Source organism: Dromiciops gliroides, chromosome 1 (assembly GCF_019393635.1).
Source record: "Dromiciops gliroides isolate mDroGli1 chromosome 1, mDroGli1.pri, whole genome shotgun sequence".
NCBI lineage: Eukaryota > Metazoa > Chordata > Mammalia > Microbiotheria > Microbiotheriidae > Dromiciops > Dromiciops gliroides.
The window spans coordinates 190997610-191141766 of record NC_057861.1 but is presented as its reverse complement, the minus strand read 5'-3'; the positions used below and the strand labels follow the sequence as shown (position 1 = coordinate 191141766).

The 144157-nt window shown below is 37.8% G+C and overlaps 2 protein-coding genes across 6 annotated transcripts; both read left to right on the top strand.

The window, feature by feature from the left end:
• The first annotated feature begins 47350 nt into the window (after positions 1 to 47350).
• On the top strand, positions 47351 to 47767 carry LOC122735776 (60S ribosomal protein L27-like). Its single transcript, XM_043977554.1, has one exon. The coding sequence runs from the start codon at positions 47351 to 47353 to the stop codon at positions 47759 to 47761; it is 411 nt and encodes a 136-aa protein (XP_043833489.1). The 3' UTR covers positions 47762 to 47767.
• Positions 47768 to 85511: 37744 nt separating this feature from the next.
• ADNP2 (ADNP homeobox 2) lies at positions 85512 to 139159 on the top strand. Of its 5 annotated transcripts, XM_043977116.1 has the most exons (5): positions 96433 to 96551; positions 102236 to 102310; positions 119292 to 119381; positions 128324 to 128419; positions 134939 to 139159. In XM_043977116.1, exons 4-5 carry the CDS (start codon positions 128411 to 128413, stop codon positions 137957 to 137959), a joined length of 3030 nt encoding a protein of 1009 aa, XP_043833051.1. In that variant the 5' UTR covers positions 96433 to 96551; positions 102236 to 102310; positions 119292 to 119381; positions 128324 to 128410; the 3' UTR covers positions 137960 to 139159. The 5 variants fall into 5 exon arrangements, with proteins under 5 accessions (XP_043833048.1, XP_043833050.1, XP_043833049.1 ...); XM_043977113.1 differs by lacking the exons at positions 102236 to 102310; positions 128324 to 128419 and adding an exon at positions 85512 to 85571 and having other exon boundaries at positions 96434 to 96551; XM_043977115.1 differs by lacking the exons at positions 102236 to 102310; positions 128324 to 128419 and adding an exon at positions 85607 to 86279 and having other exon boundaries at positions 96434 to 96551.
• Positions 139160 to 144157: the final 4998 nt, after the last annotated feature.

The window sequence follows — 144157 nt, the reverse complement described above, 5'->3', positions numbered from 1 at the left end:
AATCCATGTCTCATATATCCATTACACTATTTAACACTTCTTTAGACACATAAAATAGAATCAGCTACACTTTAAAATGACTTGCTTGGGGCAGCTAGGTGACACAGTGGATAGAGCACCAGCCCTGAAGTCAGGAGGACCTGAGTTCAAATCCAGCCTCAGATACATGACACTTACTAGCTGTGTGACCCTGGGCAAGTCACTTAACCCCAATTGCCTCACTTTTTAAAAAATGACTTCCTTTTCCTGTTTCCTTTTTTTATACTTCTCTTGAGTTTTGTATTTGAAAGTCAAATTTCCTATTCAGCTCTGGTCTTTTCATCAAGAATGGCTAAAAATCCTCTTTTTCATTGAATGTCCATTTTTCTCCCTGAAGGATTATAGTCAGTTTTGCTGGAAAGGTGATTCTTGGTTGTAATCCCAGTTCCTTTGCCCTCCAGAATATCATATTCCCATCCCTCCAAACCTTTAATATGGAAGCTAAATCCTTTGTGATCCTGACTGTGGCTCCACAGTACTTGAATTGTTTCTTTCTGGCTGCTTGCAATATTTTCTCCTTGACCTGGGGGCTCTGGAATTTGGTTACAATATTCCTGAGAGTTTTCAGTTTGGGATCTCTTTCGGGAAGTGTATGGTGAATTCTTTCAATTTCTATTTTGCCTTCTAGAATCTTTTGCCCTTCTAGAATATCTGGGCAGTTTTCATCAATAATTTCTTTTTCTTTTTTGTAGGGCAGTGAGGGTTAAATGACTAGCCCAGGGTCACACGGGATTATTTCTTGAAAGATGATGTCTAGGCTCCTTTTTTTTTTTAATCATGTCTTTCAGGTAGTCCAATAATTTTTTTTTTTTTAGTGAGGCAATTAGGGTTAAGTGACTTGCCCAGGGTCACACAGTCCAATAATTTTTAAATGATCTCTCCTGGATCTCTTTTCCAGGTCAGTTGCTTTTCCAATGAGTTATATCATATTGTCTTCTATTTTTTAAAAAATTCTTTTGGGTTTGTTTATTGTTTCTTGATTTCTCATAAGGTCATTAGTTTCCATTTGCTCAATTCTAATTTTTTAGGGATTATTTTCTTCAATGAGTTTTTGTACCTCATTTTCCATTTGGCCAATTCTACATTTTAAAGATTTTTCTTCATTGAATTTTTATGCCTCTTTTTTCCATTTGGCCAATCCTGCTTTTCAAGGCATTCTTCTCCTCATTGGCTTTTTGTACCTCTTTTACCATTTGGCTAGTCTGTTTTTAAGGTGTTATTTTTTTCACTATTTTTGTATGTGTGTCTCCTTTACCAAGCTGTTGATTCTTTTTTTCATGATTTTCTTGTATTACTCTCATTTTTCTTCCCAATTTTTCCTCTACTTCTCTTACTTTATTTTCAGTCCTTTTAGAGCCCTTCCATGGCCTCAGTTCAATTCATATTTTTCTTGGAGGCTTTGGATGTAGGGGCTTTGACTTTGTTATCTTCTTCTGAGGGTTTGTTTTAATCTTCCTTGTTACCATAGTAACTTTCTATGGTCAGAATTGTTTCTATTGTTTGCTCATTTCCCCAGGCTATTTCTTGACTTTTAACTCTTTGTTAAAGTAGGACTTTGCTGGGGCAGCTATGTGGTGCAGTGGATAAAGCACCAGCCCTGGATTCAGGAGTACCTGAGTTCAAATCCGGCCTCAGACACTTGACACTAGCTGTGTGACTCTGGGCAAGTCACTTGACCCTCATTGCCCTAGCAAAAAAAAAAAAGAAAGAAAGAAAGAAAGAAAAAGTAGGACTTTGCTTCCAGGGTGGAGGGTGCATTCATTGTCCCAAGCTTCAGAGTTTTTGTTCAGCTGTTTTCAGGGATACTTCTAAAGACATGCAAATTTTCAGTTCTTCCAAGGTGGAATGATCTAAGGAGAGGTGTGTTTACTACTCTTCTGGCCTGTGCTCTGGTCTGTGAGCAAACACAAGCACTATTTTCTGTCCTAGAACTGTGAGGAGGGTCCCTGATCCACTGTGGCCACAAGCTCTGATGTGCTAGTGCTCTTCTCCACCCTGGGACTACTGCCCAGGACTTCAGCTTGGATCTGTGAGTGTGAACAGAGCAACAGAGTCCTGCCTCAGTGTCCGCAAAGAGACCCCTATAATCTCCTTCTAATCAGTGGTTCAACCCCTTTATCATCTGTGGACTGAGTGTTCCAGAACCAAACACTGCTGCTGCCAATTTAGTAGTTCTCAAGGTCGGCTCGTGGTCTGCTAGGGCCTGGTCTGGGTTGACATCACCTGTGCTGGACTGCGCCACTCTTACCCTGGTACAACAAACCTTTCCTGCCAACCTTCTAAGTTGTCTTTGGCTGGGAAATTATTTCACCCTGTCCTTTTGTGGGTTATGCTGCTCCAGGAATTGTCTTATGGCATTATTTAGAGGTATTTGGAGGGGTTTTGGGGAGAGCTCAGGTGAGTCACTGCCTTTCTTCTACCATCTTGGCTCCACCCCTACATTTTAAAAGGAAGGGGCTAAAATGTGGTTTAAAAACATTAATGGGGGGGGGGGGAGGTAGCTAGGTGGCACAGTGGATAGAGCACTAACCCTGGATTCAGGAGGACCTGAGTTCAAATCTGGCCTCAGAAACTTAACATTTACTAACTGTGTGACCCTGGGCAAGTCACTTAACCCCAATTGCCCCACAAAAAAACAAAACAAAACAAAACATTAATAGGGGCAACTGGATGGTACCAGCCCTGGATTCAGGAGGACCTGAGTTCAAACCCAGTCTCAGACACTTGACACTTACTAGCTGTGTGATCCTGGGCAAGTCACAACCCCAATTGCCTCACCAAAACAAAACAAAAAAAAACATTAATTAACATTCATTTTCTATCCATTCCCAATTAAATAACAACAAAAAATAAAATTAGAACCTTCTTAACAAATATGCATAGCCAAGTGAAACACATTTCTCCATTGGCCATGTCTAGAAAGATTGATCTCATTCTGAATTTTAAGTCCATCCTCATTTTCTCACGAAATATGCATTTTGATTTCTCTTTGGTTCTGTGGAATCATGGTTTGTCATTACTTTGATAATAGTTCTAGTCTTTCAAAGTTGGTTTCCTTTGTAATGCTGTCATTGTACAAATTGTTATGTTTCTACTCACTTCACTCTGCATCACTTCATAGAGTTCTTTCCTCTGGTTCCGTCTGAAACTGTCTTTATCATCATTTATTACAGCACAACAATATTCCATTTCACATACCATAATATGTTTATCCATTCTCTAGTAGATGGGCACCTCCTTAATTTTCAGTTTATTACCACGAAATAGCTGTTACAAATATTTTTGTATACATAGGTCTTTTCCTTTTTTCTTGGATCCTCTTGTGATATGTAGGCTCTGGAGTGTCATCACTGGATCAAAGAATATTAACAACAATGTAATAGGATATAGTTCCAAATTGAATTCCAGGATGGCTGGACCCAACTCATAGTTCTATCAATAGTAATTGTTTTGCACAGGCTCTTCAACATTTTAAATTTTCTTCTTTTTTCATCTTTGCCAATCTGAAGAGGTGTTAAGTGGAATCTCATAATTGCCTGAATTTGCATTTCTCTAATTACTAGTAATTTGGAGCATTTTTCATGTGGCTGTTGGTAGCTAAGATTTCTTCCTTTGAAAACTGCTTATTCACATCCTTTGACCATTTATCTATTGGGAAATGACTCATTCTTATAAATTTGAATCAGTTCCTTATATATCTTGGAAATGAGAACTTTATCAGAGAAATTTGTTACAAAAAAACTTCTCCCTCATTGCCCTGCAGAAAACAAACAAAAACAAAAACAAACAAACAAAAATTTCCCCAGTAGCCCATTTTCCTTCTAATTTTAACTACATTTGTTTTGTTTGTTGATATATTTTAAATTTTATATGATCAAAATTGTTCATTTTATCTTCTGTGATAATCTCTATTATGAACTACTCTTGTTCATAGGGTAATTTGTTCCATATTCCTCTAAATTGTTTATGTTTATTTTTACATTTAAATCATATATCCCTTTAGAATTTATCTTGATATATGGGGTAAAATTTTGGTATATGCCTAATTTCTGCCAGACTATTTTCTAGTTTTTCTTCTTTTAAATTCTTTTTATTATATTTATAGTTTTCCCTCTCTCTTTTTTATTTTTTGGTGGGGTGATGAGGGTTAAGTGACTTGCCCAGGGTCACACAGCTAGTAAGTGTCAAGTGTCTGAGGCCAGATTTGAACTCAGGTACTCCTGAATCCAAAGCTGATGCTTTATCCACTGCACCACCTAGCTGCCTCTTAAATTCTTTTTTTAAAATAGTTTTATTTTCAATTCCAAATTCTCTCCCTCTCTCCACCCCTGCCCCACTCATTGAGAAGGTAAAAAATGCAAGACTTATTATACATATGAAGTCATGTAAAACATTTCTGCTTTTCCAAAAAAGAAAATGAGCCCAGATGAATGAGATGAGAACTATATTCATATACAAGTCAAACAATAGGAAACCAGAGTGTTTTGTCACTTGGCATTAATAGCTATCATCTTACAATTGAAGCTTGACTCCAAAGAAGAGAAGAAAATGCACCTTCCTCCATTTTTTTCTCAGTAAATACTCTTATTTAAAGTTTTGAGTTCCAAATTTTGTCCCTCCTTTCCTCCCTCCCTTCCCTTTTTTCCTGAGGCTGTAAGCAATCGAATGTGGTTTATATATGTACAATTATGTAAAACATTGCCATATTAGTCATTTTGTACAAGAAAACTTGAATAAAAGAAAAAATGAAAAGAAAATGAAATAAAGAGAAAAACATTTCTGCTTTTGCCATGTTTTTTTAAAAAATTAAAAAGAGAATGAGGAAAAAATGCTTCAATGTATACTCTGAGGCCTTCTGTTTTTTTATCTGGAAGTGGGTAGCATTTTTCATCATGAATTTTTGAAACTGGCGGATCATTGTTCTGATTAGAATTACTATCTTTCATAGTTGATTATCTTTAGAATATTGTTGTTGCTGTCTAAATTATTTTTCTGGTTATTCTCACTTCACTCTGTATCAGTTCATATGTCTTCCCAAATTTTTCTGAAACCATCTTCTTCATTATTTCTTATACCACACTCTTATTCCATCCCATTCATATATCATAACTTGTTCAACCATTCCCCAGTTGTTGGGCACCCCCTCAGTTTCCAATTCTTTGGACCACAAAAAAGAGATACTATAAACATTTTTGTACATATAGGTCAGTTTCCTTTTTCTTTGATCTCTTTGGTTTATAGACCCAGCAGCAGTATTGCTGCATGAAAAAGTATGCACAGTTTTATAGCTTTGGGGCATAATTCTGAATTTTCCTCCAGATGGTTCAGGTATTAATTTGTATTAATATTAAATATTATATATTTCCCCAATTGAGAAATGGTCAAAGGCTATGAACAGGCAGTTTTCTGATGAAGAAACCAAAGCTATCTATTCCATATGAAAAAATGCTCTAAATCTCTAATGATTAGAGAGATGCAAATAAAAACAACTCTGAGGTACCACCTGACACCTATCAGATTGGCTAAAATGACAAAAAAGGAAAATAATAAATGTTGGAGAAGCTGTGGGAAAATTGGAACACTAATCCGTTGTTGGTGGAGCTGTGAACTGATCCAACCATTCTGGAGAGCAATTTGGAATTATGCCCAAAGGGCAATAAATTTGACCCAGCAATACCACTTTTGGGTCTTTTTCCCAAAGAGATCATGGAAGGGGGAAAGGGACCCACATGTACAAAAATATTTATAGCTTCTCTTTACGTGGTGGCAAAGAATTGGAAGTTGAGGGGGTGCCCATCAATTGGGGAATGGCTGGACAAGTTGTGGTATATGAATACAATGGAATACTATTGTGCTGTAAGAAATGATGAGCAGGAAGAGTTCAGAGAAACCTGGAGGGTCGTGTGTGGGCTGATGATGAGTGAGATGAGCAGAACTAGAACATTGTACACAGTAACATCAACATTGAGTGTTGATCTACTGTGATGGACTATATTCTTCTCACCAATGCAATGGCACAGAAGAGTTCCAGGGAACTCGTGATGGAAGAGGATCTCCAAATCCAGGAAAAAAAAAAGAACTGCGGAGTATAGATGCTAAATGAACCATACTATTTCTTTTGGTTTTGATGCTGTTGGGTTTTTTTTTTCTATTTTGAGGTTTTCCATCATTCTCTGATTTTTTTTTCTCTTATAACATGACTAATGCAGAAATAGGATTAATGTTATTATGTGTATATATATATAGATAGATATAACCTATATCAGATTACCTACTGTCTAGGGGAGGAGGGAGGGAGGGGAGGGAGGGAGAAAAATCTGAAATTGTAAAGCTTGTATAAACAAAGGTTGAGAACTATCTTTACATGTAACAGAAAAAAAATAAAATACTTTATTAATTTAAAATATATATTATATTTAATTATATTTATATTAATATTACATTATATTAATTTATATGAATGTATTTATTTTCCAGATCCCATTCAGCATTTGTCATTTTCCTTTTCTGTCATCTTAGCCAATCTGCTTGGTGTGAGGTGATACTTCAGTGTTTTAATTTGCATTTCTCTATTGTGATTTGGAGCATTTTTATGTGACTATTGATATTTTTATTTCTTTTTCTGAAAACTTCATATTCCTTGATCATTTTCAATTGGGGAATGGCTCTTATTTTTATAAATTTGGCTCACTTCCCTGTATATTTTTAAAAATGAGACCTTTTCCAAGAAACTTGCTGTAAAGATTTCCCTCTCCTCCAGTTTCTTCCTTTTTTCTAATTTTGGCTACATTGGTTTTGTTTGTACAAAACCTTTTTAATTTTATGCAAAAAAAACCCATCCATCTTACCTCCCATGAATCTCTCTATCTCTTTGGTCATGAACTCTTCTTCATAGATCTTAAAGGTAATTTCTTCCATGTTCCACTAATTTGCTTGTGATATCACCCTTTATGTTTAAATCAGCTACCCATTTTGAACTTATCTTGGTATGCAGTTTGAGATGTTGTTTGGTGTCTAGTTTCTTTTTTTGTTTGTTTGTTTTTGTGGGGCAATGAAGGTTAAGCGACTTGCCCAAGGTCACACAGCTAGTAAGTGTCAAGTTTCTGAGGCTGGATTTGAACTCAGGTCCTCCTGAATACAAGACTGGTGCTTTATTCACTGCACCACCTAGCTGCCCCCTGGTGTCTAGTTTCTAACAGACTGTTTTCCAGGGTTTTTTTTTTTTCAGCAATTTTAGTCCAATTATGAGTTCTTTCCCCCCAAATCTGGTATCTTTAAGTTATCAAACAATTCTGATTGTTATTTTAAAGACAACAAGCTGGATCAATATTTGTCATTTCCTAAGATAAACATGGGATAGCTAAGTGGTGCAGTGGATAGTATGTCAGGCCTGGAATGAGGAAGAATCATCTTCCTGAATTAAAATCTGGCCTCAGACACTTACTACTATGAGACCTTGGGAAAGTCACTTAATTCTGTTTGCCTCAATTTCCTCATCTGTAAAATGAATTGGAGAAGGAAATGGTGAACTGCTGCAATATCTTTCTCAAGAAAACCCCAAATGGAGTCACAAAGGGACAGACATGACTGAACAACAAGATAAACATAGAGTTGAAATTTATTTAGGAAAAGGGAAAAAATCTTAAGATCTTTCCAAAAGTTATATGATATTGGCTTGGTGTATTTCACTTTAAATATATTAGCAATGCTTTGTACATGATCTACTTTGTGGAGAAATGTAAAATTATATAATGTAATCCAATAATAACTAAGTTTTATATGGTGTTTTAAAGTTTGTAAGGCATTTGGCATAAGTTACTTCATTGAGTCTTACAACAATTCTTCAAGGAAGCTATATAAGATATTATTAGCCACATTTTACAAAAGAGAAAACCTTGGCTCAGAAAACTGACCTTGTCTGTAGTCACACAGCTAGCAACAAAAACTTACTGTTTGACCTTTGACAAGCCTTTTAGCTTCTGTTTATGCTTATGGTATAAGGGTATTCAAGGAGGACTAGCACTTCTGGTGTGAGAACTTGCTGAATCCTTTTCAGAGCAGCTCATACATCATTGGTATCCACCATTGTGGTCCACCTGGCACTTACCTCTCACCTATGGCTCCAAGAAGCCATAGAATATACAGCAGCCACACCCTGGTAAACCATCTTGGCAGATGGACTAAACCAGGTTGAGGGTAACTGACAGGTCACAAACCCATGGATAAAACAGGGGGGGCGTCTACTCCTAACTCCCCAGATTTAGATGACACAAGAAGAGAGAGTGAAGCTGATGACTGTGCAACTCTCTCACTTTAATCCAATTCACCTACAAGTCAAGATGTCACCCTGTGATGTCATTGATCTTCTTTGAAAGCTCCTGTTCACCTCAGATAACTCCCTAGGACTTCCCTACCAAGTCATAGACAGATTATGATCTACCATGGTGGAGCTCCCCAATCTGATAAAATCATAGATAGTTCTGCATTCAGTATAATTTGGTAGGATTTAATAATTGGTTCTCAACAACAATGGGGTTGGATTCCAAATTATTTGTTCACTGCTCACTACTTTACCCAGGTGCATTCTGTAATGAGGAAGTGCAGTTATAACTAGACCTTTGTATGATTAAAGCTGTCTGTAACTTAATAAAGTCAACCAATAAGGGTTTATTAAATATCTACTGTGCTAGACATTGGAGATTAAAATAGATAAATGAATAAATAAACAAATGAAATAATCCTATTCTCAAAAAACTTGTGCTTATTCTATCAGGAAAGACCCAAACTATAGTTGAAAAAATGGTTATTTGTATTTATCAGTGTTTTCAAAGACAAATTTTCTCTGTTCATTGTGACATCGAAATCAGTAGATTGACTAAGCAGAGGCAATTGAAAGGCAAAAGTAAAACAAATTCTTATCATAATTAGGGGGGGGGGCAGCTAGATGGCTCAATGGATTCAGGATGACCTGAGTTCAAATCCGACCTCAGACACTTGACAGTTACTAGCTGTGCGACCCTGGGCAAGTCATTTAACCCTCATTGCCCTGCAAAAAAAAAAAAAAAAAAAAGAATAATTATATAGGGGAGGAAGAGAGAACAAGAAATGGGTTTGTGAGCTTAATGGATCTATCACAGTGTACCAGCAAGTCTGTAAGTGTGAAAAAAGAATACAGAGATCCTGGAGAGACAGCTGGAAGAACTCTTCTGTTAGAAATGGCAGAAGAATTATATGAAAGGTGCTCCAAATCACCAATACAAGAAATACAAATAAAAACATCTTTGAGGTTTCACTCTATGTGCAATTGATGACAAAAGATGAAAATTTTCAACACTGAAGAGACTGAGGGAAGAAAGGCACACTAATACACTGTTGGTGGAGCTGTAAATTGTTCCCAACTATTCTGGAAAGCATTTTTGAATTATGAAAAAAAAAGTGGCTAAAATATCTGTACCCTATTGTTGACTCATGATTAGACTGTGAATTACTTGAAGGAAAAGACTGGGTATGGGGGTTTGTTTGTTTGTTGCCTTTTTTTTATCCCTATCACTTAGCACAGTGAATGTCAAATTATTATTGTTGCTTTTGTCATTTTTCAGTCATGTCAGAAAAACCCTTCTTGGCAGAGATACTGGAGTGGTTTTCTATTTCCTTCTCCAGTTCTTTTTACAGGTGAGGAAATTGAGACAAATAGAGTTAAGTGACTTGGCCAGAGTCAAACAGATAGTAAATGTCTGAGGCTTGATTTGAAGTCAGGAAGCTGAGTCTTCCTGACTCAGTTCAGCATTTTATCCATTGCACCACATAGCTGTCCAAATGACACATGGTAAGCACTTAATAAATGTTATTGGCTGGCTAACTGGTCTAGAGAGCATTCTGATAAGCTGACCCCAAGGAGGTCAGTGATAAAAAGAAAGTTCCCATATAATTAAAAACATTTATAGCAGCCCTTTTTTGAGTGGGTTGTGGTAGTGAAATAACTGAAGCAAAGTAAGTGCCAAATCAACGGCAGAATGACTAAATTACTTATGGAACAGGAATATAATGGAATATAATGATGCAAATGAAGAAAACCATAACCAGGAAAACAAAATACCTAATGACTACAACAATAAAAACTAAAAAACAGAAAACACTGAATGTTGCCAAATTATAGGGAATAGATTAGCTATGGATTTTATTAGAATTGAGTAGATGTTCCTCCCTCCATTCTTTACATAGTGGAAAACTATTGAGGACAGTAAATTTTATATACTGTCAGAATCAGTTAACATGCTCATTTGTATAACTGAACTACTTTTTGTTATCCATTTAAATGTTTATTATACTTTTTTGACTTGTTAATTAATGCACTGTTGGTCCCAGCTAGGTGGTGCAGTGGATAGAGCACCAGCCATGGATTCAGGAGGACCTGAGTTCAAATCCAGCCTCAGATACTTGACACTTACTAGCTGTGTGACCCTGGGCAAATCACTTAATCCCAATTGCCTCACCAAAAACAAAACAAACACACAAACAAACAAGTCTTTGTTATAAAAGATGGTGGGGCAGCTAGTTGGTGCAGTGGATAGAGCATTGGCCCTGGAGTCAGGAGTACCTGAGTTCAAATCCAGCCTCAGACACATAACACTTACTAGCTGTGTGACCCTAGGCAAGTCACTTAACCCCAATTGCCTCAGTAAAAAAAACAACGAACAAAACAAAACAAAAAGATGGTTCTCCAATGTAAGACAACAACAATGATGATACTTTGCTGGGCTATTGTGAAGAAAGTTCTTTGTCAGGTATAAGGTACTATATAAATGTTAGCTATTATTATTGTTGCAATAATCAACCTCATAGGTGTTTTGTAAGGAAATCGCCCTTTAAAGTACTATATAGAGGGGCAGCTAGGTGGTGCAGTGGATAAAACATTGGCCCTGGATTCAGGAAGAACTTTAGTTCAAAACTGGCCTCAGACACTTGACACTTACTAGCTGTGTGACATCGGGCAAGTCACTTAACCCTCATTGCCCTGCCCCCCACCCCACACAAAAAAATTTAAGTTCTTTATCTCTTTTTCTGAGTCAGTACTTTCTTAAAAGAGAGGACAGTGAAAAAGAGAAAGAGGAGATATGAAGAGCCCTAGAAGTTAAAAGCTATTTTAATCTCAGAGGGTAATTTGGGAAGATGGCACAAAACCAGGAAAATGACAGAAGGAAGAAGAGATCAAGTGAAAAGACATGGGCTAAAAAGGAATGTTGCAGAATGATATGTCAATGTCAATATCTTAGTGAAGGCTGAAAAAAATAATGATTAATTAGAGAAATGAGAAGTAGGCCAGAGGAGGGAGTTAGAAGAGTTGAACATTTTATTGAATTTTGAATTTCAGTTATTTAAATCTTGCCTCAAAACAACTTCACTAGTTGAAATTCATAGTGTCAATTGTCAAAATTAGTTCAGAGCCATGCTCAGTTCTTTCTGACACTTTCTAATTTGCTGCCAAAGCTTAGTAAATGTTCTTTGTTTCCCTAGTTCCCAAAAGGCTTCCTTGAATGTATGAGGCACTTAATAAATGTGTGTTGGATTCCACTGCATATATATTTTAGCAAGCATAGCATTGCATGTTTGCTATTGTACCCACAGAATCACTTCCTGGTTTTGAAAGAGAAGTCAAATGGCTAGACTTTATGTATCTATCTGCATTTAAATTAATTACATGAAAAATGAATGAGTAACAATCTCAGGAGGATGGTATTTCTCTTTATAACATATAAATAACCTGACTAAAACCCCCACAGGAAACTTCAATATGCCAAACACTACCAAAAAAAGCCAAACAAACAAAAAATCCACAGAAAGTATTGTTTGCAGAAATAACCTGAAAGAAAGGTGGAAAAAAAGAGAGAACTTAATGTAGTATGGACCCAGATATTTTACTGCCTAATTGTAAAAACTGGAAGGCCTAGTCCCTAGTTGAAAATGGTTAAGAAACCAAAATTTCAACTAAGATGGCGAATAGAATCCAAATAAAATAAACAATACCTTATTTCCAAAGGGGTCTTGATTTTTACCGCTGAAATGACTGCCTCCCACAAAAGAGAGGAGTAAACATTTTGAAATTTAGCAGAAGCAAAGAAGGGGTTTGAGGATTGCTGTGGTTAAAAATCTCGGTCACCATGGGCAGCTAGGTGGCGCAGTGGATAAAGCACTGGCCTTTCAGGAGGACCTGAGTTCAAATTTGACCTCAGACACTTGACACTAGCTCTGTGACCCTGGGCAAGTTACTTAACCCTCATTACCCTGCACACACACACACACACACACACACACACAAATCTTGCTCACCTGATGCCTCCTTTGTAGTGAGGCTGGTCCCCTGTTGACCTATCTGTAGGCAAATATCTAGGACTTTCTGTATTCAAAAGTCTTTCCAGGGGAAGCTAGGTGGCGCAGTGGATAGAGCACCAGTCCTGGAGTGAGGAGTACCTGAGTTCAAATCCAGCCTCAGACACTTAACACTTACTAGCTGTGTGACCCTGGGCAAGTCACTTAACCCCAATTGCTTCACTTAAAAAAAAAAAGTCTTTCCAGCTTGGTAGGAACTGCCAGAACTTATTTAGAAAGACCTTGAGAAACCAGAGACACTTTCGTATCACCTGAGAAGGTCTTCAGTAGTGGAATGAATTTCTAATGTTGTGATTTAAAAGGTTTGGGAATTTCCAGTGGTGAAGATCTCCCCCTGCCAACATGCCTCTCGCAAAAGATCTCCTGCACCCCTCTCCCGAGGAGGAGAAGCTGAAACACAAGAAGAAGTGCCTGGTGCAGAGTCTGAACTTGTATTTCATGGACGTTAAGTGCCCAGGCTGCTATAAAATCATCACTGATGGAGGCAGCTGGGTGGTGTAGTGGATAAAGCACCGGCCCTGGATTCAGGAGGACCTGAGTTCAAATCTGGCCTCAGCCACTTGACACTTATTAGCTGTGTGACCTTGGGCAAGTCACTTAACCCTCATTGCCCCACACAAAAAAAAATCACCACTGTCTTCAGGCACGCACAAACGGTGGTTCTGTGTGTCGATGCTCCATTATACTTTGCCTACAGGAGGAAAGGCAAGACTTACAAAAGGATGCTCCTTCAGAAGGAAGCAGCACTAATGACTGAATCAAGATGGTTGAGGAAGTGTAAAGAATAAAACAAATTTGGTGCCAAAATAAAGGTTTGGGAGACATAATTTCTGGGTAATGTAATCATTTTATTAATAAGACCAGCACATTAATAATAAAAGGATGGGGGGAAGCTAGGTGGTTCAGTGGAAAAAGCACTGACCCTGGATTCAGGAGGACCTGAGTTCAAATCCTGCCTCAGACACTTTACACTTACTAGCTATGTGACCCTGGGCAAGTCACTTAATCCTCATTGCCCCATAATAATAATAATAAATAGGATGGTCAGTTAAGCATCTCTCTTAGACTGAAGACAATCATGGAAGCAGAGCTCAGGGCTTATCCATTCTTTTGGAAGAGGAGTGGCAATCAACTCTGGTTAACACAGGAGAGGTGGGCTATATTAAAATGAAGGACTGAGAGAAATACCATGTTATCCTTGAACAGAGAAATTATCTTTAGGCCCACACCACCCCTAGCCTTGGGCCATCTATTCAAAGAATGTATGCCCCCCCCAAGCCTGAGCAGAACACAATGACTGCCCAAAAGGAGTGGGGTCCTAGTCCAATCTTATTATCTGCAATGCCCCTCAAGAGACTGAACTTTTAAAATCAGGACTTTAGAAAAAGGGGGGAGGACTCTGAATCTTCCCAAATCATTGGTTATTAATACTCATTTCTCTCACTAACCTGAACCCTTGGTAAAAGACTGCCAATAATTGAAAAGAATAAATTGGTAGAATGAGAGGGAGCATACCATAGTGGATTTTAAAATTTTTTAATATTTAAAAAAAATTGTAACCACTTTAAATCTGTATGTGTTTGAAGTGAGCAAGAATATTTAATATTTTCCCCCTGAAGCCTTTTAGCTTGATCTTTAGTATATGAAATTTCTTTTTTCTTTTTCTTTTTTTTTTGCGAGGCAATGAGGGTCAAGTGACTTGCCCAGGGTCACATAGTATATGAAATTTCAAGTGTTCCTTTTGCTCAGGCTCAAAAAGAATATGCAGAATTTTAAAACTTTTACCTTGATTTTTTTTTTTTTAGTGAGGCAATTGGGGTTAAGTGACTTGCCCAGGGTCATAGATATGTTTATGAATGAAACATGTTCACACACAAAACATCTGTTTAGAATTTAAAGAAATAATCTAGGCTGGAAATATTCATAACTGTCCTTGCGCATCAGAATTTCCTTAGGAACTCTAGGAAAATGGGTCAGGCAAGGAAAAACTGTTTTCTCCTGGGCTTTTCAACTGGCCTATTCAGTTGCTCCCAGTGATATATACTGAAACACTGAATTTTTAGTATCTCGTCACTGAAGTATGTTATTTTCAGATTTCATGTATTTATTCTTCAGATAGTGAATCATTTATCTAAATCAAGAGTACATTATCAATGGCCTACTTCCTACTCCAACAGTATAACCAAAAATACTGCATTTTTTTCATTTATAGTAAAAACAGTAACTAACAGTAACTAATATTAACTAGCTTCAATGTACCTTAGCATATCATTCAAGTAAATTGTTTTATATCATGACAAAAGAATAATTCAAAATCTCCCCCTAAATTGCCACTGACTCACCTTTGGAGAAAAGTTTTTAAAATATTAACTCTTTTGGGGCAGCTAGATGGCGCAGTGGATAAAGCACCGGCCCTGAATTCAGGAGGACCTGAGTTCAAATCCGGCCTCAGACACTTTACACTTACTAGCTGTGTGACCCTGGGCAAGTCACTTAACCCTCATTGCCCCACAAAAACAAAACAAAAAAAATATCAACTCTTTTGTTTTTCTTGCTTCTTTTTTTTTTCCAACATGGCTAACATGGAAATAAATATGTTTTGTATTACTTCATTTGTGTAACAGGTATCATATTGCTTGCCTTCTCTGTGGGTAAGGATGAAACAGGAAAGAGAAAATTTAGAGCTCAAAAAAACTTTTAATGAATGTTTTAAAAAATGAGTGTCACTAGAAAAAAGTATACAATAAATCCAACATGTTGCATTTTGTTTTGTTGTTGTTGTTGTTTTTAGTGAGGCAATTGGGGTTAAGTGACTTGCCCAGGGTCACAGAGCTAGTAAGTGTTAAGTGTCTGAGGCTGGATTTGAACTCAGGTCCTGCTGACTCCAGAGCCAGTGCTCTATCCACTGTGCCACCTAGCGGCCCCCATTGTTGTTTTTTTAAAGCAATCAATTAACAAGCATTTATTAAGCACTAGGAACATAAAGGGGGGAAAACCCAGAATAGTTCTGGAACATACATTATATCTGGAGAAACAACATGTATACACTAGTATATACAAATTAATTTGAGAGAGAGCCACTAGCACCTGAGGTATTCAGTGATTCCTTGAGCTGAGCTTTGAAAGAAATTGGGAATTTTAAGAAGTGGATTTGATGAGGAGTGCGATCATAGGAAGGATAGCCAATCAGTACAAATGTATGGAGATGAGAGATACAATGTTGCCAGTGAGGAGAAGGTAGAGTTCATGAATATCTGTGTAACTTTCACTTTCTCCTCTCTTCCGCTATCTGTAACACTTTGTTCTTGGTTAACAAAGGGAAATAATATAGATATAGGTTAACTCATATGACACAGTACAGAGAAATGAGCATAGAAAAGGCTCTTTGTTGACTCTATGTTATTTGTTCTTTGTTTTTGAAGAGGACCAGTGACATTCGGGGGCAGTTTCTTTACTTGTGCATGAATTGATGTGAGACAGAGTCACACAAAGCTATCTTCCAGAGTCTTCAAATTCCAATAGCAAGACAAAAAGTCAGGATCATTTAGCAAGGGCTTGGGATGCAGTGGTTGACCTTGGCATCTCCTATGTCTGACCAAGCTCTAAATGCTCCACAGTGCCTGACTGTGTTAGTTACCTCGTGGCTCACTGGGTCTCAGGTTACTCATCTTTACTATAAGGTTGTTGGACTGGATGGAGTTGCTAGTTCTTTTCTAGTGTCAAGATAATTCTCAATAGCTCCATTTACCTGAAGTAACAGGACTGGTGGTACAGATTCTGTAAATGTGAACAGGTAATTTAATATCTTTGAATCTCAATAGGCTAAAAGAACTTATGCAATAACAGAATTCTTTATTTGAATTCTAGCATCTTAGTGCTATCAACAGACAAAATGTAGTCAACTTGTAAAAGAGTTATTTGTTCTCTTATGTCCAATCATTAGTAGAATTAAGCTAATGGTCTAAGATTTTTGAATTAGATTTTTAAGAAATAAAAATAGTATTTGACTATATTTCTTGAACAAAAGCAAGTGAACTAAAAATCTATTCAAAGTATTTGAAAATAATTTTCTTCAACAATTTTTCATGGTGAACTTTTGATATTAAGAAAGTCATTTCAGGGGGCGGCTAGGTGGCGCAGTGGATGAAGCACCGGCCCTGGATTCAAAAGTACCTGAGTTCAAATCTGGCCTCAGACACTTGACACTTACTAGCTGTGTGACCCTGGGAAAGTCACTTAACCCCCATTGTCCTGCCAAAAAAAAAAAAAGAAAGTCATTTCAAAAGAACAAAAATTTAATTACTTTGAGATTACCATGATATTTGTTGAGTACAACTTTCCTCATCTCCTTTAAGAGAGGAAGCCTTTCCCAATCCTTAATTTTTTTTTTAGTTTGTTTTTTTTTTGGTGAGGCAATTGGGGTTAAGTGACTTGCCCAGGGTCACACAGCTAGTAAGTGTTAAGTGTCAGAGGCTGGATTTGAACTCAGGTCCTCCCGACTCCAGGGCCAGTGCTCTATCTACTGCGCCACCTAGCTGCCCTCCCAATCCTTAATTATAACATCTTTCCTCTATTGATTTATTTCCAATTTATTCTACATAGATCTTGTTTGTATATAATTGTTTGCATGTTGTCTCTTTCATTAGACTGTGTGCTTCTTGAAAGACAGCTGTGTTTTTACCTATCTTTGCATCCCTAACACTAAGCACAGTGCCTGGCCCATAGTAGGTATTTAATAAATGTGTATTGACTGTGTAATGAGTTGATCTGTATCATGCCAATGAATTTATTCTCTAAGCTGTGAGCCAAGAAACTTTAAAACCCTTAGAAAGAAGGGGAGCTTTGAGCTTCTCTCTTAGGGAAGACTCCACACATGATCATGTATTATTTCTTTCTTCTTGGGACAAACAATTGATATTATGTTTTTTCTATCTGTCTCTGATCTGGTTTTGTCTTGTAGGAGATATTAAATTCTATGATCTGGTTCGTAACCATGTTTTTTGATCTGTTATTATATTTTGTAGGAGGACAGGTATGAGAACAAATTGTATGAGATATTATAAGATATTATAATTTCTTTGATCCATATATTAATTTGTAGGATAAATTAAACATTATTTCTCTGACCTGTATATTATAGCCATTCAAATGCTTGAAGATATGTGACATATTCTTCCCACCCCAATAAGTCTTCTCTAAACTAAAAATCCTCAGCTCTTTTGACTGATCTTCAGATTGATGTGGGATAGAATTAGGGTCAAATTGATTGTAAGTCGTCCCAAAAGAATTACAAGACTTGGTGACTCAGTTTCCCAAGTTTTATTACAATACTGTGAGTGAACACGGGGAGAGAACCAGAAAAGTGGAAAGGTATCTCTCGAATAGGAAAAGAAAAGACAGTCCTGATATTTATAGTCCGGATAAATTAGTTATCAGTCTCATAATAATAATCTCCACCTTAGGGAGGTACAGGGGAGGGCCTATCCTAATTTGGAGTTCCTGGGGTCCTAAGTCAACCCCAGGGGCCAGTACCTGTTTCCATGGAGGTGTGTTTTGGGGGTTTACATGTCATAAGGTGACTCTGGGGACAAATTTGGCCTTGTCTGCACATGTCTCTTTCTGATTTCTATGGCTAGTTTCAAAATATCTTCATTTTTCATTGGAATTTCTATACCCTGTCAGTGTATCATTATGTACCATTGTTATAATTAAGGTCTTCTTGACCTTAATGACCTTAATGCCTTTTTATGTTCTTGTCATGAATGGTGATTAATGTGGGTACTTGAGAACCTAGGCCTTGACTTGTCTCCCAAATCTTAAATTATCCATTAACTGAGGTCCAAGTCCCTCTTAGAGCTCATATCTGAATTACAGCTTGGGTCTTAGGTTTTTCTGTTAACCCCTTTTTTGCCTCCTACATCAAGATGGTATGAGCTAAAGGTCCTTCATTACCTTAATCACCCTCTTCCATCCAGAGGACAGTGTCTACTTGTTGACAACCTTCCTAAATTGTGACTTCTGGAACTAAACATAATACTTCATATTTTTTTTTATGGGGCAATGGGGGTTAAGTGACTTTCCCAGGTTCACACAGCTAGTAAGTGTCCAGTGTCTGAGGCTGGATTTGAACTCAGGTACTCCTGAATACAGGGCTGATGCTTTATCCACCGAGACACCTAGCTGCCCCCATAGTACTTCATATTGATGTGGGCTGGAATTTGGGGTCAAATTGATTGTGAGTCGTCCCAAAAGAATTATAAGACTCAGTGACTCAGTTTCCCAAGTTTTATTGCAATACTGTGGGTGACCACAGGGAAGGAACCAGAGTATTGGAAAGGTATCTCTCAAATAAGGAAAGGAAAGACAGTTATATTTATAGTATGGATAAATTGATTATCAGTCTCATTATAATAATCTCCACCTTGGGGAGGTACAGGGGAGGGCCTGTCCTTCTCATTATAATATTCTCCACCTAGGGGTGTTACAAGGGAGGGCTTATCCTAATTTGGAGTTCCTGGGGGTCCTAAGTCAACCCCCGAGGTGGGTACCTTTTTCAGTGGAGGTGTGTTTTGGGGGTTTACACATCATAAGGTGAATCTGAGGACAAATTTGGCCTTTTCTGTGCATGTCTCTTTCTGATTCCCATGGCTAGTTTCAAAATATAATCATTTTTCATTAGAATTTCTATAGGTTGTCTTTTTCCTTTATTGTTATTTTGACTTGACCCATTCTGTTCCGTTATGGATGTTGATCACTATGGGTATGAGAACCTAACATAAGTTATCCATTAACTGGAATCTGACTCCCTTTTAGAGCTAATATCTGTACTAGAGCTTGGATCTTAGATTTTTCTATTGACCCTTTTTTGCTTCCTACATCAATATGTGTTGAGACCATGGCAGAATGCAGTGGTACAATTGTCTCCCTAAATACTAGACACTGTGCCTTAAACTAGACATGTAATTATTTGTGTACGATTAGTTTTATTACTTAGATTGTAATTCTTGTCACAGGATAAGATCTATTTCATTTATTCTATAATGAGTTCATATATACAGTACATATAATAAATTAAGTGGACCATCTGTCTCCACAAAATTCTTCATATTCTTAGGGGAGAGACGAGGTATGGACAAGATTTAATAAGACAACAGTTGCATCTACAAACATCCTCTTTGCCCTCTACCTACTCTTCAAAACTTTGCAGCATGACTAATTTAGAGGACTAGAAGAATTGATAGGCAGAAAACAAATTGACAGAATAAGGGTGTTTTTTGCTTTGGTTTATTTGCCAAAAAAACCTGTTTCTTCAAGAAGGAGAAAATAGTCAAGACATTCCATTGAATTTCATGTTTATTACATGCCTACTAGGTGTAAGATGGCTCTATGCTAAGTCAAAAAAATAAAATGGGTCCTGTCCTCCAGGAGCGAACACACTAATGGAGAGATAGTACATTTACATAAATAAGTGTAACACATGTTCTGAAGTGCTTATCCCAACTTCCAGTCTTGGGGCAGCTAGGTGGCATAGATAAAGCACTGGCCCTGGATTCAGGAGTACCTGAGTTCAAATCTGACCTCAGGCACTTAACACTTACTAGCTGTGTGACCCTGGGCAAGTCACTTAACCCCCAATTGCCTCACTAAAACAAAACAAAACAAAACAAAACAACCAACTTCCAGTCTTACTAATGAGTTGTGTTCCTAGAGTTTGACCACTACATCCTCTTGGAGCTAATCCCAAAGGATTGATGGGTGTCTTTTTACTACTATCTGCTCAAATCTCCATTCCATTGTGCTTTCTACTATAAATATCACTTGACAATCATTTAGTTAGCCAGACTCCCCCAGTCAGCCACTTTATTTTATTCTATTTTATTTTTTTGTGGGCAATGAGGGTTAAATGACTTGCCCAGGGTCATACAGCTAGTAAGTGTCAAGTGTCTAAGGCCAGATTTGAACTCAGATCCTCCTGAATCCAGGGCCACCATGCTTCCTAGCTGCCCCCCAGTTTATTTCTTTTTTTTAATTTTTTTTTGCAGGCAATGGGGGTTAAGTGACTTGCCCAGGGTCACACAGCTGGTAAATGTCAAGTGTCCGAAGCCGGATTTGAACTCAGGTACTCCTGGGATTCTTTTTTTTTTTTTTTGCAGGGCAATGGGGGTTAAGTGACTTGCCCAGAGTCACACAGATAGTAAGTGTCAAGTGTCTGAGTTTGGATTTGAACTCAGGTACTCCTGAATCCAGGACCAGTGCTTTATCCACTGTGCCACCTAGCTGCCCCCCCCCAGTTTATTTTTAATAAGGGATTTTACTGAGGTGGTATTTTAAGAACAATGGGTATATTACCATTCCCACCAAAAGTCTATGACATATTCTCCCACCAGTATATACAGAGTCCAAGGGAAAATGGGCTCATGCCTAAAGAGCAGATGTGGAAAGGGGGTAAGTTATAGCTCCTGCTTTCTGTAAGTCCTTTTCTCCCCTACATGGGATGCTCATGAAGTTCCCCAAAGATATGGAGTAGCTTCTTTGCTGAATTCTTCATGGAACCATGAATTTACATGGGTAGTGGTATGCTGGTGTAAGGGGCTAAAATTCTAGCTATACTATCTAAAATCTAATGAGTGGTCGCCAATAAATTATAAGCTTTAGTAAGAGTATTTAAGTGTTTAAGTATTTATTAAAGAGCATTAGAATCAGAGAGAAAGGTAAAAAATCTAACTATTTCTAAGAGACCCCATCATCCGACCTGCCATGGTGAGGTCAGGAACCAAAAGAGGAAGAAACCCTCTGCCAGCGTCAGCTTCCTACTTCATGTTCTCCTCCCAGAAATGGGAGGTTCCTCAAGTTGATTGGCTGGTAGCTTTGGTAGACAGTACCCACAAGCAACCGTCACTTCCTGATGCCAAGGAACTGATCACATGGCTTGCCCTCAGACACCTTCTCCTCATGGTGGAGCTTTCCTACAGTAGCTCTCCAGCAGGTGGCGTCATTCCAATCATTATACTGGTAAACATATGGGCCTGGGTGGGGGAGCAAAATATACATGTAACATACTTTTCAATTTAATTTGCTTAATTTGCAGTGTTAAAACTTTCTCCATCCATTTTTAAGTCTGGACAATCAACAAAACTATAAATAAAGCCTTGATTTATGGCATTCATCAACTGTAAATACTCATACTGGAAATTTAAAATTCAGCTCTGCTCTTGGTGAGCCAGTTTGAGTTGGCTTGAGCAAATCCCTGTTATGGGAGTATTGTGGGCCCTGGTTACCCCAAAAGTTGTCTGGAGAGGTCAAGGAACTTTTTCCTTGAAACTCCAGGAGTTTTCCCTTGAGATCAAGGAATCTTCTCCTTGAGATCAACCAAAGACAGACACACCCAAAGAGATAAGCAGCACCTGATTGAGGTAATTCTGTTAGGCATGGCTGTACCAGGAGGGGGCAAAGAAACCGCCCACAAGCAGACTGCTTGCTACCCACCAGGACAGAGTTACTGCCCATCACCAGATTGTCCACTACCCATCAAACTACCCAAACCCACTGCCAGACTACTTCCAACCCATCACCCAGTAAGAGACATTTTACCCATGCCATCTTAGCCCTATAAAAGGGTGCTCCCCAGGCTAGTCGGGGGGAAAGTGTTTTTTTGTTTTGTTTTGTTTTTTGGGGTTTTTTTTAGTGAGGCAATTGGGGTTAAGTGACTTGCCCAGGGTCACACAGCTAGTAAGTGTTAAGTGTCTGAGGCTGGATTTGAACTCAGGTCCTCCTGAATCCAAGGCCAGTGCTTTATCCACTGTGCCACCTAGCCGCCCAGGGGGGAAAGTGTTTTAAACCTTCCTCCTTGCCAGTTTCTCTTGTACCCCAATAAGCCCGTTCTTTTATTCCTAAATAGGACTTGCTCAAGAGTGTAATTCTTTACAGAGGAATCCTAAGGACCCAGGTGCTTTCCCCCCATATCACCTGGACATAGGTAACAGGGAGTTACTCCAGTTTTCAAATTCCCTGCTATTTTAAAGAGGACCTCTAGTCATCAAACAAATGATCTGATCCTATCCAAATATGATTCCTGTCAAAGTCTCTCCAGTACCAGAAGAAAGGGAAAGGGAGAGGTGGGACAAGGGTAAAGTAGCTCACATAAAAGAAACAAGAAAAAGCTTATGGAGTAAAGAGGAAGATGGGGAAGGAGTGGGGGAAGGAGTGAGCCTTCAGTCAGAATTGGCTCAAAGAGGGAATAACATACACACTCAAGTGGGTATAGTAATATATCTTGCCCTGTGGGAAAGTGGGAGGGGAAGGGGATAAGGGGGTGTCATGGGGTGCAGCCAGAAGTTCTCTGGGGCACATCAAGGAAACTTCTCCTTGAGAAACTAAATCAGAGGACAGATAACGCCTAGAGAGATAAACTGAACCAAATCGGACTGAGCTAGCTGCGGATTCCTACCCTTCATTCTGGTCTCCCTTACCCTGGGGAGATAAATTTGGGTGTGGCTGCGGCCTTTGCTACTGAAGAGGGATCTATAGCCACCCCTCACCCAATTCCTCTAGTCACTACCAGTGGGGGGGATGGTCCTCCCTCACTAAAGGAACTTTTCACAGGCAGATGGTCCACCCCCATCAGTCCTCTATAAAAGTACCTTCCAGTCTCCTGTTCGAGGAGATTTGGTACCTCTGAGCCATTTGCTTTATGCCAATCTCCCCATGAAAAGTCCAAGGATTTTTTTCATGGTTTTCCTCCCCCCACCCTTCCCTTGCTCCTAAATAAACTATCACCTTATTCTGACTACGTTTTGTGTGCAAGAGGGTGTAATTCTTTAAAGAGGAATTCCTAAGAACCCCAACCCTTACCCACTTCCCCCCATATCTGGGGGAAGGGATGAAGGAAGGTAGGGCAAATTGGGAGAGGGGGCAATAAAAAGCAAAACAATTTTGAGGAGGGATATAGTGAAAGAAGATAGAAAATAGAATAAATATCAAGGGGAGGGAATAGGCTGGAGGGTAATACAGTTAGCAATAGTAACTGTGAAAGAAATGATGAGCAGGATGCTATCAGAAGGACTTATGAAAAGTGCAATCCATTTATAGAGAAAGAACTGATGATATCTGAATACAGATTGAAGTATAAATTTTTTTGTTAGTTCCTCTTTCTTTTCTTCTTCTTTTTTTTCAGGGCAATGAGGGTTAAGTGACTTACCCAAGGTCATACAGCTAGTATGGTCAAGAGTCTGAGGCCAAACTTGAACTCAGGTCCTCCTGAATCAAGGGCCAGCGTTTTATCCACTGTGCCACCTAGCTGCCCCCTATTGGTTCCTCTTTCTAAAGTTATTTTGTCTGTTTTCTTGCATAACCTAAGGTGGAGATATTTTGCATCACTGCCCATGTATAACTTACATTGAATTGCTTGATTTCTTAGGGATGCGTGGGGAGGGAGGAAGAGAATATGGAGCACAAAGTTTTAAAAACTCTGATATAGTGGGAAATGGGGTACGGGTTGGGGTTGGGGTTCTTGGGAATTCCTCTTTAAAGAATTACACCCTCTTGCACACAAAACTTAGTTAGAACAAGGTGATAGTTTATTTAGGAGCAAGGGAAGGGAAGGGTGGGGGGAGGGAAACCATGAAAGAAATCCTTGGACTTTTCATGGGGAGATTTGGCATAAAGCACATGGCTCAGAGGTACCAAATCTCCTCGAACAGGAGACCGGAAGGTACTTTTATAGGGGACTGATGGGGGTGGCCCATCTGCCCATGAAAAGTTCCTTTAGTGAGAGAGGACCATCCCCCACTGGTGGTAGCTGGGGGAATTGGGTGAGGAGTGGAGGACCATCCCCCACTGGTAGTGACTAGAGGAATTGGGTGAGGGGTGGCTACGGATCCCTCCTCAGGACACAAAGGCTGCAGCCACACCCAAATTTATCTCCCCAGGGTAAGGAAGACCAGAATGAAGGGTAGGAATCCCAAGCTAGCTCAGTCCGATTTGGTTCCTCTAGGCGTTATCTGTCGTCTGGTTTAGTTTCTCAAGGAGAAGATTCCTCGGTGTGCCCCAGAGAAATTCTGGGGTGCTCTGCACCCCATGACAATTCCATGTGAACATTTGTTTTTACATGTGATAACTACAAATTTACTGAGAACTGACTGACCCCCACCTAGCCAGGCAGGTGAATTGCCTGGAGCTAACCGATCTTTGTCCATTCCAGATTCTTGATTGATTTATGGACCTTCCCCCAAGCAAAATGATCCCCCACCTGAACTTTATGTTATTGTGTAAAAAGATCCACCTACAACAAGTAGTTTCTATTTAGAGTTAAGTAGCATTATACTTAAGGAGCAGTTCTATACTTTCTTTTGTTAAAGGTTTATTTACATTAAGTAGTTAGTAGTTTCTGTCCTGGAGCAGTCTTTTGGTTCCCTTTGTTCTGTTACCCTAAAAAGAACCCTGTCTTGGGTTCCCATCTTTGGGTGTTCCTAGCTTCTTGTTTTGAGATACCATGAGCTATAGTTCTGCTGCCCTGATTAAAGACCTAATTTTCTCCTATATTGATTGTTTCCTTAATTTACAAGTTAACACATGTAACTGGGGGAAAATTCTAAATAAATAAATGTATATAAAAAAATAAAATAAAATCCTGACACACACACCCTCTAGTTCCAAAGACTTTCCCCCCACAAATAATGTAAATAAAGCCTTTGATTGATTGACTAAGAAAGAGTAATTTAATGTTTTCAGCTATTTAAAGTCTCAGGTCACTATAGTTAAAATGGGATGATTTGATTGATTTTTTTTTTAACCAGCACCCATTCCTCATATAATTATGATACAAGGTAATTTGAAAAGAGAACATGAGCAACAAGAAACACAAAGTTTTCAGAAATGAGATATAGCACACATTCCACCAATAGGGAACAACCTGTGTTAATTCTTGGAGGAAGCAAACAGATTATCAAGTTTGGAAAAGAGATGGGAATAGTTTAGTATTGTGTTTGTTTGTTTTTTAATGTTGACTGCATGAAGGGAGACTGGAAAGGTAGGTAATGAGATTGGTTGTGGAGGGTTTTGAATGATAGGCAAAAGGGATTTTTAAGAGGTAGTATGGAATGACATGGTAATACCTGTGTTTTAGAAAGATAATTTTTATGACTGTGGAAGATGAATAGGAGATGGGAAATACTGAAAACAGGTTTAAAGATGAATGATGACCAGAAAAACAAACAAAAAAAGATGAATGATGGGGCAGCTAGGTGTCGTAGTGGATAGAGCACCAGCCCTGGAATCAGGAGGACCTGAATTCAAATTGGGCCTCAGACACTTTACACTTACTACCTGTGTGACCCTGGGCAAGTCACTTAACCCCAGTTGCCTCATACACACACGCAAAAAAGATAAATGATGATGAAATTTTGACTATGGTTGTTCTCTGTAATTATGGAGAAGAGAACAAATATGAGAATTATTGTGGACATAGAATTGAATGATTGGGTATGGTGATGAAGGATATGGAATAACTAATGAATGGATATGGGGGGTGAGGGAGTCAAAGATGACTTTTAAGTTATCAACCTGCATCATTGACTAGGAGGATAGTTGTGCCCTTAACCAAATTGGGAAAGGTTAGAGGAGGTAAGTCAGGGTGCAGGTCCTTTTTAGGCATGCTGATTTTGCAACTTTGGCAGGATATCCCTGAATTAACATTCAGGAGAGATATAGGCTATAGATACAGATCTGGGAATCATCTACATTTTGAAAAAATGATCATCCAGGGGCAGTTAGATGGTGAAGTGGATAAAGCACTGGCCCTAGATTCAGGAGGACCTGAGTTCAAATCCAGCCTCAGACACTTGACACTTACTAGCTGTGTGACCCTGGGCAAGTCACTTAACCCTCATTGCCCCGGAAAACAAAACAAAACAAACAAACAAAAACAGAATGGATGTGACCATTGAGAGAAAACAAAGAGAAAAGAGAAGAAGGGTCCAGGACAAAGCTTAGGAAGTAAAATGTTTACAATAGCAGAAATCACATGGTTAGGAGATAGCAAATCTATAAGAAACCATCAGGAAAAATGGAGGAATAACCAAAAAAGTAGAAAGAGAACCAGCAGAAAGCAATGTCATAGAAACCTACAAAAGAAAGAGTATCTGAGAAGGTGGTTAACAGTACTGAAAACTGTATAAAAGTCAAAGAAGGGTAAAACTGAAAATTTTTCGATTTACCAGTTAAAAGATCAGGGAGAATCATGGAGAAAGCAGCTTTTAAGAGTACTGTTGAGGCAGCTAGGTGGTGCAGTGGATAGAGCACTGGCCCTGGATTCAGGAGTACCTGAGTTCAAATCCAGCCTCAGACACTTAACACTTACTAGCTGTGTGACCTTGGGCAAGTCACTTAACCCCAGTTGCCTCACCAAAAAAAAAAAGAGTACTGTTGGAAAATAATCTGAAGCAAATGTAGACAAGTATTTTTTTCTGGAAGTTTAGTAGTGAAAGGGAAGAGATAGGATATAAATGTTAGGCATTAAGTATTTAAAAATTTCATGAGAGATTAAAGCAGGTGGAACACCAATGAATGTAAATGTGTTTCTGTAGAGGATGCAGGTGTTCAATCCTTTCCTCTATAGCCCTCTTTGTCTCTGGAGAGATAACCAGTCACAATTCATTATAATAATGAGCAACTTTTAAACATGGAAAAAATATAATGGCTCCTCAAATCCAACTGGTTCTTTCCTCTGTTCCTTTAGGGAGAAATAGAAAGTTTAGTAGAAAGTTAGGAGCATAATCCCAATTGGTCAGAAATACCTCCCCCCTTTAGGAAAATTCCTAATATTTAGGAAGAGGTTTGAATTTCTACCTTAGTTTAAATTTATATTTATCTATAGATACCCTAGTGTATATATATATATATATATATATATATAGTATAGTAGTAGAGGCAAAATTCAGGTTACCAGATACATTTGGGTTAAGGAACAAACAATTCAGTGTCTGTTAATAGACAGGCACTGGGAAGGAAAGTTTGGGGGAAAACAGATCTTTTCCTGGAACTTCCCTCAGTCCTTAAGGAAGATGATACCACTAATAACTTTATCCAGTGATCTTACTTGCATTTCTCCCTTCCCTAACACAGTTCAATCCACTTTTTCTTGCTCCTTCCACCTCTTGGCACTGTACTACTGATTCTTTATATCTCCTGTTCTTAAGGTTCTTATTCCTTTCCTAAGCCAGACCCTGATCAATATTTCTTCTCCCTCATTATAAAAATTTTTATTGATTGATTGTTTCAATATATGTGTAAGCATTGTCCAATCTTAGTTCATGCCTTGTTGACCAATTTAATTAAGGAGTCTGGGCTCCCTGAAATTATTGAGGTGGGAGCATGGGATACCATTCTTTAATAAGTGTGAAGTTTCCACCTCAATAGGACTTGAAGATTCAGAGAATCCTACACAAGCTTCCATCTCAGTTCTTTCTAGCCACTATGGCTGCCACAAGGAAAATGATAATACCCGATTAAGGTAATAGACTGTTGTGAGAAAAATATGAGAAAATATTCAATCAAAAGCTGATTGAATTTGTCTGGGGAAGGTCCAGGAGGTGTATTTCTGCTGGGAGAAGGATGCTTACTAATGGCTGGTCATGTTGGGGAGGAGTTTAGAGGGCTGCCCCTTTGGCTATATTGTATTCTGATTGGCTAGCATTTGGCACCAGTGCCTTGGCATGAAAATTGTAACTGAGGAAGAAGGGTGGAGTTTAGAGGGCTGCTCCTTTGATGATACTGCATTCCAATTGGCTAGCATTTGGCACCATTTCCTGTGAATGGGCCCACTCCCTAATGGAAATGGTAGGACCCTTTTATCTCTTAACAGACTGGCTCCACCCTTCTTCCTCAGTTACAATCTCAGAGCCAAGAACTGGAGCCAAGAACTGGCGCCAAATGCTAGCCAATTGCAATGCAGCAATATGGCACTAAGGTCCAAAAGTCCTGCTAGAGTCTGGAAATCACAAAGATTGGTTAGCCCTAGGCAATTCATTTGTCTGGAAAAGAGGGAATTGGGTGGGGAATCAGTTCTCAGGAAATTTGTAGTTCTCAAGGCAAAGTAGCTAAGATTGTTTTCAAGCAGGCTGCCTTTCCTATTGCCTGTGGACTGCTGGTTGAATTTTTATCCATGTCTGGAGCAGAATAAGACTAACTATAGCTTCTCGTAGGATTTCTTTCTTTCTTTCGACTTGCCCAGGGTCACACAACTAGTAAGTGTCAAGTGTCTGAGGTCAGATTTGAACTCAGGTCCTCCTGAATTCAGGACCGGTGCTTTATCCACTGTGCCACCTAGCTGCCCCTTCTCATTGGATTTCTTAATCATTGTTTGGTTTGGTTCAAATTTCTGGCTTTTAATGTAGTAAGTGTGGGGAAGGAGGACATTCTATTTCCATTCAGTCAATCAGCTTGAATGAAAATCAAATCTCATCACACCCTCCCCCCCCTTCTAAATTCTATATTTCTATCAAGAATACCACAACCCAGCAATACTGCTATTAGGTCTGTATCTCAAAGAGATCATAAAAAAGGGAAAAGGACCCACACATACAAAAATATTTACAACTGCTCTTTTTGTAGTGACAAAGAATTGGAAATTGAGGGGATGCCCATCAATTAAGAAATGGCTGAACAAGTTGTAGTATATGAATGTAATGGAATACTATTGTGCTGTAAGAAATTATGAGCAGACTTCAGAAAAACCTGGACTTATATGAACTGATGCTGAGTGAAGTGAGTAAAACCAATAGAACATTATATACAGTAATAGCAACATTGTGTGATGATCAACTGGGACAGACTTAGCTCTTCTCAACACAATGATCCAAGACAATTTCTAAAGACTCGTGAGAGGGAATGCTCTCCATACCCAGAAAAAGAACTATGGAGTCTGAATGCAGATCTAAGCAAACTTTTTTGGTTGTTTTTTGTTTTGTTTTGTTTCTTTTTTCTTGTGGTTTTTCCCTTTTCTTCTGATTCTTCTCCCACAAAATGACTAATGTGGAAACATGTTTAACATGATTGTAATGTATAACCTTTATCAAATTGCTTGCTGTCTTGGGGGAAAGAGGGAAAGGACAGAAGGGAGGGACAAAAATTTGGAATTCTAAATCTTTTTTTTAAAACTCAAAAACTTACAAAAATGGATGTTGAAAACTATCTTCACATGTAATTGGAAAATAAAATAAAATACTACTTAAAAAAAGAACACTGAGGGAAAACAATACTCTTCTCAATAATTCTTGGGAACTCAGCAGCAATATGACAAAGGCTCATTTATTTCCTCCTCGTGAGAAAGGGGCACCCTAGTGTGCAGCTAGTGGGTGCCAAGAATGGGGGCTCACAGCCCCTATTTTAAACCCTAGTCCCTAATGCAAATAGACCCTCCCCTTTTTCATCATTGGTCCGATTACTCAAGGGTTACAATCTACACACAAAAAGTAGCTAATCAGAACACACTATGCCCATCCCTAATCAATTCTTCATTATATGGGCATAACTCAAGAGAGGACCTTATTGAGACCAGGGCTCCTTGAACCACGGGATTTTGTTAGCCAGAAGGGGAGGAGGGGATCTGAGACCTTTGTCCTAAAAACAGGTCCAGAGGAGTTTGATTGACTATTATATCTTCATTGAAAGGAGACAATTACCCATTTTCTCACAAACACCACAATTCCAGACCTGTAACTTCAGTATTATATTCAACTCTTCGTTCTAAATTAAGAAAACTAATCCATTGCCAAATTGTGTCATGTCTATCTTCACAAAACCTCTTGTACACATACCCTTCTTTACCCTCACAGAACCACTATCCTCTTCCCCATTCACTAATCCATCTACATTGGCCTGTTGGCAATTTCTCAGACATTCCATTCCATCAACCATCCCTATGTCTTTGCACTGGCTGTCCCTGGTGTCTGAAATACTCTGTCCCTTTCAGTTTCCCTGGTTTTCTTCAGAATTCCAAACAAAACCTACCTTCTACAGGAGCCCTTTCCCAGTCCCTTCAGCTACTAACCTTCCATGTATTCTGTATATACCTATTTGTAGGTGTGTACCTAGTTAGTTACTATCCTGTATGTACCTAGTTATTTATATGCTGCTGTCTCCCCTATTAGAATGAATATTCCTTGAGGGCAGAGGCATTTTTTTTTTGGCCTGCTTTGTATATCCAGTGCTTAAAATAATGTTTGATACATAGTCAGTATCTAATAAATGTCTGTTGTCTGACCTACTATGTAAATCTACTATGTAATCATTAAATGCAAAATATTACGTTTGGAATATGTTATTTTGCTATTATTCTCTCTCAGCACAAAATATCTGAACTGATTATGGACTTCTACTTAAGCCAGCTTTCAGATCTCCAAGTTTCCATGTGTTCCATCTCATTCTTATTCTTATATACCTTTTAAAGAGGATGGATATTATGTTACTGCATCTGCCCCCATAAGAGTTCCAAACTTATTCACCCAGGCACTCTTTTTCTATATGTATGATCTCTCTATTTTGCCATCTAGAATATTAAGGGGGTCAAATATATATTCCTTATGTCATTTTGAAAAGGCCAGAGTCCATAGGGGCAGCTAGGTGGTGCAGTGGATAGAGCACCAGCCCTGGATTCAGGAGGACCTGAGTTCAAATGTGACCTCAGACACTTGACACTTAACTAGATGTGTGACCCTGGGCAAGTCACTTAACCCTCATTGCTCCACAAAAAAAAAAAAAAGAAAAGAAAACATCAGAGTCCAAACAGAGTAGGAAATTACTTGAAGTTAGAATGTTTTCTTCATGGCAAGGTTTCCCATATTTAAATGATAATTGTCTTTAATACATTGATGTGTAAAATAATTTTCCAAGAAAAAGATATGGTGACACTTGTAATACTGAGGAAATGTCCAGGCTAAGTCTAGAAAGCTGATGATGCCACAGTATGGAGCTACCAGAGGAAAAAGACTGAAGAAGACTTTTAAATTAAATTATGGGTGCAAGGAAGAGAAAGATAAAAAATAATGAACTGACTTTTTTATTCTTTCTTACATTTTTTTTTGTTCTCCTCCTTCCCTTGCAACATGACTAATGTGGAAATATGTTTAACATGATTGTAATGTATAACCTATATCAGATTGCTTGCTGGCCTTGGGAGGGGGGAGGGAGAAAAAATTTGGCACTCAAAAGAATATCTTTACATGTAATTGGAAAAAATTTTAAATAAAATAAAAAATTTAAAAATAATGAACTGGGGGCAGCTAGGTGGCACAGTGGATAAAGCACCGGCCCTGGATTCAGGAGGACCTGAGTTCAAATCCGGCCTCAGACACTTGACACTTACTAGCTGTGTGACCCTGGGCAAGTCACTTAACCCTCATTGCCTGGCCAAAAAAAAAAAAATAATGAACTGGGGCAGCTAGGTGGTGCAGTGGATAAAGCACCAGCCCTGGATTCAGGAGGACCTGAGTGCAGGTCCAACCTCAGACACTTGACACTAACTAGCTATGTGACCCTGGGCAAGTCACTTAACACTCATTGCCCCACAAGGCAAAACAAAAAATAATGAACTGATCCAGAGTGGAAAGTCTGAATGAATTAGGATAACTTGCAGAAACCTGGAAGCATATAATAAGACAGTGTTAATGTGATGAATGGTTAGATTTAATGCTGAAGGGCAGAGACAATGTTTAGGAAGCTCTATTTCTGGAGAGAAGAGTGATGGGGCCCTCTTATAGTCCAAGAACAATCATTTTCATATCCAACCTCTGTAAGGAATGGCATCAAATTAATAAACTACATGGGAAATTCTCCTCCTTTGGACACTATGCCTAAGATAGTATTGACTTTTTTTGGATGGTGTGGCACATTCATTTTAAGCTTGCAAGCCATTAAAAGTCTCTTATCTTTTTTAACACAGTGTTCTCTAGCCATTCCTCCCCCATTCTGTACTTGTGAATTTGATTATTTTTATAACAAGGGTAGAATTTTACATTTTTCTTAATTATATTTCCTCCTATGAAATTAAATTCATTTTTTAGGCTATCAAGATCTTTGTGGTTACTGACTATTCTTTAAACTCATTCCCACCACAGGTAGTTTGTCCATAAGGGCAACGGAGATATAAGAGGTGGGGGGCAAGAAATTGATAAAATAAACATAAAGTTCTGGGAAGAAAAGTAGATCATTTTATTGTGAAAGAATTTGCAATAGAGAAAAGAGAGGCCAAATTGCCTGTTGGTAGAAGGTGTAAACATAGATATTACACTAATATTCAGTTTGTATACTTGATCTGTCCATGGACCTGAGATTAGTAAGCATAGAATTGCTTGAGGAGAGATTAAGCTTTACTTGATAGACAATCCAGAAGTTTGTGATAAACTGGAAACTTTGGTTACAGATGAGTATGTGTAAAGCTGAACATATACCTAAAGAACAGGGAGTCCCAACATTGAGAAAAATGGGGAGGTTAGTGAAAAAACCTAGTAAAACCACATTTTATGGAAAGTGAAGGATGGATAGTGGCTGCAAGAGTCCTTTGGACTTCCCAGTCTAATCTTTGGTTTGGGAAGAATCCTCACATGTTAATGTCATGACTTTTTGGCACATAGTAAGTGCTGAATAAATATTAATTGATTGCTTAATTTAAGAAATTATTTTGAAGGATCCAATATGGTCTATGGGTATTTGTGATGGTAACAAAACTGAATAAACTGGGTTTCAGTTTACAGATAAGGGTTGTATATTAGTACCAGTCTCAGAACTATGGAAAGGTCATCCTAGTCTAATTTTTTTTTTGGCAGGGCAATGAGGGTTAAGTGATTTGCCCAGGGTCACACAGCTAGTAAGTGTTAAGTGCCTGAGGCCAGATTTGATCTCAGGTCCTCCTGAATCCAGGGCCAGTGCTTTATCCATTGTGCCACCTAGCTGCCCCAGTCCTAGCCTAATTTTTTTTTTTTGCAGGCAATGGGGGGGTAGGTGACTTGCCCAGGGTCACACAGCTAGTAAGTGTTAAGTGCCTGAGGCCGGATTTGATCTCAGGTCCTCCTGAATCCAGGGCCCATGCTTTATCCATTGTGCCACCTAGCTGCCCCAGTCCTAGTCTAATTTTTTTTTTTACAGGCAATGGGGGGCTAGGTGACTTGCCCAGGGTCACACAGCTAGTAAGTGTTAAGTGTCTGAGGCCGGATTTGAACTCAGGTCCTCCTGACTCCAGGGCCGGTGCTCTATCCACTGCGCCATCTAGCTGCCCCCCTAGTCTAATTTTGAGAGACCTTTGCTAGGCACAGAGGGGTTAGGGCACTACACCCATTTCCTGTTCTCTACCTAGGCATGTGGTTTGGACTAGGATCAATCCTGGGGGAAAACTAGTCTCTAATGAGAGGGTTTAGGCTCCCTGGAAATGATTTTACTTATAATTTAGGTTGTGGCTCATGTGTAGGGTTTCCCCAAAAAGAAGAGAATAAAAACATACTCAGTGTACAATATAAATCATTTTTGAGACAGGAAATGCATTCCTACACACAAAAGAAATAGCATAAAAGACTTCTAGCACATTTTAACAAAACAACTTAAAGAAGATTTAGTAACAACTTATAACTATTACCATTTTCTGGAAAGCTGATACTTAAACATCATAAGAACATAAAGCAGCTTGCCAGGAAGCTGCTACTTAAACATAAAAACATAAAACAGCTTGAAGAAGTGATAATTGGGCATTTTATACTTCACTTCAGATCTGCACTATCTGGGCGCAGTGGATAAAGCACCAGCCCTGAACTCAGGAGGACCTGAATTCAAATCCAGATTCAGACACTTGACACTTATTAGCTGTGTGATCCTGGGCAAGTCACCTAACCCTCATTGCCCCACAAAAACAAAAACAGATCTGTACTATCTAAAGAACTTCTGGTACAGATCTCCAGGAAAAAAAAAAAAACCAAAACGGCCAGGCTTGAGCCAATTCTCTTGTTGGTGGTCACCCTTTCCAAAAGTGGTGGAGTGTATGACTCAATCAAAGCTAGATGGCACAGTGGTGAAATGCTAGGCCTGGAGTCAAAGAAACCTGAGTTTAAATCTAGCCTCCAAAACGGATTAGCTGTGTGACTCTGGGCAAATCATTTAACCCTGATTGCCTCAGTTTCCTCATCTATAAAATAAGTTGGAGAAGGAAGTGGCAAACCGATATAATATCTTTGCTAAGAAAACTCCAAATGAGGTCATGAAGAGTCAGACACAACTAAAACGACTAAACTATTCAATCTGTTTTCCCAAAACTTTGGCTTCTTATGCTAGTTGTATTTCCCAATCTACTCTCACAATGTTGTTTTGGCTTCCATAGTTAATTGCTATTGAGGATTTTGACAGGGAATATAGGAGTAAACTGGTGGTTGGTCTCCTGTCAAGAAGGAAGGATGATTTTTTTTATTCCCAAAAAATCTGTTGGGGAATTTAGAGAAACGAGGGTAAAGTGTTGATAATAACTTGTAGACCTAAAGAAGCATTAGTTATACACTGACTGTAAAAATTGTTCCCAGCTTTCCGCTTTCCTTCTAATCTTGGTTGTATTAGTTTTGTTTATGCAAAACCTTTTAAATTTAATGTAATCAAAATTATCCATTTTACATTCCAGAATGTTCTCTGTCTCTTGTTTGGTCATAAATTCTTCCCCTCACAATTTTTACAGCCAGTGTTTCTGATAAAGGCCTTGTTTCTAAAATATATAGGAAACTAAATCAAATTTATAAGAATGCAAGTCATGGGGCAGCTAGGTGGCGCAGTGGATAGAGCACTGGCCCTGGAATCAGTAGTACCTGAGTTCAAATCCAGCCTCAGACACTTAACACTTACTAGCTGTGGGACCCTGGGCAAGTCACTTAACCCCAATTGCCTCACTAAAAAAAAAAAAAAAAAAGAATGTAAGTCATTCCCCAATTGAGAAATAGTCAAAGGATATGAACAGGCAGTTTTCAGACAAAGAAATCAAATCTATTGCCATATGAAAAAATGCTCTAAATCACTACTGAAAAGAGAAATGCAAATTAAAACAACTCTGAGGTACCACCTCACACCTATCAGATTGGCTAATATGACAAAAAAGGAAAATAATAAACGTTGGAGAAACCACGGGAAAAATGGAACACTAATGCATCGTTGGTGGAGTTGTGAACTGATCCCACCATTCTGGAGAGCAATTTGGAACTATGCCCAAAGGTCTATGGACTGTACATACCCTTTGACCAAGTAATACCACTACTAGGTCTGTATCCCAAAGAAATCATAAAAAATGGAAAAGGACTCACATGTTCAAAAATATTTATAGCAGTTCTCTTTGTGGTGGCAAAGAATTGGAAATCAAGGGAATGTCCATCAATTAGGGAATGGCTGAACAAGTTGTGGTATATGACTATAATGGAATACTATTGTGCAGTTAGAAATGATGAGCAGCCCAAAGGGTGATAAAGCTGTGCATACCCTTTGACCCAGCAATACCACTTTTGGGCCTTTTTCCCAAAGAGATCATGGAAAGGGGAGAGGGACTCACATGTACAAAAATATTTATAGCTGCTCTGTACGTGATGGCAAGGAATTGGAAGTTGAAGGGATGCCCATCAATTGTGGAATGGCTGGACAAGTTGTGGTATATGAATACAATGGAATACTATTGTGCTGGAAGAAAGATGAGCAGGAGGAGTTCAGAGAAACCTGGAGGGTCTTGTGTGGGTTGATGATGAGTGAGATGAGCAGAACCAGAAGAACATTGTACACAGTATCATCAACATTGTGTGTTGATCTACTGTGATGGACTATATTCTTCTCACCAATGCAATGGTACAGAAGAGTTCCAGGGAACTCATGATAGAAGAGGATCTCCAAATCCAGGGGAAAAAAAAAAAAAGAACTGTGGAGTATAGATACTGAATGAACCATACTATTTCTTTTGTTTTTGGTGCTGATGTTTTTCTATTTTGAGGTCTTTCATCATTGCTCTGATTTTTCTCTTATAACATGACTAATGCAGAAATAGGTTTGATGTTATTATGTGTGTATAAATACATATATAACCTATATCAGATTATCTGCTGTCTAGGGGAGGAGGGAGGGAGGGGAGGGAGGGAGAAAAATCTGAAATTGGAAAGCTTGTATAAACAAAAGTTGAGAACTATCTTTACATGTAACGGAAAAAATAAAATACCTTATTAATTAAAAATAAATAACATGACTAATGCAGAAATATGTTTAATGTTATATATATATATATATATAAAACCTATATTTGATTACCTGCTGTCTAGGGGAGGGGGAGGGAGGAGAGGGAGGGAGGAGAGGGAGGGAAAAAACTCTGAAATTGGAAAGCTTGTATAAACAAAAGTTGAGAACTATCTTTACATGTAACAGGAAAAAAAAATAAAATACTTTATTAATTAAAAAAAAAGAAATGATGAGCAGACAGATTTCTGAAAAATCTGGAAAGACTTAAGTGAACTGAAAGTGAGTGAAGTGAGCACAACCAGGAAAACATTGTAAAAAGTAACAGCAACATCATATGATGATCAACTGTGATAGACTTGGCTCTTCTCAGCAGTTCGATGATCCAAGACAATTCCAAAGAACTCATGATAGAAAATGTTCTCCACAACCAGAAAAAAGAACTGTGGATTCTGAATGCAGATTGAACCATACTGCTTCTACTTTTTTTTTTTTTTTGAGGTTTTCCCCTTGTGTTCTGATTCTTCTTTTACAATATGATTAATGCATAAATGTTTAATATGATTGTACATATAAAACCTATATCATATTGCTTTCTGCCCTGGGAAAAGGGGAGTAAAAGGAGGGAGGGAAAAAATTCGGAACTAAGAATCTTTTGAAAACAAATGTTGAAAACTATCTTCACATGTAACTGGAAAATAATAAAAATACTTTTATGATAAAAAAATTAAAAATAAATGGATTCTTCCCCTCTCCATAGAACTGACAAGTAAACTGTTCCTTCTTCTTCTAATTTGTTTTATATCTAAATCATGTACCCATTTTGAACTTATTTTGGTATTCAGTATGCTTAATTTCCACCATACTATTTTCCAGTTTCCCATCAGTTTTTGCCAAATAATGAATTTTTATCCCAAAAGCTTGAGTCTTTGGGTTTATCAAATAGTAGACTCCTATAGTCACTTACTCCTGTGTCTTGTGTGCCTAACCTATTCCACTGATCCACCACTCTATTTCTTAGCCAGTACCAATCAGTTTTGATGATTGCTGCTTTATAATATAGATTTAAATCTGATATGGCTAGGCCACCTTCCTTTGCATTTTTTCAATAATTCCCTTGATCATCTTGACCTTTTGTTCTTCTGGATGAATTTTGTTATTATTTTTTCTAGCTCTATAAAGTAATTTTTGGTAATTTGATTGGTAGACTAGATTACTTTTGATTACATTTGCTTTATGACCCTCTTCATCACTGTGGCCATTCCAGAAAAATATGTATTCAGTTCTACTTTCAGTAAGCCTGCCAATCTCTTGCCAAGACCTGTGAATTTTACTTCTGTAACCTCTCTTGAATATACTCCCTTTTTTCCTCTAATACTGCCATCACTCCAGTGCAGGCTCTTTTCAACTCATGACTAGACATTGTAATCATCTACTGCTGGAACTACCTGCTTTAAGTCTCTCCCCACTCTAATATGGCCTCCATTCAGCTACCAGAATGATTTTCTTAAGTCACAGTTCCAACTATGTCACACACAGACACAGCCATCCCCAACACCGCCTATTCAATAAACTCTAGTGGCTCCCTATCACCTCTAGAATCAAATACAGAATCCCCTGTTTGACATTCAAAGACCTTCATAATGTAGCCTCCTCCTCCTACCTTTCCTATCTTCATGTACTTTATTACCACCACCACTCCCCCTATATAATTTCAATCCAGGGACACTTGCCTCCAGATTGTTCCCTTAACAAGACACTGTGATCTCACCTCCAAGCATTTTCTCTGCCTGGAATGCTCACCCTCCTTATCTTTCTTCAAGCCTCAACTCAAATCCCATTTTATACAGTAAGTCTTTCCTAATCCCTATTTCCAGTGCCTTGTCTCATAATTATTTTCATTTTACCCTTTCTATAACTTGCTTGTACATATATATTTGCTTGTTTTCTCCCCCATTAGACTGTGAGCTCCTCAAAGGCAGGGATTGTCTTTTGCCTTTTTTTTTTTTGCAGGGCAATGGGGGTTAAGTGACTTGCCCAGGGTCACATAGCTAATAAGTGTCAAGTGTCTGAGGCTGGATTTGAACTCAGGTCCTCCTGAATCTAGGGCTGGTGCTTTATCCATTGCGCCACCTAGCTGCCCCTTCCCTTTTTTTTTTTTTTTGTATCCGCAGAACTCAGTACATTGCCTTCTTTTTTCACTGAGTTGGAGGTCCAGACCAGCTTTGTTTCTCTGCCACATCAGTACTCTAGGATATATGCTTTCTGCTGAGCTACTGCTGTTGTTCTCTGCTGAGTGTCTCCAATGGTTTTACTGATTTTGTTGCTGTTGTTATTTCTGCTGCTTCCTATTGGTCTTCATCTATGATTTACCTTTTTCTTCCATCAGAAGAAGGGTCTGGTAGCCCCATAGATTATAGCCTTAGGGAATATCCAGCTCATTTTTTAAGTAGACTAATCCAGCTCACCCTGCAGTCATTAGGCATATTTAGATTTTTCTTTTGAATGGACTCCTCTGTTCCTTTGTGGTCTCAGCCTAGTCTCTGAGTTATGTCTAAAATTATTAAAAATTACTAGTCTATGGGATCCCCCTGGGTCCAGGGGTGGTACTTTGTCCACTGTGTCACCTAGCTGCCCCATGATGACATCCTTAGGATTAAATTGAGGGGTGAAGGGAATTCACTGGGGGAGGGGGAAGGGCAGAGGTAAAATCCTACATGAAAGAAACAGGAAAAGACTTATGAAGTGGAGGAAGAGATGGGAGAGGAGCAGGGCAGTAAATGAATTTTACACTCATCAGAAAAGGCTCAAAGACCTTAAACTCATCAGAGTTGGCTCAAGGAGGGACTAACAGACACACCCAACTGGGTGGAGTAATCTATTTAATCTGGGCAGTAAATGAGCCTAACACTCATCAGAATTGGCTCAAAGACCACAATCTCATTAGAATTGGCTGAAGGAAGGAAAAATGTACACACCCAATTGGGCGGAGTAATCTCTCTAACCTTGCAGGAAAATAGGAGGGGAGGGGGATAAAGAGAGAGGGGCAAAAGAAGGAAGGGCAGAGTGGGGGAGAGGACAGACAGAAGCAAATTCCTTTTGAAGAATGATAGGATGAGAGAAGATGGATAATAGAATAAATATGATGGGGAAGGGAATAGGATGGAAGGGAAACAGTTAACAATAGTAATCATGAGGGGGCGGCTAGGTGGCGCAGTGGATAAAGCACTGGCCCTGGATTCAGGAGTACCTGAGTTCAAATCCGGCCTCAGACACTTGACACCTACTAGCTGTGTGACCCTAGGCAAGTCACTTAACCCCTGCAAAAACAAAAACAAAAACAATAGTAATCATGAAAAAGAGAAAAGGGGGAAAAATTGCACAAAAAATATTTATAGCAACTCTTGGTGGAGGCTAAGAATTGAGAATCAAGGGAATGTCCATCAATTGAGGAATGATGGAAGAAGCTGTGCTATATGATCATGGTGGAATGGTCTTGTGCTATAGGAAATGAAAACCAGGATGATCCCCCCAAAACCTGGAAAGACTAATGAACATTGATGTATAGTGAAGTGAGCAGAGCTGGGAGGACACTGTGCATAGTGACAGCAGTATTGTTCAATGAGCAAATGTGAATGACTTAACTACTCTCAGCAGTTCAATGATCCAAGACAATCCCAGGGAACTAATGAGGAAGCTTACTATGAACCCCTATAGAAAGAACTGATAGAAAGAACACTTGTGGATTGTACATATATAACCTGATTGTGATCTTGTGGAGCGGGGAGGAAAGGGAGGGAGGGAGGGAGAAAAAATTGGAACTCTAAATCTTATGAAAATGAATGTTGAAAACTACCCTTACATGTAACTGGAAAAAATAAAATAAATGTTTGTTGCTAAAAATTACTAGCCTGGGATCCCCCTGGGTCGGTCATGCTTTGTCCACTGTGTCACTTAGCTAGGTGATGACATCTTTAGGGTTAAATTGAGGGGTGAAGGGAATTCACTGGGGGAGGGGGAAGGGCAGAGGTGAAATCCTACATGAAAGAAACAGGAAAAGGCTTATGGAGTGGGGGAAGAGATGGGAGAGGAGCAGGGCAGTAAATGAATTTTACATTCATCTGAAAAGGCTCAAAGACCTAAAACTCATCAGAGTTGGCTCAAGGAGGGACTAACAGACATACCCAACTGGGTGGAGTAATCTGTTTAATATGGGCAGTAAATGAGCCTAACACTCATCAGAATTGGCTCAAAGACTTCAATCTCATGAGAATTGGGGAGGAAAGGGAGGGAGGAAAGGGAGGGAGGGAGAAAAATTTGAAACTCTAAATCTTATGAAAATGAATGTTGAAAACTACCCTTACAAGTAAATGGAAAATAAAATAAATGTTTGTTGCTAGAAAAAACAAAAAACAAAAAAACTGTTGAGCTCCTTAAGGGCAGGGACTATTTCTTGTTAGAGATGGCAAGTTTCTGGAGAACGTGAAGCTAAGGGGGAAAAAAGGAACCCAGAAAACACCTTTGATGACCTCTTATTATCTCTAGACCAGAGGTTCTTAGTCTGGGATCCATGGAGAGATATCAGAAAAAATGGCATCTTAATTTTCACTAACCTTAGCTTTCTTTTGTAATCCTCTGCATTTTATTTTATGCATTTAAAAATGCATTACTCTTGGGGACAGCTAGGTGGCGCAGTGGATAAGCACCAGCCCTGGAGTCAGGAGGACCTGAATTCAAATGCAGCCTCAGACACTTAACACTTACTAGCTGTGTGACCCTGGGCAAGTCACTTAACCCCAATTGCTTCACCAAAAAAAAAAAAAAACATTACTCTTAAAAAGGAGTTCTTGGGCTTCCCCAGACTGCCACAGGGGTCCATGACGTTAAAAAATGTTGGGGGTAGCTAGGTGGTGAAGTGAATAAAGCACCGGCTCTGGATTCAGGAGGACCTGAGTTCAAATCGTGCCTCAGACACTTGATACTTACTAGCTATGTGACCCTGGGCAAGTCACTTAGCCCTTATTGCCCTGAAAAACCAAACCAAAACAAACCAAAACAAATAAATTAATGAATGAATTTTTAAAAAAATTATTATATTATCCGTGATCATTGGAAAATATTTTCAGCTTTACACTTACAGAAATTTCAAAGAAGCTAGATGAAGCTGTGGTGGAGGGCTTACTTTCAACCATCCTCCAGGTAAATCACAGGGCTTGAGCTAGGTGGAGAAAAGGGAAAAGAAGATTTATTCCATTTCCCCCTTCCCAACAACAACAAATCCCTACCTTTTGTTCTCTTCCATCCAGCACAGGTTCTGATATCTCTACATACACAAATGTAAGATATTTCTATCATATGTGGATAATTTATCTATTAAAAGGGGGCGTAAGAGCATATGTTTGAGGAACACAGATAAAAGTACCTTGAGGAAAAATATAACCTCAGATAAAATTGTTTAAAGAGAGACAAACTGTTTGAGAGGATCTAAGTGAAAGTACATACATCCTTCAATGCAAAAGCACTGACTGAAAGGTTATACTGCATTGTTGTCCATCAGCTCAATTTTGTAAGAACATTTTTGATGATTTGAAGGTTATACCTGAGAAACTATGAGAATGTTAAACAATATCTATTTTGATAGAAATGTGGATTTGGGGATTTCTTATTCTAAGTTAGAGATGGGCTACTACTCCTAAGGAGGTCTTAGTTGGAGGGATTAGAAACCGGATCAAATTAGAGAAAAGATATGAAGAATGAGAAGATCCAGCTCATGCTGGGAGAGAGAAGCTGACAGTGGAGAAAGAAGCAAAGAAAAGGCTGCCCCCTGCTGCTTGAAAGAAACAAAGTGTAGGAGATTCTGAAGACAAACCGCTTTCAGCCGACCCAGCTGAGAGACTGAAGCCAAACAGCCTCTACAGATGTTGCTGAGTGCTCACTGGAGAAGAGCTCAGTAGTTGCTGGGAGTCGACTGGAGAAAGCAAAATTTTGCTGCTATCTGGAAAGGTGACTGAGCTGGTCTGTATTTCTCTTTAGCTGCATCTTGAATAAGCCCTGAAGCTTACCTAGAAGTTGTTTTGATTGTTGGAAAGCTGTCTTGTTTAAGAGGGATTGAACTTGGGGTTTTTTTGGTTTTGCTTTTGGTTCTGGAGGGCAGAACCAAGAGGAAGGAGAGAAGAGATAAATTTAGTATTAAAGTTAGAAAAATTGTCCTAATGATTAGAGTTGTAAAAAAAAAAAGAAGAAGAATTGTATCCCTAGCATATAGTACAGTGACTGGAACATAGTAGGTACTTAATAAGTGTTTGTTCATTAATGGATTGATAGAAAAACATCCTGAAGGAAAGGTTGTGGATGGCATGTGATAGGAAGGTCAAAACCACCACCTCTACCACTATCTCTCCTCAGATCCCAGTAGATACTGCTTAGGACCCAGAGCCTAAGAGTCCTGGAAATGACGATACCTTCTAGACCAGGGCTTCTTAAACTTTTTCCACTTGCAACCCCTTTTTGTCCCAGACATTTTTATACAACCCCCGGTATATAGGTATATAAAATAGGTATACATAACCTTTTATTGCTGCCAAATTTTTTGTGACCCCCACATATGACCTCATATGGGGTCATGACCCACAGCTTAAGGAGCTAGGTCCTAGACTATCAGTCTTGCTTCCAGCCTGGCCCTTAGAGCCATCATCAAGAGAACCACTAAGGTTAAGGGACCTACCATCCTCACCACAACCAGGCAGCTAGGTGGCATAGCAGACTTGACTTGGAATCAGGAAGATCTCAATTTAAATGTGACCTCACACACTTACAGGCTGTGTGACCCTCAGCAAGTCACCATCTGCCTCATTTTCTTCATCTGTACCTTCCAGGGTTGTTCTGTGGATCAAATAAGATAATATTTGTAAAGCATTGTACACACATTAAAGCATTATATGGATACTACCTATTATTATCATTCATAATAATAACCAATACCAACCTCCAACTGCCAACTATAGTCAGGCAAACCCAAGGAACAACAGTGCCCCACTCCAGACCATTATCCCTGCTACCAATCTTGACTCTGCAGTGATCATCTAGGGGAATAATCCCTGTAAAGAACCAACCTATCAAATGTCTTTGCAGGTACTACAGCCCCTACCTTCTCATCAGCCACAGCTATTGAAAACCTGGAAATGAAAGTTCTTGCAATGACAGTCTTTGACATTTTCATATGGTTCAATGTCAGAAATATTGGAGGAATGTGCAAGTCTTCTGGACTTGTAGAGAGGTGAGAGAACTGGAGGACAGTGAGAGAGGAATTTCTAGAAGATTACACAGATTAAGGTTTAGGAGGGTAGGGGGAATAGATAAGGAAGGGACCTCAGAGGGATAAAATAAGGAATAGGAGGGTAAGGGGAGAAAACAAGTTAACCAGGAGAGGGTACAATGAGTAAAAATAAGATGGAAGGGGCAGCTAGTTGGCGCAGTGGATAGAACACTGGCCCCGGATTCAGGAGGACCTGAATTCAAATTCGGACTCAGACACTTGACACTTACTAGCTGTGTGACCCTGGGCAAGTCACTTAACCCCAATTGCCTCACCAAAAAAAAAAAAAGATGGAAGGAAATTCACAAATAATAATTATAACTTGGAATGGGAATGGGATGGAATAAAATGGAAACAGCAAAATGGAATAAAAATCAGAATCCAACAATATGTTGTTTACAAGAAACACATTTAAGAATGAGAGATTGCACAAAGAGTTAAAATGGAGGTTTGGTGTAGAATTTATTATGCTTCAGCTGATGCAAAAAAGATAGGGATAGCAATTATGATCTCAAAGTTATGACTAAAGTAGATTTAATTAAAAGAGATAAACAGGGTAACTACATTTTAAGAAAAGGTGCCATAGACAATGAAGCAATATCAATACTGATCCTATATGTACCAAATATTATAGCATCTAAATTAAAAGAAAATTTAAACGAATTATAAATAGCGATAGATAGTAGTACTATAATACTGAGGGACTTTAATTTTCCCCTCTCAGAACCAGATAAATCTAACCAACAAATAAATAAGAAAGAAGTCAAGGTAGCGAATGGAATTTTAGAAAAACTAGATATGATAGATATCTGGAGATAATTGAATGGAAATAGAAAAGAATATGCCTTTTTCTCAGAAATAGATATGTTTTTATTAATGGAAGGTATATTAAAGAAAATGCCTTACCAATGGCTTGGCCACTATACCCTTAAAACTCCTGAATATTTACATTTGACTTGAGGCTAAAACCTTCTGTATGTGTTGTCTGTCCCTATTAAAATATTTACTCCTTGAGAGGAGACTGCCTTGCATTTATTTCTATTTGTATTCTCAGCAGTTAGCATAGTGTTTTACATGTAGTAAGTATGTAATATATATTTTTTCACGTCTTCATTCATTCATTAGAAGTCTTCAAGCAAAAGGTTTCCTTTCAAGCAGAGGCATTCTTTTGGGCTATAGTTTGGATTCAATGACGACTGTGGTTCCTTCCAACTCGAAAATTCTATGATTCTGTGATTCTATGGGATTGTGGTGCTCCACTATTTGTAGTCAGATGAAATCACCAAGATACTGTTGGTCATAAAGTTATGGGTTTTAGTAATAACAAAGCAGTATAGAATTGTATATATAAATGACAGTGGGAGTGGGAAAGGAGTGAGGACAGATGGCATCTGTGGGTAATGAGACACTTAATATAATCTTTACTGTACACCAAAAGCTACCAATTCAATAATATTAGCATAACTATTCAGATGACAGCCCATGATCAGAAGAAGTAGGCATAAAATAGAAGTAAGATGGCGTCTATGTGAGGAACAATTGAAGAGATAAAGAAAAAAGGTAAAGGAAAGGAATAAAAAGGAATAAGAAAACCTTTTTTTTTTTTAATTGTAATCTTCCATGCAGTCATTAAATCTGCTTTCCTACTATGACCTACATTCCTGGAAAACATCCTCAGTATAAAGATGGTCATATAAAAACTGAAATTAGTTTTTGTAGAACAGAAAATGTGGATCATCAATGTTAAAAATCATTTATCCTCCTTTAAATTATGGGATTTAATTTCTATAATAAAATTGTTGGCCCAGTATATGACTCAGTCTGGTTACACTGCTGATTTTTCCCATACATAGGAGTAATATTCTCTCTAAAAGAAGGGTGAAGGGTAGGGAGGTCTTGGAATGTATTATTACTTTACACATAGTATTTCTCCACTTTTCACTGTGCAATGAAGCCTTTGTAGGATGTGAGTCACTGAAGTGAGTTTTATGGTTATTGAGAATAATCAACAATTAGAAAAGTTTTGGGTTATAGTGCTAAATACTAGAAATTACATAGAATTGGGAATCACTTAAAATAGGGATAATTCTAGCAAATTACAGGAGAGTATTACTTCATGATTACAACATGCAATAGTTCTGGTCATTCCTTCAAATACCCAACTACATTTTAACAACAAAATTGCATTGCTAAACAAAACAACAAACAAAAAACCCACAGCATCTTATGGTGGTAAGATCACTAGGCTTGTAATCAGGGGAAGCCTCATCCCAGAATCTGCCTCTGATACTTACTGTGTGAGTCAAGGTCAATTTACCTAATCTCTCTGAGCCTTATCTATATTCCTATCTATAAAACAGGCACAATAAAACTGTAGTACCTCTCACATTTGACCCCTCCTTTCTATTCATAGAGCTTGTCACCTCTAGCCTAGATTATTGCAACATCCTCACTTCTTCAACTCTCTTACTTCAGAAAATCTGAAGTCATATATAAATCTAAGTTAATCATTAATAGTTGGTTAATTTTGAAATATGCTCAAAGTCATCTCAATTTCAATATGTCCAAAACAGAACCACTCTGGACCTCAGTTTCATCAACCAGATGGCCTATGAGGTCCCTTCCAATTCTGTCAATGATTTTATTACCTCTTTCCCCAAATCTACGCCTCTTCCAAACTTCCCTGTTTCTATCAATTTTTTTTAAGTGAGGCAATTGGGGTTAAGTGACTTGCCCAGGGTCACACAGCTAGTAAGTGTTAAGTGTCTGAGGCAGGATTTGAACTCAGGTCTTCCTGATTCCAGGACCGGTACTCTATCCACTGCGCCACCTAGCTGCCCCATGTTTCTATCAATTTTAATACCATCTTTCAGATTATCCAGATTAGTAATATTGGAGACATCCTTCATGCATTAATCTCTCTTAATCCCACAGTCTACATCTAGTTACTTGTCAAATCTTGTTCATTCTGCCTTCCCAGCACTAAACACATCTATCCCTTTTCTCCATTCATATGACCACCATCTTAGTTCAAGCCCCCATCACTTCTCACCTGTATTATTGGTACTTTATGTTTCAAGTCTCTTGCCTCTCCACTCCATCATTCACATAGATATCAAAACGATATTCCTAAAGCACAGGTTTGAACATATCACTGTCCTACTCAATAAACTCCAGTTTCTCCCTATTACTGCTAAGATAGAATTGTTTGGATAAATGGATTTGTTTGGGTTTGGATTTATTTGTTAATTCCTCTGTGTGTTCATTGTAGAACTGTCATCTGGTTGGAAGGGATCAAGCCTTTATTATATAGCTATATATGTTATATCCCAATAAGAGTTAATGTCCACTTTTGGCTGTAGGACCGTCCTGCTTTGTGTCGAAATGGGCAAGTTCATGAAACCCGGGAAGATGGTGCTGGTCCTGGCCGGGTGGTACTCCGGGCACAAAGCTGTCATCATCAAGAACATTGATGATGGGACATCTGACAGGCCCTACAGCCATGCCTTGGTGGCAGGCATCGACCACTACCCTCAAAAGGTGACTGCAGCAATGGGCAAAAAGAAGATTGTCAAGAGATCGAAAATCAAGTCCTTCGTGAAAGATTATAACTACAACCACCTCATGCCCACCAGATACTCTGTGGATATCCCATTGAACAAAACAGTTGTCAACAAGGATGTGTTCTGTGACCCTGCGCTAAAACGGAAGGCGAGAAGGGAGGCCAAGGTCAAGTTTGAGGAGAGGTACAAGACAGGCAAAAACAAGTGGTTCTTCCAGAAGCTACGGTTTTAGAACTACTGTTGGTAAATAAAATGTTTATTAAAAATGAAAAAAAAAAAGAACTAATGTCCAGGAGTGCAGCTGAATCTAAAAAATTTCCCCAGAATAACAATATATTTTAAAATTTTATTTATTTATTTATTTATTTATTTTTCAGTGAGGCAATTGGGGTTAAGTGACTTGCCCAGGGTCACACAGCTAGTAAGTGTTAAGTTTCTGAGGCTAGATTTGAACTCAGGTACTCCTGACTCCAGGGCCAGTGCTCTATCCACAGCACCACCTAGCTGCCCCCAGAATAACAATATTTAAGGAAGCAGATAACTATAATTCTAGCCCAATACCTACTCTCCTGAAGAGAGAAGAATGGTGACATCTAGTCCCAAATATCCTACTTCCCACCAGGTAAGGCTGAGTCTCCCTTGGATATGGGTTGAGGAAGGGATTCTATCTATTTTTTGTTTGTTTGTTTGTTTGTTTGTTTTGGGGGGATGTTAGGCAATGAGGGTTAAGTGACTTGCCCAGGGTCACACAGCTAGTAAGTATCAAGTGTCTGAGGCCGCATTTGAAATCAGGTCCTCCTGAATCCAGGGGTGGTGCTTTATCCACTGCACTACCTAGCTGCCCCTGAGGAAGGGATTCTAGAGATCTATTCTTGCCCCTCTGTGATCCAGGGAGACGTGGACACACATAACCTACATGACTAAAACACAACATAACATGAGTGCACACACACGCACATGAACACACACACACATACACACATACCCCTTTTGCAGGAAATAATCCTCAGGAGGAGGGAAAATGGAATTTGTCCAAAGAAACCAATATAGACAAAGGTTGGTACTGTGATATAGTAGGTGACATGATCAAGTAAAAATAGCATTAGAAATTCTTCAATTAAAAATAGCCTGAGGGGGGCGGCTAGGTGGCACAGTGGATAAAGCATCGACCCTGGATTCAGGAGTACCTGAGTTCAAATCCAGCCTCAGACACTTAACACTTATTAGCTGTGTGACCCTGGGCAAGTCACTTAACCCCTATTGCCCTGCAAAAAAAAAAATGCTACATGGGGAGAAAAAGAAGGATCAAAAAGAAAAAGGACCGGGGCAGCTAGGTGGTGCAATGAATAGAGCACTGGCCTTGGAGTCAGGAGTACCTGAGTTCAAATCCGGCCTCAGACACTTAACACTTACTAGTTGTGTGACCTTGGGCAAGTCACTTAACCCCAATTGCCTCACTAAAAAAAAAAAAAGAATAAGGACCATTTCTTGGGGTGGATGCCATCATAATAACTGACAGGGGAGATAACTTAATATTTTAATATTTAATGTTTAATATTTTAATATTTTGTTTAGAATTTCTCAGCAAAGGTGTTATTCCACATAAATACCTAATATTTGGAGAGCAACTAGGTGGCACTCTATTTCCTGATAGAATGCTGAACTTGGAGTCAGGAAGACAGCTTCCAAATCTGGCCTCAGACACTTAATAGCTGTGAAATTCTGGGCCAGTCACTTAACAGTTTGCCTCAGTTTCTTCATCTGTAAAATGAGTGGAGAAGGAAATGGCAAACCACTCTAGTATTTGCCAAGAAAACCCCGATAGGGTCATAAAGAGTCAGACATGACTAAAATTACTGAACAACAACAACAATGATGACCTGGCTAACATAGATGAATTCAAGCTCCCCCCATTCCAGGCTTAGCTCTGTAGCCACCATGACACCTGCCTGTCTCTAAAAGAGAAATGTAAGTCCCAAGGGTCTCATGTTTTAACGTGATTAGATTGTGTAGGATTACTTCTAGTTACCACTTCTCTAATGATGACATTGAAAACAAAAAACACAGTCAATAAAACTGGAATCCATCACCTTTCTACTTCCAGGCCATTCCACTTTCAGAGATTCAATTATTTGTTGGGGGGGGAGGGGTTATAATCATTTATTATCAATTAGGATTGATAGGTAGAAGTTAGGATCAATTAGGATTGACCACATGTCTCCCTAACTTCTCAAGGTCTCAGGCTGCATGGTAGAGAAAGCAGGGAGAGAGCTTCAGCATGCTAGTTAGAAAAGCCCCAGAATACCCAGAAGACCTAGAAGACACTGCAAAGACACATGCTGTCCTAAAAAGCCCCTTTGTGGCATCTTCCAAGGGTTGTTATCCTCTTTTGATAGAGGCAGGTCATTATACACTGATCAAAGTTAATTGGTTAGCATCATTCGATTCCATTGGTTGACATGATTTGAAGATGGTCTATATTAAAATGAACTCTAGGGATGACATCAGAAGAAAAAAAATGAAAAAGACCCTCACCCAAGTTGCTCAAGGCAAAGTCCATTATTTAGAGGTGGTTTAATCTCAACAGTCCTTCACTGATCTAGACAAAAGAATCTAGAGAGATCCAATTCTTAGGGAGTTTTATTATCTTTTTAATGACACCATGATTAAATTTACCTCTTTGCAGCTTCCACTCATTGTTATTGGTTTTGCCCTTTGAAACCAAACAGAATAATACTTGAAGACAGCTGTCATGTCCTTCCTAATTTTTTTTTAAATTTCTACAGCCTAAATATGACCAGTTCTGAAAGAACTGAAGGAAGAATAATCTTCATATGATGTGGACTTAAGGCCCTTCACCATCTTGGTTGGCCTCCTTTGGATGTTCTCCAAATGATCAATGTTCTTCTTAAACTGTGGTGCTCAGAATAGACACAGACTCCAGAAAGTCCGACATGGTCAGAGTATAGTGACGCTGTACTCTGCAACCCTATAAGTCCTTATTCCTGAAAATTATGCCCTTTTTAATGAACCTCAAAATATCAATAGCTTGTTACATAGTACATTCCATTGCTAACTCATGTTGAACTTGCAGTCCACTAAATTACCAGTCAGTTTTCAAAACAAGCATATATCTGTAAGGGCCAAATTTAGTATGGGAAGAGTTAAGTAGGCTGCTCACCGTAGTATTGGAGTAAGAAAGGAAACAGCCTCTTTCAAAAAACAACACAGGTTTATTAATGGGAACAAGTTCAAAACCCAAGTGAGGTTAATAGAGCTAGGGAATCTAAATCTCTGGGGTAAAAAGGTCCCAGGAACCCGGAACCTGCCTCCAGCCCAGCTAGCTCCAAAGATCTAGCTTTGCCTCAAAAAACACAAACTCGCCAATACCTGAAATCTGTAGCTCTAAGTAGAATTTGCTGTATAGTCTCTTCTGTTTTTGTCCGAAGGTCAAACACCAGCAGCTCCTCTAACTGTCTCTACCTTTCTTCCCTGTTTCTCTCAGAACACTCTCTAACTGCCTCTCAGAAAACTCCCCCTCACCCTCTTCCTCCAACTGCCTCTAACTGACTCCCTCACTGGAAGGGAAGGGGCAGTTCTTAGCCATGCTGAGTTTCCAGTTGGCTCAGCACACCCACATGGGCTGTCCCCATTATAATCTGGTCAGACCCATGTGGGCATGGGGGAGCTATTAAAGTGAGGCTTAGTTACTTAGTTTCAATAAATGTTCCCTGTGGTCAGAGTTCCTCTTGTTTGTTCAATTATCTCCCAAAGTACACACCCATCCTCTCTTAGGCTTTTCAAGCTTATATTTTTTTTCAGTCTGACCATAATAAAGCAAAGACAGGGTTATGAAAACCCCAAATCAAAATTAATTCCTTACACCCTCCCCAAACTTATACTTGTGGAGTTGAGTTTTTGAACCCAAATGTAAGCATTTACATTTACTCCTATTGAATTTTACTGAATTAAAGTCAGTGCAACATTTTAGTATCTCAAAATCTTTTGGGATACTGACTGTCATCATTTCAGCATTGTGTCATACATATTTAATTAGCATGCTGTCTATCCCCCAGTTTTGCTGAGAGGGAAACTTGAAAGTAAGGTAGATTGAGTTGGATATCAATAAATGTAACTATTCAATAAAATTTGGGCAAAGCTAAAACACAAAAGAAACCTAAAATAAAAATTTGGGTGGACCTAAAATAAGACCTGAGAGAAGGTGAAGGAGGGGATGGGTTTAATTGATCAAATTGATTGTAGGGGCAGCTATGTGGCACAGTGGAAAGAGCACCGGCCCTGGAGTCAAGAGTACCTGAGTTCAAATCCGGCCTCAGATACATAACACTTACTAGCTGTGTGACCCTGGGCAAGTCACTTAACCCCAATTGCCTCACTAAAAAAAAAAATTTAAAAATTTTTTAAAAAATCAAATTGATTGTGAGGCATCCCAAAGAATTACAAGACTCAGTGACTCAGTTTCCCAAATTTTATTAGAAGACTGGTGACAACCAAAGGAGAAAGGTGTCTAGAATAGGGAGATAAAAATGGTTGTATTTATAGTGAGAAAAGTAGATTACTTCCTCATTATCTTAATCTCCTCCTTGTAGGAGATTCACATCCTATTTTGGGGTCTTAAGACATCCTCCAAGGTAGGTACCTTTTTCCCTAGGGGTGTGTTTTGAGGATTTATACATTATAAGGTGAACTTAAGGACACATTTGGTACTTCCACACATGTTCATAAAGACATGTTTAAATTTGTCAGACCCCAAGGTTCTTTCTGTTTATGATATCTCTTTACTTTAAGATCTGGTTTCTAGGTACAGTTTCTGTTTCCTGTCATCTAGGAATATTAATGGCTATTAATGGTTAATGGTCCCTGGTTACTATATGCTTAGGCTTCTGTTGATGTGCTTGTTGATAAAAAAAAAAAAACCCTCAAACCTTAGTTTCTCTGTTAACCCTTTTTAGTACCTGTTGATATGAACTCAAGCCTTAGTTTCTCTGTTAACCCCTTTTAGCTGCTGATGACTAGAGCTTCGGTCTTAGAGCTTAGATCTTAGGTTGTCTGTTAACTCTTTTTAGCCTCCTCCATCAAAGGGACTTAAAAGAAGAATGTTTGGGGTAAATTCTACTAAACTAATCTACTTATTCAATGCCATCTTAATTAAATTACAAAAAGTTATTTTATTGAGAAAAAATAACAAAATTAATTTGGAATGGGGCAGCTAGGTGGTGCAGTAGATAAAGCACTGGCCCTGGATTCAGGAGGACCTGAGCTCAAATATGGCCTCAGACACTTTACACTTACTAGCTGTGTGAACCTGAGCAAATCACTTAGCTTTCATTGCCCCCAAAATAATAATAATAATAACAATAATTTGGAAGAACAAAAGGTCAAGAATAGCAAAGGAATTAATGAAAAATGTAAAGGAAGCAGTTTAGCAGATTGTAAACTAAGAGTAATTATCAAAACTATCTGTTACTGGTTAAAAATGGAAAGGTAGACTAATTGAACAGAGTAGATATACAATACACAGTAGTAAATTAAAGCAATCTTGTGTTCTACAAATGTAAAGATTCAAGCTTTTGGGATAGGAATACAATGTTTCTTTAAAACTTGTTGGAAAAACTGGAAAGCAGTCTGGTATAAATTGGGTATAGACCAATATCTTACACCATTTAAGAAGATAAGTCAAAATGGATAAGTGGCCTACATATAAAGGAAAATATCAAAATAAAATCTATAAGAACATGGAATGTGTTACCTATCAGAATTATGGATATTAGAAGAATTTATAATGTAAGAAAATTATGGGCTTTTGCCAATACCCAAAGACCCCAGATTGATTTGGATTGATTGGATTGACTATGAGTGATTGATTTCTGATTAACTTAAAGTTAATTCAATTGAAGCCACACCTGCCTGACTCTGAAGAGGGTATTGTTCTCAGCTAACCTCAACATGAGACCACCCTCAAGTCCAGTGAACCAATGGATTTGGGTGAAGATAGCCCATTAGCTTGAAGCAGTGTGTAAGGACTGCCTCTTCCAGGACACAGGAAGATCTTCCTCTCTGTTTTTGGTCTCTCAGAAAACATCATGGTGGAGGACTTGGGAGAAGAACCAGGCTAGGCTGAACTCTTATCTCTCCTCTAGGGTAGATAGGTTTCTTAGCTTTCTGAACTCTATGTGTTCTCTTTTTACTCTTTCTTCTAATAAATGCTTAATGAGCAAAAACTGGTGCTAAAGCTTCTAATTTATAGGTAAACCCTAGCTAGCTTTCCCTACACTTGGGACAGGAATAAGGCAACCACATATTTAGTTTTATTTGTCACAATGAATAACAAGAGATAGAACTATGAGGTGTAAAATGAATAATTTTGTTTGCATTAAATTTAAAATATTTTTGTACAAATAAAAACAATGTAGTTTAGATTAGAATGAAAGAAAATCAGAGGGAAAATTTTATAGATAATCTCTTTGTTAAAGGTCTGATAATTTTTCAGATTTATAAGATTATGAGTCATTCTCCAATTGATAAATTGTCAAAGGAAAAAAACAGGCAATTTTTCAATGAAGAAATCAAAACTATATATAGTCATATGAAAAAATGCTCTAAATCACTCCTGATTAGAGAAATGTAAATTAAATCAACCTTAAGATATCATTTCATACTTATCAGATTGACTAAAATAATAGAAGAGGGAAATGACAAATATTAGAGGAGATAATGGAAAAATTGGGACACTAATGCAATGTTAGTGAAATCATGAACTAATCCAACCATTTTGGAGAATAATCTGGAATTACACTCCCAAAGTTATAAAATTGTGTATACCCTTTGATCCAGCAATACAACTATTAGGTCTGTTTTCCAAGATGATGAGAAAAAGGAAAAGAACCTATATGTTCTAAAATATTTATAGCAGCTCTCTTTGTGGTGGCAAAGAACTGGAAATTGCCTATCAATTGGGGAATAGCTAAACAAGTTGTAGTATAAGATTGTGATGGAATACTACAAGGCTGTAAGAAATATAAGCTGGTTGATTTTAGAAAAATATCTAAAAACTTGAGTAAAACAATTAAGAGTGAAGTAAGCAGAACCAAGAGAAAACACAGTATACAGTTATAGCAATATTGTTCAAAGAACAACTGTGAATGACTAGGTTATTCTTAGTATTATAATATAAATACTCAAATCAACTATGAAGGACCTATGAAGAGGTTATTTACCTCCAGAAAAAGAACAGAAATAGAAGTATCCATATGGTTTTCCATATATAACATATGTGTGTATATGCATTACACACCATTACATAAATGTGTATATATAACATTTTTTTCTTTTAGTGAGGCAATTGGGGTTAAGTGACTTGCCCAGGGTCACACAGCTAGTAAGTGTTAAGTGTCTGAGGCTGGATTTGAACTCAGGTCCTCCTGACTCCAGGGCCAGTGCTTTATCCACTGCGCCATCTAGCTGCCCCGATATATAACATTTTAATACAAAAAAAATTATTGCTGTTACTATATAAATTAATTGCTATTTATATATTAGTGGTGTTAACCTGTAAATTAAGGAAACAATCAATACAGGAGAAAACAGTCTTTAATGGGGGCAGAGGAACTATAACTTGTGGTATCTCAAAGCAAGAAGTTAGGAATATCCAAAGATGGGAACTGAGGACAGGGTTTTTATGGGGTAACAGAACAAAAGGGAACCAAAAGACTGCTCCAGAATCATAACTACTTAATTTATAATGAACCCTTGGCAAAAGAAACTATACAACTGCTCCTGAGTTAAGTATAGATGCTACTTAACTCTAAATAGAAACTGCTTAATGTAGGTAGACCCTTTTACATAATAACATAAAGTCCAAGGAATAAGGTAGGGAATCATTGGTATGGGATAGTTTTCATGGGGGAGATCCATAAGTCAGTCGAGAGTCTGGAATTGACAAAGATTGTTTAGCCTCAGGCAATTTATTGGCCTGGGAATGGAGAGTAGGTGGGGATCAGTCAGTTCTCAGTAAATTTGTAGTTATCAGTGGCTATTACACCATTTTTGGCAGTAAGCTTTTATTATTAATATTGTATATCAGTAAAGTATTGACCATGTGTCTCCCTAACTTCTCATAGTCCCAGGCCTTCATACCTACATAGTCCTAAAAGGAAGAGTGTGTACCAAGTGAGAGCAAGGACAGAGAGAGGGGCAAGAGTCTGCCCCCGCTGTGGCCAATGGTTTTGTCCTTTTTAATTTTTATTATTATTTTTGTTTGTTTGTTTTTGTGAGGCAAAAAACAACAAAAAAAGACCCTCTCTGAAGGGCAAAGGTGAAGTCCAGTGTTTAGGTGTGGTTTGATCCCATCAGTTCACTGAGCTAGACAAGAATCTATCTCCATTTCTTTTGTTCCATTAAGTTTGTCTCATACAAGATTTGCTGAAGTTCCTCAACAGCTGGACTTTCTGGAGAGAGTGTATGTGTGTGTGTGGGGGGGGGGGGGGTGAAAGGGGGGGGGAGTCAGGGAGGGGAGAAAAAACTGAAACTGATCTCTGGGGGTCCCTCCAAGAAATTCATTATTAATAATTATTTTCTCACACATACATATATGTGTCAAATGGTGGTCTTCTCTGGTGTGAGGTGGGGAGGAAGGGAAAGGGTTCAGAACTTAAAATGAAACAAATAAAAAATATTTTTTTTGGTTGGGCAATGAGGGTTAAATGACTTGCCCAAGGTCACGCAGCTGGTAAATGTCAAGTGTCTGAGGTCAGATTTGAACTCAAGTCTTCCTGACTCCAGGGCTGGTGATCTATCCACTGTACCACCTAGCTGCCCCAAACAAATAAAATTTTAAAATAATATTTTAGGTGAATACAGGGCCTAGGGAAATCCAAAATTCTTTGTAGCTATCTCTTGCATTCCTGGACAGGATAACATTTTGGATTAAAAAAATCTTCAGTCACATAAAGTTAGGTTCAAATAATATTAATAAATGATTAAGAATTAATTAGTTGATGATGATAAATAAATTACTAATAAGTGATAATAAATTAAATTTTTTTTTTAGTGAGGTAATTAGGGTTAAGTGACTTGCCCAGGGTCACACAGCTAGTAAGTGTTAAGTGTCTGAGGCTGGATTTGAACTCAGGCACTCCTGACTCCAGGGCCGGTGCTCTATTCACTGCGCCACCTAGCTGCCCCTAATACATTATTATTATTTTTTTTTTTTTGCAGGCAATGGGGGTTAAGTGACTTGCCCAGGGTCACACAGCTAGTAAGTGTCAGGTGTCTGAGGTCAGATTTGAACTCAGGTACTCCTGAATTCAGGGCCGGTGCTTTAACCACTGCGCCATCTAGCTTCCCCCCCTAATACATTATTAATAATAATCCATGGCAGGGCAGCTAGGTGCCACAGTGGATAAACCACCGGCACTAGATTCAGGAGGACCTGAGTTCAAATCCAGCCTCAGACACTTGACACTTTCTAGCTGTGTGACCCTGGGCAAGTCACTTAACCCCAATTGCCTCACTAAAAAAGAAAAAAAGTTATAGGGGTGGTGAGTAGAACCACAGGGAAGTAGGTTAACATGACCTTTCTAATGGCAAAGACAATATTGATTTGATTATGGTTCCAAAACTAGAAAATAGTGGGAAGAAGATAAGAGAAGATAGATACTTAACAACAAGATAACTTTGGAGAAATTGGTTGGGTAATAAAATGAAGCAGCCAAGCTGTCCCAATATAGTGAACCACATGAGGTAGTCACTAATCAAGACAACAGAATTCTAGGTTAGGAATTCCAGAGATAAAAAGATTAAGTCCTCTGGGCTTTTTCTAATGTTCCAGAGACATGCTATCCAATTCCATCCTGATGATATGGTGGGAAAATGGGGTATGGGTTGGGGTTGGGGTTCTTAGGAATTCCTCTTTAAAGAATTACACCCTCTTGCACACAAAACTTAGTTAGAATAAGGTGATAGTTTATTGAGGAGCAAGGGAAGGGAAGGGTGGGGGGAGGGAAACCATGAAAGAAATCCTTGGACTTTTCATGGGGAGATTTGGCATAAAGCACATGGCTCAGAGGTACCAAATCTCCTCGAACAGGAGACTGGAAGGTACTTTTATAGAGGACTGATGGGGGTGGACCATCTGCCTGTGGAAAGTTCATTTAGTGAGAGAGGACCATCCCCCACTGGTGGTAGCTGGGGGAATTGGGTGAGGGGTGGCTACGGATCCCTCTTCAGAACGCAAAGGCCGAAGCCACACCCAAATTTATCTCCCCAGAGTAAGGGAGACCAGAATGAAGGGTAGGAATCTGAAGCTAGCTCAGTCCGGTTTGGTTCAGCTTATCTCTCTAGGCCTTATCTGTCCTCTGGTTTAGTTTCTCAAGGAGAAGATTCCTTGGTGTGCCCCAGAGAACTTCTGGGGTGCTCTGCACCCCATGACACTGACTTCTCCATCATAGTCCCTTTACCTCTCACTCCTCTTATCACTAACTCAGTGATCCAATCTTTCTCATTTTACTGGTACAAAAACTCCCTATGCCTTCTCTATCCTTTAAACATCCTCACCTGGGGGCAGCTAGGTGGCAGGGTGGATATAGCACTGATCTTGGATTCAGAAGGACCTGAGTTCAAATCTAGCCTCAGACACTTAACACTTACTAGCTGTGTGACCCTGGGCAAGTCACTTAACCCTCATTGCCCCACAATAAATAAATAAAAAGACAAAAAAACCCCAAAAAACCATCTTCACCTGATCTGACCAATCTTGTTAACAATCATCCTATTTTTCTCCTCTCCTTCATGAATAAAGTCCTTGAGAAAGCATTCTATAATTAGTGTATCTATTTTCTCTCCTCTTATTCACTTCTAAATCCTCAGCAATTGAGCTTCCCAATTCATCATTCCAACTGAAATTGCCCTTTCAAATGTTATTAATGTTCTATTTTATTAAAAATATTTTTATTATTAATAGAACAATAATAACAGCATTTATATAGCTTCTCAAAATTTCCTTATGCTCTTTTCTATGTATTTCAATTACCTCTTAATTGCCAAATCTAATGGCCTTTTCTCAATCATCATGACATTCTTCTATCTGTCTGACCTCTTCTTTTCAGTCCTATTTATTGGATCTTTATCCCCCCAAAAGTCTATCCTGAGGTATATTCTCTTCTTTTTCTATGCCAGAGGTCCATGAACTTGTATTTCTAATATTTTGATCATTGAATTTCAATGTAATTGATTTCTTTTACAACTCTACATATTTTATGCATTTTAAAATATGCCAAAAAAGAATTCATAGGGGCGGCTAGGTGGCTCAGTGGATAAAGCACCGGCCCTGGATTCAGTAGTACCTGAGTTCAAATCGGGCCTCAGACACTTGACACTTACTAGCTGTGTGACCCTGGGCAAGTCACTTAACCCCCATTGCCCATGAAAAAAAAAGAAAGAGAAAAAAATTTTAAAATAAATTTTAAAAAGAGAATATAAAGAGAAAAGATGTGAAGGCCCAGGACAGGGCAGTAGTATATATCCATTATGTAAGTTTGACATGGTTGATGATCCTACAAAGGAGACTGAGAAGGAGTCCACAGACAGATAGGAAAACCAGGAGAGATCAGTGTAATATAAGCCAAGGGAAGAGAGGATATGGAGGAGGGAGGGGTAATTAAATTACAGAGAAGACTAAAAGAATGATGACTGAGAAAAAAATCCATTGCATTGAGGGGAATGGAATAAACATTTATTAAGTAGCTATAATGTGCCAGGTAGTGTGCTAAGTGTTTTGTTTCATTTGCTCCTCATAGCAATCCTGCAAGGCTAGATGCTATTATTAATCCCATTTTACAGCTGAGGAAACTGAGATAGATAGGGATTAAGTGACTATCCCAGAGTCTCACAGCTAGTAAGTATCTGGGATTGGATTTGTATTCAGATCTTTCTGATTCCAGGTCTAATATTCTATCCACTGTACCACCAGCTGCTTCTGGCACTGAGCAATTAAAGCTCATTGGTGATATCACAAAAAGACATTTTAGGGGGCAGCTAGGTGGTGCAATAGATAAGGTACTGGCCCTGGATTCAGTAGTACCTGAGTTCAAATCCGGCCTCAGACACTTGACACTTACTAGCTGTGTGACCCTGGGCAAGTCACTTAACCCCCATTGCCCATGAAAAAAAAAGAAAGAGAAAAAAATTTTAAAATAAATTTTAAAAAGAGAATATAAAGAGAAAAGATGTGAAGGCCCAGGACAGGGCAGTAGTATATATCCATTATGTAAGTTTGACATGGTTGATGATCCTACAAAGGAGACTGAGAAGGAGTCCACAGACAGATAGGAAAACCAGGAGAGATCAGTGTAATATAAGCCAAGGGAAGAGAGGATATGGAGGAGGGAGGGGTAATTAAATTACAGAGAAGACTAAAAGAATGATGACTGAGAAAAAAATCCATTGCATTGAGGGGAATGGAATAAACATTTATTAAGTAGCTATAATGTGCCAGGTAGTGTGCTAAGTGTTTTGTTTCATTTGCTCCTCATAGCAATCCTGCAAGGCTAGATGCTATTATTAATCCCATTTTACAGCTGAGGAAACTGAGATAGATAGGGATTAAGTGACTATCCCAGAGTCTCACAGCTAGTAAGTATCTGGGATTGGATTTGTATTCAGATCTTTCTGATTCCAGGTCTAATATTCTATCCACTGTACCACCAGCTGCTTCTGGCACTGAGCAATTAAAGCTCATTGGTGATATCACAAAAAGACATTTTAGGGGGCAGCTAGGTGGTGCAATAGATAAGGTACTGGCCCTGGATTCAGGAGGACCTGAGTTTAAATCCAGCTTCAGACACTTGATACTTGCTAGCTGTGTGACCCTGGGCAAGTCACTTAAACCCCCTTGCCAGCAAAAAAGAAACACAAAACAAACAAAAAAAGACATTTTAATTCATTAGTAGTAGAGTTGGAGATCAGATTACAAGGGTCAGGGCATCCAGGTGTCACAGTGGATAAAACACTGGCCCTGGATTCAGGAGGACCTGAGTTCAAATGCAGCCTCAGACACTTGACACTTACTAGCTGTGTGACCCTGGGCAAGTCACTTAACCCTCATTGCTCCACAACAAAACAACCCCCCCCACACACACACATACAGATTACAATGGTCAAGAAGAAAATGAGATAGAAAGAAATGGAGAAAACAGCATTTTCCAGGAGTTTTACTATGAAATATAGAATGTTACAGAAAGTAAGAACTGCTATAGGAAGATAATTTGGGTACATGGTAAGGTCAAGTGAAGATTTTGAAAGTACAGCAAAGATTTATGACTGTAGGCAACAAGGAAGGAACTCATCAATAATGAAAAATAAAAAATGGAAGGTAAAGTAAAAAGGATTACATTTGACTTCAAATTTTAACTTAAAATTCCATATTTATATAGAAGAAATGAATAGTAGGGAGAAGAAGAGGAATAAAATATAAAATAAGATAGGAGAAAAAAATACAGGATATTCTAACCATTGATTGATTCATATGGAGAAGGAAGGAGATGGAGATGGAAACAGTAAGTAAGGTTTTAGAGCTCACCCAGATATAGGTAATTGAATATTTGTTCCTGTTACAAGACACTTTTTGTTTTATTTTGTTTTTTACAAGACACTTTTAATAGCAGTCCACTTTTGTCTTCACAGGTCTTCTTCCTTTTTGAATACTCCTTCCATTCTTCTAGTTATATGGAGAGAATGTCCCAGTTATGTCTTTAACAATTACCTTGTAGCTTCTGATTATCTTTACCCAGAAAGGGCTGAGGGCCAAACATTCTTGACTTTATCCTGAGCTCAGGCTATTTTTAGGCCATAGCAGTAAGCTGTAGCAGCCACAGAAGGAAAAATAGCCAATGACAAGTGATTTGTAGCACTGAAGTTAAAGCCGGATGCTAGAACTATGTGGCACCAAAGAAGATGGGGCAGATGAGTTGTCATGGTGCCAAAGCAAAAATATTGGAAACTTCTGTCTCCTAGAACCTAGAGAATTTCCAGGTCACATTTTTTCACAGCAACTGCTACAAACCACATCCTCGCTCTTCAAGGACTCAAATCTTACTTTCATTTCCCTCTCTCTTCTATGATTTTATCTACTTTTAAAATATTGATGTTATCTGCAATGAAGTCCCTTATCTCTCTTCCTCCATGTATCAGTACCTTGTTCTTGCTCCATTCTCGCCTTTTCAGAGGAAAAAGGAAGAAAAGGGAATACATATGCATTAAGCATGTGCCAGGTACTGTGCTGAGGACTTTACAAATGGTATTTCATTTGATTCTCACAACAGCCCTAAGAGGTTGGTGCTATTATTATTTTCATATGGAAGTTGTGAAAACTGATCCAGAGCTTAAGTGACTTGCCTAGGGTCACACAACTAGTAAGTGTCTGAAGCTGGATGTGATGATCTCAGGTCTTCCTGACTCAAGGTCCAGGAATTTCTCCACTGTGCCACCTAGTTGCTGATCTTCCTTTTATACCCTGGATTCCTTCCCTTCTCCTGTTTCCAGTAGTACATTGTTCCACTGTTCATTCCCTTTCTCTCTTATCTTCAATTTCTCCCTCTCTACTATTTCTGCCCTAAAAAATTCTCAGTGGCTTCTCCTTACCTACCAAATCTAATACAAATTCCTTAGCCTGATCTCTACTGGTTCATCCCCCTTTGCCTCCACTCAGGTCTCTTTTATTTAAAAAAAAAAATAAAATTCCTTGAACCTGCCTCAAGTTCTCATCCAATATTGTGGACATTGATAATAGTACTTTAACATCTACAAGGTACTTTACACTTAACCCTCAAAGGAACCTTGCAAGGTAGATATTACAAGTAATAATTATCCCTATTTTACAGATAAAATAATAAGGACAGAAAAGTTAAGGAAAAGTAGGTGGTACACTGGACTTGTAGTCAGGAAGACTCATCTTCCTGAATTGGAATTGGGTCTCAGATACTTACTAGCTGTGTGACCCTGGGCAAGTCATATCACCTTGCTTGCCTCAGTTTCCTCATCTGTAAAATGAACTGGAGAAAGAAATGGCAAATGACTCCAATATCTTTGCCAAGAAAACCCCAAATGGGGTCACAATGAATTGGACATTAGTGAAAAGACCCAACAACATCCATTCACTTCTCAACCACATGAAATCTACTTTACATCTCATGTCATTCTCCTGAAATTGTTTTCTAAAGTCACCAGTGACCTTCTAATTTCCAAATTGAATGAGTGTTCTCAGTTTTTATACTTACTAACTTCTCTGTAGCATTTTATACTGTTACCATGTCACTTTTTTTGGACTCTCACCATTATGATATTACTTTCTGCTTTTTCTCCCCAAAGGCATACCATACAGAATTCTTTGTATCATTTGACTCTACTCAACATGCTACTTTCTCTGCCCTTAACTACCCTCACATTGCTTTCTCCTGGTTCTCTTCCTACATCTATAATCACTTCTTAGTTACCTCACTGGTCTCTTTTCCTTCTTTGCCCTATTACCCAAAAGTGTCAGCATTCCCAAGGCTCTGTCATTATCCCTTTTTTTTTTCTTTATACATTCTCTCTTTGCCATCTCATCTCTTCCCAAGGTTTCAATTATTTCTTGTGGATAACTTTAGTCCCACCCTTTCCTCAGGGCTCCAATCCTGCATTTTTGTCTCTTGGATATTTCTACTTGGACTTTGTTACGTGACCTAACTGTGTCCAAACCAAGCTCAGTATTTTCTCCCATAAAACTAACTCTTCCTCTGAAATTCCCTATCTTGATTGATACTACTGCTATTTTCTATTCACCTGTACTGAAAACCTCAGCATATTTTTTTCACTCTTCTCTTCCTCATCCTTCACATCCTATATTTTGCCAACATTATTGATATTTGTCATTTGTGACCTCTCCTTTCTATTCTCATTGTACTTTACATATACTTCAATACACATGGTTGTTGAATAAGTGATTGCCACAAGCTAGTTCAGTCTCTATTTCTCTTCTGGATTTATAGCATCCTCATTAATTTCTTTCCCTATAAACTCTCCCCTTTTTAATACTTCCTTCATCTCCCTGCCAGAGTAAATTTTAGAACTTCACATTTGATTATATCACTTTCTACCTAAAAAATTTCATTTGTTTCTCTTTGCCCATATATTGTATGCTCTGGAGTTACTCTCCCATACTACCAAATGCACTAGCAAGTTTGGTTCCAAAAGTTTGGTTTCCAAAGGGTGATTGCTACTTTTCCCCCTCAAGGTTCTAGGGGACCGTTAGGGACTGGAGAGTAGTTTTCTAACACTTTAGCTCATGAGCTACCACCAATGTAATTCCTTCCGTGATTATTGATTGATATCAAGTGAGATAAATTATTTTCTATTACAACCAATTTTTAAATTAGGATTAAGAGGTTTTTCCCCCCCTTTCTATTTCCTCATTTAGGGAGGAGTCCTTATAGGTTCTTAGTTTATAAAGGACAGGGCTGATGATGAGATTGGCCTAATCCCCTGGGAACATTCCCCTCAATTCCCCACCCACAGCCAGTAGAGTTTACTTCTGATTAAAGTGTAAATGATTCTAAAGTAAGTGAATTTCAGTCCTAAAAGCATTAGGCTCTTGCTTTTGAAATACCCCCATTGTTCAACTTGAGTGATATGGGTGGAGATGGATTCTTTTGTCTAGAATGCTTGGAGGTGGCTAAGTCTCAAGATCAGGTGACATTCTCAGAGGAAGAGCTAAAGACTTTTTGCCCACCTCTTCATTAATATGTTCATTCCTTCATTGATTTGTTTGGCTATCAGGGTTGATCTCCACTTGTCAGGGGCACCCACTTTTCTGAAGGCATTTAAGCATTAGATAATCTCCATGGTTTTGTCATTGGTAACCAAGAATGATCACTGACCATCAATTTATTGATTACTTGCTAGCCCAATTAATAGATTGATTATTAATTACACAGAAAATCTCTCAGTTTTCTTTCATCTCACAAGTAGTCAGCCACACAGGATTTAACAAGGATCAAATTTTACTAGAGTGGTATAGCAAAAATAGTTGGTACAAAGCATCTTCTCCGCCCACAGTCTGTGACACATTATTCCACTAGTGCTAGTAGGTTTAACCTTTGAGAGCACCTGTGGCAAAGGGACAATTCATAGCTTTGGGTTGCTAGAAGTTCTTTGCTTCACTTCCTGAGAATATTCAATGAAACTGCCTTTAGGTGTAGTGTAGCTTTTTTGCTATCGTGCTCTGTGTAGAGTCCTGAAGCTGACTTTCCAGTGTCTAATCTGTCATTGGTTTCTGAGGGGAACATTTCATCTGTTGTTCTGGGGACTCTTGCTAGAAGTAGGATACTATTGGAAAGACCAAAATTCCTATGAACTTCCATAATTCACAAGATCCAGCCAAGGGGTAGGTGAGAGGAGCCTGAGATAAAGGCTGGGGTTATTCTCCTCTCTATAATTATTTCTTTTCAAGGATTTGGTTATGATAAGGGGAAACTGATAGGAGAAAGCACGTGGGTCCTTAGGATTCCTCTGTAAAGAATTACACTCTCGCACAAGACCTAATCAGGAATAAGAGAACAGGTTTAGTGGGGTACAAGAGAAACCGGCCGGGGGCAGCTAGATGGCACAGTGGATAGAGCACTGGCCTTGGAGTCAGGAGTACCTGAGTTCAAATCCGGCCTCAGACACTTAACACTTGCTAGCTGTGTGACCCTGGGCAAGTCACTTAACCCCAATTGCCTCACTAAAAAAAACAAAAAAAACAACAAAAAAAGAGAAACCGGCCGAGGAAGGTTTTGCCAGAACAAAACGCTTTCCCCCCAGCTGACTTGTGGGGTGCCATTTTATAGGGTTTAGATGGGGGGTGGGTAAGAGTCTCTTATTGGGTGAGGGGCTGGTGGTCTTCCCGCTTTGCGCTGTGGTAGGAAGAATCCCTCGTGAGAGATCTGGTGGTGGGTGTCAACTTTGTCCTGATGGGCCTAAGCAGTCTGCTGATGGGCGGTTCCAGGTGGTCTTCTCCTGGATTACCTCATCCAGATGCTTAGGAGGACTGGAATGTGGGGTGATGGTCCTGGAGCATGCTCAGTTCAATCTGTGCCGCTTATCTCCGTTAGGGGAGTGTGTGTGTCCTTGATTGTGTTCAAGGAGAGGCCTACTTGATTTCAAGGGAAAGCCCCTGAGGTTTCAAGGAAAAAGTTCCTTGAACCCCCCAGAGAATTGTTGGGGTGATCAGGGCCCATAATCCTCCCATGACAGTTAGAATCATTCTTTCTTCCCTCTACTTTCAAGCATTCAAGTTCTTGACTTCTCATTTTGCACATTAAACATAGAAGCATGACTAAATTTTCTCAGCCAATCCAAAAATGCTTCTTATTCAATACCATTAAATTTTATTCAATAAATTTCAAGGTCTTCCAAACTGATCATGGATTTTTTTCCACACAGACTCAAGTCTTTGATTTGATGCAATTGAGATTTGTCTAAGTCTTTTTTTTTCTTTTCTTTTCTTTTTTTTTTTTTAGTGAGGCAATTGGGGTTAAGTGACTTTGCCCAGGGTCACATAGCTAGTGTTAAGTGTCTGAGGCCGGATTTGAACTCAGGTACTCCTGACTCTATGGCCGGTGCTCTATCCACTGAGCCACCTAGCTGCCCCTGGTCTTTTTCAAATAAAGATATACTAGAATAATATTCTCACTGGACAAAAGTATCAGTGTTGCAGGGACTTGTGACCTGGATGGGGGGGGAGCTAGCTCACCCAAAGAATTGGAGGTTCATCATGAATCTTGTAAAATAAAAACAGATTTATTAGGAGAGCTGAATAATGTCCAGGGAACAGATCACTATAGTGACTGTCCCACTGGAGTAAGAGAAGACCTGGTCTTTTGCATCTTTACAAAACAAAGAAAGAGGAGGGGATTACAAAGCAAGAAAAAAATGCAAAAGTTATCTGGGGTCAGATAACAAAGGAGGGATCTTTGATAAAGGGGTATCAATAGAATATGCAGTATCCATCCATATCCTGCATAGCATCTTGCAGTATGCTTAGCAGCAGCTTTCTGGGGTCATGCCCTGCCACACCTCATACCTGAGGTGGGAGAGAGAGTGAGAGAGAGAGAGAGAGAGAGAGAGAGTGAGAGAGAAAGCCAGCCCCGAGGGCACTTGCTGCTGTTTTTTCCTTTGGCCTAAGGGGTTGGAATCTTTTGGCTTTCTTGGCATACTGAGTGGGATGGGAAGTACACCCACTGACACCTGTAATAGAGACTCGAGGAGAAAGGAGGCCAAAGCACTGATTTTATTTCTTTCGAAAGAAAGGTGTGCTACACTCACTGGGACAACCAGGAGGTGTGACACACCGAGATTAGGAAACCAAGCAGATTTTATACTCTGTACAGACATCTAATTTGAGTAAAATGCAGTAATTGGGTTAATACTATATGTTCAGCAATAAATCTTTCTCCTGGGATATTCAGCAATAAGCCTCTCTCCTGGGTTGTTCAGCCATAAGTCTCTCTCCTGGGTCAGAGTGCCCAAACCTCAGGGGTTCAGCCATAGGTTATTTTGCAAAATTTCCTGTTCCAGCAACAATTTATCATATCTACATAAATATCTCGGTGCAGACCCTATGAAGCAATTTTTAAGTTGATATGCCTATATTTAGAAAGGGGGATAGTAGCTTCCCGTTATTGCCTCTCTCTGGAGAAAAAACAGAGGGAGAGAGAGAAATAGGGGGCTCTAAGGGGCTTTAAGACTTTGAGATCAGATCACTAGGCCTAAGGCGGCGCACTTTCCATCTCAGTGTAGGGTCATATCCCTATGTCCCTCTCAACACCAATACATCAGGATGTATCATCTTGTTAATGATTGATTTGATTGTTTCACTCAATCAATCCTACATCTAATACCTAAAATATAAATTACAAATTCATTAGCCTGTCACTCAAAGTCCTATACCATTGGGCTTCAATCAGTCAGTAAATAACAAATAACTACTTTTCTTCATTTAATTCTCTCTTGTCCTGCCTTAGAAACTTTTATTCTATACCATTTTCCATGCCAATGAGTTTTCTCTATCTTTGTCTATTGAAATCTCCCCTTTTCTTCCAGTTCAGGTGCAACTATCTCCATTAAGCTTTGCTTGGTCTACCTAGCCACAAGTAATTTCCATCTTGGAATCTTTTTTTCCATTTTGTTTATCTCTTATAGTAAATGTTCAATTGAGGTAAATAGAAGTTAATTTCTATGCACTTATTGTAACCTAACTTATATTTATTATATTTTTTACAGTTATTTTGTGCATGTATTAATCTCCCCATTAGAGGGAAACATCTTAACTACAGGGTTTTTCAATCCAATTCAATCAATATGCTGAATATTTTTGCTATTATTGTCCAATTGTTTCAGTGTCTGATTCTCCACGACCCCATTTGGATTTTTGTTTGTTTGTTTTGGTAAAGATTTTGGAATGGTTTGCCATTTCTTTTTCCATTTTATACTTGAAGAGCTGAGGCAAAGACAGTTAAGTGACTCACCCAGGGTCACACAGCTAGTAAGTGTCTGAAGCCAGATTTAAATCAGGAAGATGATTCTTCTAGGTTCCACTGTGCCACTTAGCTACCCATGCTCAATATATTTCTATTGAATTAAATTGAATTACATTTAGTGTCATGAAGTTCCTTCCAATTATGAAAATTTACAAACTTTGCGTTACCCTTGGCTCATTACTCTTCCTAAACCTATATATCTAATCAGTTGCCACGTCTTATGGATTTTACCTAAAATCTCTCAAATCTGTTTTCTTCTTTTTATTCACTCTGCCACTCTCCCAGTTCTACTTCTCATCACCTCTCATCTAGACTATTGCCAATTGCCTCTTAATTCATTCCTGTTTCAAGTCCCTCCTTACTCCAATTCCTTTCCCACATAGCAACAATAGTGCTTTTCTTAAAGCACAGGTCTGGCCATTTCATGTTCCTACTAAATCAATTCCTTTGATTGCCTATTACTTCGATCAAATGCAAACTCTTCTGGCATTCAAAGCTCTTCACAACAGTGGGATCAATCAACCTTTCTAGCTTTATTATACATTGCTCTCTTTATTATACACACTCTACATTTCAGCCAAACTGGTCTTTTATTTGGTGCTAGGAAAGTGACTGAGTGGGAAGCCAAAGACTTCACTCCTCTGGTGGAAGGCTTTGAAACATTCTCCTCCTTGACCAGAGGGAAGGCAAAAGCTTTTATATAGGATAGATGGGGTGTTCACTTGAAAACTGGAAATTTCCCTATTTGGGCAGGGTGGGGAAAGCTTGGATGCTTGTCATATTCTTAAGAGTCAAGGGGAGGGGCAGCTAGCTAGGTGGCTTAGTGGATAGAGTACCAGCCCTGAAATCAGGAGGACCTGAGTTCAACTCCAGGCTCAGACACTTAATACTTACTAGCTACTAGCTAGGCAAGTCACTTAACCCCCAATTGCCTCACCAAAAAAAAAAAAAAAAAAGAGTCAAGGGGGATTTTTTTTTAAATGATGCTCCTGAGTTATTTCTGTTTCCTAGTTCAGGTCAGGTAATAGCCACAACTAATTTTATCTCCCCTTACTTCTTAGGTATGTCTGTCCTGATATCTTGTTGGTTACTCTAAATTTTTTGGGGGGGGCAGGGCAATGAGTGTTAAGTGACTTGCCCAGGGTCACACAGCTAGTAAGTATCAAGTGTCTGAGGCCAAATTTGAACTCAGGTCCTCCTGAATCCAGGGCCAGTGCTTTATCCACTGCACCACCTAACTGCCCTGGTCAATCTAAACTTTAACAGTCCCTTGATTCCTCTATATGTCTATTTTGTTATCTGGTCATCTTTATTTTGCTTCTCACAGGAGGAACTTCTGATTTATTCCAAGTCCATGTCAGTATAGAATACAAATTATCTCCCCTTCCTTAGAGTTCCTAGTTTTCTTCAAAACTCATTTCCAATACTAACTCCTACATAAGGAATTTCCTGATCCCACAGCTGCTACTGTCTCTTGCCTGAAATTAACTTGTAGTTATTTTGTATGTACTTAAATGTGTATATGTTTTCTCCTCTGATTTAATGGAAGCTTTTTAAGAGCAGAACCTATCTTATTTTGGTCTTTTTATGCTTCAGTGCTTAGAGCAGTCACTAGCACATAGTAGGGATTCTGGACTAGGCATGCCTCAGGCAGGTCTTCTGGCATTTTAAGTCAAATAGTAGAACAAAATAAAACACTTAATGATTATTTTTCCATATTAATATTTTATTATTTTCCAGTTACATTTAGAGATAATTTTCAACATTTCTTTTTATAAGATTTCTTGTTTCAAATTTTTCAAGTAATCTGATGTAGATTATGTATGTACAATGACATTAAACATATTTCTGCATTGGTCATGTAATGAGAGAATTAGAGCAAAAAGGAAAAACCTCAAAAAAGAAAAACAACAACAACAACAATAGAAATAGTATGGTTCATCTGCATCCAGATTCAACAGTTCTTTTTTTTTTCTTCTGGATTTGGAGAACATTTTCCATCATGGGTCCTTTGGAACTATCTTGGACCTAAATCAAGTGACTGAGGTCAAATTTGAACTCAGGTCCTCTTGACTCCAGGGCTGGTGCTTTATCCACTGTGCCACCTAGCTGCCCGGATTCTTATAAATTTGATTTAGTTCCCAATTTATTTTAGAAATGAGGCCTTTAGCAGAAGTACTGGCTATAAATTTTTTTCCCCAGTTTTCTGTCTCCCTTCTAATTTTGGATGCATTGCTTCTGTTTGTACAAAACCTTTTTAATTTAATGTAATCAAAATCATCCACTTTGCGTTACATAATATTCCCTATCTCTTTGTTTGGTCATAAACTGTTCTCCTTTCCAGTAATCTGAGAAGTAAACTATTCTTTCCTCTCCTAATTTATTTATCTATGGCATCACCCTTTATGTCTAAATTTTGTACTGATTTTGACCTTATTTTGGTATATGGTGTAAGATGTTGGTCTATGCCTAGTTTCTGCCATACTCTCTTCTAGTTTTCCCAGCAGTTTTAGGCAAATACTGAATTCCTATCCCAGAAGCTGGAGTCTTTGGGTTTATAAAACAGTACATTACTAAAGTAATTTACTACTGTGTCTCCTATGCCTAACCTATTCCATTGATCCTCCATTCTATTTCTTAGCCAGTACCAGATAGTTTTGATGACTGTTGCTTTATAGTAAAGCTTCAGATTTGGTACAGGTATCCCACTTTCCTGTGCATTTTTTTTTCATTATTTCCCTTGATATTCTTGACCTTTTGTTTTTCCAGATGAATTTTGTTATTATTTTTTCTAGCTCTACAAAATAAGTTTTAGGTAGTCTGATTGGTATGGCACTGAATAAATAAATTAATTTAGGTAGAATTGTCATTTTTATTGTATTAGCTGGGCCTATCCATGAGCAATTGATTTTTTGTTTTGTTTTGTTTTGGTTTTTTGCAGGGCAATGAGGGTTAAATGACTTGGCCAGGGTCACACAGCCAGTAAGTGTCAAGTGTCTGAGGCCAGATTTGAACTCAGGTCCTCATGAATCCAGGACTGGTGCTTTATCCACTGAGCCACCTAGCTGCCCAGCAATTAATATTTTTCCAATTATTTAGATATGATTTGATTTGTGTGAAAAGTGTTTTGTCATTATTTTCATAGAGTTCCTGGGTTTGTCTTGGCAAGTAGATTCCCAACTATTTTATATCGTCTACCATTACTTTAAATGGAATTTCTCTATCTCTTGCTGCTGGACTTTGTTGGTCATGTATAGAAATGCTGATGATTTATGTGGATTTATTTTACATCCTGCTACTTTGCTAACGTTGTTAATTGTTTCAAGTAATTTTTTAGTTGATTCTCTAGGATTCTCTAAATATACCATAATATCATCTGCAAAGAGTGATAGTTTTGTTTCCTCCTTGCCTATTGTAATTCCTTTAATTCCTTTTTTTTTTTTTTAGTGAGGCAATTGGGGTTAAGTGACTTGCCCAAGGTCACACAGCTAGTAAGTGTTAAGTGTCTGAGGCCGGATTTGAACTCAGGTACTCCTGACTCCAGGGCCGGTGCTCTATCCACTGTGCCATCTAGCTGCCCCCCTTTAATTCCTTTTTCTTCTCTGATTGCTAAAGCTAACATTTCTAGTACAACACTTAATGATTGTTTTTATTTTTTTTTAGCAATAAATATTTATTTTTTTTTTCAGTTACATGTAAGGGTAGTTTTCAACATTCATTTTCATAAGATTTAGAGTTCCAAAATTTTCTCCCTCCCTCCCTCCCTTTCCTCCCCCTCCACAAGATCAAAACCAGGTTATATATGTACAATCCACAAGTGCTCTTTTTATCAGTTCTTTCTATGGGGGTGGATAGTAAGCTTCCTCAAGAACTAATGATTGGGATTGTCTTGGATCATTGCATTGGTGAGAGTAGTCAAGTCATTCACAATTGCTCATTGAACAATACTGCTGTCACTATGTACAATGTCCTCCCAGCTCTGCTCACTTCACTATCCATTGATGTTCATTAGTCTTTCCAGGTTTTTTTGGGATCATCCTGTTTGTCATTTCCTATAGCACAAGACCATTCTACCACAATCATATAGCTCAGCTTCTTCCATCATTCCTCAATTGATGGACATTCCCTTGATTCTCAATTCTTAGCCTCCACCAAGAGTTGCTATAAATATTTTTTGTACAATTTCCCCCCCTTTTCTCTTTTTCATGATTACTATTATTAACTGTTTCCCTTCTATCCTCTTCCCTTCCCCGTGATAGTGATATTTATTCTATTATCCATCTTCTCTCATCCTATCACTCTTCAAAAGAATTTGCTTCTGTCTGTCCCCTCCCCCACTCTGCCCTTCCTTCTTTTGCCCCGCTCTCTTTATCCCCTTCCCCTCCTATTTTCCTGCAAGGTTAGAGAGATTACTCCACCCAATTGAGTGTATACATTATTCCCTCATTGAGCCAATTCTGGTGAATGTTAGGCTCATTTACTGCCCAGATTAAATAGATTACTCTACCTAGTTGAGTGTGTCTGTTAGTCCCTCCTTGAGCCAACTCTGATGAGTTTAAGGTCTTTGAGCCTTTTCTGATGAGTGTAAAATTCATTTACTGCCCTGCTCCTCTCCCATCTCTTCCTCCACTTCATAAGTCTTTTCCTGTTTCTTTCATGTAGGATTTTACCTCTGCCCTTCCCCCTCCCCCGGTGCATTCACCTCACCCCTCAATTTAACCCTAAAGATGTCATTATGGGTCAGCTAGGTGACAAAGTGGACAAAGCATGACCCCTGGACCCAGGGGGATCCCAGCCAAAACCCAGCCTCAGACACAAGACAGTCACCCACTGTATGACCCCAGATATGTTCCCCAACTCCAGTTTTTTATAGTTCTCTAGGGTCTTGTATTTGAAAGTCAAATTTGCCATTCAGTTCAGGTCTTTTCATCACGAATACCTGAAAGTCCTCTTTTCATTAAAGTCCCATTTTTTTCCTCTGAAAGATAATGATGAGTTTTGCTTGGTTGTAATCCCAATTCCTTTGCCCTCTGGAATATCATATTCCATGCCCTCTGGTCCTTTAATTTAGAAACTGTTAGATCTTGTGCTATCCTGACTGGGGCTCCACAGTATTTGAATTCTTTCTTTTTGGCAGTTTGCAATATTGCATCTGTGACCTGAGAACTCTGGAATTTGGCTATAATATTCCTAGGAGTTTTCCTTTTGGGATCTCTTTCTGGAGGTGATTGGTGAATTCTTTCAATTTCTATTTTAGCTTCTGCTTCTAAAATTTCATGGCAATTTTCCCTGAGAATATCTTGGAAGATGATGTCTAAGCTCTTTCCTTGATCATGGTTTTCAGGTAGACCAATGATTTTCAATTTCTCTCTCCTGGACCTATTTTCTAGGTCAGCAGTTTTTCCCAGAAGATATTTCACATTGCCCTCTATTTTTTTATTCATTTGGATTTGCTTTATTGTGTCTTGATTTCTCATAAGGTCACTGCCTTCCATTTGTTCAATCCTAATTCTTAGGCAATTATTTTCATCAGAGAGCTTTTCCATTTGGCTTTTCAAGCTGTTGATTTTTTTCCCATGTCTTTCCTGCATCACCCGCATTTCTCTTTCCATTTTTTCCTCTACCTCTCTAACTTTATCTTCAAAGTCCTTTTTGAGCACCTCTAAGGCCTGAGACCAATTCATATTTTTCTTGGAAGCTTTAGATATAGGGGCCCTGACATTGACATCTTCCTCTGAGGGTGCACCTCATTCTTCCTTGTTACTGAAGAAACTTTCTATGGTCCTCATCTTTCTCTGTTCATCTTGCCTTTCTTTTACTTGACTTTTAGGTCCTTAATGTGGGGCACTGTTTCCAGGCTGCACTATCCCAAGCTTAAGAAGTCCCAGGTGGTATGATTTAAAGAGAATCAGGTTCTTCCCTCGCCCGGCCTGTTCCATGGTCAGTAGATGACCCCAGACCAACTTGCTAATCAACCAGCTTTATGTGTTGTGGTTGTTAGCTCTGAAGAGCCTGTGCCCCTCCCCCACCTGGGCCACTGCTACTCAAGCCTACCTCCTGGTATTCAGCAGGGGTGAAAAATCCAAGTTCTGCCTTAGCACCAGCATGGACCCCTGTAGTCTCCCACCTGCACAGGGCTCAGCCCTCTCACCAGACTGTGAGCTTAGTTCCAGACAACACTGGCACTTCAGTTGATTCAGAGGCTCTGGGAGTCTCCTTCTCTGGTGAGGCCTTCCTGGGACTGGATCTGTGTCAGGGTGACTGTGGGGTTGGGCCCGACTCCTGTATCAGCACAGCAGCTCCCTCCTTCTGACCTTCCAAGCAGTTCTTGGTTAGAAGATGATTTTAGCACATCCTTCTGTGAGTTTTGCTGCTCTGGGCATTTTCCCATAGCATTATTTCAATGTTTTTTGGAGCCAATGTGTCATGGGTTCGAGAGCTCACTGTCTTTCCTCCACCATCTTCAATACTTAATGATTATTACAAAGCTAATAAAAGGAAATTTATTTAGCTATAGCAAGAGAAGAATATTCAATATAGATAAACATCTATAGATAGGATACCGTAAATTGATTGATTTTAATTTATAGAATGAAACAAGCATTTCCATAACATAGTACAACAACAACAAAAAAGATGATTGTACATGGAACTGCAAATCTATGCACAATTTGCTGTATCTTTCAAATATACAACAAAATAATTATGCAAAATTTTTCCTCCTCTACCCTAAAATGGATATCACTTAACACAAATAGATATCTATATCTATACTTCTATTTATAAGTTCTTTATCTGGATGCAGATAGCATCTTTCTTCATATGTCCTTTATAATTATTTGGGGTCTTTATAATAGACAAAATAATTTATTCACTCAAAGTCTTGTTTTTCACATAAATATTTTATTATTTTCCAGTTACATTTAGAGATAGTTTTCAACATTTGTTTTTTGTTTTTTGTTTTTTTTTAGTGAGGCAATTGGGGTTAAGTGACTTGCCCAGGGTCACACAGCTAGTAAGTTTTAAGTGTCTGAGGCTGGATTTGAACTCAGGTACTCCTGACTCCAGGGCCGGTGCTCTATCCACTGCGCCATCTAGCTGCCCCAACATTTGTTTTTATAAGATTTCTAGTTTCAAATTTTTCTCCCTCCTTCCCCTCCTTCCCCCCTCCCCAAGAGAGCAAGTAATCTGATATAGGTTATGTATGTACAATCATATTAAACATATTTCTGCATTAGTCATGTAATGAGAGAAGAATCAGAGCAAAAAGGAAAAACCTCAAAAAAGAAACACAACAACAACAAAAACAATAGAAATAGTATGGTTTGATCTGCATCCAGATTCAAGTTCTTTTTTTTTTTTCTTGAATTTAGAGAGCCTTTTCCATCATGAGTCCTTTGGAACTATGTCAGACCATTGTATTGCTGAGAAGATTCAAGTCTATCACAGTTGATCAACACATAATGTCATTGATACCATGTACAATGTTCTCCTGGTTCTGCTCATCTTACTCATCATTAGTTCATGCAAGTCCTTACAGGTTTCTCTGAAATCTGCCTGCTCATCATTTCTTTTTTTCAAATGTATAGCAAATATAGCAGCCATGTCTGCTATAAGACATGATGAGGGGTCACTTGGTCGCACAGTAGATAAAGCACTGCCCCTGGATTCAGGAAGATCTGAGTTCAAATGTGACCTCAGACACTTGACACTTACTAGCTGTGTGACCTTGGGCAAGTCACTTAACCCTCATTGCCCTGCCAAAGAAAAAAGAAATGATGAACAGGATGATTTTAGAAAAACCTGGAAAAACTTACATGAACTTATGCTGAGCAAAGTGAGCAGAACCAGGAGAATATTGTACACAGAAACAGCAATGTTGTATAATGATCAACTATAATAGACTTAGCTCTTCTCAGCAATACAATCATCTAAGACAATTTCTTGTTTAGAGTTTTATTTTCCAAAATATATGTAAAAACAAGTTTAGACATAAATTTTTAAAAACTTTGTGTTCCAACTTCTCTTCCTCCCTCCCTTCCCACACCCCACCCAGAAGAACTCAAGCAATTCAATAAAAGTTATACATGAATAGTCATGGGAAATCTTCCCATATTAGTTAGGTTGTGAGAGAAAACAGTTAAAAAAAAAACTTCAGATTAAGGAATTGTCAAAGAAAAAAATTTTTTTAATGTGTTTCCATCTGTTTTCAGATACTATCAGTTCTTTCTCTGTAGATGAGTTGCAATTTTCATAAGTCCTTCATTGCCTTGCTGAAAATAACCACATGCTTCCCAGCAGATCATCTTACACTATTGCTGTTATTTTGTATACAGTACATTTCACTCTGCTTCAGTTCATGTAGGTCTTTCCAGGCTTTTCTGATAGTATCCTTTTCATAATAACTTTTATATAGTACCTTAAACTTGACAAAGAATTTTCTTCACAATATCACTTCAAAGTATGTACCATACATTTCGACATTATAGTCAATCATCACAACTATTTCCTTCCATCCTATTCTCTTCCCATGATATTTACTCTGTTTTCTCATCTAAGACAATTTCAAAAGACTCATGATGGAAGATGCTCTACACATTCTAAGATCATTGATCTCATAATTTCTTGTAGCACAGAAGTATTCAAGCACAATCATATACCACAACTTGTTTAGCCATTCCCAACTGATGGGCATCCCTGCAATGTCTAGTTCTTTGCCACCACAATGAGAGCTTCTATAAACATTTTAGAATATATGTGTTCTTTTTCTTTTTCCCTAATCTTTGGAAATAGACCAAGAAGTGGTAATGCTGGTCAAAGGGTATAGATAGTTTAATAATTTTTTGTGTATAATTCCAGATTGTTCTGCAAAATGATTGGATCACTTTACAATTCCACCAACAATGAATGGTATTTCCTTTTAGAAAGAAAGCAGAAAATTGGGTGGGAAATTTTATAGACAGTTTATCATATATGTCTCATGTCTAAAATATGTAAATTGAATATTGAATACAAAGGTGAATACAATGTTGAAACAAATCTGGTTCTGCTCACTCCATTCAGCATCATTTCATGTAAGTCTTTCCAGCTTTTTCTGCAATCATCCTGCTCATCATTTTTTATAACAACAATTTCTCTCCAACATTTGTCACTTTCTTCTTCTATCTTTTTAGCCAATCTGGTAGGTATAAAATGATATCTTAAGGTTGCTTTAACTTGAATTTCTCTAATCAATAATGATTTAGATAATTTTTTATATGACTACAAATTGTTTTGGTTTCTTCATTGGAAAACTGCCTATTCATATTTATCAATTGGGGAATGACTTGTAGTCTTTAAAAAAATTTTTTTTTTCTGGTGGGGCAATGAGGGGTAAGTGACTTGCTCAGGGTTATACAGCTGGTAAGTGTGAAGCGCCTGAGGCCAGATTTGAATGACTTGTAGTCTTAATAGATTTAAAAAAATATTTTATATATTTTAGACATGAGACACATCTGATAAACTGTCTATAAAATTTCCCACCCAATTTTCTGCTTTCCTTCTAATCCTGGCTATATTTCTTGTGCAAAATATTTTAAATTTAACATAATCAAAATTATCCATTTTACACCTAATTTTACTCTCAATCTCTTGTTTATTCATAAATTCTTCACCTTTCCATAAGTCTGATAAGTAATATGTTCCATATTCTTTTAATTTTCTTGTAAAATCTCTCTTTATAGCTAGGTCATCTTGAATGGAAATAGAAAGAATTCACCTTTTTCTCAGCAGTTCATGATACCTTTACAAGGATTGACCATATATTAGTACACAAAAATTTTATAGTTAAAAGTATCTTTTCAGCAATAATTCAATAAAAATTCTATTTAACAAGGGACCAAGGAAACATGTTAAAAATGAATTGGAGGGGGCGGCTAGGTGGCGCAGTGGATAAAGCACCGGCCCTGGATTCAGGAGTACCTGAGTTCAAATCCGGCCTCAGACACTTGACACTTACTAGCTGTGTGACCCTGGGCAAGTCACTTAACCCCCATTGCCAGGAAAATTTTTTTTTTTGTGGGGCAATGGGGGCAATGGGGGTTAAGTGACTTGCCCAGGGTCACACAGCTAGTAAGTGTCAAGTGTCTGAGGCCGGATTTGAACTCAGGTACTCCTGAATCCAGGGCCGGTGCTTTATCCACTGCGCCACCTAGCCACCCCCTAAAAATTTTTTTTAAATGAATTGGAGATTAAATAACCTAAGCTTAAAGAATGAGTAGGTTACACAACAAATCATAGAAACAATTAATAATTTCATTAAAGAGAATGACAATATTGAAACAATATATCAAAACCTATGGGATACAGCAAAAGTGGTGATTAGAAGAAAATTGATCTTTAAATGCTTACATCAATAAAATAGAGGAAAAAGCAGACTAATGAATTTGGTATGTAATTAAAAAAACTAGAAAAGAAGAAATTAAAAATCCTGGATTAAACACTAAATTGGAAATTCTCAAATTGATTTAGCTGAGGAAAGCTCCCTTGCTTAAGTTGCCCATCATTTCCATCAGGAAAATATCAGAGAGAACTCTTTAAGCCCCTAATGGCTGCTTTGTAATTAGGTAACCTGGAAGTGATGTCAAGAGTCTGAACCTTTAGTCCCCTGAGATAAAGTCTCAGGGATGATCTCAACAGTTTTTAAGGAAAAACTAACTTTACTTTCATTAGTGAAGAGGTAGGATATTACTCCTACCATCTACCACAGTAAGTACTTAATAAATGCTTTCTTTCTCATCTGTCATAATTCATCTATTAATCAATGAATAATAATTCATTGAATTTCACTTGCCTCTTAATCAACTATCATGTCAACTCTTGATTTTTTAATTCAGTGGAGGCTTGGAGTGATGAGAAATCTCAAACACTTATTTTAGTCATTATTTCCACCTTCATACAACATGGAAGTATTTTAGAGGAGTTACTTTTAAAAAGTAAATTATTTCAAATACTTCTTCCTTTTTTTTCTTTCACTGGTAGAGCTATTAACAACTAGTAAAAAAAGAGAAAGGCAGGTATCAAAATTTTTAAATCAAGTAAGAGACCAGGATAGTTCATAAACTGGATAATGAAGAATTGGCTACAGTCCCATCATTAGAAGTTTTAAAAAAGAAAAATTATTTTAGGGGCAGCTAGGTGGTGCAGTGGATGGGTTACTGGCCCTGGATTCAGGAGGACATGAGTTCAAATCTGCATTCAGACAATTGACACTTGCTCGCTGTGTGACCCTGGGCAAGTCACTTAGCCCCAATGGCCTCACCAAAAAAAAATATATATATTTTGACCATGCCTAGCCATGAACAATTGATATTTTAAAAATTATTTAAATCAGATTTTATCTATATAATTTTTACATAATTTTGTTTGTGTAGTTCCTTGGTTTGTGTTGGCGGGTATACTACCAGGTATTTTGTAAATCTGGAGTTGTTTTAAATGGAGTATCTCTCTTCTTGCAGGGTTTTGTTTGTGATATATAGGGATGCTGATATAATATAATATAATATAATATAATATAATATAATATAATATAATATAATATAATATAATATAATGTAATGTAATGTAATATAATGTAATGTAATATAATGTAATCTATTGTAATTTAATATAACATAGTATGATATAGTATAGTATAGTATGGTATGATATGATACAATATGGTATGATACAATATAATATAGGAACTGGCAATAATATAAGGAAATTATATAATATAGTAATATTGTCAATTAATAATATAAGGAAATAATATAATATAATAAAGGAAATGGAAATTATTTATACATATGTATGTATTTAATTTAGTTTTTGAAGCCAGCCTTCTTGTGTTGCTACCAAGAAGATAGACCTCCTGTAGAGATGTGGTTTGTACTGAATAAAAGAAAAGAAAGAAAAACAAAACAAAACAAAAAACCAAACAAAAAAAAGAAGTTTTAAAAAAGGAGAAAGGAAAAATGTGGAAAGTTAATTAGATTTAAAAAGAAGATTGGAGGTGGGGTTAGTGATATTTTGCTGTATAAGTCATACACATCATTCATTACATATATTTTTTTTGGGAAAGTTTATTTAAAAACATTTCCCCTATATATGTTTAGAATTTTGAAAATGAAGGAAAAAGATGTTTCTGCTTGAGATAATGATTTAATTTAGATACTGTACTAAGAATATAATGAAAAATATAGAGTATAATAATGGGATTTTATTAATTATCCCACCCACTTAAAGTAATTATCTTAGTTAGTTAAAAACACTTTTAGAGCAACTAAGTCTGTCAATCAGAACTGATTTTTGAATAGGACCTGTACACCTTTTGAATTAATCAGAAGCCATTTCATAAGAGACTAGGTTAAGCCCTAAGGAATTTTGTATAAAAGGGAGGAGCTACCTCAGAACCAGATAAAGCTTGAGAGTATCTCAAAGAAGAGAGGAAGGAGCAGGGTCACATAGAACTGAGCCAATACTGGTAGCCCCAGGGCAAGGAGTAAAGAGGAATTAGGAGGGAGGACTTGAGTTATGACAAAGAAAGGACTGCTATTGGCTCTACTAGCCAATACTAGTCAAAGAGATGTGTTAGCACCACTATTTTACTCACACCAGGTCTGAGGTAAATCCTGAGAGAAGTTCAACTCTTTTCCTAAATTTTTCTGATGCCTCCTGAATCACAGACATGATAACATAATCAGCTGTTGTACAAAAGTTTTCAAGAATTTTGCCTCAAACACAAAGAGGCTAAGGGGTAAGTAGAGAAAGATAATATAAATATAGGCATAGAAATTTTGGCAAAAATGAAACCTCTCCGTAAATATCAAGAATGTTCCTAACAGGGGGCTCAAAGCAATTGTGATTGATCTCATAACTTTTCATATAAAATAAATTCACTAAAGTGCAGAGAAGGAAACTATATGGAAATTAAGGACCATCACATTGTTCCTATGTTTAAAATGAACTAATTATATTGTAACAGAATATTTCAAAAGAAAAATGGGAAAGTCTTCAAGGAGCTTACATTTTACTTTGTGTGTGTGTGTGTGTGTGAGTGAGAGAGAGAGAGAGAGAGAGAGAGAGAGAGAACAGCATCTGTACAGATAAGTTAATATAAACTATATGCAAAGACACAAACAAGACTGCCCTCAGATATTTTTTTTACTACTGGTATAATTCTTGAATTATTTTTCTGTTATATTTGGATATAACTGGTACTCTTACAAAACAAATCAAAAACAAATTCATGTTTTGGTTATATTTGAATAGTCTCCTCAAGGATACATTTTGCTTCTTTACTCCTTTGTTTGCACTATGCCTTTTGTATAATACTTTTCTTTTTCTCTTCTTGTGGCTATTAAATTTTTGCCCATACTGTAAAGTCTAACTCAAATACTACCTCTTCCATGAAGACTTCTTAATCCCCATAATTAGTAATGACTGTTTCCCACCTTTGACCTAATAATTACAACATTTAACATTTGGAAATGCATTGGGCTTTACAAAACACTTTACATACTTAGCTTGTGATGGGTTCTTTGGGAGGGTATAATGGTTAGGGTTCTACATTTGGAGTCCATATTCTTAGATTCAAATATCTCAGGTACTTAATAGCTATGAGACCTTGGACAAGTCACTTAACTTCACTGTACTTCAGTTTACTCATCTGTAAAATGAAAGGGATGCATTTGTCTTTTTTTTTGTGTGTGTGTGAGACATTTGGGGTTAAGTGACTTGCCCAGGGTCACATAGCTAGTAAATGCCAAGTGACTGAGGCTGAATTTGAACTCAGGTCCTCCTGACTCCAGGGCCCTTGCTCTATCCACTGAGCCACCTAGCTGCCCCAAAGGGATGCATTTGAAAGCCTTTAAGTTCCTTTCTAGATTTAATCCTATGATTTTATTTAATTTTTACAACAACCCTATGAGACGTCTTTAGGTGTTAAATCCATTTTTACAGATGAAGAAATTGAGGGTAAGTGTTTTTATGCAGGATCACACAGCTAGTATCTAACTATTTTATTTTAAAATTATACCATTCTTCCTAAAATAGTACTTTTGCTTAAACCTTTCAGGTGTTTATCATAATTGTCTATGCATTGTTTTATTATTTACATATTTATCAAATAGTCCTAAAAGACTGTAATCTCCCTGAGGGCAGGAATCTTGTATTATTTCAATCAGTCAACTAGCATTAAGCCAAATACTCCACTAAGGGCTAGGAAAACAAATATTAAGTAGAAAGAAAGACAATCCTTGCCCTCAAGGGAAGCCAGCACATAAAAGGAAACTGAAAATGGGGCAGAGGTGTGGGAGAAACAAAAGGAGGCCAAGATGGGGTGGTTGAGGAAATCCTTTGGAATGGACCTCAGAGGAAGGAGATGCAGCTGGGCTGGGCACTGACATTAAATGGAGGATATGGGAAGTGCCATCCAATCGGAGCTTTAAACTTGTTATATTCCCTAGCACAGTACTCCTATACTGTACATCTGTGATAAATTTTTGTTGAATGTTTTTAGTAGTAATTAACTTAGATGAATACATACATATATATATTAAAAAAAATTTTTTTTTTGCAGGGCAATGGGGGTTAAGTGACTTGCCCAGGGTCACACAGATAGTAAGTGTCAAGTGTCTGAGGGCGGATTTGAACTCAGGTACTTCTGAATCCAGGGCCAGTGCTTTATCCACTGTGCCACCTAGCTGCCCCCGAATACATATATTTTAATAGAAACATCTTTGAACAAATATTTTGGGGCATCTTTTAGACTCTATTGCCTTGAGAATGCCTTCAAGAGGTACTCTTTAGGATACAGTATCCCTTGTTCTCTAGGCAGGATTATATTCAAGCCATTGCAAAGGGATAACCTTTTTCTTACAATTTCTCTGATTATTTCTTAGCATGAACATATGTAATTTATAAGTGTGCATATGTATGTGCCTATTTTTCAACAATGGCATAGGTTTCCTCTTTAATGGTGTATCACAGTTTTACAAGTATTGTTGATGTAGGAGGCAAAAAAGCGTTAATAGAAAAATCCAAGACCCAAGCTCTAATACAGATATTAGCTCTAAAAGGGAGTCAGGTCCCAGTTAATGGATAACTTATGTTAGGTTCTAGTACCCATAGTGATCAACATCCATAATGGACCAGAACGGGTCAGGTCAAAATAACAATAAAGGAAAAAGACAACCTATAGAAATTCTCATGAAAAATGATTATATTTTGAAACTAGCCATGGGAATCAGAAAGAGACATGCCCAGAAAAGGCTAAATTTCTCCCCAGATTCACCTTATGATGTGTAAACCCCCAAAACACACCTCCACTGAAAAAGGTACCCGCCTCAGGAGTTTGCTTAGGACCCTAGGAACCCCAAATTAGGATAAGCCCTCCTCTGAAACACCCCAAGGTGGAGAATATTATAATGAGAAGGACAATCCCTCCCTTGTACCTCCCAGAGGTGGAGAATATTATGAGACTGATAATCAATTTATCCATACTATAAATATGATTGTCTTTCCTTTCCTTATTTGAGAGATACCTTTCCAGTATTCTGGTTCTCTCCTTGTGGTCACACACAGTATTGCAATAAAACTTGGTAAACTGAGTCACTGAGTCTTGTAATTCTTTTGGGACGACTCACAATCAATTTGACCCAAAATTCCAGCCCACATCATTGTGATGATTTCAAGGGGAGATGAGTTCATTGAAAACCTTGATGACCTCTGGAAGAATAGTCTAAGAATAGCTTAATATCTTTGGGATTGGTAGCATCATCTTTATATAGTATGTGAATGATTATGTCTTAGATATATGGTTTAGTTTATTTATACATTAGTGGAGAAGTAATGTGGTATGGAGCTGTTAGTTCCAGGAAGACCTAGGTTCAAGTTACTAGATTCATATACTGATGAACTTGGAGAAGTCACCTAATCTCTTAGTGCTCTAGAGTCTAGACTACCTTCTGTGAGTTGCACAATGCTGACCAGCATTGGTAAAGGAAATTTTCTCATTCCATTTCTTGTTTCCTTTACAATGACATTACAGGTCTTATCCCTATCACTATATACACAGAATGTACATATGATCTTGCCTTTTGGGTAATTATTTGGGTAGATGTGTTATCTCCTACATTCTTTTACAATTTTTGAGGTCAGAGATTTTATTATACCATTCTCATGTCTTTATCTTGACTAGTCTCAATGTCTAACACAGTCAGTGTTTGATATTTGTTGAATAAATGGTTGGATGGATGGATGGATGGATGAATTACCAAGATAGTCCAAAAGCTGCCACTCTATTTAAAGACAACAATATAGTGCTTGGCATTTTTTTTTAATCTAGGAAAACAAGAATCTTTTTTCTTATTGGCATGATGGAACTTTTGGATCATTTAAGACTATATCAAGTTTTGAAATTAACCCCCTCATCACAAAGTATTGACTTTAAAATACCTCAAAATTTCTCATGTAAGTGTCTGAAATGGCTTTTCCTTAGAATATGAATTAAGTTAGTGCTTGAGACCCTTAATCACTTTACTACCAACATTTGTCATATGAAAAATATTTTTCAAAGTTGTGTCATCAAAAGTTGCATTCTCCAATGGCAAGACAGTTTGTTCACAGGTTGTTTCCTATTGGTTCTCAGTTATGGGTGGAGCTACTAATTTCTTCAGCTTGTCCTATGGTTCCACCCCCATTCCATGCAAATGAGGCAATGCTCTGGAGGTAACATGTGATTGATCACATGTTTGATGATGTCATTTCCCCACCCCCCCTGCTCATGATGTCATCACCAACTCCCTAAAGTCTCACGAGAGTTTATATAGATGCTACTTTAAGGGACAGACAAGTGAAGTTAAGTGTACTAGGAAAATTAGGGGGTATTTTTTTTTTCTTGAGAGAGGAGTAGGAAACAAATGGTTTCTTCTCACTCCCATTTTTGGATCTCTCATTCAGCTTTAGTTAAGGGGCCCAAGGTGATCTGTATGGAAGAACCAAGGTGTCCCAATACAATCTTTCTTCCTATTGGCTAACTTAACTGGTATGCAAATGAGTATCTACGTCATTTCCTGAGGTAAATCGAGCGCCATTTTCTCTTTCAGGCTGTGGAGGGAGGAGGGGGACACAGTATTGCTGTTAGGGATGGGTTTGTGGTGAGGCGCTGAGGGGGTCCCTTCCTGCACAGGGGAGGCGTGGGGCGTTGACGCCGAGGGTCCCGCCCGCGCTGGAGTTCCTGCACAGCCCCCCTCCCCCCGGCCTTAGGTCGGGTGGAAGGAGAGGAGCCCATCTGCGGGAGGGGAGGGGATAAGAGGGGAGGACAGGGAGACGAGGAGGGGAGGCGGCTGGATGGTACTGTGAGGGGCGGAGGAGGAGGAGGAGGAGGCGGCTACGGCGGCGGGAGGAGGAGGAGGAGGAGGAAAAGAGCTCCCTCTTCAGCGCTGAGCGGTAGGTACAGTGTGGTCGCCGGCAGCATCCCGCAGTAGCGCCCGCTGACCAGGCTGCACTGAGAGGAGAGGGAAAACCGCGCTCCGCGCACTCAGTCCGACGTGCCGCCCGCTCGCGCGCGCGCGCGCGCCGTCCTCCCGACCGAGAGGGCGGGGAGACGGCCCGGGCTGGCGCCTCCCGGCCCGGGGTGGGACCAAGACGACCTGACGGGCGGCGGTGGGCGCGAGCCGCCCTCCGCACGCCGGGACCTTCTCTGCCCGCGAATTGCCTTCTAGTCAGGGGAGGGTAGCGTTCGCTGCATTTTCCCGGGGCCCCTCTACCCCGCTCCACTTCTTTCCCGGGCTGGAGGCTACCGCATTGTGACCTCACGCCCGGGGAATCCGGGAGACGTTCGCCGGACTGGCCGCCGGGCAGCGCGCAGCTTTGGGCCCCGGGGCCCAAGAACGTTCCGCTCTCCTCGTTGCCCTTAACCCCCGGTGTGGGGCTTGGGGGAAGTCACGTGCGCCAAGGAAGTGGTGGAACCGGGGGAAAGGGGAGATGGAAAAAACGATGCCCAGGGTTACCTGGGCTGCGGGGTGTGCTCGGAGCGGGGTGCATTTGGCCAACACTCTCTTCGGTCTTCCTGGTTTCACTGCACTCGAAGAGCTGGGCCTGTGGACTCGGCGAGCAAGAACTCAGATAATTCTTGGAGCTATGGGCGCTAGCAAGGTATAGAGAACTCGCTCCTGGATTTCCAAACGATCCGGATTAAGACTCTCGCTGGAGGTTCCAAAGACTCCTTTCCTGCTTTTTATTAATTAAATTTGCCGGCCTTTTATTCTTTTTCCTCCCCCGAGGAGAAAAGTTAACTTTGAAACCTGCTAAGACGATTTATGATGAACCTCTAGGTTCACTTTATTTTCTGGGGTGAATACCAAAGCTTTACTTGTTATGTAAATATTAAGTGACTTAAAAGTCTCACTTCCCACTCTACTGGGGCTTCACGGAATTAGAATGCTTGCCTTTGTTTACGTATTTTTATGACTATTTGTAAGCATGCAGTGAAACTTTTCGGAAAACCCAAGTTTCAGATACAAGCCCAAGAAATATAATTTCATTAGTATGAAATTAGTAATCTGAGGTATTAAAATATTGAACACTATATAGAGGAAACATTTCTTTCTAGTTTGGGATGTTCATTTGACCATAAATGTCAAAATTATCTCAGTTTAATGCAATTTGTTACAGATGCTTTTTACTTCATAAACGAACGTTCATTTTTAACTTTGCCACTAATGTCAGTATTCTAGGAAAAATAGAATGAAAGAAAGCTTTCTTGAAAGGAAAAAATGCTACTACTGTAGCATTCTGTAGGTAGTTCTGAACTAAGAAAATAGTGCTACTTATTACTTCTGCCTTACACGCAGAAATCAAGTTCTGTGACTTAATTTACTTAGATTAAACATTTTCAAAGGATATTTGGAACTCTTCTCCCCTCCCCCTTCTTGTTAGTAGTTATTCCAGAATCTTATATTTTACAAAATTGACAAAGGTTTTTTCCACTTGTTTGGAATTTTCCATAAATATTTGAAACTGACTTTAATTTGAACGCATTTGGGCAGTTCACTTTTTTTTCCCCCGACTTAATAGTATTTTATTTTTTCCCTATTACTTGCAAAGATAGTTTTCAACATTTATTTTTGTAAGATATTTGAGGTCCAGATTTTTCTTCCTCCCTTCCCCCTCCACCAGACAACAAGCAATCTGAAATAGGTTACACAGTACAATCATGTTAAACATTTCCACATTAGTCATGTTGTAAAAGAAAAATCAGAATAAAAGGGGGAAACATGAGAAAAGAAGAAAAAAAAGGTGAAAATAGTATGCTTTCCATCTATCTGCATTCATACTCCATATTTCTTTCTCTAAATGTGGATAGCATTTTCCATCATGAGTCTTTTGGAATTGTCTTGGATCATTGTATTGCTGAGAACAGCTAAATCTGTCATAGTTGATCATTACACAGTGTTGCTGTTACTCTGTATAATGTTCTTCTGGTTTGGGCAGTTCACTCTTTAAAATGTTTTAAACTGCATTGATGAAACATGATTTTTAGTATTGTTCTCACATTTAAGATTTTTTTTTCTGCTTGGACAGTTTTGTGGAAGTGTGACTTGATAGTAATTTATGTTGCGTTTTGATTTTTTGCCACTAGGAAACTTTCCTAGTATGCTGTATAGTGCAAGTTATTGCTATGTAAATTTCAGGCTGTGGTAGGGAGGTTAATGACCTGACAACTGTTGGATCATAAGACATAAAGCTGGAAAAGGGAGTTTTCTTTTCAGGCAAACCCCCTGATATTACAGATGAAGAAACTTGTCAGTGACATGGAATAAATAGCTAAGATTGTTTTGTATACCTTTCAGGCATTAGACTGGGTAGGTTGGAGGCCCCTTTGTAAGGAACATTCTTGGTCAGTTATGTTAAACTAGATGATTTTTCAGCTTGCCTTGCAGTTCTAGTTTCATGAGTAGTCAATTCTCAATACTTATAATTATGTGAAATCATTTAAATTGGTTTATGAAGTGATTTTCTTCTCAAGTGCACTTTCAAGGCTTCATGCATTCTAGAAGGTCTGGCGAGTTAAAACTCAGTTTTTAAATACTTGTGGAGAAAAGGTGTTTGATTTTTGCTGATATTAGTGCTTTTACCAGAAATTACAGGTTTGGTTGTCATTTACATGAACTAATGATAACAAATTTATGTACTGTGGTTACCAGATTGATTTGTTCATGTTAATTCATTGCAGAAATGCTGATTTTTAACCTATAATGTTTAGAGAATTGTCCAGAGAATAGTGAACCATTTGAATGTTCAATGAATAGATTTTGAATTCTTGAGTAGAAAACCCTTGTCTTAATACTATCCTGTGTGGTTAGTGCCTGAGTACAAAAAGTTGATAGGGAATTCTTGATGTTGTGAACTTTTTACTATGAGACTCCTAAAAGCAGATTAGGATGCTGAGGTGTAGAAATACTAAGTACTAATAAATGCCAAGGTTTACCCAAGAACTAGTAAGTAGCAGAGTGATGATTGAATTAGTCTTCTGACTCTCATTTCAGGACAGTATTTACTTAATAATTTATCACTTTAATTGTTGAGATCTTTATGATTCTATTTTTTTTTCAAAAATGTGTCCTATTTCACATTGGGAAACGATTAGAATTAGATCTTAAGCATCCTTGAGATCTGCTAAGAACAGGTCTCTCTTCCATAAGTTTCCTTGTGTTTGACAGTATTTGTGTGTTAGGTTCAGAACTTAGGTATTGTATGAATTTTTAAGTGTTTGTCTTGTCTATCATATGACCCAAAAGACTAAGTGCAGCTTTAATCTATTTAAACTTAAAACTACACTAAGACTTTTGGAATACCCTTATACACACTCAGACACATCATCTGCCTATGTATATACATAGTACCTGTGATTATTTCATCAGTTTAAGGAATGCCCAGGGAAGAAACTACCTTGGACTTTTTTTTTTTTTTGGTGGGGCAATGAGGGTTAAGTGACTTGCCCAGGGTCACACAGCTAGTAAGTGTCAAGTGTCTGAGGCCACATTTGAACTCGGGTCCTCCTGAATCCAGGGTTGGTGCTTTATGCACCACCTAGCTGCCCAAGGAAGAAACTACCAGTGCAGATCAGCAACTGCTTTATAAATTATGGTTCTAGAATCTACAGAGGCATTGCCCATGGGCAAAATATGACAGCTGGCAGAAAGGAAGAAACAAGAATTTGGTTTGTATAGTTTGGAGCTGTTAGTAAGAAACCTTGTTCATTTCCATACCCTGACAGTCTACCGATGTTCATCGTAATGGACTGTCATCAAGTAAAGATTCCATTATGTTCTTTATATATTCTTTTTATGAAAGAAAGTTATGAAATATATTTTAGAAATATTTGATCAATATGTTGGCTAAACTGATGTTTTGATATTTAAAAAGAATAACTACTAGTATCTGAAAATTTTAATTAACGGTATGTAGAATAGCTCTTTCATAGATAAGATAAATGAGGTGTTACTGTATGTCTTAAAACTCAGGAAGCAGGGGGGCAGCTAGGTGGTGCAGTGGATAAAGCACCAACCTCAGACACTTGACATTTACTAGCTCTGTGACCCTGGGCAAGTCACTTAACCCTAATTGCCCCGCAAAAAAGAAAAAAAAACCCAGGAAGCAGAAATTGGGAAGAACATCAGCTGTCTATCAGATCCAGCTCCTAAGAAAAGAACCTCAGGTGTGAGAACATAATGATATAAACATTCTAGGAACAAATGTACGAGGTCATATTAATGAGTGCTTGAAAAGAATCTGGGTTGATATTGAACATATAAAGAGTTTGGACTTTTTTATAACACCAGTAAAACTGCATTTCCTGCCCATTTTAACCCATCTGCAATCCCAGAAGCCCACTTACTTTATTAACAGCAATTGTTAATTTAAAATTAGTTATTTAAAATATAGGCAACAATTGGTATATATGAACATGATATATGGTTGGAAATTCTTGTGGCTAGTGCCTCATGAAAGCTAATTTCTTGACTTTGTAGTCATACTTTGTATAGCTATAGAACATGTTTTTATTTATGATCTTTTTTTTGAATAAAGTATTTTATTTTTTTCCAGTTACATGTAAAGATAGTTCTCAATTTTTGCTTATACAAGCTTTCCAATTTCAGATTTTTCTCCCTCCCCCTCCTCCCTCCTCCCCTATATTTATGATCTTCTTGATCGTCACTTTACCTTTATGTTATCTGTATAAAATGAAAAGTTTGGAGTATATCTAAAAGGAAATAATATTTCTATAGTGTTAAAACTTATTTATAAATGCTAGATTTTGTTATTGCCTCCTTTCTGGTTACAAAGTGTTTTTTTGTATTTTTTAAGCAAAAGGCTCTGCATGCACTTTTGATTTTTCTGATGTCATTTATTTCCATTGCTCTTGAATTTCCTGGAAGTTTGAAAATGTAAGAAAAATAATCAATTGTTATGTAAAGAGTAATCATTCTCCAAGTTCATGGGAAATGCTTATTAAAATTAAGTAAAATCTTCAGTAAGCTACTTGAAAATTATTCTTAAATAGCCCTTAAAATATGTAGTTTTGGGGGCAGCTAGGTGGTGCAGTGTGGATAGAGCACCAGCCCTGGAGTCGGGAGTACCTGAGTTCAAATCCTGCCTCAGACACAACACTTAGTAGCTGTGTGACCCTGGGCAAGTCACTTAACCCCAATCGCCTCACTTAAAAAAAAACAACTGTAGTTTTCTATTTGTTTTTAAAGCTCCTTTACAGTTTTTATATGGCCAGACAAGCATGTTTTAGTATTTGTGTGACCCTGGGCAAGTCACTTAACCTATGTCTGCCTCAGTTTCCTCATCTGTTAAAATGGGGATAATAGGGCCTACCTCTTAGGGTTATTGTGAGGTTGAAATTAGAATAATATATGTAAAACAGTTATCAAATCTTAAAACACTAAATAAATGTAACTATTACTAAGAAAACCCTCTCGGCTAGAATGCTTGTAAGTAAATTAAACCATATCATGTTAGTATATTCCACATAGAAACCTGTCATCTAAAATGTGTTCACAGCTATATTGTACTTGGTGGAGTAGGTGTTTCTTGAATAGTGGAATTGAATTTCCACTAATTTGTGTATAGTTTTAAGCTTATGTTTTTATTTAGTCTTTAGAGTTTTCTAGTATATTACCTCTTTTGAGTCTCCCTATAAACCTGTGAAAGAGGTAGGACAGTTAGTAGTTCTATTTGTCAGATGAGGAAACTAAAGTATAAAAAAAAGTAAAATTACTTGCCTCAGGGCATCCAGCTAAGTTAGGGGCAAAATAGAGCCTAAAGTCTTTTCACTAATGATAATAGGAGGCAAAAAAGGGGTTAACAGAAAAACCTAAGAGCCCAGCTCTAATTTAGATATGAGCTCTAAGAGGGATTCAGACCCATACAAGTCAGGGCCTAGGTTCTCACTACCCACATTAATCAGCACCCATAACAAGAACATAGAGGTAGGTCTTTGAGAACTTAACTATAACAATGATACACTGACAGGGTATAGAAATTCAAACTGCTAAATGAAAATATTTTGAAACTAGACATGGAATTAAAAAAGTGACGTGCAGAAAAGGCCAAATTTGTCCCCAGATTCACATTATGACTGTAAACCCCAAAAACACCTCCTTGGAAAAAGGTACCCACCTCAGGGGCTGTCTTAGGACCCCAGGAACTCCAAATTAGGATAAACCATCCCCTGTACCTCCCTGAGGTAGAGATTACTATAATGAGACTGATAATCACTTTATCCATACTATAAATATAACTATCTTTCCTTTCCCTATTAGAGAGATACCTTTCCACTTTTCTGGTTCTCTCTGTTTTCACTCACACTATTGCAATAAAACTTGGGAAACAACTTGGGAAACTGAGTCACTGAGTCTTGAAATTCTTTTGGGACAACTCACAATCAATTTGACTCCGAATTCCATCCCACATCACTACCATATCATTATGCTTTTTAATGAACTTCCTTTCAGTCAGCAAGCATTTATTAAGTGTTTACTGTGTTCCAGGTGCTGGTGATATAAAAAGAAAATGACAGCTCCTGTTATCAAGGAGCTTCCATTCTTCCTGGGGAGACAACATGTACACATATAAATATATGCAAAATATATACAAGGTAATTTGGTTTGGGCTGTAGAACATACTAATGGCTTAGGGCTTCAAGAAAGCTGCATGTAGGATGTGATGTTTGACCTGGGCTTTATAAGGGCATGATCAAATGAGATATTTGTAAAGCATTAAGCATAGAGTTTAGCATATAGCCCGACACATAGTAGGTGCTATATAAATGCTTATTTCCTTCCCTTTTCCCTGAGAGGTAGAGATTGTGGAGTGTATTCTAGACATGGGAGACAAGATGTGAAGGCATGGAGACTAGAGAATAGCAGCAAGGGAAGACATTTTGGATGGAGTATAGACAATGTGAAGTAAAGTGTTTTAAGGCTAAAAGGGAGCCAGATTATGAATGCTGTTTTTCATCTAGAGGTAATTGAGCACCACTGGAGTTTATTGAGCACAAGAGTGATAATGGTCCGACCAATCGTTTTTGGCACCTGAGTGAAGAATAAACTGAAGAGGGAAGAGTCTTAAGAAGATCAGTTAGGGGGCATCTAGGTGGCACAGTGGATAAAGTGCTGGCCCTGGATTCAGGAGGACCTGAGTTCAAATGTGGCTTCAGACACTTGACACTTAATAGCTGTGTGACCCTGGGCAAGTCACTTAATCCTCATTGCCATGCAAAAAAAAAAAAAAAAGAAGAGGGTTAGTTTCATTATGTTTTCCATGACTACTAATGTGTAACTTAAATTGAATTGCTTGAGTTCTTGGGCTGGGGGGTGGAAAGGGAGCAAGGAAGAGAAGTTGGAACACAAAGTTTAAAAAAATTGATGTCAAAGGAAGCTGTTGTAATAGTTAACATTTATTAAGTGCCTACTATGTGATAGGCACTGTGCTAAGCACTGGGGATACTAAGGAACATAAAAGACAGCCCCTGCCCCCAGGAGGTCACACTCTAGTGGGGGAAGACAACATGCGAACAGCCGTATGAATAAGCAATATACAGGATTAAGTTGAAAATGATTCAACAGAGGGAAGACTTAGAATTAACTTCCTGTGGAAAGTGTAATTTTAGCTGACGCTAGAGGGGAAGCCAGAAGGCAGAGATGAAGAGGGAGAATTATTCCAGGCATGGAGGACAGCCAGTGAAAATGCCCAAAGTTGGGAGACAGGAACTGGAAGGCGATGTCATTGTATTACAATGTGTTGGGAGAAGGGTGAGAGGGCAGGTTATGAATTGCTTGAAGGCCAAACAGAATTTTCTGTTTGATCCTGGAGGAGATGGGGAAGCTCCTGTGGATTATTTAGTAGGGGGTGGTAACATGGTCATATCTTTATAAGGAGATCACTTTGAAGCTGAGGATGGAGGATTGACTGGAGTGGGGAAGAGACTTGTGGCAAGGGTACCAACCAGTCTAGGTTTGAAGTGATTCAGGCCTGCATCAGAGTGGTGGCAGTGTCAGAAGAGAGGAGTGGAGAGATAGGTAAGAGGAATGTTTTGTAGGTAGAATAACCATAGCTAGGCAGTAGCTTGGATGGAGAGAAAAGTAAGCAATTAAGTAAAAGTAAGCAATGCCTTGGAGATTGGGAACATGAGTAAATAGATGGAGGTACCTTTGACAGAAATAAGGAAGTTCTTGGGGGAAAGATAAATGTGTTCTCCTTTGGACATGTTGAGCGTAAGATGTCTTTGGGACATCTTGATTTGAAGAGTCTAGTAGGCAATTGGTGTTTTTATAATTATATATAGCCATATAGCTATACACCAGAGAGGAGAGTCTCCGGGAGGCTCTAGTGTCATGCTGCAGAGAGGTTAAGAAAGATGAAGTTTGAAAAGCTTTTTGCTTTGGCACTCATCATTGGTAAATTTGGATGGAGCTTTTTCAATTGAGTAATAAGAAGCCAGATTGACAGAGGAGTTAAGGAGCTAAAACTTGTAAGAGGAAAGGAAGTGAAGAAAATAAGTGGGGACATTTTTTTCTGTGAATTTTCTGTAAAAGGGAGGAGCATTAGAGGATTATAGGTTGAGGGGATGGTGGTATCAAATGTGGATTTTTAGCTTCTGTTTGTAATAGAAATTTTAATCTGGATATATATATCTTTTTTGGGGGGGGGATGAGGCAACTGGGGTTAAGTGACTTGCCCAGGGTCACACAGCTAGTAAGTGCCAAGTGTCTGAGGTCGGATTTGAAATCAGGTTCTCTTGAATCCAGGACCCATGCTCAATCCACTACCCCACCTAGCTGCCCCTTGATATATTTTTGAAAATTATTTTTATTGATTTTTACATCATATACATAGCCTATATGTCCTTTCTTTTTTTCCCCAAGGAAGCATCCCTAGAAAAACTAAAAAGTACGGAAACAAAAGTTCAGCAAAATAAGCAGTGCATGAGTAGTTTGATAGCATAGCATGTGCTAGCAGTTCTCAAACCTTTTGGTTTCAGGATGCTTTTATACTCTACAAAATTGAGGATACCAGAAAACAGATTTATATTAATTATATCTAAAGGTGTTATAGTAAATGTTTAACATCTAACTCTCCTGAGGAGAGAAAAACTTATGGCTAACACAGTTTAAAGGATAATTTGAATCATTAACATTTTCTGATTTAGAGAATCATCAAAACAATTGATCAGGCCTTGATTAGTCACGTGAAGATTTATTAATCCTGGTTTAGGCTGATTTACACACCTCTGGTTATATCTGTTGATATTCATTTACCATTTATTTAGGATTGAATTATTTTTATTTACAAGGTTTTTATGAAAAAAGGAACTATCCAAAAAAGTTTAGTGAGAATAGTTACATCATTTTACATATTTTTGCAAATCGATTTTAATGTCTCCCTTAATAGAACACAGCTGGATTCCCATATCTGCCTCTAATTCAATCTGTTGTGATAAATTGTTTTGGCTTAAATTTATGAAAAAAAACCTAGCCCCACGCAGATATGTAGTTGGAAACAAGAGGTGCAATTTAAGAGGCATATAACTTATATCTTAGTATTGCTATGAAAATAATTTTCATCTCAGACCCCACCCTGAAGTGGTTTGGGGGAGGGACCAGAGATCCATAGATTATATTTTGAGAACTGGTATATATAATCTTCCACATTTGTCATCCCCAACCTCTGCAATGAAGGGAGTTGTAGTTTCATAATTCTCCTTCATGAAAGCTGGTCATTACAATTATGCTGCATTCAGTTTTGGGTTTTGTTATTATAAGGTTTATAATTATTGTTATTATTTTGATTCTACTTCATACTGAATCAGTCGTGTCTTCCTAGGTTTCTTTGAATTCTTATTCTTATTATTATAGTTTCTTATATATTTGTAAACTACATGCCACATGTTTATTCATTACATATTCAGTGGCCATCTACTTTATCAGTGTTTTCCTACTACAAAAAGTGCTGCTGTGAATATGTTGGTATATCAGGGATCTTTCTGTCTTTGACCTCTTTGGGCTATATGCATAGCAATGGGAGTCAAAGGGTATGAACATAATTCCAAATTGCTTTCCAGTATGGTTAGACCAATTCACAGCTGCATCAACAACGTAGTAGTATGCCTACAATCTGACATAATTTTTAAAGTAAAACTTAAAAGTAGAAGTCATTTTTTGAACTTTACCTAAAGTTTTTCTACTTCAAGATAGACAAAGTATAGATATTATGTCAAAATGTTAACTATATACAACACTGTTCTTTGATAAAGGTTGGATCCTATTCATATAGAGTTTACCTGTATTGGAGACTGTAAAAAGCATTCATTACTCTTCATTCTAGTGTAATATCTTGTAATTATTTAATAGGTTATTAGGACTATAAGTAGCCGTTTCTTTAAACTCCTTTTATTTACTTTGTTAATGGTCTAAATTCATTTTTTCTACTCATAACTTTTTTTTTGTGTGAGGCAATTGGGGTTAAGTGACTTGCCCAGGGTCACACAGCTGGTTAGTGTCAAGTGTCTGAGACCAGACCTGGGGTCCTTCTGACTCCAGGGCCAGTGCTCTATCCACTGTGCCACCTAGCTGCCCCCTACAATATTATTGTCACAAATGTAAGTTTATTTTATTTATCTTTTAAGTGAAGCAAACCCCAATAAGCAACTGTTAGTGTTTTAAAATTTTAATTGCAGAGAAGTAAAATTTCTTAGTGTTATGTGTTTATTATATTCCTGTTTTTTTCTTTTGCTTTAGGAACATCACAATGTTTCAAATTCCTGTTGAAAATCTTGACAATATTAGGAAGGTTCGGAAAAAAGTGAAGGGCATTCTTGTGGATATTGGCCTTGATAGCTGTAAGGAATTATTGAAGGTAAGAGAGAACAAGTAATACCTAGAAGTTGAGTCAAACTGACATATCTTGTCATACTAAATTTGTTTCAAATTTAGTAAATTTCATTTTATTGATATTATTTGCCTTGAGAAATAACTACTTAATAATATTTTTCAGGATTAAAAATAATTCAGGCGTGTTTTAGGGAATTTATGGTTTATGATACATTAGATATCTTCATATTAGGGTTTGAAAAGATGTGCAATAAACTGATATCTTTAATTTAGTTTCTTAGTATAAAGTCTTACTGTGTGGTCTTTCTTCTTTACATATAGTCAACTAAGGAAAAGTTAAACTTCGATTGCTACTTGTCTTTGTAGTAGCAGTGAGTTCTTGGTGAAGTAGTGTTGAGTATTTGTAGCCATAAATGATATATAGGTCCACGTTATGAACTTAACTTTATGAGAATAGGGATGGTGTTTTTATCTTTATATTTCTAGTCTTCACAGACCTATATGTAGAATTGAATTCCAAACTTTTTGAATGCAGGGACTATATAGTTCTTAGTGTTATAGTGCCTTGCATGTAGTTCATGCCCAATAAATAGGAATTACTTAATTTATTAGTACTTTAAGGATTTGTGATTTCATGGGTGTTCTCTGATAACTAATTTCCCTCTATTCTGTTTTTCCAAGCATAGTTGTAAAAACATAGAAACGATAAGTAGCTGGTGTCTTTGAACTATCTTATGTTGGCTGCTTATGTTTATCCCTTCTCATCTTTTTCTTTTTTTTTTTCACTCATTTAGAATTTTATTTTCCCCCAGTTACATGTAAAAACAATATTAAATGTTCATTTTTATAACTTTGTGCTCCAAATATCCTCCCCTCCCCCAGCTATCCAATATGTTATTTATTTATTTGAAAGGCTTTTTCCAAATCTTCATTCCAGAGACCTGCTGTCAGTTGTGTTTTGGAGTAAGCTAACTAAATTCCCCTGTACCTACACACTGAGTTCATATCTCCAACCTAGGGAATGGAGAACCTGTTTCTAGGCTTCTGTTACCATTGGAAAAAGCTCTTTATAGGTTACTGGAATAGAGGATATGGGAATTTATCCCTCATAAATGACTCCCCAAAAGTAGGATACTTTCTGTGCATTCTTAGGTATTCTTTGGAACACAAAAGCAACGTGGTTTAGTGGAGAAGATCCTGTGTTTGTAGACAAACAACTGTAGTTTTGATGGAGGCTAAAAGGGTTAACAGATAACCTAAGATTTGATCAATAGAAGCCAGAAGGATTAATTAACAGAGAAACTAAGACCTGAACAACCAGAGGGTTACTATCAACCAATACTATCAACAGAAACTTAGGGAAGGTAACCAGGGACCATTAACCATTAATAGCCATTAATATTCCTAGATGATAGGAAACAGAAACTGCAACTAGAAACCAGATCTTAAAGTAAAGAGATATCATAACAGAGAGACTATCTGACTCTGACAAGTTTAAACACGTCTTTAGGAACACGCGCAGAAAGGACCAAGATGTGTCCTTATGTTCACCTTATGACATTTAAACCCCAAAAACACGCCCCTAGGGAAAAAGGTACCCGCCTTGGAGGATGTGTCTAGGAACCCAAGAATTCCAAATTAGGATATGAACCTCCCCAAGAGGAGATTAGGATAATAAGGAAATAACCTACCTTTCTCACTAAAAATATAACCATTTTTCCTCTCCCTATTCGAGACACGTACCTCCTTTGGGTGATTCTCCCTGTGGCCTCACAGTCTTGATAAAACTGAGTCACTGAATCTTGTAATTCTTTGGGATGCTTCAATTTAATTTTGGGATGATCAATTTAATCAATTAAATTCATCCCCCTACATAATTTTGACAGCCTACATGCTACATTCATGACTTTGGGCCCAAACTTAATCTCTTCAGGCCTCTGTTTCCTCATCTTTTTAATAAGGTTGGATTTTATGTCTTCAGGTCCCTTTCTAGCTAGTTATGTTTATGAATAAAACTACATTTGATTAAGAATTGAGTTATTTTAACTTAGAGGTTTTGAATCAGTTTTATCCATGTTATAAAGAAAGTGTGACATTGAAGGGGAGTATTAGGACAATTAATGGTCAAAATTAATTTTTTAGCAAAGCTTCAGTAATATTGACTGGGAGGAAATGTTTATATTTATCTGCATCCAAAGGAAACTTTGAAAAATTCAACTGTTGTATGTTAATGAGAGAAAAATATATGTATGTAGACTTCTGTGCAGAGACATTTTAGAAAATTTGTAGTTGGTGGTATGTACTTCTGTGTTAAGATGGAAGTTGACATCTACAATAGACTTTATTGAAATTGTTGAAAGTGTTGGTATCTTCTGTCTTGAGAGTTAATGATAATTCTGGGGGGTGGAGCCAAGATGTCAGAGGAGAGGCTGTGACTCCCCCTTGCTCCCAACAAATCTGCCACTCACTCCCAAATAATGCCATAAAAAAAGACTCTCAAAGCAGCCTAACTCATATGAGAACAGAGTGAGACTATTTTTCCAGCCAGAAATGGCAATTGAGATCACCTGTTGATTGGGCTGAAAGAGAGAGGAGCTCAGCTCGCAGCCTGGACCCACCCAGGAACAGACACCTCCCAGTCTGCCTTAGTGCCAGCTGCCTTGGCTCTCGATCTCTGATCAGTGAGGGGGTTTGGTGATTGGACAGGGTGAAGTGACTGTAGTCTCTGCTGGAGTTGGGGTGAAGCGTCTTGTTCTGAACCAGTGGGCCAAATCGAGTGGTGGTGGCCCAGTGCAAGAGGGGCACAGGCATGCCAAGCTTCTGACCATAGAGAATCATATTTCAATCAGATATCTACTTGCAGCTTGAGATGAGTCGGGAAAGAAAACAGTTAATGATGGACAATTAGTGGCAGGGAATTTTGATGCTTTAAAATGATGGACAATTTCTTAAATTAAACTAGTAATTTTATAAATTAGAATTTCATCCAACAAGTAGAAAACATTTATAAATATGAAGGACTTCGTTGAAGATTAGAGGTTAGAGAGTTCATCTATCTAATAACTCCTGCTTAGAAGCAGTAGTGAAGTGGGTCAATATTGTATTGCTTTAATTCTCTTTCTAGAGCTTTTTAAAAAACCCACTTGTGAATTGTTCATGTTTTATGCATGAGGAACATTAAAAGTTGGGATGAATGGGATATTTCCTGGCAAGTAAGGAAGAGAGGTTACCATAGAAAAGTAACCATTATTGGTAGAAGATTATTGTTTTTATATATGTATATATGTTCATATTATACATATATGTATGGTGTTTGTAGGGACTATACAAATAAACGAACTGTTGTAAACTAAAGACTTTGCTAAAGTAGTTGGATGAATTTAATCTCATTGTAATCCCTATCAGTACAGATTATAATATATCCACAACTTTTTATTCTGTAAGATTTTTTTAACCTTTTTAAAAAACTATATCTTCCCATGAAATCTCACCATAAGACAACTGGGAGAGAAAGGGAGCCTTCTTCCAAATATATTGATATTTGCTTCCAGGGAAAAGCAAGTAGCTGGCTTTCCATCAGTTATCCTTTGTTTTCTCTGGTGATAGCCTTTTATAACTATTTCTCCTTCATTTTTTAATTGATGATATGGTATATATAGTAAAATACAGAACTTTGGAGTGAGAAGAGACATAAGGGGTTATCACCAGAAGGTAGTCTTTAGTCTTTTTTGTTTGTTTTGTTTTTGAGTTTCTCTTCTAAGGTGTAGAAAGGGTTGTTGTGATATCAACCATTTGGTGAACCAATTCAACTCTACACTGTCCATTACTCTTGAGTGCCTTGTCTCCTTGTCCTATCTATAGCCAGTTACACCTTTCTAAATCCCATTTTTTAGCCTCCTTCACTCCTCTTCATTTGTTTTTTTCTTTTTAGAATTTTATTTTTTCCTAAATTACATGTAAAAACAAATTTTAGCATCGATTTTTAAAACTTTGTGTTCCAAATTCTCTTCCTCCCTCCCTTCCCATATCCCCACCCCTTAAGAACTCAGGCAATTCAATGTTATGCGTGTGTAGTCATCTTCATTTGTTCTCGAATGGAGCTGGAGAAAACCATGATATTATGATAATTGGTTGATGTAGCATCTGTTATGAACTTTTCCCTAGATGCAGCAAGACACCCATTCTTAGGACTAGTGATGAAGCATGTTCCCCATCTCCTGAGAGAGGTGCGAAATGGGAAAATTATTTTTTGACATTTCCAGTGTATGGATTTGCTTTGCTTGGCTGGTTATTGGTTACAAGAGTTTTGTTATTCTATTTTTCAATTGAGGGTGAGATTTGGGAGGAAATAGGAGATTGACTAGTGGTGGGTGGTGTTGCCAAAAAAGAAGAGTCATTGAAGCATTTTTTTAAGATGCATAGAGAATTAGAGAAGCATATTAAGAAAACCTCAATAGAGGAGAGCTTTGAAAATACTATTGAATTTATTAGATATGTAAGGAGGATATGGTCTTTTTTTCCCCCAGGGCAGTGAGGGTTAAGTGACTTGCCCAGGGTCACACAGCTACCAAGTGTCAAGTGTTTAAGGTCAAATTTGAACTCAGGTCCTCCTGAACCCAGGGCCATTGCTTTATCCACTGCACCACCTAACTGCTGCCCCCCCTCCCAATATGTTCTTTGTTTCTGAAAATATTCCTTTAAAAAAAAATTAAAGGTTTCTTAACTGAAAAGGACTTATGCTTTAATGGTTTGGAACCAATTGCCAATTGTATTTAATCTGAGTTTTGTTATCCTTTAATTTTTTGTGCATTGACTTTGTTGTAGTCATGATGTTAATATTTCCTTTGAGTCTGCTTTTTTCACTCGATAAGTTTATATAAATCTCCCCATATTTTTTTGTAATTCTTCATATTTACCATTCCTCTTGGTGCAGTTAGCTTAGACTATCAGAATGTCAAAGTTGGAAGCAATCCCAGGAGTCAGTCCAACTCATACTTGACTTGAGAAATACCACCTACAGAAAAAATCCAGAAGTGACCATTTGATCTCCAGTGAGTGAAAACTCACTACTTCCTGAGGCAAGCAGCCAATTCCAATTTTTAATAGCTCTAACAATTTGGAAGTTTTAATAGCAAGTGTAAATCTACTTCCCTGTAACTTTTACCTAGTTCTGCCTGCAGGGTGTGGGGTGGGGCAAACAAAACAAGTGTAAACCCTTTGTGTGTGACAGCTTTTCAAATACTTGAAAACAACCATCATCTCTCCCCTCTACCACCCCCAGTCTACTATTTCCTTCTACCGCCTATCCAAGTAGGACATCATTACCCACTTCTGGAATGGACGTTACAAACTTCTGCTTGTTGAAATTGTTCCACTCCTTCAAGATTGAATTTTAGTGCCATCTCTCCTTTGAAGCCCTTTCTCATTCCCTTATTTCCATCCTTCAGTCTCTTTGTTGAACTGCTCCCATGAACATTTTACCACAGTTTGGTTGTTGCTTGGTCTTGACTTGATTTACCAAGCGATGGGTATGTTGTTTTGTGGTCTCTTCCTTTCTTGTCTGCATCATTTTACTCAAGTCTTTCTGTGTTACTTTGAATTATTCATGTTTATTTGTTCTAATGCACAGCAATATTCCACTATGTTCATAAACCACAGTTCAGTTATTCTCCAATTATTGGGAATGTATTTTGTTTGCACATCTTTCAGGAATACATTTTGTTTTGGTACATCAGTTCCCAATGAACAACTCCTCTCTCCATAGTGCCTTCTCATAAAAAGCAGGTAAGCATAAACCTTTAACTTACGATTATGATTTCCAGTACATGTAACATTTGATTTAAATTTAGCATTTAATCTAGTTCATCTGGAGTGAAGCTTGGCTAATATATTTGACCTGAATTCACTTGCCTTTTAGTGATAATCTTCATTTACATTGCTGTTATTGTGCATATTGTGCATATTGTTCTTTGGCTCTAGATCAGTTGATAAAATGCTACCATAGTTCTCTGATTCTTATTTGTGACTCTCATTACATTCATATGACCACTAATTTTTAGCCATTTTCTAGTTAGTTTTTGAAGCTATTAAAAATTATTAATAGTACTATTATAGGGGGCAGCTAGGTGGCGCAGTGGATAAAGCACCGGCCTTGGATTCAGGAGGATCTGAGTTCAAATCCAGCCTCAGACACTTGACACTTACTAGCTGTGTGACCCTGGGCAAGTCACTTAACCCTCATTGTCCTGCAAAAACAACAATAGTACTACTATGGGGGGCAGCTAGGTGACACAGTGGATAAAGCATCAGCCCTGGATTCAGGAGGACCTGAGTTCAAATCTGGCCTCAGACACTTGACACTTAATAGCTGTGTGACTCTGGATAAGTCACTTAACCCTCATTCTCCCCCCCTCCCCCCCAAAAAAACTACTATGAATATTTTGTGAGCTTTTTTTCCTCCCTTAACCTTCTTGGGGTAAAACCCAGTTGTGAGGATCACTGTTTGAAAGGGTCTAATTACCATTCTCCCCCCCCCCCCTTTTTACCTTTACAACATATCTTATTGTAAATGAGATGCCACTGTCTTTGGTAATTTTGAATAATTTTTCATATGTTGGCATTTACTTTGAAAATTGTTGATATATGTTAACCACTAATTTATTGGAGAATGGTTCTTTGTGAGGGAAAACAGTCCTCTTCTAAATAATTCTCAGCAGCAATGTGACAAAGGCTCTTTAATTTCCTTGTGAGAAGGAGGCACCCTAGTGTGCAGCTAGTGGGTGCCAAGAAAGGGGGCTCCCAGGCTCGGTTATAAACCCTAGTCCCTAACGGGAATGGACCCTCCCCCTTTTCATCATTGGTCCCATTACTCAAGGGTTACAATCTACTTGCAAAAAACTAGCTAATCTAAAAAAAGCACTCCCATCTCTAATCATGTCTTCCTTATATGGGCATAATTCAGTAGTGAACCTTATTCTTCCTTAAATGGACACAACTCCAGGGCTCATTGAACCATGTGATTTTGTTAGCCAGAGGGGGAGGAGGGGATCTGAGACCTTTGTCCTAAAAACAGGTTAGGAGTAGTTTGATTGACTGTTATATCTTCTTTGAGAGGAGGCAACTACCCATTTTCTTACATTTTTGATGTAAATTTGTTTTAATTCCTCATTAATTTTGGTTTACACTTGTTTTAGAAGTTTGCTTACAAAGATTCCTTCCCAGTTCAGATGTTGTAGTTCTGAATTCATTGATTTTGTTCATGCAGAAGATTTAAAATATCATAATTCAAATTGTAATCTAATTTATAATACTAATTTCTTTCCTATCCAAAATGTGAAAGATTTGGCCTTCATTTATAATTTTTTACTCTGTGAATATTTTAAAATTTAGATAAATGGCCTGGCTTAAAACTTTTTCCATCAAATTACCCTGATTTCTCAAGGGTTTTTGTTCAATTGAAGAACCTCCCCATGTAGGTTCTGTTAGTTTAGATAGATACTACTTTCTGTAATTTTTTTTCCTAATTCTTTTCAAATATTTCCTTAATGATTTGAAAGAATTAAGTCTGTACAGGAGTTAGAGTAGTATCATAATTTTTATTGGTGTAGTTCCATCATGAAGAAGTCACCAATTTTTTAGGTCTTTGTTCTGTAGTGTTTGGTGTTGTTTTGTTAGTGGTAAATACCACCTATGTGTATAAACTCTTGGACCTTTCATGTTTTTATTTTTGTGATTTATTGGAAATGATGTTTTTATTTTTGTTAGAAAGATACAGAAATGATAGTGATTTTTTTGTGAAGTTATTATGTATCCTGTTACATGACTGAATCTATTAATTTTTAATTCTTGTCTTGTTATTTTCCTAATGCAGTGTTCCAAGTAACCATCATACTGTTTGCTACTAGCAAAATAAGTTCCTTTTGGCAATCTTTATTCCCTTGATTTCCTTTTTCTTGTTTTATTGTAGCTAGAATTTTGATAATAGTGGAGGCATCTGATGTAAAATCTGAAATTAATGGGAAAGTATCAAACATTTCTCCATTGAAGATGTCAGCTCTTGGTTTTATTTTTAATAATATTCAGGGAAAGTTATTTATTCATTATTATGCTCTTCAGTATTTTCATGTAAGTGAATGCTGTATTTTATTTGTCATTTAATCATGTTGATTGTTTTTCTAATGTTGAAACATTCTTATATCTGTAGTATAAATCCAATTTGTTGAATATTTTTTTTGGTGGGACAATGGGGGTTAAGTGACTTGCCCAGGGTCACACAGCTAGTAAGTGTTAAGCATCTGAGGCTGGATTTGAACTCAGGTCCTCCTGACTCCAGGGCTGGTGCTCTATCCACTGCGCCGTGTAGCTGCCCCCTGTTGAATAATTTTTATATATTGCTACTTTATTTGCTGATTTGTCTAATCTTTTTGTAGAAATAATAATCTTGGGGACAGCTAGGTGGTGTAGTGGATGGAGCACCAGCCCTGGAGTCAGGAGGACCTGAGTTCATATCCAGCCTCAGACACTTGACACTTACTAGCTGTGTGACCCTGGGCAAGTCACTTACCCCTCATTGCCCCACCAAAAAAAAAAAGTTAAACAATAATCTTCATCTACAGTTCATTCTTTTTATCCTACTTTAGTTTTGGTTTCAGGATCATATCTGCCTTATCAATAAAATTGAAAGGGTGCTTGCATTATTTTGTGATTAATTAGGTGTAATGATTTTATTTTTAAAATGTTTGATAGACTTTACCAGTGAATATCTTGAGTTCAAGAGCTTTGGTATTGATATGTGGCTTGCCTTGTTTCTTTTTCTGAGATATTGTTATGTAGAATTTCTATATCCTCTTCTTTTGATTAGTAGTTGTCTTATTGACTGCTTATGGGAACAGTCATTTCCGAGTCATTGGGGGAAAGGGAAGAAGGCTTTTTTGGAGGCTATAAGTAGACAGTGACACACAAAACATTAAAAAAAACAACAACCCTGAATAACTGAAGTAAAGGAAGTAATCAAAGAAATTTGTTATTGAAAATGGACATTTGCCACATTTAATCCTTGATGTTAAGAAAAATTGCAAGAGTAGCTCTTATAGAACATCCTCTGTGGTGAATTCAGATTTGGTGAACTTGTGAAATCCCAGAGGGTTTAGTCTTTATGCAGATAAACTGTTGGACATACTTACACAGTCCTAGTTTTTGCCTGTTAGACATTTCAAACTGGCTATTGCATAGACATCTCAAACTCAAGATGTTTGAACCAGAACTCATTATTTTCCTCATTAAATTCCTTGACAGAAATAGGGAAGTGAAGAAGAGGGAGTGGAGGAAAATAATGAGTTTGATGTAGGAGGCAAAAAAGGGTTAATAGAAAAAACCTAAGACCCAAGCTCTAATACAGATATTAGCTCTAAAAGGGAGTTAGATCCCAGTTAATGGATAACTTATGTTAGGTTCTCATACCCATAGTAGTGATCAACATCCATAATGAACTAGAACTGGTCAGATCAAAATAACAATAAAGGAAAAAGACAACCTATAGAAATTCTTTTTTTTATTTTAAAAAATTTTTTTAGTGAGGCAATTGGGGTTAAGTGACTTGCCCAGGGTCACACAGCTAGTAAGTATCAAGTGTCGGAGGCCGAATTTGAACTCAGGAACCTATAGGAATTCTAATGAAAAATGATTATATTTTGAAACTAGCCGTGGGAATCAGAAAGAGACATGTACAGAAAAGGCCAAATTTGTCCCCAGATTCACCTTATGATGTGTAAACCCCCAAAATACACCTCCACTGAAAAAGGTACCCACCTCGGGGTTTGGCTTAGGACCCCCAGGAACTCCAAATTAGGATAAGCCTGCCCTTGCAACACCCCTAGGCGGAGAATATTATAATGAGAAGGTACTTTCCCAAGGTAGAGATTATTATAACGAGACTGATAATCAATTTATCCATACTATAAATATAACTGTCTTTCCTTTCACTATTCGAGAGATACCTTTCCACTTTTCTGGTACTCTCCCTGTGGTCACCCATCGCATTGCAATAAAACTTGGGAAACTGATTCACTGCGTCTTGTAATTCTTTTGGGACAACTCATGATCAATTTGACCCCAAATTCTAGCCCACATGAAATTCTCAATCTTTAAATCTGTCATTGTATTTTCTGTCTGTAAGACTGAAAGCCAGAAGGGACGTCAGAGACCATTTAATGTTGCTCAACCCTTTTTTTGAAAAACTATGTGATTAATACTACACATTATTTTCAAAGCTGTTCCTGCTTTTCTGTGCTTCTTTCTAAGTTTTCTTTTATTTTCTGCTATGCCTTTTTTTCCCCACCCCACCCTAGAGAAGGTTTCCATTGGACACAAATATGTATATGTATAGATAGATGGTGTGAGACAGTAATTATTAATAATTGATTTCTTTGGAGAACCTAGGGATCATTCCTTCTCCTCCTCCCCTCCCCTCCCCTCCCCTCCCGGACAGTTTCAGAAAGTCTAGTGTCCTTGAGGGTTTATCCTCAAATCTCTTCTGGGATAAACCCTGGGGAACTAAAGGAATGGCGACATCCTTTGTCTACATTGCTGGAGGATTGATGGGATTAAACCACACCTAGAAGGAAAACTTTTGCCTTTGGGGGGGGGATTTTAGCATTCCTTTCCCCACCTAGAATTGAGTGATTTTTGGACTGAATTTTAATGTAGTCTACCTTCAAGTCTTGTCCACTAATTAGATGGGGGGGGGGGGGAGACAGGGCAATAAGGGTTAAGTGACTTGTCAAGTGTCTGAGGCCAGATTTGAACTCAGGTCCTCCTGAATCCAGGGCTGGTGCTTTATCCACTGGGCCACCTAGCTATCCCCAACCAACTCATTTCGTAGAGAATAGTAGTATTCCATCATAATTATGTCAGAATTAGTTTAGCCATCCCTAAATTGATTGGCATCCCCTCAATTTCCATTGTTCCATTGTTGGGTCAGAGGGAACATACAGTTTTCTATCTCTGGGCATAATTCCAGATTGCTTTCCAAAATGGTTGGATCATTTCACAGTTCCACCAGCAGTGAATCTGTATCCCAATTTTTCCACATCCCCTCCAATATTTGTCATACCCATTCTATTATTTTAGCCAATCTAATATAAGGTGATAGCTTAAAGTTGTTTTAATTTGCCTTTTAATCAGTAATGATTTAGAACATTTTTTTCATGATTATAGTTTTGGTTTCTTCATCAAAAAATGGCCTATTTATATCCTTTGACCATTTATCAATTGGGGAATGATTCATAATCTTATAAATTTGATAAAGTTTTCTCCTAGCTTGCTGTTTCCTTCTAATATTGGCTACAACCCTTTTTAATTTAACGTAATCAGAATTAATTTTATATCTCACAAAGCTCTGTATATCGTGTTTATTCATAAATTCCTCTCCTGACCATAATTCTGACAGGTAATATGTTCCATGTTCTTCTAATTTTCTTAAGATGTCTCTTTATATCTAGGTCATGTATCCATTTTGACCATATCTTGGTAAAAGGCATGAAATTAATCTATGCCCAATATCTCCCAAATGGCTTTCTATCTTTCCTAATGATTTTTACCAAATAATGAATTCTTAGTCCAAAAGTTTAAATCTCTACATTTGTCAAATACAAGGTTACTGTAATAATTTGCTATTGTGTATTGTACATTTACTCTGTTCTAGTGATCTACCTTTCTATTTCTTAGTCAGTACCAGGTAGTCTTAGGTAGTTTGAGGTCTGGTACTGCCAAACCTCCTTCATTTACATTTTTTCATTAATTCCTTTTCTGTTCTTAACCTTTTGTTCTTCAAAATGTCCAGTGAACCAATGGATTTTTTCTAACTCAGTAAAATAATAAGTAGGTAAAATTGTAGTTTTTATTCTATTGACTCTGCCTACCCACGAATAATTAGCATTTCTCTAGTTATTTAAATCAAACTTTATTTGTATTATAAAAATGTTTTATAATTATTTTATTCTTATCTTACTACTTTATTTTTATCTGTAGTCCTGTAGTTCCTGAGCTTGTTTTGGTAGGTATACTCTTAGATATTTTATACTGTCAATACTATCCAAGTACACAGTTATATTAAATGGAATTCCTCTTATTATTTCTTCTTGCAGGGTTTTCTTGGTGAAGTGTAGAAATGCTGTTTTAAGTGGGTTTATTTTATATTCTCCTACTTTTGCTAAAGTTACTGTTTCTACTAACTTCCTACTTGAATCTTAAGGATTTTCCATATATATCATGTTGTCTGCAAAAACTTTTATCCCCTTATTGCCCATTCTGATTTCTTCAATTTTTTTGTCTTAATTGCTATTGCTAACATTTTCAATATAATATTGGTGACAGTGGGCATTCTCCTTTCATCCCTGATCTTATTGGGAAGGCATCTTGTTTATCCCCGTTACAAATAATGCTTGCTGATGGCTTTAGGGAGATGCTTATCATTTTAAGGAAAACATTTTATTATGCCTCTGCTTTCAAGTGTTTTTAGAATGTGTTGTATTTTATCAACTTGTTTCTTTAAAATATTAAGCATGTGATACTTTATTCTTATCTGTGGTCCATTAGATCATAGATGTAGAGTTGGAAAGGACCTTGAAGATGAAATTAGATATTTGCTTAGTACCTGGCACATAGTATTAATTTAATAAGTACTTATTCTCTTTCTTTCCAAATATAATCCAACCTCCTAATTTCATAGATGAGGAAACTAAGGCCCAAGATGTTGTGATTTTAACCTCATCACTAGATGATATCAGATCTTTAACACAATGCTTGTCCTACTGACAAAGCTTTGACAGTCCTATTTTTTCATATATGCTCATTACTTTTAGATTGTGTTCTCATTATTTTAAACATTGCCATTTTAAACTAAGGAAGGTCTTGCACCCTTACTTTTGGGGGGGGGGCGGGCAGTGAGGGTCAAGTGATTTGCCCAGGGTCACACAGCTAGTTAAGTGTCAAGTGTCTGAGGTCACATTTGAACTCAGGTCCTCCTGGTGCTTTATCCACTGCGCCACCTACCTGCACCCAACCCATACTTTTCAACCTTAAGTTAGTAGGTTGTCTAGGTTCTTGTCCATTTGCTTGACTGTATACTTAATGGAACTTTTTGATTAAAAAAATTTACTTGTTTTGTTACCATTCTGCCCCCACCCCATGATTACATTTGAAATTATTAACCTTTTATCTCTCCATATGTATTTTTATAATTATTTCTCCTACCTCTATAAAATAATCTTTTGGTAGCTTTTATTTGGTATGGCACAGAAGTAAATTAATTTAGGTAATATTATCATTTTTATCATATTGGTTTAGCCTATCTGTGAGCAATTAATATTTCTCTAATTAGTTAGGCTTATATTTCTTTAAAGAATGTTTTGTAGTTGGATCAATATAATTCCTGGTGGTGTCTTGGCAGATAGGTTTCGAAGTATTTGATGCATTCTGTAGTTATTTTAAATTGAATTTCTCTTCCTCTCTCCTCCTGTTGGTTTTTGTTGGTGATATGCAGGAATACTAATGATTTATGTAGATTTATTTTCTATCCTGAAACTTCTTTGAATTTATTGTTTCAATTATTTTTAGTTGACTCTAAGACTTTCTAAATAAATCATCACATTTGTAAAAAAAAAAAAAAAAAATTTATTTGTTTTATTTCATTCACCCTTTAATGACCTTCTGTTTGACCTGACTCTTTGACATTTTTGTCCTTGCCTAATTTTTTAGTCTGTGGATCCTCCTGGTTGTGACCACCTTGTTTAGGTTTTAGCCTATTGTGAGAAAATAATTGGATTTGGCAGATACTCAAAGGCTCACCTTAATCTAATTAATCTAAATTGATTGAGTGGAGTGAGAGTGATTGACTGCTGATTAGCCTACTTCAAGTTATTTAGAAGGTATTGTTCTCAGAAGCTAAGGACTTCTAGTCCAGTGAACCAATGGATTTGGATGATGCCTACCAATCAGCTTGAAGCAGTGTGTAAGGACCGCCTCTGCTCCAGACCTATAAAAAGCTTCCCACACTCAGTTTGAGAGTTCATGGTTGAAGCAGGTGGAAGACTTGAGGAAGAACCAGACCAGGCTGGAACCCTAGGCTAGATAGGCCTTTTCTTAACTTTCTGAACTCCATGTGAATACCTTCTAATTTAAGGCGACTACACATTTAGATTTTAAATAACACACTATCAGTTTGTGTTTTTGACTTCTTGCTAGTTTGTTTTCAGATTTCCTAACTCCTTATCCAGTATCTCTTTTCTTACCCAAAATGTCTGCTTAACCTTTTACATTTTGTTAAATTATTTGGACTTTGTATCTACTAGAGTACTCGTTTTAATTATTGCTAGATATTTCCATTTGGCCATTAGTAGTTTTTCAGGTCATGTTCCCTTAGTTAGATTTGTTCTGTGTCTCTATTCTGTTGTTCTTACGTTTTTGGCCTTGACTTCTATCACTGAAATTCCCAAAATAAGCCAGTACAACTTGTTTCTTTTCTGGCCCCTGTGATCTAGTAACAACACAGATACTTACTAGGTGAAATTCCACCCTGCCTCTCCTTGCTCCTTGGATATTTCTGGTATCACAAACTCAAGTAGTTGCTTTGTGAGCAGAGGTTATAGATCTTTTATTTCTAGAATTAAATTAAGCTCCATAACTCTGTTTCTTGAATCACCTCAGACCACCATTTCCATTTATGTTCACATCTTAATAGATAGGTTACATATTAAACTTTTGCTTAGAGGCCATTCTGTTCAAGACCACCTTGCAGTTGCAATTGATAATACCATTTGAGGTTATTTTCTTTTTTGTTTTGTTTTTGTGGGGCAATGAGGGTTAAGTGACTTGCCCAGGGTCACACAGCTAGTGTCAAGTTGTCTGAGGCCAAATTTGAGTTCAGGTCCTCCTGAATTCAGGGCTGGTGCTTTATCCACTGTGCCACCTAGCTACCTTCTTATTTGAGGTTATTTTTAACCTACTTATCCAGCTTCTGAGTTTACATTTAGGAATATGGACCAGGCTCATGCAGAGGAGGAATGGTGGCAGTGTATAAGATGCCCATATTTTTTAGTATGCTGCCAGTTCACACTGCTTGGTGACAAATCATAGTATAATCACAGAATAACATTGATATTTTTGACATAGGACTTTATCCACACCATTTAAGGTCATCTAGTCCTTTTTTGTTGTTGTTGTTGTTGGCAATGGGGCTTAAGTGACTTAACACACAGCTGGTAAGTGTCAAGTGTCTGAGACCAGATTTGAACTCAGTACTCCTGAATCCAGGGCTGGCGCTTTATCCACTGCGCCACCTAGCTGTCCCCCATCTAGTCCATTTTTAAAGCTGAGCCCACTTATGGCTCTCTGGTGCCCCATAATGAATACATCTCTGCTTCTAGATAGATCAGCATGTAAATGTGAAATTTATATATTCAAGTCTTAGTCAGGTTACCTTTTTCTGGCCACGAGTATATTTTCAGGTTAATCAGATTCTGTTTATACTACAGAGAATTGGCTGTTTGCTATCTGGCAAAATGGCTGGTTACCTGAGAAGTTATGAAATGTTCTCCTTTCTACTGCTCTTACAGGTCTTTTGTGTTTTATTTTAAAATGTTTTTATTTTTATTTGCAGTTTTAAATTCTCTCTTCTTCCATCCATTGAGAAGGTAAGAAATGACACCCATTATACATAAGAAGTCATACAAAACATTGCCACGTTAGTTATGATATGAGGGGGAAAAACACTAGAAAAACAAAATGCTTCAATTTGCACCCAGTCCAATTCTCTCTGGAGGTGGTTAATAACATTTTTTCATCACAAGTCCTTTGGAATTATAGTAGATTATTTTATTGATTAGAGTAGCTAAGTCTTTCACAGTTGATTTATCTTTTTTTTTTTTTTTTTTGGTGAGGCAATTTGGGGTTAAGTGACTTGCCTAGGGTCATGCAGCTAGTAAGTGTTTAGTGTCTGAGCTCAGATTTGAACTCAGGTCCTCCTGACTCCAGGGCTGGTGCTCTGTCCACCACGCCAACCTAGCTGCCCTACACAGTTGATTATCTTTACAATATTGTTACTTTATAAAGTATTTTCCTAGTTCTGCTTACTTTACTTTGGATCAGTTCATATAAGTCTCCCCAAATTTTTTTTTCTTTTTTTTTTCCCCAAATTTTTTTTTAAAACTATCCCCTTCATTTCTTACAGCACAATAGTATTTCTTATAGATTTTTTTTTCTTTTTTTTTTTAAGTGAGGCAATTGGGGTTAAGTGACTTGCCCAAGGTCACACAGCTAGTAAGTATTAAGTGTCTGAGGCTGGATTTGAACTAAGGTCCTCCTGACTCCAGGGCCAGTGCTCTCTATCCACTGCGCCACCTAGCTTCCCCTAGCAAAATAGTATTTCACTAGTCACATACCACTGCTTGTTCAACTATTCCACAGTTGATGGATATCACCTCATTTGTAATTCTTTGCAGTCACAAAAAGAAGTGCTGTGATAAATATTTTTGTTCATATGGATCTTTTTTTTTCCTTTGATTTTTTTTTTTGGGGGGGAGGATACAGAGCTAATAGTTTGCTGGGTCAAAGGGTATACATAGTTTTACGGGCCTTTGGTCATAATTTCAAATCATTTTCTGGAAGGTTTAAACCAGTTCATGACTCTACTCACAGTTCATTTGTGTTTTCCACATCCCTTCACCATATGTTCACCAATCTGAGGATCAGGACCCAGTGTCTCAATTTACATTTGTATTTCTCTAACTTTTAATGATTTTGAGCGCTTTGTTTCAAATAACTATTGATAGCTTTGATTTCTTCTGAAAACTGACAGTGCTTTGATAGGTACTGGGAAGGTGCTAAATTTAAATAGCCAGCAATATGTATAGTATAGCCTCTATCATTTTGTTGTATAACTGCATTCATTTCTTAAATCCAGGGCTCCTTAAGAATAATCCTTCTGTGATTATGGCAGTAGTGGCAGTAACTTAGTTCTACATTGACATCACAACGTGGTGCGCCGCTTCCCTTTCCCCCCCCTTTCTATAAATAACCTTCTGTTAATAAACCTTTTGTTTATTTCTCTTTGATTTATGGAGGGCCTTTTGATTTCAGTCTTAGTTCTTAGCCATTTCATTGGGAGGTCACATTGGACAAACCCAGTAAGCATGTAAACTACCTGAATTTTTATTTAGAATGAGATATTTGGATTCTGCACCAGGTTCTGATCCTCAGATTGGTGAACATAAAAGGAAAGGAAAATTACAAATGCTGGAAGGGATGTGGAAAACACAAATGAACTGTAAGTAGAGTTGTGTGAACTGGTTTAAACCTTCCAGAGAGCGATTTGGAATTAGGAACAAAGAGCTATAAAACTCTGTATGCCCTTTGGGCATAGTTCCAAGTTGCTCTCCAGAATAGTTGGATCTTTTCACAATTCTACCACCAGTGGATTAGCTTCCCAGCTCTCACACATCCCCTCCAACATCCAATATTTTCTGTTTTTGTTATATTTGCCACTCTGATAGGTATGAGGTGGTGATACCTCAGAATTGTTTTAATTTGCATTTCTTTGATCAATCCTGAACTAGAGCATTTTTTCTTATAGATACCTTTGATTTCTTTTTCTGAAAACTGACTGTTCATATCCCTTGACCAATTTGGGAGTGATTTGTATTTTTATAAATTTGACCCAGTTCTGTTTATATTTTAGAAATGAAGCCTCTATCAGATTTTTGTTTCAAAAATTGTTTCCCAGTTTTCTGCTTCCCTTGTAATCTTGGTTACATTAGTTTTGTTTGTACAAAAACTTCTAAAATTTTATATAATCAAAATGATGTATTTTACATTTTGTGTTACTCTCTATACTTTCACTCTAAATTCTTCTGCCCATAAATCTGAGAGATAAAAGATTCCATACCCTCTTGTTTATGGTATCATCCTTTATTTTTTTATTTAATTTTTTGTGGGGCAGGTGAGCGTTAAGTGACTTACCCAGGGTCACACAGCTAGTTAGTGTCAAGTGTCTGAGACTGGATTTGAACTCAGGTTCTCCTGAATCCAGGGCTGGTGCTTTATCCACTGCACCACTTAGTTGCCTCTGGTATCATCCTTTCTATGTAAATCATGGACCCATTTTGACCTTATTTTAGTATATGGTATAAGATGTTCTATACCTAGTTTCTGCTATACTGTTTTCCAGTTTTCCTAGCAGTTTTTGTCAAATGATTTTTTTATTCCAAAAGCTTGGATCTTTGGGTTTATCATATACTAAATTACTATAGTCCTTTATTATAGTGTAATTTCTATGTTCTATGTCACTGATCTACCTCTCTGTTTCTTAGCCAGTACCAGATTGTTGTTGGTTTTTTAATGTTTTTTGTTTTTTTGTTTGTTTTAAAGAGCTTTTGTATACCTCCTTTTCCATTTGGCCAATTTCACTTTTCAATCTGTTGACTTTTTTCTCATGTGTTTCCTGCATCACCCTCATTTCTCTTTCCATTTTTTCCTCTACCTTTCTAACTTTATCTTCAAAGTCCTTTTTGAGCATCTCTGTGACCTGAGACCAATTCATATTTTTCTTGGAAGCTTTAGATATAGGGGCCCTGACATTGACCTCTTCCTCTGAGGGTGCACCTCCATCTTCCTTGTCATTAAAGAAACTTTCTATGGTCCTCACCTTTCTCTGTCTGCTCATCTTGCTTTTCTTTTACTTGACTTTTAGGTCCTTAAAGTGGGGCACTGTTTCCAGGCTGCAGTATCCCAAGCTTAAGAAATCCCAGGTGATGTGATTTAAGGGGGAGGAGCAGGTTCTTCACTTGCCTGGCCTATTCTCTGGTCAGTAGATGACCCCAGACCAACTAGCTAATCAACCAGCTTTGTGTGTTGTGGTTGTCAGCTCTGAGGAGCCTGTGCCCCTCCTCCCACCTGGGCCACTGCTACTCAAGTCTATCTCCTGGTTCCCAGGAGGGGTGAAAAACCCAAGTTCTGCCTCATCACCAGCATAGACCCCTGTAGTCTTCCCTCTGCTAAGAGCTCAGCCCTCTCACCAGACTGAGCATAGTTCCAGACGACACTGGTGCTTCAGCTGATTCAGAGGCTCTGGGGGTCTCCTTCTCTGGTGAGGCCTTCCTGGGACTGGATCTGTGTCAGGGTGATTGTGGGGTTGGGCTCCACTTCTGTCTCAGCACAGCAGCTCTCTCCTGACTTTCCAAGCCGTTCTTGGTTAGAAGATAATTTCAGCACATTCTTCTGTGAGTTTTGCTGCTCCAGGCTGTAACGATTGGAATGACGCCACCTGCTGGAGACTTACTGTAGAAGAGTTCCGCCCATGAAGCGAAGGTCTTTGAGGGCAAGACCAGGAGTCTTTTCTTTGGCATCAGGAAGCGACACTGGCTAGTGGGAGGAGGAAGGAAGAGACTGGCGCTTGGTCTCAGGCTCTTTCCTCTGGACTCTGGTGGAGAGCGGAGCTAGAAATGTGTTCTCCCTTTAATAGATAGGAATCTAGGCCTTTCTCTCTCTCTTTACCAAATTCTTATTCTCCTTAATAAACGCTTAAAAGTCTAACTCTTGCTAAAGCTTATAATTTATTGGTGACCAGTCATTGGATATTTTAGACAGACTAGCTAGAATTTTAACCCTTAACAAGGCATTGTCCTATGGCATTATTTTGATGTTTTTTGGAGTAATTGTGTCATGAGTTTGAGAGCTCACTCCAGATTGTTTTGATAATTACTGCTTGATAATACAGTTTGGGATCTGGAATTGCTAGATTACCTTTCATATTTTTTCATTAATTTCCATGATAACCATGAACTTTTTTTTTCCAGTTGAATTTTATTCTTATTTTTTCTAGCTCTATAAGATATTTTTTGATAGTTTGATATAGCACTAAATAAATTAACTTAGGTAGAGTTGTCTTTTTTATTATATTGACTCTTCCTACCCATGAGCTATTAATATTTCTCCAGTTGTTTAGATCTGACTTTATTTGTGTGAAAACCATTTTATAGTTCTGGTCATATAGTTGCTGTGTTTGTCTTGGCAGGTATACTCCCAGATATTTTATATTGGCCACAGTTATTTTAAATGGAATTTCTCTTTCTGTTGTTGCTGGACTTTATTGGTAATATATAGAAATGCTGATGAATTATGTGGGTTTATTTTGTATCCTGCAACTTTTCTAGAGTTATTAATAATTTCAAGTAGCATTTTAGTTGTTTTTCTCGGATTTTCTAAGTATAATATCATATCTCCAAAGAATGATGATTTTGTTTCCTCATTACCTATTCTAATTCCTTTAATTTTTTTTTCTCATTGCTAATAGCTAACATTTCTAGTACAGTATTAAATAATAGAGGCAATAATGGGCATCCTTGCTTCACCCTCTGATTGTATTGGGAAGGCTTTTAGGTTAGAAAATATAATATGTAAAGTATTTTTGCAAATATCAAAGCACTATATAAATGTTAACTTCTCTTGTTCAGATATATGTTAGGGACTGTTTGGTTTTCATCTGTTTTTTCCTGGCTAGTACAGTGCTTATAACAAAAGTACTTAATTACATCTCTTTTCGTGTCTGTTGTAAAGTGTGTAGCTTAAAAAACCATACCCCGGAATAATGGGATTAGAATCTTAGAACAATCCCCATATCACTTATTGCCTTGGCTGGATGTGTATTATTGAATGTGTCATCACAGACTTCTTTACTGGTGAATGACACCTTCCTGGGATGACTGCCAAGCATAGTCAAATACACAAGGTGGGGTAGATAGGGAAGATGGTTAACATACTGAAGCAGAGTGTCCTTATTTAGGTGCTATCCTCATGGATTATATTGTACTGGCACAACAAAACAAATATCTAAGAGATAATCAATTATTTGGTGGGTTGTGGTCAATTGTGTTCACTGATGCATAAGTTCCCTGTTTTCAGTTCTCAGACTGTATTTATGTCTAGAAATAGTTGACAGTCTGTCTTCTATCTGTATGCCTTTACATAAGTTGTCCCCCACAGCCTAATAACAATTTCTTTCACTATAACTTGAAATTACATGCTAAAATATCTATATTCAACGTATAACAACTATACACAAAGATATACTTTTCATAAAGTCAGTTATTTTTGAGACATAGACATAACTGAAATAAGAGATTTTATAGAAAATGTGGAGGGCTCCCCTTGGACCAAACTTAAAGTATAGAACAATGATTCTTAATTTGGGGTCTAACATGATTTTACTGCACAACCTTGATAAATGAATAAATAAAAAGGGAAAATATTGATAACTATGTCAATATAATTGGCTGTCTTTATAATCATGCATTTTATCTTACATATTGAAAAACATTTACAAAAGGATCTATTAACTTCAGCAGACTGCCAAGAGGTCCTTTATACAAAAAAGGTTAAGAACTTCTGACCTAGGAAAAACATTTGTACTCCTTTATTATAGATTACAAAACGTATATGTAGATCTGGAATGGGAAAGTATTATCTGACTTTACAACTGAAGCCCAGATAAGGTGAAGTGATGTTCCCAGGGTCATAATTCTTAATGTTCTTGGTAGAGCCTGAATCGAACCCATGCCCTCTAACTCCAGATCAGCATTCTATCCTCTGCATCAAATTTTCAGTACAACATATAACCCTGAATTTATATTTTATTATCCAGAAATGTGATCACCCCATATAACTGTAATAAGAAATTAAAGTCAAGGCAAAGCAAATTCCTATGTTGTTCATCTGGAATTATGGTTCATGTGCTGATAAGTTTTTAAGTCTTTAAAAATTGTTCATTTTTACAATGCTGATTTTATGATATAAATTGTTTTTCCTGCTTTGCTCCTATTTATATCACTCTGTGTGAGTTTATATAGGACTTTCCAAATTTTTCTAGAACTTAGTCTCTTTCACCATTTTTTAAAGTACTATAGTATTCCATTACATTTATATACCATGGTTTTGTTCAGCCATTCCTCAATTGATGGCTATCCTACTCATTTCAGTCATTTTTGCTGGAAAGTTTCATAGTGTTTTATTGTTTTGTTGTTTTTGTTGTTTTTGTTTTTTTGCGGGGCAATGGGGGTTAAGTGACTTGCCCAGGGTCACACAGCTAGTAAGTGTCAAGTGTTTGAGGCCATATTTGAACTCAGGTACTCCTGAATCCAGGGCCGGTGCTCTACCCACTGTGCTATCTAGCTGCCCCGTTTTATTGGTTTTTAAGAAATATGCTGAATATTATTTATCCTTTTTCTTGGTGACTCAGGTCCATCATTTTCAATATCAATTTGTGTCCCATTCTTAAGGGCTCTTGAATTAAATTGAACTCATCTCCACTAAATGACCCAAGACAGCTCTGCTTTTTCAGTTATTCACCTTGATGCTTTTTTTTTTTTCCTGCACCTTGATTCTTATAGTTTTTCCTACCTCTTCCCCTACTGACAGGGAGTCAATTATTTGTTGTCATTGTACCGGTTTCTAGAATTTACTACACACTCATACCTTCTTCCCCCTCTGAACTTTCTAATTTGATGTGGTTTGTTGAACTAGATATTCAAGTTTTTTTAAAATTGTGTGTAAGTGTGAATTAGGTTGAATAGAAGGCCTCTCTATGAATAAAATACATGTGCTTCATATTACGGATTGAGGTTTAAAGCCTACGTTTTGGATAATCACAACAGTGACAGTTATATGATTTTATTTCTTCAGTTTTTTAATTTAGTTAACTTTTTTTTTCTTTTTACAGGACCTTAAAAGTTATGATCCTGGAGAGAAATATTTTTACAATACGTCTTGGGGAGATGTTTCCCCTTGGGAGTCTTCAGGAAAAAGAAAGGTATGTATTAGACAGTTGGGTTTGAAATTTTCTTTTAAAACATAAATTTAGATAAACTTTTATCCATAGTTATGTAGAAAACCTGATGTATCCAGAATTGATATTGGAGAATAAAGAAGAAGTTTTTCCCAAAGTGCAAAGAAAAACCATACATTTTTAGCATTTGGTAGTGTAGTGTAGCCCACAAGAGTGTCCCAAAAGTCTTGGTGCAGTTCTAAGCTTTAAAAGCTTATAAAAACAAAAAAGCATTAAGAGCTTAGAATTCTATCTAGATTTTTAAATTACTGATCAAGTGAGATAAGTCAGTCTGTAACCTGAAATTTCAGGCTAGACTACATCATGTGATAGTGGCAAAATGTGGTGTATATATATCTTATATGATTTTTTTTGTTTTGTTTTTGTTTTTTGATTTTTGTTTTTTTAGTGAAGCAATTGGGGTTAAGTGACTTGCCCAGGGTCACACAGCTAGTAAGTGTTAAGTGTCTGAGGCTGCATTTGAACTCAGGTCCTCCTGAATCCAGGGCTGGTGCTCTATCCACTGCACCACCTAGCTGCCCCTATATGATTTGTTTTAAATAACTGGTAGGCAAATGGATAAGGATAGCAATTCTGGAGATAGTAAACATTTATTATTTATTTTAGTACAAGATAAAATTTTTCATCTCATTGAAAGCAAGTAATCTCTTAGAGACGTTGGGACAGTAATACAATGGAAAAGGGAATTAAATGACTAAATGAGGACTATAATTTTTTAACATGACTAAATTTCCTGTTATTTTAATGCATCATGTGGTTGGACCCTCTCTTAATTTCTTTCCTTAGTTAAAAAAGTTGATGTTTTGTTCTTTGCGAATGCAGCTCAAGTGTTGGAGATTTAAGTTTGTTTTGTTGTTGTTGTTAATAGCATTTAATTTTTTTCCATTTTTTTTACATGGAAAGATAAACATTCATGGGGGTGGGCATGCAATGAGGGGTAAGTGACTTGCCCAGGGTCACGCAGCTAGTGAGTATCAAATGTCTGAGGTCAGATTTGAACTCAGGTCCTCCTGAGTCCAGGGCCAGTGCTTTATCCACTGTGCTGCCTGTCAACATCTATTTATTTATTTGTTTATTTTTTTAGTGAGGCAGTTGGGGTCAAGTGACTAGCTCAGTGTCACACAACTAGTAAGTGTCAAGTGTCTGAGGCCAAATTTGAACTCAGGTCCTCCTGACTCCAGGGCCTGTGTTCTATCCACTGCGCCACCTAGCTGCCCCAACATTTATTTTTATAAGATTTTGAGTTCCAAATCTTTATCTCCTTCCTTTCCCTCCCCCCTCCTCAAAACAGCAAGCAATCTGATAGGTTTCATATGTAAAATATTTCCATATTCATGTTATGTAAGAAGAATCAGAACAAAGGGGAAAGAAAGAAAAAACAAAAACAGTGAAAATAGTATGCTTCAATCTGGATTCAGACTCCATAGTTCTTTTTCTGGATTTGGAGAACATTTTCCATCATGAGTCTTTTGGACTTGTCTTGGATCATTGTGTTTCTGAGAAGAGATAAGTCTATCACAGCTGATCATCACACAATGTAAGCCTTTTCGGGTTTTTCTGAAATCCTCATGCTCATCGTTTCTTATAACACAGTGACATTCCAGTACGTTCATATGCCACAGCTTGTTCAGCCATTCCTTAATTGATAGGCATCCCCTCAATTTCTAGTTCTTTGTCCCACCACAAAAAGAGCTGCTAAAAATATTTTTGTTGAGGGGCAGCTAGGTGGCGCAGTGGATACAGCACCAGCCCTGGATTCAGGAATACCTGAGTTCAAATCTGGCCTCAGACACTTGACACTTACTAGCTGTATGACCCTGGGCAAGTCACTTAACCCCCATTCCTCGGCCCCCCCCCCAAAAAAATTTGTTAATGTGAGTCCTTTTCTCGTTTTTATGATGTCTTTGGGAAACAAGATGTAGTGGTGGTATTCTTGGGTCAAAGGGTATGTACAACTTTATGCCTTTTGGGGATAGTTCCAAATTGTTCTCCAGAATGATTAGATAAGTTCATAACTCCACCAACTGTGCATTAGTGTTACAATTTTCCCACATCTTCTCCAGCATATATCTTTTTTTTCTTGTAATATTAGCCAGTTTAAAGGTGTGAGGTGGTACCTCAGTTTTAATTTTCATTTATCTAATCAATAGTGATTGAGAACATTTTTTCATATGAATGAAGTACATTAGGAAAATACAAATGCATTCTGAAATTTTAAGAAATGAGGGGGGACACCTAGGTGGCGCATTGGATAAAGCACCGGCCCTGGATTCAGGAGTACCTGAGTTCAAATTCGGCCTCAGATACTTGACACTTACTAGCTGTGTGACCCTGGGCAAGTCACTTAATCCCCATTGCCCAGGAAAAAAAAGAATAAATGGCAAAGTTTGGTTAAGAAGCTTTGTGCTTGATAAGAAAAAAAGAAAAAGAAATGAGGGATATGATTTAGTCTTAGTTGTCCCACACACCTTTCAAAGAAAGTGTATTGACTATAGCATGATAATGCCCTGATCCTTTTGACCTTTAGTCTGTGTGTAGCATTAATATTTTGATAATAATATTGAATTTAACTTTGTGGTTTTAGTATGTATGTTTTTGGTTCTTTCTTTACTTTGTACTGTTTTATATAAGGCTTTATTTATATACTTTGTAGATTTTTATTGTATATTCATCTGATTTTGTTTTGTTTTTTTGGGGCTGGGCAATGAGGGTTAAGTGACTTGCCCAGGGTCATACAGCTAGTAAGTGTCAAGTGTCTGTGGCCAGATTTAAACTCAGGTCATCCTGAATCCAGGGCTGGTGCTTTATCCACTGTGCCACCTAGCTGCCCCTTGTATATTCACTTTTATCAGCATGCTATACTCTGATTAGTTATTCCTCAATTTGCAATTGCTCATTCTACAAATACCTTGATAAGACCTTTCAAGTCAAATTAACTTAGCCTCTGATAGTAGTGACCTGAGTGTGAAGATAGGAAATGTTGAGTATGGGGAGAATTAGGGAAAGCATGGCTTAAAAAGAAGGAAGAAAGGCAGTCTGATATAGTGGATAAAGCCACTAGACTTGAAGATAGGAAGACCTGGAAAATGCTAAATCTTGGATCTTGTGGAGAAAGGCTGCTTATAGATTATATAGAAAGTTTATTCTTCTCTCATATATACTTTTTTGAGAAAAGAATTAGACATAGCAAGGGTCACCGACAAAATCCCAGGCCATCGTCAGTGGTCTTGATTTTTATCTTGCCACTGAACTTTGACTCTGGAGGAGAGAGTGAGACTGATGACTTTACTCAGCTCTGCCTTGCTCAAATCCAGTTCACACTCAAGTCAAGACATGACCCATTCGATGTCATTTAACCTCTTCAAGAACGAAGAATGAATGAACAGCAGATGTGGCAAGCACCAAATAACATAAAGAATGAATGAATGGAGGAAGGGAATAGGATGGAGGGAAACAGTTAACAATAGTAATCATGAAAAAGAGAAAAGGGGGGGAAAATTGTACAAAAAATATTTATAGCAAATCTTTGTGGTAGCTAAGAACCGAGAATCAATTGAAGAATGACCGAAGAAGCTGTGGTATAAGATTGTAGTGGAAATGGAATTGTGCTATAGAAAATGACAAACAGGATGATCCCAGAAAAACCTGGAAAGACTCATGAACTGATGTATAGTGAAACGAGCAGAACTGGGAGGACATTGTGCATAGTGACAGCAGTATTATTTGATGAGTAGTTGTGAATAACTTAACTACTCTCAGCAATACAGTGATCCAAGACAATTCCAAGGGACGAATAATGAAGCATACTATTCACTCCCATCGAAAGAACTGATAAAAAGAGTACTTGTGGATTGAACATATATAACCTCTACCAGATTGGTTGCTGTCTTGTGGAGGGGGGACGAAAGGGAGGGTGGGAGAAAAATTTGGAACTCTAAATCTTATAAAAACGCAATGTTGAAAACCCTTACATGTAAGTGGAAAACATAAAATGTTTGTTGCAAAAACAAAGGCAAACAGTTCTTCCTCCAAAAAAAAAAAAAAGAATGCATGAATGCATGCATGCATGCATGCATGTGCCAGAAACTGTACTAAGTGCTGGGAATAGTAGTAGTACACTCAGCAAGACAGTTCCTACCCTCCTGTCTTGCTTACATTTTAATGGGAAAGACAACACAGAAGGGAGCAGTGACTATAACAGAAGGTTTTGGACAGGGATGTCATAAAGAGTGGTGATTAGAGGAATAAGATAACTGATTAAATATGATTTGATTACTATTCACAGAACTAAAGATGGAAATTGGGGTTAGTAAAAAATAACAAGGTGAAATGCCCACTAGTCAGAACCTAGGGGTATATGGATGAGACCTTGAGTTCTGGAATTAGGTGGAGATTGGCAAACAGGAAGAATGGTATAGAGGTGGATAGAAAAAATGAAGGAGATTACTTTTTTTTGTGTTTGTGTGAGGTAATTGGGGTTAAGTGACTTGCCCAGGGTCACACAGCTTGTAAGTGTTAAGTGTCCGAGGCTGGATTTGAACTCAGGTCCTTCTGAATCCAGGGCCGGTACTCTATCCATGGTGCCACCTAATTGCCCCCAGGAGATTACATTTTAATTGATCAATCAATTAATTAATTTACAATTTCCCTCAAGTTACATGTATCAACAAATTTTCACATCGATTTTTAAAACTTTGCATTCCAAGTTCCTCCCTCCCCACCACCCCTTAAGAGCTCAAGAAATTCAGTATAAGTTATGTATGTGGAGTCATGCAAAAGATTTTCACATTAGTCAGGTTGTGAAAGAAAAGACAAAAAAAACTTTAGAAAGGAACTAACAAAAAAATTATACTTAAATATGTATTCATATACCATCAGTTCTTTCTCTGTAGATGGATTGCATTTTTCATAAGTCCTTCTGATAGCATCCTGCTCATCATTTCTTATAGCACAATAGTGTTCCATCCTAATCTCATCCCACAGTTTGTTCAGCCATTCCCCAGTTGATTGGCATCATCCTAATTTCGAATTTAACTTGGGTGGGGGTGGGGTGGGTGTGTATGAGAGTTAAGTGACTTGCCCAGGATCCCACAGCTAGAAAGTGTCAAGTGTCTGAGGCCAGATTTAAACTCGGGTCCTCCTGAATCCAGGGCTGGTGCTTTATCCATTGCACCACCTAGCTGCCCCCAGCTTTTCTTTTAAAATCTCCTTTAGGATACCAACCTAGTAGTGGTAATGCTAGCTCAAAGAGTATGCATGGTTTTTTAGCCCTTTGGCAATAGTTCCAAATTGCTCTACAGAATGAGTTTACAACTCTACCAAGAGTGTATTAATGCCTCATTTTCCCCATACCCCTTACAATATTTGTCATTTTCCTCTGCTGCCTATTATCCAATTCAATAGGTATGACTTAGTACCCAGAATTGCTTTGACCTGAATCTCTCCAATCAGTAGTGAGTTAGAGCATTTTTTTTTCACATGGCTATAGGTGTCTTTGCTTATTTTATCTGAAAACTTCATCTTTTGTTCATATTATCAATTGGGGAATGGCTCTCATTTTAACTAATTTGTCTCAGTTTGACTCATGTGTTTGAGAATTGAGGCCTGTCAGACAAACTTGCTTCAAATTTTTTTCACAGTTACTATTGCTAACTGTCCAATCCTACTCCTTCCCCTTGATATTTACTCTGTTCTCTTTCAACCTATCCCTCCTCAAAAGTGTTTTGCTTCTGACTGCCCCCTCCCCCAATCTGCTCTCCCTTCCTTTCACCCCTTTCCCCTCCCACTTTCCCACAGGGCAAGCTATATTATACTCAATTGAGTGTGTATGCTGTTCTGTCTTTGGGCCAATTCTTTTTTTAAGTGATTTGCCCAAAGTCACATAGCTAGTAAGTGTCAAGTGTTTGAGGCCAGATTTGAACTCCTGAATCCAGGGCTGGTACTTTATCCACTGCACCACCTAGCTGCCCCTCTTTGAGTCAGTTCTAATGAGAGTAAGGCTCACTCACTCCCTGGCACCTCCCTCATCTCCCCCTCCAGTCCATAAGCTTTTTCCTCCTTCTTTTATGTGATATACTTTACCTCATTCTACCTCTCCCTTCCCCTTTCTCCCAGTGCATTCCTCTCACCCCTTAATTTTATTTTTTTTAAAGATTTCAACTTGGGGCAGTTAGGTGGTGCAGTGTATAAAGTACCAGCCCAGGAGAACCTGAGCCCAAATCCAGCTGGAGATTACTTTTTTTTTTTTTTTTGGATGAGGCAATTGGAGTTAATTGACTTGCCTAGGGTCACACAGCTAGAATTAAGTGTCTGAGGACAGATTTGAACTCAGGTCCTCCTGAATCCAGGGCTGGTGTACCACCTAACTGCCCCATGGAGATTACATTTTTAACATACAAAAATTTTTTTTCTTTTTTTGGCAGACAGTGGGGGTTACACAGTGCCCAGGGTCACACAGCTAGTAAGTGTCAAGTGTCTGAGGCCGGATTTGAACTGAGGTACTCCTGAATCCAGCGCCGGTGCTTTAACCACTGTGCCACCTAGCTGCCCCGAAAATTCTTGTAAAGTATAGGAGTCTGCTCTCTGCACAGTCAGACCATTGATTTGGTAGGGCCAATATCAGGATTATTTTAAAAACAAGAGAAGAATGACAGTGTAAAAAAGATGGGGCATGCAGTTGAAACAACCCTGAACTGTTTAAAAAATAATTCAATGTGAACACAACAATATAGAAATTCTTTTTGACACTCATTATAACAGTTTAACTAGTATTTGCCTTAGAAGATCAAAAGAACCCATTTAAAAACACTTTAGTCATAAACTTGGCAAAAGAACCTGGAAAGCAAAGTCATTTGAAGGGCATTCAAAGAGGAAAATAAAAAATTTACCCAAAAAGAGATTTTTATCATGCATGGTTGGAACCACCACACATGGACCCTAACATCATAGTCTTGGATGTGCTTTTAGAAGAGATTAAAAATGATTCAAAAAGAAAAAAATACTGAGAAAAAGATAATGTTGTACAGTTGAAAGAATTCAATCCTAAATTGTTTAAATAAGTAATTGGCAGGGGAAAATGGGAATGGGCATCAGAATCTCCATCTTTTGCCATTGTGTGAATTAAAGAGACTGAAAAACAAAACTATCTATTTAGACCCTAATAACAGAGTCACAGATATGCTTATAGGGGAGATAGAAGTGATGAAAAAATAAAGGTAACAAAAGCATCCAGATTAGATGAAACACATGTAGAGATCATCTTTTTTGTGAGTGTGTTGAGATTAACATGTACAGAATCTGAAGGAAGAGATACCAAAGGTGTGAGAAGCGTCTTGGACCTTGCTAACACCAAAGGAACAAATAAAGGTAACCAGGAAAACTTCGATTATTTCCACCCATTCAAGATATTTATACAAGTGCTCCTTATATCAACTGAAGGCATCTTTGATAGGGTTATTGCTTCTGCAAGCAATATTTGACAGTGGGTCGTATCTTATTTTAGATTATAAGAAAACTGGGGGCAGCTAGGTGGTGCAGTGGTTAAAGCACCGGCACTGGATTCAGGAGTACCTGAGTTCAAATCCGGCCTCAGACACATGACACTTACTAGCTGTGTGACCCTGGGCAAGTCACTTAACCCCCAACCCCCATTGCCCTGCAAAAATAAATAAATAACTAAATAAATGATCTTTTTTGAAAAAAGATTATAAGAAAGCATTTGAATTTAAGTAGGACAGAAAAGTACCCTAAAGTTTCATATTCAGTAAACATCCACATGCATATAGTAAAATTCCATCTATGCAGCAAAGATTCCTTGATATGGTTCTGTTTACTTCACTTTATAACATCATGCATTTTTTTATTTGTCATTCATAATTTCTCACAGCACAGTATGTTCCAATTGCATTCATGAACTACATTTTGCACATACATTCTCAAATTAATGGAGCATCCCCCCCCCCTTTTTGACTCTCAAAAGTGCTGTTATCAGTTGATATTTTTGTGTATCTGCGGCTTTCATTTTTTGTAATTGACTTATGTAGAGTATACATCTACAGGTGAAATTTCTCTATCAAAGGGCATGACTATGTTAATTTTTCTTGAGATATTTCCAGATAGTTTTCAGAACGATTGAATAATTTCATAGCTTCACCAACAATGAATTCATGTGTTCAGCTGATGAATGTGACCCTCATTTGATTCCTTATCTATCCGTCTAACTCTGTCCTTTATCTAACTTCAGCTTAAGTCATACCTCCAAATCCTTACTGGACATTTCCACTGAGATAGCCTGCCATTGACTCTAATTTTTTTTCTAAAACTGTTTTTCCTCTTCTGATCATATCCTTTCCTTAGCTTCCTTATTGCCTTGGAACTACCATTTTCTGTCAGCTACTTGATGATACCCTGAGATTTTAAAATTGTTTCTCTTTTATCCTCTATTCTATTATTCAGCAACTGTCTTCCATTTTTTTCCCTTGTTTTGAAATGTCTGTATCCTTTATCTATTCCCAGTGAGATCTTCATTTAGACCTTCCATGACATCGCGCATGCTGCAACTACCTCATAGCTGTCTTCCTTTACTTGTTTTGCCTTTCAATATTTCTTTAATGCTACTACTAATTTTCTTTCTTTTCTTTTTTTTGGGGGGGGGGCAATGAGGGTTAAGTGACTTGCCCAGGGTCACACAGCTAGTAAGTGTCAGGTGTCTTAGGCAGGATTTGAACTCAGATCCTCTTGAATCCAGGGCCTGTTCTTTGTCTACTGCGCCACTTAGCTGCCCTCATAATAATTTTCTATATAGTCTTTTACATGTCACTTTGTTCCTCTGGAACTTTAAGTACTTATTAATTTCTAGCACATCAAGTTTAAACTTGTTATGATAACCAATTATAATTCCTGGACAGATGAACCAGAGGACTGATGATGAAACAGTGGTTCCCACCTGCCAGTAGAGAGGTGAAGACTTAGAGAGTAGGAACATTTTTTGGGAAATGGTCAAGGTAAAAATTTGTTTTGCTTGAATATATATTGTGACAGGGTTTTGTCTTTCTTTGGTTATGTGTTAAGGGTAAAGGAGAGAGAAAAAGGTGGATTTTTTTGCTGAATAGAAACAAAACATAATTTTTAGAAAATTCAACTTTAGTTGTGGGCTTGAGTTTCAAGGTTTTCCATAATCTAGAAGAACATATGTTTTCAAATTATATTTTTCCTTTGCCACTCTAGTTAGACTAGTCTCATTAACCTATGGCTATCCCATGTCACTGCCTTTACACTTTGTTTTTCCCTCATCTGAAATGGTCTCTCTCTATTTTTTCCTGTACAAATTACTACTTACCAATCCATCCTTTGACAACTAGTTTAATTTCTTTTCCAGTCTCTCTGCAGCCATGAAAAATTTTGTAAGATTGTTAGCCTTTGTTGATTATCCTTGATCTTCTGTTATAGTATATATTGGCTTTATATCATATCCTTATAAAAACATTTGAGTACCTTAGAGGCCATATACAGTATTTTAGTTAATATTAAGAATCTGCCCTGTGGTAGGCATAGTCTTCAGTCCTGGGCAAATACAAAGACAAATAAAGATTCCCCATTCTGGAAGATCAATCTTCGGAGAAAAATCTCTATGTATATAGAGGGTGTACAATAAATATTAAATGGGGCAGGTAGGTGGTGCAGTAGATAAAGCACTGGCCCTGGATTCAGGAACTTCAAAGGGAGTAGCAACAGAGAGTGGCTGAGGAACTTTATTTGAGTGAGGAGAGGAGGGAAGGGAGGAAGCCCCTACTGCACTGCTAAAAGAAATGTGCTCTAAATGGGTTAAATATAATGTTGAAAAGTATCACCCTGGGGGCAGCTAGGTGGCACTGGATTCAGGAGAACCTGTGTTCAAATGTGGCTTCAGACATTTGACACTTACTAGCTGTGTGACCCTGGGCAAGTCACTTAACCCTCATTACCCTGCCCCCCCCCCCAAAAAAAAACAACCCCAAAACCAAAACAAACCCCAAACCAATAAGACATGTAGGAATATTTCAGTTACTTCATGAATGTCCTTTAAAATTGGCTAGAAAAGATGCCTTACGGAGCAACTAGGTGGCACAGTGGATAGAGCACTGGCCCTGGAGTCAGGAGTACCTGAGTTCAAATGCAGCCTCAGCCACTTTTAACACGTACTGTGTGACCCTGGGCAAGTCACTTAACCCCAGTTGCTTCACACACACACACACAAAAAATGCTTAGGCAAAACAAAGCTAATGCAGTCTGTTTGCATTGTCATTTTTAGAATAAGTAAGGGGTAGTAAGTTCCACTGTATTTTTCACTAATCAGATCACTTTGGCCATGTCAGTCTGCCCTTGCTACTGCCCCTATGGTTAACAAACTCACCAGCTTTGTTTCCTAGTCCCTGTATTAGTCAATACCTGTCCATCCTAAATACTTTTCCACCCCTATTCTCCTCAACTCTATCGTTCTTTTGTTTTGCTCTAACTCTGCCCACCCCTACCACTGACCCCTGTAGATTTTGTTTTCATGGTGAATAAACATTCCTTCATTCTGGATATTGATCATATTCCATTTGCTTGAACTCACTGAGACCTGATTTCTCCCAGACTACATTGCATTCACAAGAACTGAATATACCTTTATCTGTCCTTCTATTCCCCATCCCACCTCACACATACACTGTTCCTAGAGCTTGAGTTTAGAATGCAACCTATCTCCTGGCTATTTACAGACTTTCTTTTTACTTCCTTTGTTCAACAACCTGTTCTCCTTTGAAAATCACTCTTATCAAAGTCTGCATATTAGTTGATTGCTAATATATTACCCTAGTCATTCTCCCTCCTATCTTAAGCAGTTCAGTAACATTGTACACATAAACCACAACATTATGTGATGCTCTTTTCAGCAAGATCATGATCCAAGACAATGCTGAAGGACTCAGATGGAAAATGCTCTCCACAACAAAAAAAGAAGTGTGGAGTTTGAATTCAATTCTAGCAATACTGTTTTCACTTTTGTTGTTGGGTTTTTTTTGTTTCTTGGGTTTTTTTCCTTTTTTTCTGTCACAATATGACTAATGTGGAAATAAGTTTAATATGATAGTAATATATAATCTATCAGATTGCTTGCTGGTTTTGGGATGGAGGGAGAAAAATTTGGAATTCAGTCTTAGAAAAATCAAACTATCTTTACATCTAATTGGAAAACAAGATAAAATATTATTTAAGCAATTCAAAACTGGCTGGTTATGGTCTTCTCCCTGCACTAGGGAACTTAATCCATCCCTAAAGTTCATTTTCTTCTAATCTCTGAGTTCCATACTCTCCTTAAATCATGTTATCTACTTCACATATCTAATAATTATACCCTAGATCTCACTATTACCCATATATGTTTTACTTCCTTAATAAAAAATTCTGACATTTCCCTCTTACCATAAGCACATTCCATCCCTCTCATCAGTTTATCCTATTTAAATCTGTAGCTTTTCATTGTGACCATCAGTACTTCTGTTCAGTACTTTGTCAAGCCATTTCCTTTCCTTTCTTTCCTTCCCAGTTTCAGTCCTAAAGTTTAACCATTGACTCCCTTTCTCGTTTGTCCTATCACCGCTAACCCATGCTAAACCCCAGCTCTGAATCATTCCCACTATTATTTTTTGCTCCTACTCCCAGGCTGTTGAATGGAGTTGTGGGAAGTCACACAGAAGTACACTATAAATTTATGTTTAACAACTTCAGCTGGGCCATTACTGCAGCAAGGTAGTCCTTTTATGCCTTTCTTGATTGATTTATATTTTTCTTCTCTTAGAATATATTTCAAACCTCTTCCCTCCCTTACTTAACCTTTTTCTGAATACCTAGCCTCTTACTTGTGAGCTCCCTCTTTGCCTCTTCCCTTCATCTCAGAAACTCTTTACACCATCTCCTACTCTTTCCTTCCTTCCCTTTACCTCAAATAATGAGTTGAGGCCAATCCCATCCCTTTTCTCCATTCTACAAAAGCTTGCTCTCACAATCAGTTAACCTTGGCTGTGGTCACACTACTTTCTTCATGTAGGCTTGTCTTCCTTGTCATCAACCCGTTGAGGGGACCATTCCCCTCAAGTTCTCATCCTATACTCTGCTCCCTTTCTCATTTATACTAGAAGAATTATACTCATTGCCCGCACTTCCTTTCTTTCATTCTATAACGTGTGGAATTTGGCTTTGAAATCTCATTCAACTGAAACTGCTCTCCAGATCTACCAAGAGCCTCTTGTTTGCCAAATCTAATGGTTTTTTCTCAGTCTTCATCCTATTTGACTTTACTCTTGCGTTTGACAGTGTTGACCACACTGTCCTCCCACATTTCATGATACCAATCTCTCTTGGTTCTTTTCTACTTTTCTGACTGCTCTTCAGTCTTGTCTCATTATCCATATTACATCCTCTGTGTATGTTCCTATTATTCTATCATGGGCCTCTTTTCTCTTTACATTCTCATAGTGATCTCAGCTCTCATAGGTTTAATTATCATCTCTATGCAGATGACTCCCATATCTGCAGTATATATATATACATATGTAATCTAGTTCTATTCTCCTTTCTACTTCTGTCCTTCACTGGACATTTTAAATTATGTTCCAGAGACATCTCAAAAATGTCCAAAACAACTTAATTCCCTTCTTCCATCTCTCTTCCAGATTGTCTCTATAAGAGAAATAAGTTTGCATTTTTTATAATGCCTTATTTTTTGCAAAGCTTGTTGCATGTCATGTCATTTGAGGAACAGAGGAAGTTAAGTAAGACTTAGTAAAGGTGTCTGTGGTAGGATTATTAGAATTTGGCTGACTCATTGGGAGAAGCTACAACTGGCCTGCCCTGAAGTGATGTATGCTGCTGAGGTCAGAAGGAGAAACCATTCTCCATAGGCAGTTTTTGAAGGACCTCCCTTTTTGGGGGAGGAAGATTCCCTCAAAGAGGGAAGCTGACTGCTCTTCTGTAGTTATCTCTCTCTTCCCCCTGGCGTGAGCAGCAGCAGTGGGAGACTGCTTCAGGCCTGGCTGTAAGCTGTTCCTTCCATTGAAGCTACAAGCCCCAGGTGGTTAGTTAAATACAAACTCTGCTCTTTTGTATAGACTTAGGTTAGAGCTAGGAGGATTATCCATATTTGTTTTCCCCTATTCCCTTGTATTTGATTTTATTAATTTCACCTTTGCTGTTTACTTTATTCTCCTTAATAAAACCTGATTCATTTGTGAAGCAGAGGCTGTTAGGCTCCTTTCTGGGAGAAATATCTAAAAAGGCAGTTCAGAGGGGAGAGAGCTTTGAACCTAGAGGCCCCTCATTTCCGGGACCCCAGTATTTCGGCGAGCCACCCAATTAACTCTTCATATATTAAATTTGGCCCCCACAGTTTGGCTAGTCTGAGGCAGGATTTGAATTTAGGGCTTCCTGAATTTCAAGTCCAGCACTCTCCATTGCACTACTTAGCAGAATAAAGTTTCAGCATGGTAACAACCTATCTTTCCTGCCTCATTGTTTATCTGCAGTAATCCAACCAAATTGGCTTACCAGTTTCTCACAGACAACATCCATCTCCCATTTCTTTGGCTTTGCACAAGCTATTTGCCATGCCTGAAATGTATTCTTTCCTCACATCTACTTCTCAGAATCCCTTTCTGCCTTCAAGATACACACCAAGTACCCCTTCTTCAAAAACCTTTCCTAATCCCCCAGTTGCTGCAGTCTTCTCACCCTAATTGCTTTGTATTGGTTTCTTATTCTCTTTATATTTTATATATACTCATATGTACTTGTTTCCCCATTACATTGTAAGCTCCATGAGAGTAGGAATTGTTTTATTCTTTAAGGCAGCTAGGTGGTGCTCTTGATAGAGCCCTGGGCCTAAAGTCAAGAAGATCTGCATTCAGATATGACTTCAGATACTTACCTAGCTGTGTCACCATGAAGTCATTTAAGCTTTTTAGCAGAACTTTTCCTTGATTCAATTCAATAAATGTTTATTACATGCTTGTTATGTTCCAGGACCCTTACTGCAGATTCTGGGACAAAATTGAAAGTTCTCTTTCTTAAAAGATCTTACTTCCTCGGTTTTATTACTTGGTGTTCAGCTCTTCCATGTAGAAGACTAGTTTCACTACTTTTTTTCCCCCAGTCCCTTTACCATCCTGGTCATCCTTCTCTAGAAGGATTCCAATATGCTTGTCCTAAAATATATTTTTTCCAAAGAGAGAGAAACTGGATTATAATCTAAATTTTGGTCATGATGCTTTTCTTAATGTAGCTTCAAATTGCAGGGGTTTTTGTTTTTGTATCAAGGACTATGAATATAATGGAATCAGTTAAAATTTGAAGTAAAATGAAATTCCTTGTGTTCTGTCTCTGAGCTGCATAATTAATAGAGGGGCAGCTAGGTGGTGTAGATAAAGCACAGGCCCTGGATTCAGGAGGACCTGAGTTCAAATCTGACCTCAGACACTTACTAGCTGTGTGACCCATAACCCCTTCTCCCTGCCCCCCCCCCCCAAAAAAAAAGAGTGTATATTAGTGGAACACATCCGTTTCCTGTTTACTCTTGATACATGAATGGTCTTTTTTTTCTGATTATATCTCTGACATCTTTTCTTTTGGCTTCATTGATAGTTAGGATATGATTGATACAATTAGATCTATCTCTGATCTCTGATCATTGATCATTGCACAAGGATCTCACATTTACAGTGCCAAAAAAACTTAATATTTATGTATGGTCTAGACATTGTCTTCATTTCCTCTGCTCCTCTTTTCCTCTACTCTTCTAGGAGGAAAAAAAACCAAACTTGTCACATGGGCTAAATGGTCATTTGTATTTTTTTTTTCATGGATTGCCTCGGCCAAATAATTCATTAAGTGCCCAAGCTACTATTAAGTTTCTCTGTGCCTGGCTAGTGTGGTCCTAGGTAAAAAGGCCATACTTGACTTTTTTTTTTAGTGAGGCAATTGGGGTTAAGGGACTTGCCCAGGGTCACACAGCTAGTAAGTGTTAAGTGGCTGAGGCCGGATTTGAGCTCAGGTCCTCCTGACTCCAGGGCCGGTGCTCTATCCACTGCACCATCTAGCTGCCCCCGTACCTGACTTTTGAGCATAGTATGGCTTGTCTGAGATTATGTTCTTCTGACATGGACTTTGAAGAACCAAGAGTCACCTCTACCTTTGTGAGACATTGGAATGAATCTTTGCGGAGTAACATTGTAATTAAAAGCTTTGGATGTAAAACTTGTAATTATTTTCTTTGATAGTTAATATGATTTAGGTATTTATTAAGTGCAGGATAAACACAACTTATTTGGAAAGAAAAAAAACACCTTGTATTAGGAAATTAGAGTGAGGTGTACCCGCTTTCAAAACTACTTCTGGAGATCTGACTGGAGAAGTAGCTTCTTTGAGAGACTTTACATTATGGATATGAGTTAATGTTTCGCATTCTTAATGTTAATATTGAAAGTATTTTGATTTTTTTTTTCCTACAGAGATATCGAACAAAGCCGTACTGTTGTAGTCTGTGCAAGTATTCAACAAAACTACTTTCTTCATTGAAAAATCATTTGCATCGTTATCATGAAGATGAAATTGACCAAGAACTAGTGGTTCCTTGCTCAAAATGTGTTTTTGCTTCTCAGCCCAAAGTTGTAGAAAAACACTTTCGGATGTTTCATTCTCATAGGAAAATCCAGAATTACACCATGAACATTTTGGGTGAATCTAAACCATCCAGGAGTGATGTGATAAACTTCACGTGCTTAAAATGTCACTTTACAGACACTTTGTACTACAGCATGAAGAAGCATGTACTAATAGCACATTTTAATTACTTGATTGCTTCCTACTTTGGCATGAGAACTGATGAAATTCCCAATGAAGTGAAAAACGATAACACTTCAACAGCCAATACAGTTCCAACTTCTGACAAGTACTATTGTAAAAAATGTAATATAGGTGCCATCAGCCTGGATGCTTTAATGTATCATATTTTGACATCAGACACACACAGAGATCTGGAAAATAGGCTCAGATGTGTGATTTCAGAACATATTAAGAAAACGGGACTTCTGAAGCAAATGCACATTGCTCCTAAACTTTCTGCAAATATGGCCATGTCTCCTTTAACTAACAGCAGTGCACAAGCACTAGCAACTGCTGCTTCCACTTGTATTCAACTTGCCTTGCCACAGAATAATCAAAACCAAACTCTGGTACAGTCACAGGCAGTAACTGTGGCCTCAAGTGCCTCTGGGACTCTTACTCATAATGCCCCTGCTGCTGCCCAATCACACGTAACTCTTGTGTCTAGCCCTTTGCCAGTGGGCCAGAATAATATTACTCTTCAGACATCTGTTCCTCAACCTGTTTTTGTTTCTCATGGCCTCCCACTTAATCAACCTGTGAGTCCTACAGTTCTTCCCTTAAACCAACCAGTTGGATCTGTCAGTAAGTCTGGAGCAGGGGTTCTCCCTGTGAACCAAACCCTTCACCCAGGACTTTTGCCTCTTAATCAGCCTGTTGGACCCTTAAATAGACCTGTTGGGCCTGGAGTTCTTCCCATAAATAGACCCATTGCACCTAATGTGCTTCCTGTTAATCAACCTGTTGCATCAGGTGTCATCCAAGCAGTTCCACCAGGGATAATCTCTGTGGGTCAGACAGTTCCATCAGGAGTATTCCCTGTGAGCCAAGCAGTACCATCAGGTGTTCTGCCCATGGGCCAGACAGTACCATCAGGGGTTCTTCAGCTCAATCAGTCTGTTATGTCAGGAGTTCTTCCTGTTGGCCAGGCAGTGAGACCTGGAGTACTCCACCTTAATCAGCCAGGTGTTCTACCTGTAAATCAGCCAGTCAGACCTAGTATCTCCCAAAATGCCACTTTCCTAACTGCAGGCTCTATTCTTAGACAGTTAATACCAACAGGGAAACAAGTTAATGGGGTACCTACATATACACTAGCACCAGTTTCAGTTACGTTGCCTGTACCACCTGGTGGTGTAGCAAATGTTACACCACCACAGATGCCAATTCAGCTCATGCAGTCTAGTGTTGCTACACAGATATCTAATTCCCCAGCTGGTGCACCCTCTCCTCCAGTAGTGGTAAGCACTTCTCAAAATATGATTGTCCAGGCATCTTCATCTACTCCAGAAACAAGCCATGCTTCCAGTCTCAAACAAGCTAAACAGTGGAAAACCTGCCCAGTTTGCAATGAACTCTTTCCATCTAATGTCTACCAGGTGCACATGGAAGTTGCTCATAAACATGGTGGATCAAGATCAGATGAAAAACTTGAGCCTGAAAAACTTGCGGCATGTGCACCGTTTTTAAGATGGATGAAAGACAGAACTCTTCACTGTCTTTCTTGTAAATGCTTCATATCTGAGGAGGAACTTATGCATCATTTATTAATGCATGGTTTGGGGTGCTTATTCTGTCCTTGCACTTTTCACAATATTAAAAGTCTTTCGGATCATAATAGGACTGCGCATCTTGGAAAGAATAGATTATCTGTGGATTACAGCAACAGAGGTTTCCAGTTAGATCATGATGCTAATGGTGACTTAATATTTCCTCATATTGATTTCATTACCATGTTGCCAAAGGAAGAACCTGGAGAAAGGGAAGTCTATTTGGCAGTACTAGCTATGATGTACTCTAAGATACTTGTACCAATTTATATTAAAGTGAGGCCACAGACTCTTGAGGACCACAGCAATCCTAGAAAACAAGGCAGCAGTACCTGTCCATTTTGCCTTGGTACTTTTGTGACCACAGAAACATATGAAATACATTTAAAGGAAAAACATCATGTCATGCCAACTGTACATACATTTTTGAAGTCTCCTGCTTTCAAGTGCATCCATTGCTGTGGGGTATATACTGGGAAAATGACAATGACAGCAATTACTGTACACTTGTTACGATGCAGGAGTGCTCCCAAAGTTAGTAGTTCAGATCTTCAGATCCAGTCTGTTCTTAGTGAAAAAGAACTACCACCAGTGAATGGTGAGATACATGATTCTGTTTTTCCTGTCAAGAGAAAACTTCCTGATCTTTATTCTGGGGCAGAGGACCAAAGGGATAGAGAAGAACCTCTTGTCATAAATAATGACATCACTTCTGTTTGTGAAAAAGCAGTGAATGTGCCTTCTAAAAAACAAAAGAATGAAAGCAGGACTGAAGGTCCACTAATAAATGATGATGCTCTTCATATTCTGGCACTAAATCCCCAGAAGTATGAAGACCGTTCATATGAAGAGAAAAAGCAGTTTCTTAGAGATTACTTCCACAAGAGACCATATCCTAGCAAAAGAGAGATAGAACTACTGTCATCCCTTCTGTGGGTGTGGAAAATTGATGTTGCATCCTTTTTTGGGAAAAGAAGATATACATGCCTAAGAGCAATAAAAAATTACAAACCTTCTGTGCTTTTGGGTTTTGATATGTCAGAACTGAAAAATGTTAAGCACAGATTACACTTTGAATATGAAACACAAACTTTGTAAAAAAAGCTATTTAAGAAATCACAAGCAATCAAAAGGCTAGTTTTTAATTTGGTGAGGTGTGGCATTTTGTTTTGTTTTTGGGAGGGGGGCACTTCGGTTTTCAGTTACAGTGTAATGACCCAATGGATTATGGTGGTCTTACCCTGCTTCTCTAGATATTTCTGGGCACACAGTATGAATAGTCCTTGCTTTGTTTTTGTGGAAGTCATTCTGTTAGTTTTTCCATTTACATGTAATAAATTAACTCTCTTATGTTTTACATACTTGTTTACCCAGTAGTGTTAAGAGATTAAGAAGACAATACTGAAACGACATTGTTTTTGTTCTGTTGGTTTTTTGTTTGTTGGTTTTTTGTTTTTTGCATTTTTGCATTCATCCCAGTAGCTAGTTTTTCTTTTAGTGGCGAATGGTACAGCAAACTTTTTCTTAGAGAGAGGAGTACAAGTGATAAGTAAAAATCCAGTGATGCATGTGGCACACTGGTGGTGTGCTGCATTAACTTGCTAATTTCTCCTTTATAAAATACTGTGACCAATTTATGATTTTTCAAATGTGCTACTTTTATATTTTATAGAAATCAAAAAGTTTCATTTATAGAATATATGCCCAAATCCAAAATTTTGTATGTGGTATATATAGTTCATAGATTAAAAGCATCATTATTACCAAAAATGAAGTACTTTTTCTAGATACCAGAAATGCATTTCAGTATGTTTTCCTTTTTTGACATGTATTACTTTCCATGCAGAGAAATAAGGCAGTACCTTCTTAGTGCCTTTTAATCAACAAAAATTTGGAATACCTGAAAATTTTTCCCTGCCCCCTTAATTTCCTCAGAAACTGCCCAGAAGGGAACAGGGGAAATTTTTTTTAAGATAAGGAAATAGGAATCTAGAAGTTTTGCCACTTGGTGGTTACCAATTGATATCCAGGTCAGTGTAGTGGTGACAAGCTGGCTACAATAAGATTTTCAGTGAATCTAGTAAGAATTAAATTAAGCCTAATGGTCATCTCTCAGCAGTTGGTATATTAAAATTTAAGAGTGATGGGATTTCCTTAACATTGAAAAATGGAAGGATACAACTATTTGCTTTAGTATGTCAATGTACGGATGTTTAATTATATGGTCTTTATTCTGTTACACTTTGCCTATAAATGGAGATCTTTGGATATCCATTAGAATCTTTTACAAAATCCAAAATAACTGAAATGAGCTGGACACATTAATAGTAGCCAGTCTAGTCATTGTCTGTTGTATTGTTCAAATTCTGGGCGGGGGGTAAGGGGGTGGGAGGGGAGAAAGCAGACATCTTATTTCTTGTTGCTCTTTATTGAAGGTGGTATAGAGCTTAAAACCCATATGATCAAAAGTTGGAAGGCTCTGTGGAAAGTTTGAGTCCTATTATTAAATGGAACTTTCTACATAGTATTTTTGGGATAATGTTGCATGCAAGTGTTACACTGCGTCTTTTGAAGCAATTGTGTAATTGGATTGTGGTTGTTAATGTACTCTCCTATTGTAAACTTCAAAGAAAAGGCTTGCTGAACTTTTCCCATTTAAAATTTTTTTATAAATTGTTTTCAAAATGTCTATTTTGAATTAAAGCTCCATATTTTCCTATTGAAAATAAAGAAATGGTTTTCATTCTTTAAATAGTAAAATAACAACATGACCTTGATGTGACTTGATACAAATTTTTTATACAGTATTAAATAGTCATTGTGAAAAGAAGTAAGCAAAATTTAAAGGCAGTTGTATAATCCATCATATGAGCTAATTCTATTCCGTAGAATAAACTGTAGGGGATAGTTTAATGACAGCATCCTATGGCCTAAAGATTGTAGGTATGATCATATAGAAAACATTTATCAAAGTAGCAAGATAGGCCTTTGTCATTCTTGTGGTTGGGAACAAGAGTGGTCCCTTATTGAGCCAGTGTGGGACAATTTATATTCAGCCCATTAGGTCTTCATTTTCTACCCCAACCCCATTTTGCTCCAGAAATTTTTATGCTACCCTGGTATGTAGGCATAGTGTATATATATATGCGTGTGTGTGTGTGTATAAAACCTTTTCCTGTTGCCAAATTTTTCACAACCCCCACATTACCACATATGGAGTCACAATTCAGTTTTAAGAAGCTTTGCTTTAGAGAATATGGGGTCCTTGACAGCATTCCAGTCCCAAACTCTTAATTTGTCGTGGCAAAGCATACATAATGTTATCTTTTATAACTTAGGATGCTAAGTCATGAAATTTTGGTTGCTGGTTAGTGGAGATCACATTTGGACTAGTTTTTGAACTAATCATTTGGTTAAAAAAAAGTTACATGATGAAACAAATCTGGGACCTCTTGTAAAAGATTTCCTAAAAATTGATGTATCAGTATTTGCATTGTATTAAGTTTCAAAAGTAATTATAAAAATGTTATAGCGGGGCAGCTAGATGGCGTAGTGGATAAAGCACTGGCCCTGGATTCAGGAGTACCTGAGTTCAAATCCGGCCTCAGACACTTGACACTTGCTAGCTGTACGACCCTGGGCAAGTCACTTAACCCCTATTGCCTCACCAAAAAAAAAAAAAAATTATAGCTTTATATTATTGTAGAAGAAATAGAAATTAAATAGAATTTTTAAAGTGCCCAAATGCTGGAGGGAAAAATGGTATAAGTTAATCCAAAAAATGTTAAATTTCAAGAATAAAAAATTAACTTCATACCAATTGAGAATTGGAACCACACCCCCAGCTGAGAGGGGCATTGTGAGAATCAGGCCTGAAAAGAAAACATGTGACTTCTGTGTCTGGAAGTGACCTTTCTAGGGTTTCAAAGGTCAGATTGGCACCTGGAAGTTGTGTCTAATGCCTGTGGGTCATGCTACCAGTCCATTAGCTTGGAGTTGTATGTGAGGATGGCCCTGCTTCCTGTTTCACAGGGGGCTTCTGGGAGAAGCGGCTAAGGACCTTGGTCTTTTGGTTTGAGAACTGGCTGTTGGTGGGGGGCATTTTTCACTTTCTTAGATAGCTAGGTAAAAGTGGCTTTTCCTCTCACTCTCTTCACTAACATCTAATACACTTTAATAAATACTTAAAAGCCTAAACTCTTGCTGAATTGATCAGTAAATCTTAGCTAATTTCTCCCCCACACTGGGGTCAGGTGAGGCAACCACACATTAGATTTTTTTTTTTTTTTAGTGAGGCAATTGGGGTTGAGTGACTTGCCCAGGGTCACACAGCTAGTAAGTGTTAAGTGTCTGAGGCCGGATTTGAACTCAGGTACTCCTGACTCCAGGGACAGTGCTCTATCCACTGCACCACCTACCTGCCCCATATTAAATTTTAAATATCACAGCTAGAATTTTAGGCTTTACAGGATTTAAAATTAACTTTATAATGTATATATGTAGTACAGTGTTGGTGAATTTGATCTGCAAGGAGTTATGTTTATAAAGTGGCTTTTACTTTGTCAGGATGATTATATTTTTCATTAGGTTTTGTAATGATTAGCCCAAAAGAAAAATCCAAATGTTATTTAAAAGTTGGTTTGCCTAGTGAATCTGAATTACATTGATGGTTCATCACTGACTAATATATCTAGTGCCAAGGAAAGCAGTTTTGAGATGTCACATTAACAAGCATAATTAGCTAAAACCTCTTTTTTGTGTGATTACATTAAAACCATATTCAGAAAGGATTCTCTAAAATTTGGGCTGTGGGTGGACACTCAAGTACTTTGAAAGAAGTATACTTTTTAAAAATTTATTCAGTGAAAAGGACTCAGTATTGGTAAGTATAGGCTCTTCTAAACAATTATCCCTAAATGAATGTTACAACTTCTTTGGACTCAAGCATTTTTCCTGTAAAATGAAGTTGGACTAGATACAGCTCTAGTATTATGACTCTAGATTTTTTATTCTAAAAGGCATACTTGAAGAAAGCTATAGATGGTCTGCTTTACCACATTTGCGGGTTATACAAAGCTAAATATTAAGGGTTAGCTAATACCTTACAGAACAGGATTCATAAAGATATTGTCAAGTTAGAATAAAAGAATAAAGATAGTATAAAGCTTAGTGTTAATTTTTTAAAAAGACTACTAAGTACTGGGCATATAAATGACCCTAAAACAATTTTTAAAAGGCTTTTTTCCCCCCAAGAGCTAGCTTATTTAAGGGAAAACATGTAAGGGAGGAGTGAGTAGTATTTTTCATCATAAATCTATAGGGATTGTCTCGGATCATTCTATTGCTGAGAATAGAATAGCTAAGTAACTGTATACAGTGATAACTGTATATAGTGTTTCCCCATTCTGCTCATGTCACTTTGCATCAGTTCATTTGTCTCTAGTTTCTGAAAGCATCCTGTTCATCATTTCTTGGGATTTGTTTTTGGTTTTTTGCAGGGCAATGAGGGTTAAGTGACTTGCCCAGGGTCACACAGCTAGTAAGTGTCAAGTATCTGAGGTTGGATTTGAACTCAGGTCCTCCTGAATCCAGGGCCAGTGCTCTATCAACTGCGCCACCTAGTTGCCCCATATAATTTCTTCTTTTTTTCATATTTCTTAATAGCACAGTATAGTTCCATTGCAATCATAGACCACATCCTGTTCAGTAATTCCCCAATTGGTGTGTATCCCCTTAATTTCCAATTCTCGGTCAACTCAAAAGGAGCTGCTATAACTACTCTTGTACAGAGGTTCTTTTCCCTTTAAAAAAAAAAATCTTGAGATACAGACCACCTAGTATTATTGGATCAAAGGATACGCACTTTTATAGCCCTTGGGGCATAGTTCCGAATTATCCAAGAATGATTGGATTGACTCACAATTCCACCAAAAGTACATTAGTGTCCCTTTATTCCCACATCCCCTGGAACATTTAGCATTTTCCTTTTTTGTCATATTAGCCAATATGATAGTTGTGAGGTAGTACCTCAGAATTGTTTTAATTGAAATTATTTTTTGTTTATTTTCATTTCACCTTTTCTTTTTTGCAGGGCAGTGAGGGTTAAGTGACTTGCGCGGGGTCACAGCTAGTAAGTGTCAAGTGTCTGAGAATGGATTTGAACTCAGGTCCTCCTGAATCCAGGGCCAGTGCTTTATAAACTGTGCCACCTAGCTGCCCCTCTCAGAATTGTTTTAATTTGCATTTCTCTAATCAAAAGTGATTTAGAGGGGCAGCTAGGTGGCGCAGTGGATGGAGCACCAGCCCAGGATTCAGGAGGACCTGAGTTCAAATTGACCTCAGACATTTGACACTTGCTAGCTGTGTGACCCTGGACAACTCCTTTAACCCTCATTGCCCTGCAAAAAAAGTGATTTAGAGCACTTATGTATATGACTATAGTTTTAATTCATCTAAAAACTTTCTGTTCATAGCTTTTGACCATTTATCAATTTGGGAATGGCTTGTATTTTTATAAATTTGACTCATTTCTTTACATATTTAAGAATTGAGGCCTTTATCTCTTTTTTTTTGTTTTGTTTTTGCAGGGCAGTGGGGTTAAGTGACTTGCCCTGGGTCACACAGCTAGTAAGTGTTAAGTGTCTGAGGTCGGATTTGAACTCAGGTACTCCTGAATCCAGAGCCGGTGCTTTATCCACTACGCCACCTAGCTGCCCCCAGAAATGAGGCCTTTATAAGAGAAATCTACTGTTAATTTTTTTTTCAGTTGTGATTACTACTTCCCTCTGTTCTGTTTTCCTGTTTACCATTTTGCCCTAATAATGCTAAAGTTCTTAGAAGTTACAAGTATCTACCCATTTAGGAATGTAAACAGTTTAATCTTGTTGAATCCCTTTGATTTCTCTTTCCTGTTTACCTTTGTATGCTTCTCTTGAGTCATATTTAAAAGTTAGATTTTCTATTCAGCTCTAGTCTTTTCATCAGTAGTGCTTGAAAATCCTCTATTTTATTAAATATCCTTTTCTTTCCACTGAAGAATTTTCCTGTTTTTCTGTGTTGAGGATTCTTAGTTATGATCCTAACTTCTTTGCCTTCTGGAATATCATTCTAAGACATCTGATCCTTTAATGTAGAAGCTGCTAAATCACTGTGGCTCCAGAATGTTTGAAATGTTTTTGACTGCTCTCATTGACCTGAGAGCTTTGGAGTTTGGCTATAATATTTCTGGGAGTTTTCATTTTGGGGTCTCTTTCAAGAGGTGATTGGGGTTCTTTCTAATTTACCCTCTTTTCTAGA

Coding starts and splice junctions, on each gene's coding strand:
- LOC122735776 (XM_043977554.1), top strand. CDS start 47,351: ATGGGCAAGTTCATGAAACCCGGGAAGATGGTGCTGGTCCTGGCCGGG.
- ADNP2 (XM_043977113.1), top strand. CDS start 96,444: ATGTTTCAAATTCCTGTTGAAAATCTTGACAATATTAGGAAGGTTCGG. Junction 96,552..119,291: donor GCTGTAAGGAATTATTGAAG/GTAAGAGAGAAC, acceptor TTCTTTTTACAG/GACCTTAAAAGTTATGATCC. Junction 119,382..134,938: donor AGTCTTCAGGAAAAAGAAAG/GTATGTATTAGA, acceptor TTTTTCCTACAG/AGATATCGAACAAAGCCGTA.